This window comes from Mya arenaria, chromosome 12 (genome assembly GCF_026914265.1).
Source record: "Mya arenaria isolate MELC-2E11 chromosome 12, ASM2691426v1".
In the NCBI taxonomy this organism is placed as follows: Eukaryota; Metazoa; Mollusca; class Bivalvia; order Myida; family Myidae; genus Mya; species Mya arenaria.
Genome location: NC_069133.1, coordinates 15,423,045 through 15,567,223, shown reverse-complemented (window position 1 = coordinate 15,567,223; position 144,179 = coordinate 15,423,045). Strand labels below are relative to the sequence as shown.

Below are 144,179 nucleotides of genomic sequence, written 5' to 3'. Positions count from 1 at the left end.
AGTAGCCCAGGCTATTCTGGACGACATAGAAGGTATACCTTAAATTCAAATACATCATAACTATGAACTTTTTATTCACGAAGCTTACACAAGAGTATAATTATAAATGATATGTTTCTCATCCATAAATACTTGTAACCACATTTTGTCAACACCATCAACAATGCACGTGCGATATTTACAACGTTACATCATGACATAGAATATTACATGGGAACAGCAAAGTTCAAATTGAAAAAAATTCCATTTTTTTGTCAGATAAAGCTTTATTTGGTTCAATCGTGACAATTCGGCAATCTCCGGCAAACTTCGAGTTAGATAATTCTGTTGGATAATGGCCGAGGTGGTTCGATTATATTTAGCTGTGAAAACATTTTTATAAACTAGTGTACATTGTTTAGACGTCATTTTTGTCGTTAATTTTGTTTGGGGCGTTGTTGTTGCTGTTTTCAATTATAACTTTGTTTCAGATCTCGGGGTTGTGATAGAGAACGCTATATTTGACAATCTGAACATTGATGACGTCATAGATTCCGTTCTCGCGCTAGACGCCAGTGAGTGATTGCTACATTTGATCATATAGTTGTGTTTTGATATTATATATAACAGAACAGATAGTCTATTAAGATTTAATATTATGAACATCATCTCCGTAACCACAAAAAACTAAAACAATACCGTTTAACATCTTTTCTTCGAATAGTATCAAGCATGGACAAAAACATATGAAATGGAATTCATCTTCGATATGTCAATTATGTCAAAAAAGGCAGTTTTATATTTGTTCGACAAAATGTTTTTGCATATGGCTCATAACGTAGCACCATCAGGTATAAATTGCAAACAAAACATGTCGTTCGATATGAAACATATTTTTTCACCATTGATAGTATTTTATAGATATATTATACAAGAAGCTGATAAACACTCACGAGTGGCCTAGTGGTTCAGGTGTCTGCCTCTCACCAGAGAGTGTTGGTTCGATCCCCACCAAGGTGAGAGTAATCTGGTGGTTCAGGTGTCTGCCTCTCACCAGAGAGAATTGGTTCGATCCCCACCAGGGTGAGAGTGGTCTAGTGTTTAAGGTGTCTGCCTATCACCCAATAGATTGTTAGATCGATCACCATCAGGGTGAAAGTAGTCTAAGGTTAAGGTGTCCACCTCTCAACCAATAGATTCTTGGTGCGATCTCCATCAGGGTGAAATAGGTCTAGGGGTAAGGCGTTCGCCTTTCACCCAAGCGGTTGCTGGTTTGAGCCACACCAGGGGAACTTTCTTATGTCCCTGTCAAGATGAACACCAGTTTTGAATTATAGATGAAACAGATCGGTTCTAAAAAAAATAGTCTCATTAGCGGGGTGGTCTTGAAAACGGGGTGGTCGCATATAGGGATTTTACTGAAGAATAAACTAAATTGTGAAGTAAAGCAAAATATTATAAACACTATTTTCCGCTTATTCCAGCTGTCAATAACATCAGCACAGCTCTGACACAGGTGAGTACGGACACGGACGCCCTTGTGGCGGCCTCGGACGCCCTGACCACCGCCATGAACGACCTAGGCACGGACATCGACACCACAACGTCATCGTGCTCCACTTCCGGTGCCGCTTGCCAAACCGCCTGTGACACGTTCGATACGACCCCTCTTAAGTCAGGGTCCGCGGACTTCAGCTCGGTAAGGCCTTCACGTATTCTTTTTTTTTGTTTAATTATGATAAGGGTGTATTAATAAGAAGTAATTCCATAACGATCTGACATATATATTATAAATGTTAAAAAAAGGAAATGTTTGCCAATTGGTGAAAAAGGTACTTGTAAACATAATCTAAGTTACGCATTTGAAATGTGTTTTGTGCAAGGTAGGTTTTGATCCCCAAAGGTTTTATTCTCATTTATTTCAAACATGTACTTCAGACTTTGTCAAGAGGTGCCACAGCTATTATAAGAGGGAGAAGGGTATTTAGTACTAATCGACCAGACATTATACAATGAATCCATGCTTGATAGTTAACATAATTGTGAACCAAATGCTATTCTAGGCAAATGGGGTTTTAGTTGTTTTAAACATGCCTAAGTCACTAGCGAATCCAAATCGTCCAGGTTTACTTTTTATTTCAATTCAGGAGAAGAAAAAAATTAAATACGCACAAAAGGCACCATTTCGGACTAGAAATTGTTAAATGTTCATAGGTGAGTACCTAGGCTTCTTACGTCTGTGCGTACTGTATCTATTACTGAAACGTATGGTTGGACATTTCAGCTCCCGGACCTGTCGTCAGTACAAACTCAAGTCGACGCTGTCGTGGCCATGAATCTTACCCGCATTGCTACAGAGGTATACTTTGAAAAGATACTGATAATAACTCATTTAATCATGAAAGCAAAATGCTGCATATTCATCACAATTTTCTTATTTAAAGGTAACAAATACATGATTTTGTTCTAAACTATATCGTAAATGACGGACGTATACTCCGTCATCGACCCGAGGCTCTGCGCAAGGTCTTATATTCATTAACATATCGAGTCTGGAGTTTCAGACTCCGGTTTAGAAAACTGAATTCATAAATGTTTTAAAATCTTTATAATATAACTAATGTTTACAAAAAAGTGTGCCTGAATGAAAATTATTATTTGAAACACATACATCATATTTTACCGTCCTATTTCCTATCACAGCATTTTATAAAGAAATCAAAATTTTGCTTTTCTGAATTTGAGTCTTAAACTCAGACCCAGCAGGGGCTAGGATTACGAACAGTCTCGAGTCAGTTTTCAGACTCAACTCTTCCCTTCATTGTAACCTTCTAGTTGTGTTTTTGATAATAAATTTTCCAAATGTTATTACTATTTGAAATTGTACAATTATTCACATTTTAGTTTTATGATACGAACGAAACAAAAATGATTCTTCGTAATTTGATAACAGTGCTTTTCACAGTCTGAGTCTAGAATTGGACTTGAGTGTGTTCGTTATCATGATCCCAAGGACGTTAGTCACGAAATACAGGTCCAGATTATTTTAGCTTTAGCCCAGACAATGCACCTATAGCCCATGGTATGGCTCACTCTGCCCATTCTTGAAATGTTCGTCAAACATGAATCTCAATGGTTTACAAGCGTTTTAAGAGCCTGCGTGGTCGACTCGCTGCTCCATTTTCTGTAGAACACCAAAATCAATCGGAGCCCCTCCGCCATTTTCCATCGAAAATAACATCGGATTCTTTACTATTTTTGCTATAATACACTTCACTGGAAATCAACCCAAACAACTCTATACAAATTGAATGTTTAAACACAACAATTAATTAATAGTATCTATAATATTTTTACGAACAACTTTTACTACGAATGCACTGGCCTACATCCGAGGTTCTCTTCGATGGAAAATGGTCGAAGTGTTCCGATTTCGCCGGAATTGAAAATTGAAATACATGATTTCAGGCTGAGGCGGGAGTAGATGACGTATCAAGTCTGGTCAGCAACAGCACCGCCGATATACGAACTAGTGAGTACCGAGTTCCTAATATGAGAATCTCAGGTACTTTGACATATGTAGATGTTTAATCAAATGTTACTTCTTTAAAAAAAGTTAGGCCGCCCGCCCGTCGAAGGTTCGAGCCTCGCTAGGAGCTAGCACAGCAGCTTGTTGAATAATGGGTATCGAGTGCAATCCTGCCATGCACTTGGCATATATGACAGAAATTGGGACTAACGATGTTCATTAACCAAGGTGTCTCATAAGTCCAACGGACTGAACCTTAATTGACAGTGGTCACTCTTTAATAAACAAGCACTTAATTTTTTTTCCAATCGCCACATTTAATGGATCTCATTTTTCTCTTACTAATTCCGAGTTGTTGAACTTTTTCAGCTATCAACAGCACCATGAACGACTTCACAGTGGTTATACAGAACATGACAAATCAACTCAATGAATCATTAAACGGGGTAAGTCTCAATTATTCTGGTGTGTTCTTTGGTACGAGGATTTCTTATTCCTTCTTATATATAATGTATGGTAATTGGCATGGAAGGATACCTTTCCCCTCTTTTTGGATTTGTAGAACTGTTAATGAACAAGCTTTGTGACAAGGCACAGTGACTTAGTGTTTGTGCTGAAATAGTATATTAAAGGCATGTTATATACAAATGCTGACAACCCCGGATGTATGCCAGTACATCAGTTGAAGAAGTTCGTATTTTTTTTAATTATATAGTTAATTAAATTTAGTGTTTTCGAGTTGTATTTATTGATCTAAGTTTAAATTGATAACCAGTGAAGTGTATTATTGCAAACATAATTAAGATTCCCAAGAGTTAAGACATAAAGTTTAACTGCTAAATAAAATTACTACGCGATCTACTTGCAGCGTATGTAAACCGTCCAAATACATCCGAGGTTGTTTTTGAAAAAAATGGCCGAGGAGTTCCGAATGGGGCAGGGCTCCGATCCAATACAGATCGTAAGGCTTAAAATCGTACATATCCGAGGGTAACACCCTTTTTTCCGAATTCGTTGTTTATGTCAGTATTTACAGTCATGAATTGCTTTTAAACAACGAGTCAAACCCCTGTGGAAAAGGCGAAATAGCAATGCAAACAACCTTCACGAGTGAAATTATACAACTCGCGTTTCTCGCTCGTGTATAATTCCAAAAACACAAGGAGCGGGTGAAGTAATCATTAATTATCAATTTAATGCTAATGACAAGCAACCGTTTAGCTCACCTCTGGAACATCAACCCGAGTGATTAAACAACCGAAATTAAATGTGCCGTTTTAACCCGATTGTCAAAGACATGGAATAATTGCGACATTCTCCGTTTCAGACGGTTGATTTAGGGAGCTTTGCGTCGGGTATTGAGGACTTCTTCGGCATGTTGGCAGGATACGATACGTATAGGTACGTTTATTCCAAATAATTGCACATTGAAATTATTCTTTCTTCTTTCATTATGGGCCGTGGTAGAAGATACATGCTCTTTTATACAGGGTACGTTTCGGTTTGGTCCCGTCGGTTTTTTTTCTTGATGATCATATTACTAGTATTCGCCCTGGTAGAAGATATATGTTAACCAAAGCTCTTCTTTCCTCTTTCATTATGGGCCCTGGTAGAAGATATATGCTCTTTTATACAGGTTATATTTCGGCTGGGTCCTATCGGGCATATTCTCGTGGATCGTGTTTTGATCGTATTTTTTTTATTTAAGCTCCTGTGGAGGCTTTTCTCGATGATCATAATTTTGTAACATATGGTAGAAGACATGTGTTAATCTAAGGTCTTTTATACAGGGTATATTTCGGTTGGGGCCTGTCGGGGCTGTTTACTGTGATAGTTCTTCTCGCCATTCTGGGGATCTGCTGCGGGTGCCTGGGCCAGGATTCTGACAAGCTGCCCACAGAGAGAGGATTCCTCTCCAACACAGGCGGATGTCTACTCATAATGTACGTGATTCTAAACGCCTATACCAGTTGACACGGGTGTTTGCTTTTTTGGTTGGGCGTATATCAATCGAGTTTTTTTTTCTTCAAATTTCTGTTCATCATTTTAATGGTGATCGATTCTGACGAATGAACCAAATATTTTTTGATCGGACATTTGCATCAAAAACACAAGGAAGAACGTTGTTTGCTTTAACACAGTTCTGATCAAACGGACCAATAGTATTAAAGTGACACTCTTATTCAAAATCAGTACATACACATGTAAAACAAACATAAAGTTTGAGTGATACACCCTCAACTACTAACTAAAAATGCATTTAAGGAAAATATTAATTACTATTAACAATATTATAGCCGTGTATTTAATAGATGAAAACGCAAGAATAAAAAATGATTGGTGAATGCTAAAAGATTTACTGCATTCTATTATGGTCCCTTAAGGTAGCAATACCGAGTTTTCGGCACATTTTTTAAAAATAAATTCGGTATCCTTCATAAGCACCATTGTTTTCGACATTTGTTCATTCTTTTTGGTATACTGAAACAATTGTATTAAATGTGATAAATCTTATTTGGGAGTAAAAGTGCATCTTTAATGTAAACTTGCGATAAACCTTCAGCCCCGTGATCATGATGTTTGTCGTGGGCTCGATGCTGATGTTGTTGACGACCTTGACCTTTATCATCGGGGGTAACATGGAGAAGTTATGTCAGCCCCTCAGCGACCTCTCCATGTTCAGAGACGTAAGCTTACATTCGTATATAGACTATAAACCTAATTAATATTGCATTTTAAAGTTTGTATTCTAGTAGTAAATCGTTGTTTACTTTCTCACGCGATTTTATCATTCGTTTGTATTGATACAGTCAGAACCCCGCTATGTCGAAGTCGTTTGGACTTCGGGAAGAACTTTTAGGTACCGAACATTCGATATAACCGAACTACAAAAAGTAAAAAAAATCGAAAAAAGTTCGACATATCTAGAACATCGAAATAACAGAGTTCGACATAGCGAGTTCCTACCGTATATCACTATTTAAGGTATTAATCGAATCTTTAATGAGCATCCAGTACCAATAAAGCAAAAAATGAAATGAAAAATTAAAGTAATCTGTTTAAGTGTCATAATTTTAAAGAGAATCATCGAAATAGGTCTCGGCAAGGCAGACAATTTACCATTTCACAGTTTCGGAAATGGCGACAGCGTGGTGACCCTACAGGAGCTGCTCTATTGGTCGCTCCTGAGTGTCATTATGGAAGACTTCGAGAAATTCCTGCCTGATTTGTGCATTATGTAGAGTATAGCAAACTATTATTAACCATTTCCTATTCCCTTCAAGTTCGTGGACAAGGGGGACATTGCGGGGATGTCTCTTGGCGAGCTGCTCCATGGCAACAAGTCCATCGACATCTCCTTCTACTCTTTCTTCCTGTAAGGCATCACGTGACAACGATCACAATAAAACACTATAAATGGTTTAATTAAATGATGTATTACAATGTCTTTGGTGGTGGTCATGTAGTGATTGACAGGACTTTTTGACAGGCGTAATTGTAAAATATTCATGCAATATGAGAGGGGCAAATATGGGTTAGAGTTTATTAAGTAATTTCTTCGTGAATAAGTAACCTAAGAAAGCAGCGAAGAGACCGTGGTTAATAACTCCCCCCCCCCCCCCCCGATATTGTGACGGCATTTAAATCAGCGTTGATTGACACTGAAAAATGTGACCATGCATTTGCAAGCAGTAGGCGTGGCTATATGCGCATGCGCAGTTATAGCAATTGAATTTATCATAAAGAGAAACTAAACATTTGAAAAATATCTAGCGTCCCTGATTGGCTAAAATGTAGGGCAAACACTTACTGTAGAGATACTATAATTAGACCCGATGAGTAATGCACCACCGCACCGTTCTGTTAAGCCTCTCATGTGAAATGTGAAATGTGTGTCCTCTTTTTCTGTTACAGCGGGTGTAGGGCGAACGAAGCCCCTTTCAAACTATTGGCACTGGACCAGCTCTTGCCCCTTGAACAATACCTCAACTTCACTAACGTAAGCTGTATATTAGCACATACGTAATTGGTATCAACTTATTGTTGAAGTTGAACCCCGTACCTTTCGACTCGCAATCAACACCACAACCACGTCGCTATAAAAGCTAGCTCAACAGCGAGACCATATACGGCAGACACTACACTTCTCCCTCTTTTACCTCTTTTGGGACCGGACCGGAACCCCCTTAACCTGGATGTACTGACCTGTACAGGTTCCGTTACCGCACGTTGCCGCCCCATTACATTCAGCCGCTACCGACTTACTTTTGTCACCGTTAAAGTCAAAGAAAGAGTGTATACCCGAACTGGGGTTTGACCCCGTAATTTCGACTCGTTGTTGACAACACAACCTCGTCGCTATAAAAGCTAGCTCAACAGCGACGCTGTTCGAAGTGAGCTATATGGCTGACGCTTCACATCTTCGTACGTTTTGCTTATATTTCTTTAAGAAATGTCAGAACATATGGTAAAAATGGTATTTAGACTTTTTAAAGGCATCTGCACTAACGAAAACACCATCTTTACCCTACATTGTCGGCATGACCTTTGTTTGAGTGCAAAATGGAACTTTTTCAAGAATTGATCGAGGATGCATACCGCTTGTTTTCAGTACACGTCAGACATGAAGGACCAGATGGGCGATATGACGTCAACCATCGACCTGTCGGCGTTTTCCATCCTCACTCCAGACATGGAGACCGCCCTTACTGACCTCCGGGATTCCGGCCTAGGGGACATTGACTTCGCTGCAATCAATTCTACGGTACGTTTTATTTATGTGTTTTGTAAATAGAAAATTGCAATGTGCTGTTTTATTTTGCATTTATATGCCTAGTTTAAGAATTTATTATTTATTTATTTATTTTTTGGAGGGGGGAGGTGGTCACTTATAGAAGGATTTAACTAGGCCTTTAATGAAAAAATGTAACTGTGTATTCGTCTATTTGAAAACAAATTCTGTGAAATACCGACAAAGGGTAAACACGGCTTGTATTTTTTTAAGATTGCGGAGAGCTACGGCACAGACGCTTTTTAATAGAGATGTTGTTAAACACACCTTGTATGTGTACATGTACGTGTAGTTGTACGCGTCAGTGTACGTTTAAACTTCTACATGTAGTTGTATATGTAGCAACATGTGTACTTATACATGTAGCTTTAATTGTAGATGTACGAGTACTGTAGATGAATATGTAGCTGTATGTTTACTTACAAGTGTAGCTGTTTATGATCTTGTACGTGTAGCTGAATGTGTAGCTGTATGTGTAGCCGTACGTGTAACTGTATATGTACTTGTATGTTTAGCTCTATGTGTACGTGTACATTTATCTGTACGTGTACTTGTACGTGTAGGTGTTGAGTGTTCAAATCGCTTTCAAAGGTTGACGTTAAGCTACGCTGATAATCACTTAATGCATATGTTACTATATATAGTAACACAGTTTTACAGGGATTCCGCGATTATTTGCATGACTCAGCGATCAGTTTTGCGGTCCGGGCCGATTATCGATTATCAGTTTGCGGCCCGTAGACCTTCGCAGGTGAATTCATTTTTTTGTCTTAAAATCAAATTTGGCGACTGTGAAATAATTTCTTAAGTAAATAATCAAAATTATATTATCTGCTAGAACAGATTAATTATTAAAATCCTAAAGGAAGGCAAACAGGAGCGTAGTAAGGAAATTACGTCTCTGGCCATTATGAGTCACTCGGGCCAATTATCACTCAACGGCCCGGCTACGCCGTGTATTAACCTCTAAACAATGCACTTTCCCTGTGGTATCTTCGTTTGCACCAGTGCATTTTAATATTTTATTTGTAGTAAGCTCGCTGATACGTGTGCAAGTCACTTTCTTCTGTTATAGTGTATTGTCATTTTAAACGTGTACAATGTACACATACATGTATGACGTAGTGCACAAAAAGTAGTCCGCATGTGCACATACTCACACAGGAAGTGTTTCTAAACCTCTCTACTGACAATGCTATTTATTTTAATTGTTTTCTTTTGTAGTTGGGGCAGAGCGCCGTAGATATAGACTTCGACACGCTTATATCCGCCATGGAGGTCATCCGGGACTCATGCTCCGGTGCCGCTTACGTGCGTTCTAAGAACATTTTTACTCTAAAGTTTGGCATTTTTACAGAACAAACCATTAGTTTATGTCTAGGCTTTGTGAGGATTTGCCATTACTATGTTGTATCATATAAACACATCAATGTTCAATAAAACTCATTGGAAACAAGACTCAAAATTTACTTTTAATATTTAATCAAGACATTTTGTGTTATTGACTACTCTCGTTGAGGATCATTGAAACTGGTAAAGCTTGGACCTCATTTTTGAATTAATTGAACGTTACCATTTATTGCAGACGAACTGGGACAGCCACATCACGGACATGGAAACCATTCGTGACGTCACATACCCGGATGTTACCACTGCGCAGGTTAGCGCTTACATTTAAAGATGCATTCTTACTCCCATATAGGATTTACCACTTTTAATACAATTGTTTTAATATACCAAAAAGGATGAATAAATGTGGAAAACAATGGTTCTTATGAAGGATACTGAGTTTGATTTGAAAGAAAGATGCAGAAAAAACACAGTATTCTACCTTATGAGACGATAGTAGATCACAGTAAATCTTTGAGCATTCACCAATCATTTAATATTTTTGCGTTTTCATTTATTAAATACATGGTTACAATCTTGTTATCAGTCAATAATTGTTTACATAAATGCATTATTGAGTAAGTACGTAAAGGTTTATCACTCAAAATATATGTTTGCTATACATGTATATGTATTGATTTTGAATAAGAGTGTCACTTTAATAACCTAACAACTGTTTTGTTTATTATCAATTTCTGTCGGAACAATCCCTAACAGAATATGCTTAAGACACTAAACGACATAGTGACAAATTAGCTAGGTCGTTGTTTTATATTACTGCACTGACAAGGATATATTTTGTTATTTGTAATTGATTGTCACGCGCCTTGTAGTTTTCATAACACTTACTTCTTTTCAGAGTGATCTGCAAGACTCGATGTCAGTTCTAGAAACACATCTGAATGGTCTTGAGGTAAGAAGTTATGCACCAGTCAATTGTAACCACGCATCCCCCCACCCTACCTCCCCAGATCCGGGGAATAGCAGGGACTTTGACTTTTGGTCCAGCCAAGCCCGGGTAAAATCGCCACCCAGCGGGGACGAACTGCTGGTAAAATCTCCGTCAAATACCCCCGCACCCCAGGGACCCTAGGTAAGGACCATTCCCTGCTATTTTTGGCGCGAAGACAAATCCACCAAATTCCCCCGGCACTGCGGGGCCACCTGAAAGGTAAAAACACGGCCAATTTCCCCCGGTATACCCATGAACCTGGGGGCCGTGGTTACAATTGACTGAGTCAATATATACTAGAAATGTCATCGCTGCTGGACGCACACCTCCTGCATCATAGATTCTTCGATTCAACTGAGGTGTATGAAACACCGGAATCGCCCTCCAAAAAAACCTTCCTTAGATTGTGTCGCACTAGACGCACACCTCGGTGGGACTAAAGCAACGGAGATGTTAACGTTTAACAATACTGTATGACATTAGTATGATAAGAAGCGGTAGTTGGGTGAAATTTGGTGAACATACGGCATTCGACATACAAAAACATGCTTTAACAAAATTCGCGGCATTCAAATGTTATCCTGGGTTCTTTGCATTATCACATACCTGCCCTATGACAGCGTTATTGCTTATTGACATTGTTTATTCAATAAATGTTACAGGCGGCAATCAACGCCACATTGCTGACGGCGGAGGAGGCGGACGACCAGCTGCAGAACAACATCACCGGCGTACTCACCGACGTAAACATTCATTTTAGTTTAATGTGTACCTAAAATTCTAAAAACTGCTTATGACTTCAGGTAGTACGACAACTATAGGACTGGTTGTTTAAGTCAACAACGTTCTTAACATCACCGTTGTCTACTTTCAAATCGTGACTAATCTGTTAGTTTCATGGAAACACTTGTAATCGGCAATGGTTCCTACACATTTTGAGACAAGTGTTTCAGTTGTGTTTATTTCATTTAAATATTATATTTTTTTATTACTATGTGCATATTATAAACTTTTATTTCCTCCAAAGGCCGGTAACTTGTTGTTAACGTCAACAAAGCTATTCATGCTCGGCTCATTATTTGAAACTGATTATATTAGTAGATTCTAGTGTTACGTGTTCTTTTCTTATCCAAGAACATGTGACTGAAATGGGGCTCGAATCCACGTTTTCTTGGGTAGAAGGCAGACAACTTGTGCTTAGTGCTTAGTTTGAAAATTTGATTGCTATACTATATATTTGTTCGTGTTGCTAAATAAAAACAAAACAAAACACAATGTTAATGAATTTTGAGACACAATAACTTGTTTGTGAGTGACAGCACATAAAAGGTATATATTTTAGCATAAAAAACACGAAATATTCACATGTATTTCCAGGCTGTAGAAGATTTTGTGGACAGAATCATCAACTATATACAACAATTCGCTGACAAAGTGTTGGACATGGTATGTTTCATTTTCTCCAGCATCTCAGAGCGATGAATATAGATTCTTATGTTAGTCTTTTGATTTATTGGGGAGTATCATTTAAGTTGCTTGCGTCCATGCCATATGCTTTCTCGTGTATTTTTTTAACAAGCAACGCGAAGTGAAACAACGCCATTGATCGACCGACTGACATATGTCTATGATTCTATACCAGAAACAGAAATGTAATAGTTTTCTTCACAAATGCATTTAATTTAGACGACAAACTTTCTATGTGAAAATCAGTAAACTTATGAAGCATACTTAATAAATAATAAACACAGAGCACTTTAAAACAACCCGAATCTGCATACAACTAAAATATCGAGCAAGTCCATGTAACTTAAATGAAAATGCATTAACATCCAAATGAAAAAGTACCATGAAAACTACAGGGACAGCCCTCAAAAGTGAATTTACTAGTGCATGTCATTAAAACCATTTCTGTTCCCTTAACCCAGGAGTGTTCCATGTTTTTCAGGTGTATAACGAGATAGGACTGTGCCTTCCAATATGGAATGTCTATGACTCCTTCGTATCCATTGTCTGCAACTATATGGTGGAATCATTGGTATGTTGTATGTGGGTGTGTGTTCCGAGTAATTGTATAACTATTTTTATGGTATTCGATGTATAAATAAGGTTTTCGTTGTATCATGGCATTGGCCGTAATGTTAAATTTCGTTGCCTGCTCACCACATAATTCCTTTGTATAATATGAAAGGGTATGTTTACTGGTAAAACATGACCAAAAAAACATATTGAAGATTGCAGAGCGTTATTTGACCTAGTCGTGTAAGTTCGCTCAGCATGACCTAGTCGTGTTAGTTCGCTCAGCATGACCTAGTCGTGTAAGCTCGCTCAGCATGACCTAGTCGTGCAAGCTCGCTCAGCATGACCTAGTCGTGTAAGCTCGCTCAGCATGACCTAGTCGTGTAAGCTCGCTCAGCATGACCTAGTCGTGTAAGCTCGCTCAGCATGACCTAGTCGTGTAAGTTCGCTCAGCATGACCTAGTCGTGTAAGTTCGCACAGCATGACCTAGTCGTGTAAGTTCGCTCAGCATGACCCAGTCGTGTAAGTTCGCTCAGCATGACCTAGTCGTGTAAGCTCGCTCAGCATGACCTAGTCATGTAGGTTTGCTCAGCATGACCTGAAGATGTAAGGACGCTGACCTTGATTTAGTCATGTAAGGACGCTGAACTTGATTTAGTCATGTAAGGACGCTGACCTTGATTTAGTCATGTAAGGACGCTGAACTTGATTTAGTCATGTAAGGACGATGACCTTGATTTAGTCATGTAAGGACGCTGACCTTGATTTAGTCATGTAAGGACGCTGACCTTGATTTAGTCATGTAAGTTCGCTCAGCATGACCTGGTCATGTAACTTCGCTCAGCATGACCTAGTAATTACCTAACGCTGACATTGACCTAGTAATGTCAGGACGCTGACCTTGACCTTGTCATATAAGGTCGATATATTTTTTTGTCATTTTGTAGAACGCGTTTTGGTTCGGGACTGGATGGGGGCTGCTATTTTTCATCCCGGTCATGGTGCTTTGTATGAAGCTGTCGAAGTATTACAGACGGATGGACAAACAGGAGGGATTTAAAGAGTAAGACCAATGATTTAAAGTGGTATAGTCACGTGATTTATCATTTAAAGCTTACGTCAAAACGAACTCAAATATATTTATTTAAAAAAAAATATAAAGGAGTTATGGCCCTTTAAATTTCATGATTGAGTTTGAGACTGTAAAATTTTATTGTAAAAATGCTATTTCAGGAGCAATAATGGTACAAAATAATGATGCACCTCTTTAGAAATACATATCTTGCAATAATGTACACATCAATTATGAAAAAGCTGTTTGTAACATTTTAAAATTCATTATCCTGACTGTCTCATATTCAGACTAAAGATGATTTTAGTGACTATGGACACAAAGCAGATACAAACAGTATATATATGCTGAATATGAAAATTTATGTATAATTGTTAGACTTTTGTTTTTAAATATGTGCATATGATATATGTATGTTTTTAAACATATGCATATGATCTTCGTATGTTTTTGAACATATGCATATGATCTTCGTATGTTTTTAAACATATGTTTATAGACTATATATGTTTTAAAAAATGTGTTTATGATATTGGTATGTTTTTTTTCAGGGACGAAGATCCTTTGGACGAAGAGTAAGTAATCAACAATTTCATTTTAAACGTCAATTAAAATATATTAAACATAATAAGTTAAGTATTTTAATTATAGTTCATGCATTTCAAGTAATTTATTTTAAAAAAAGTTTTAAATTTGTAATACGCGGAATATGACCTATGCATATGTACTACCGAATAATTACTTTCCCGAATGTTGATTCTGATATTTTTATATATATGCCATAAACAAATTGCATACTATTATGTATGCAGTTATGTTTCAAGCTGATTGTGTTGTTTGTTCCTTGAATTATTGCTCGTTCCCTTGTCTTCCAGTATCGATGACTTCTCCCTGCGATACGATTCCATGCAGAAGCAAAATAGAGTGGCCCCCGACCCGGAATTTATGGATTAGAAGTCTCGATATATGCGTGTGTTATGCGAAATAAAACTTCATTCAAACTCCGATTCGCAAATTACAAATATTACATAAAAATAAACACAAAAATTCATTATATAGAGGGAAATCTGTGTTTTACTTTCGACCGTTCAAATATTCATTCAGTAAATGGCGACCAGTGTAATTTGGCCAATGTATTCGTGCACTGTTAATTTAAAAATAATTCGTGCTTAAACTGTTATTATAGAAAAAGTACAATTGAATTCTATTTTATATTATCATATTTGATTAAAAGAAAAATATATGTTCACGAGTTCGGATAAAAGTTCTCCATGATTTTATAAGTTTATTATCATCTCCTATTTCATTGCAAACATGTTCATAAACATTCCTTAAATAGCTTTTATCATAGCAAAAGCGAGCCAAATTGCTTGCAAACGTAACATTATTTCGGAAATGACGTCGTTGAAATTGTTTCCAAGCCCAAAGCATGCTAAAGTTCGAGTTGTACGTGAGAACGGGCTTATAATTATGTAACAACAGTGAAAAATATCAAATTTATACTTCACTGTTCAAAACGGTGAAATATATATATTTTGTTTCACTGATAAAATCTCTATAAACTAGTGGAAACCATATAATGAATTGCGATCTTACACTGAAACAAACAATTATCCTATTTTATACATGGTTTAATGCATTTGCTAGTGGCCCTGTACCAAAATTGTTTAAACTATGCATCTTGGTTGAAAGGTGACTCCGTCACAGGGTTCACCAGTTTGGCATAAGCTTGAATAAGGAGTACTTTGGTGTCAACTGTCAACGATTAGGTTGTCGTTTATGTTAACATTGTAACTATAGTTATGAGTAGAACTCACTTCACGTACGTGATGAGTTTACATGTATATTTGAAGTGCATTAGTGGGTACTGAATTAAAAAACAAAACAAATTTAGTTAAAAACACTGGAGTCATGGGTGAGTGAGGGCACCATTCAAAATGCCCCCCCCCCCCCCCCGAGGATATGACGAGTGTATATTATCAACACAATGCTGTTGTGAAACGAACCCGGGACGCATCGGAGAGTAACAAATGCCTAACCTAGCTAAAATGACAAAATTGTTTCATGTATACCTTACGTCATTCCATACGGAGGAAACATCGTATTGAATAAGGCATTTTTGTAAAAAAAACATTTGACACAAGACTCGAACTAAAATTTAATATTTGAATCGCAGATAATACATGTATGAGCATAAGAGTCAAACAACTGAAGCGTTCACTACAGCGTTCTCAACACAATAAACGACTTATATACAAATCCGAGGCAAAAGCAGCAATAGCTTATAAAACCTTGGCCTGGTTTTCCATTTCCGGCGTTACAATACCCAGCTTATGTGTCTGTGTTTCGACATTTCTGACGCCGTCCGTTGCGTGACAGTAATACTCCCCGACGTCCGCCTCGCTGGCGTTAATGATATGGAACACCGTCGTCGTCTTGTACTCCATATGTGTTGAGTAGTTTGGCGCCGTGATCCGCACGCTGCCGCCGCTGGGCGTCTTCTTGTGGAGCATTATTTCCGGCGTCGGGTTTCCAATCAAAGTGCAGCGGATAAGACCGTGTTTGTTTTTCTCCACGAGTATATCGTAAGCCTCATCCAAGAAACCTAGGGTGAATGACGTCACAGGCTCAGCAGTGCTAGTTGGATTGAGGAACATGACAAGTTTCTGATCATACCTTTTTATGATGGTGGGCCCCGCCACTGTACACGCCCCCATAACTGACACTATGGCACCCTGGTTGTACAGCTTCGTCGAATTAAGTATAACATCGGCGTGGTATTCCGTAGCTGTCTGAGCGATTTTGTTGAGGCGAATGGGACTTGTTTCATCGCCTGGCAGGAAGGAGTAGGCAGCGCTGGGATGGAAGTAGCTGTGCGCAATGTCGTTCGGACGCTTGCTATAGAGGGCAATCTCCGCCTGCATGATACCGAACCTGAACGTAGTTCCGGTTGAGTTCACCATAGCGTGCAGCCTAGCCTCGCCCTTAGGACTAATACCGATCTCGCTTGTCGGCGGAATGAACAGCGAGAACTGGTTCACCGCCTCGAACGTGTCTGGCATGCCGTGTTTGACGTCAAGTGCGACATGTACGCGGTACGAGTGCGTCTTGCAGGCGATATGAAAGCGGATGAGGGAGAAGGGCATGTTGGCGGGTATCCGTACTAATGACGTCACCGTCCCATTTGCGTGTACCGTTTCTAGCTGCTCCGCCTCGGTACTAAGCACTGAAACATAATAAAATATCTTTGTCTGTCTTATATCTACGTTTATATTGAATCACATTCATAATTACAGTCAAAATCCGTTGGCTCGAACTCGGTTGGCTCGATTTCCTCGTTGCCTCGAACTAGATGTAAAGGACCGATTTCTTTATACTGAAGATAAATGTTTCCGCTTGGCTCGAATTTTCCGAGGTTCGAGGTATTTTCGACGGTCCCTGGGACTTCGAGCGAACGGGGTTTTACTGTATATACATTTACATGTACGAGTAAAAACATTATCATGCATGTTTTTTTAAATAATAACTTTACCGCAAATAAAGTCGTGAATTTAAAAGATAGATCGCTTTTTTAACCACAATTGTTATCTCTTCGTAAACAGTACTGAATAACTTATTATAATAATTATTTTGAGTGCAATATACGTACAGCAATTTGAATAAAATAACACTGCAGCTTTGTCAGTAAAAAATAAGATTCCGAGGCCTTTTTGGTATTGTGGCTTTATTGTTTCAATAAAAGATAAATTAAACACAAAATCCGTTTGAACGGTAAAAAGGTGTCCTCCTCTCAGCCAAAAGGTAAAGGGTTCGAGTCCCACCAAGGGCGCATTCTCTGTGCGTCTCATAAGGACCGCAGTATTTCATTTTACACAGGCTCGAGCTTGACTTGAGATTAATTCATAACTGAAATAACATTTAGATTAGCTATCTGATGATTGGTAACCTTTGTAGTGCGTCCTCACTTTCGGAGTATCTGAGTAGGGACCCTCTCCTCGTCTATAGTTCAGAAGGGCTTTTAGAGGTTACGGGCTAACCTCCAGCCGACCAGCACTGGGCAGCCGGGCTGTGTACGTGGCGTTACTTACTAATTGTAAGGCATTTCTGACATGTCGAGACCACCCCATCGTCTATAACTAGAATACCTGTGCAGGGTTTGTGGCGGTGTAAAAAAACCGCTAACCTCCAGCCGACCTTGGGTAGGGCAGCCGGTCTCGGGATGGGGACGCGTCGTTACTTACTAATTATAAGGCTTTACTTACGTGTGACCATCCCCTCGTCTATAACCCGAATACATGTGCGGGGTTTATGCTTACCTCCAGTCTCCCCAGGGTAAGGACGAGGCGTAATGAATGTATGAATTACTGAGTAAGGCGTTACTCACGTGTAGGGACCATCCCTTCATCTATGGTCCAGACGACCTGGGCGGGGTTCATGGCGGTGTAACATATGCTTGCCTCCAGTCGGCCCGGGATTCGGGAAGTAACGAAAATATGGTGCAACTCTATGGGCGCTTTGTCTGTCATGGCCTGGGGATTGATATGAAATTTGAAATATCAAAGACATTTGTGTTTCCAAAGCATCACCCTGAACGTTTAGTACCGTTTTTAGCAACAATACGCTGTATGAAAAATATAAGCCTGCATGATTCGGGGCGCGAATCAAGCGAATGGAGCTCCATCGTATCCCATGGACATATCGTTTCTTAATACTGGTTAGTATTTGTTTCTACTGCTTATTGTTGTTATACTGTATATGTATAATACTCATGGATGAACGTGTTCTATATGTATAATACTCATGGATGAACATGTTTTATATGTATAATACTCATGGATGAACATGTTCTATATGTATAATACTCATGGATGAACATGTTCTATATGTATAATACTCATGGATGAACATGTTCTATATGTATGATACTCATGGATGAACATGTTCTATATGTATAATACTCATGGATGAACATGTTATATATGTATAATACTCATGGATGAACATGTTCTATATGTATAATACTCATGGATGAACATGTTCTATTTTTATTAACATAACACAATTTGCGTTTTCGGTCGATTTTTAATTAATAATAAATCATAGTTGTCCGGTTAGCGCAGTGGTTAGCGCACTCGCTTCTCACCTAGGCGACCCGGGTTCGATTCCCGGCTTGGGCGCATGTGAGTTTGGTTTGTGGCCACCAAGCCGGACAAGTGGGTTTCCTCCGGGTTCTGCGGTTTCCCCCCACAACACAAGACCACACTCTCTCGTAAAATCGTGCCAACGAGAGTGATTAATATAATGTTGTAAAAACTTGTTTCACAATCGTTGTTAAATAAATATGTTTAAACTAATAATAAATCTTCGTTCTTGTATTTGGTCATTGTCTGCCGAATGCAGCCGTCTAACTCCAACTTTAATTCAGACAGGCAGACAGACAGACTGATTGTTTATTGTCGTAAATATGTTAATAACAGTTTTTTGACAACACATGATATGAAATAGAAAATCATTAATATTGTCATTATGATACACGGCATATTACAAGGAAAAAGTATAGACAAAACAAACATAACAGAAAAGAAAAAAATGTTTCAAAAATATAAATGATCAATGTCTAAATCAAAACGTAAATGGAATATATCTCAAATAACAGGATTATAGGGATATCATATACATCTATACAAATAGGTGGATAACATTTTATGTTGACAAATGAGATGAAAGTTTTTTTTCAAGTTTTCTCATACATTTATTTCAGAAAATAAGTCGTTATTGATTTTAATAAGGTGAAGCGGTAGATATGAACGGTGGCTGACACAGTTAGTGGGTAGTTTAAACCATATTATGTTGATCCCAAAAAAGGTTTTTAGTATTTATGTACACAAAATAAATGCTAATCAAACAATTTATTTTTGTAAGTGCATACTAACAACTCTTATTCATTCTATAAAGAGTTACTTTTTTGAATAACTGGTACAAGTAATATTAACAAATAAATAATCAAATAAATCGTGGGTTATACTGGTATTATTCAATTATGTATTAAATATGATATATAACTTACCGGCATTACATGTTGCCCGTTTATCAAATGAAGACAACATACTCCAAATATGAAAACGTATAACTCCATTGTAAATATTAACTTTGTGAAATAATGATATCTTTATGGGATTTATAATTTAAGCCGACATTGTTTACGCTAAAATTGAAAGTGCATTTACATGAATGAAATAAAATATATCCAGCAGCTGCCGTTCCTTTACTAATTGTAATGCACTGGACGCGACGTTAAGTTGTCTTTTTACCTAGTAAATCTGTCAAATGGCCGCTTGTCACTGGCTTAGAAAATGACTAGAGATGAGTTTAGTGATTAATTGAGATGTTTATATGATGGACTGGTCAGTTGTTTTTTTTCCTCCTGTCAACTGTTAGTTGACCTTTCTTCTTTGATGTGGTTTACTGTTGGGCAAAACACTCAACTGTGGTCTACCACTTAATGCTTATAGTGTAGATAAAATATTAATAGTGTTGTCAACTAGGTAATGGTTCAAGGTTGTAAGTACTCATAAACCAAAATACATGGGCATTGATTGTCGCAGACGCTCTGCCCAATATTTGGAACATGCATACTAATAACCCTTTTTACCACTATAGTGTTTGAGATTATGTTTTGTCTAATGAACAAAGCTCGGTTGACATCTACCTTGTCACGGAATGAAAGAAAACGTTTTAACATTATGAGGATTTTTAATGTCTAACACACAGTAAAATATAATCACAAATACCAGTTGTACAATGATGGCAGAATTTGTAATAAAATACGAAACGAAAGCGGTCATGAATCGAATATGCATTAGGGTTATATTTGTTGGATCAACATTCTTTGAAAATGATTTGCCATAGGTTTTTGCCATCAGGATCAGGGGCGGTACAGTGATTTGATGTAAGAGGGGGCGGAACTAAGGGACGTAAACTTTTGACCTGCGCCCCTCCCTAAGAAACAGTATTTATTAGGGATGTAAACGAAACAATTGTTATTCGAATATTCGTTTATTCTTTCGATCGAATATTCGAATGCTACCAAAATACGTTTTTTAGAAGTTGTAGTAAACTATTATTACCATTCGCTAAAGTAATAGGCGGGGCATTGTAACCCTACTTTGATGTAGCCAGTACGATCGGCGGACCCAGATTTTCCCAAATGAGCCTCTGAAATTCCTCATTTTTAGAAAGAAAATACATTATGAACAAACAAAAAAAGAATAATTTCAATTTCAATTTCACTGCCTTCATATTTGTAAATAATGTGAAATTAGATGGATTCCTGGTCAAATGGCGTTATGCGCCAATGGAGGGTCTTTCCGCAGCCTCGTTCTAGAATTGACATTTGCTAAATATAACTATGGAAACTCCAAACTAAATTGGGAACTTATTTATATTGTCAAAAGTGTTGACAGGGGGAAGTACTCCCCATAAACATTTAACATTTTTTAGTTACAAATGATGCGTTTCGGGCTTAGTTTAAACTTATTTAATTTTACAACGAATGTGAAACAAGCTACGGCAACTTATATTAATCATTCTCGTTGGCACGATGTTGCGCGAGAGTGTGGTCTTGTGTTGTTGGGGAAACCGGAGTACCCGGAGTAAACCCACTTGTCCGGCTTGGTGACTACAAACCAAACTTACATTTTGGGCTTATTTTCCTATTGTACGATTTCAGGCTGGCGCTTGCCGGATGCGCCCTGCCTACGGATCCGCTAGTGGACTTTGGATAAATAAGCGAAATTTACAATCTTTGACACTTTATGACTGTATTATCTTTCAAAACAGTGAACAAAATAAATAATTAAATTAAATAAGTATTTATAAAAATAAACAAAAAAATACCCAAATCTTTTTTACCAGAACAAGTACAATGGGAAAATGATAAATGTTTATAGTGTTATGTTTCTTTGTTAAATATGTGTTGTTGTTTTTTGTCATGTTTACGGGCTAACCTCCAGCCGACCAGCGGTGGGCAGCCGGGCTGTGTACGTGGCGTTACTTACTAATTGTAAGGCATTTCTGACATGTCGAGACCACCCCATCGTCTATAACTAGAATACCTGTGCAGGGTTTATGGCGGTGTAAAAAAAACGCTATTCATAATTCTTGATTTAAAATATCAACCAGTCAATTGTGATAATCATTGCAAAAATAGTTAAAATACGCCCATTAAGAAATCAATTCTCGTAACGGTCGATACTCTTTCGTTCGTTAGCGTCCATTGTTTGGTGAAAGGTCTCTAATTGGTATACAATATAATTGTGTAGGTGAAAGTACCGCTATCAAAACTTCGCTAATTGACATCAGTGCTTATTTGAAATAGGGGTCTTTTGTTGACAGTTTGCAACTATCACAACAATTGTCAACTAATTGATTGAGGTCAATTGTGTACACAGCGGGGATTAGAGTGATAGTAAATTGTCCTCTTGGCAACTAACCAGATCTGATATTTTGTCTGTAAATTGTGTATTTGGTGATTTTTATAGATATTTTTATTTTTTTCCGAGTACTCGAGAAGTGATTTGGTACTCGAGTACTCGGACGTTCGATCGAGTACTCGGGTACTCGTTGCCATCCCTAATATCCCTCCATCCCATCCCTGACCCCTATCAAATCAATAACACACCCCTTCAACTTGACATTACTGCTATATACCCCCCTCCCCCCCCCCCCCCCGAATTGATTCTCATAAAACCAAAATTGTAAAGTCGCCATTAAATGACTGTATTATGTAACTGTCCCACCCCAGTCAAACCCGGAAGCCGATACTTCGAGGCCCCGGGCCTAGCGGTCAGTTCGCAGTGGCCGTCTGCTGACTGACAGATCGGCGCACCCGACCGCGAGCCGACCAGTCACCTTACAATCTTCCCACCAGACCTTCCCATCAGCATAACAAATATATTGAAACTGCCCCCTGTCGACGAGACGATGGCGGTGGCGAAGATAGCGACAACGGCGTTGGAGGTGGTGGCTTTAGGAAAATCATCCTCATGGTCGTAAACAGCGCCTGGGACTCCGTCTTCCTTTTCTTTTGAAGCTTTTTGGGGTCGGTGAACATGGGTAATTTTTAAACCTCGGACGTTTTTTTTCCGCCAATTCCGCTTCTTTTTCAAGTGTTCCTCCCTTTTCTCCTTAATCTCTGCTCGTCGGTCTAGAACGGCCTGCCTGGAAATAGAAATCGGTGAAAATTATTGTAAGACTTTGAGCTCGAGTGAGGTTCTTAGTTCTGATTAGGGGGGTGGATAATGAAAATCTAGTTAAGCGTCTCCGAAAATAAATACAAGTTGACAAAAATCGTTGCTTCATGTACAATACCTTCGGTAAGGCACTCAAGTCGTTTCTGTCGGTAAAAATAATTCAGAAAAAAACTTCTTAGACAAATATATGAATTGCTACGTTCACAAATACATGTATAAATATTACTTTCTCTCGTCGTATTTCTTGAGCTTCTCAATCCGCTCTTGGATGATATCTGTACGTTTTTTGTCACCCGAGTTGACCTCGGTGTCGGAGAGGTTGGAGCCATCTGCTGGCCCTCGGATGAGCTGTAAGGTAACGAGGACAAATACGTCAATTTTACACGGATTGGACAATTTCTGTGCTAGAAGGGTGAACGAGGGGATCTTATGACCGATATGTACGCCTCAAGTGGTTCTAGGTTCGAGCATTTCCAGTGATCCAACCTTATAACCTCTCAAAATAGACGGTCGTATTCTTAGTGAAAATGTTTAACTATTTTAGTACAGTCAAAACCCGATGGCTCGAACTCGCCTGGCTCTCGAATTCCTCGTCGCCTCGAACTAGATCTATAGGACAGATTTCTTTATACGGAAGGTAAAGGTTCCCGCTTGGCTCGAATTTTCCGATGCTCGAGGTATTTTCGCCGTTCCATGGGAGTTCGAGCCAACGGGGTTTGACTGTAAGTGAAATATTTCGATTTTTTATCAACGAATATTTTAAATACCCTATATTTTTCATTAATTTTATTTAGTTGCCTTCATTATTTGGAACTATTCTTGCTTATTTTGTATAATTCTGGACGTGTAAATGCATTTTCAGTTTTCTTTATATTCAAGTTTCAGAAAAAAACACAGTGATGCACCCAATTGAAATCATTTTCTAAGATGCAATATGAATACGTCCCCTGTATTGATTTCTAACCAGAAAAGACATTTGAGCAAAATTCAGTATTACCTAAAACCAGATCCCTCAGAAAATAACAAATAAATATACCGTTCTAGTAATACGCCCATCGCTGTTGAGGCAGGGTTTTGGGGTTTGGCCGTCTCTAGCTGGCGGAGGCAACTCCCACGACACGCCTACTTTTCCTTTCCGAAATCGAACTGTGAAATAATGTACATATTATATCACAGCACGATGTTTACTTACATATAAAGTGTTACGATTCGATGCAAAACGGAGTAAATCAGTTTCTACGAAAATTGTTTTTTAGATAAGAATGTAACCTTTTGTTATGATCTGACAACCAGTCACTTATTTACTTTTAATGAACCAGTCTAATAGAAGCTGATGTGGGGAACCAGCCCACAGGAAATAGACAGACTGACTGACGACCGACTGAGACACGACTTACATTTTGACGTTCATTTTGCCCATTAGATCAAAAGATTACGTACAGTCGTATCCCGTTGGCTCGAGTTCCTCCTTCGCTCGTAATGAATTTCAATAAGGAACGTTTATTTTAAACTTAGTGTAAGTATTCCTGCTTGAGCAAACGGGGTTCGACTGTACTTTGAAGCCCAAGTGGGGCTCGAACCCATGGTCATCAGAGTACTAGCAGGGCACTCTAAGCAAGGGAGCTAATCAGGCGGTTGACTATTGTCAACAAACTACAGTTCATTATTCGCATTATTCCCGCATATTTATGTAAAAAAATAACTTACGCAATTTCCTAGCTGTTTTGCTCGTACATTTCTTTTTAAGACCCGCTCTTTCTTGGTTTTCTTCGTTTTCTTCAACGAAAGACAAGAACGAAAAATATCGCCACACCCCATGAGGCGGATTTGCGACTGACTTGGACACGATGACAAGTCGCGAATATGACGTCATTTGTATTGTACACGTCATGACATACAAGTTATAAAACTACGGATTCACCGCTAAAACTGTGTGTTAAAACCTTGGATATAAGATACATTGTATTGACTTCTGGGCCGGTAATCTCATAGAAAATTATCCTAACTTTAAGCTCGAGTTATGAGCGCTTCGACGCGCTTTACAATTGTGAAGTTTTGTGTGAATATTTTCAGCAGTTAAATGTATCAAGCATGAAGTACGTTAAACAAAATTTGGTAGAAATGGTGTCACAGCAGTTTGGAGCGGGCTAACATTTCAAAACAGAAAAAAAAATGGAATTATTATACAATGTTTCAAACATTTAAGCATCATTTTAATTTCTCTGGTAAATCTCCATAAATCATGAGAGCATATCGTAAAGCACTTTAAAATGCCATGTGGTTTTGGACACTATTTTAAAGTCGTTTTCTATGCCGGTGATACATATGGCGTTAGGATTGGATAGGGGACTAGCAGACAATGCTATATTATAACAACTAACTCAACTCTTATCAATTAAGATCATGACAAGATTTTCAACATTTTCGCTATGATATCCAATAAAAACAAGTAGCTCTAGGGTGGAGCCAGCTTTGACCCCAGCGTCAGCAGTTGAACAAATTAGATAGTAGACCACTAAACAATGTTATCCATTGGATGGCTCAACTGCAGTCGTTGTGGTTCAGGATATTTTGTTATACATACCTCTACATCAAACATTTGGTGTTAAGGGCGGGTTATTGACCCCAGTTGCACCATTTCATCACACTTGGTAAATGACTACTTGACCATGCTTTATACCAAATATCGCTGAAGACATTGTGATCCATAAGAAGATTTTCAAAGTTTTTCCTATAAAAATCTGTATAGAGCAACTTGGTCCTAAGGCTGGGCCAGTTTTGACTCCAGGTTCTCTATTTGAACAAGATTGGTAGAGGATTTCTTGTCAATGCTATAATATACCAAATATGTTTGCTCTACCCACTGCCGGATCATGAGATTTTAAGCTCTTTGACCTCTAATATGCAATCGACTTGAACCAATACACCAATCCATGACGTTTCCGGCTTGAAAGTTTGAGCAAAATGGAAGGCCCACTGGGTTTTGATGCGTATTATGAAGCCAGATTTTGAGGAAGGACACAGGGTACGACGGTACATGTGTATCAAGATTCATTCGAATATCTTGAACAGTTTTCGAGTTTTAGCCAATGTGACATAATAATTATTATGATAATGCCTTGGCCTAGGCCACGCCAACGTGAGCACGGCTATTACAATACGAATACCTCAACTGTTCTTCTAAAGAAAGACGAGCTAAAAAAACGAACAGATGAGCATGCATACACTAATACCGTAGGATGGATAAACAAGAAGCCCATGATTGCCTATAATCTACTGGCATGGTTTTTATGATAAATTTCAATTCAGAGCAATGAAACCATGTTTCAAAGGGAGACAAATACTACAATAAAACACAACTATGTACAAAGTTGTCCCCCTTAGAAAATTCGTCGGGCATTTAAAGGGACAAAATCCAGTAATTCATAAGCTGACATGGCTCTCGTGAATATCTTACTACTGTAAAAGGTTGATTAAGATACAACAAAACTGAAAAGTTTATTGCGTGCATGAGCAATTGTTTACAGACGCCCAGAGCAAGGACACCGCACCAAAACAACACAGATGTAGCAGCCTTTCTTTTATTTCATCATAAATTCAATAATGATTGGTGTAATTGTAATAGCATGGATAACATCAACTTGTTGTCATGATTCAAAATGATGTAAACAAATAAAAAATATAAAGAAGCATCAACTTCTATTATTTGACACAAAATGAAATAAAACCAGGATGTCGATATGCATATTATAAATGATTATGTAAAGTGTTCACTATTAAAGGAACAGAAACTAGTTCAAATGTGACATACAAATTGGTTGTCAGTGTTTCTTAAACATGAAAAGATACTTATTAACATGAAGTTGAAACAATTTACAGTGTAGTCACACTGTTTAGCTAGTCGTGATAAAATATGATAGGTATCTATTTTACCTCTCACTTAACAAGAATCTTTCCTAAGGATTGAATTCCAATTTAAAGTAATTTTGCTTAGGAAAGTATCTCAAAATCAAACTGAAAGCTGTAAGCGATACCAATTGCTAGTAGTGATAACATCAATATTATTGTCAATTCTTACGTACTCGGTGCTTATAACATGAATAATCTTTATATCATTCAAACAAAGCATCTTTAATAAACAGTTCAACTGATGTGTAAATGATGGAGTAAACCATGTCTATAAATCTTTGAAAGAAAATTTCAAGAAAGTAATATACATGTATAAATATAGAATTCCATGAATCCAATGTGTCGCCAGTCAGAGCACCCATCACTATTTTTTAGTACAGTACAGTCACCATGACCTACTGACCCCAAAATCAATAGGAGTCATCTACTGACTATGCCAATGTATATACCAAGTTTGCAGAATACAACATGTAATTGAAAGTTATTGATCAGATATAAAAGTGTGATGGTTACGATGACTCAGAAAACACTGGACAAAGTTATCCCAACTTGTGTATGCACAAAACAACCGAGCAGCAGCCACAGTTATTCTGCATCTTACACTTCAAAATTTGATGGAAAGAATCTCCATTCTATCTGTTGAAAGGATAAGCATTGACAAGTTCATTTTAAATTACTGATATGGTAGCTTTGTCAGGGATTTCAGCATATAAACACGATTATGGCATATTCAATGACTAAAATATGGTTGGATTTCAAGCGATGTAGTGATCTATTATATCACCTATAACCTTCTAGGTTGAATGTTAATGAAGTAATATGCATATGAGTTTACATTGAACAAACTGAATTTAGATGGTTTCAATTACTGACGATGGAATATCCAGGCTCAAGTTTCTAAAAAACATCTTAAGTCCCTTATAACAGGATCAAGCTAAGCCTTATATTTTTGTTTCAGTAAAATTGTTTAATCTTCACATCCTTCAAAGTTTTTGGGTTTAAGATAAAATGATTTTCATAATTAATCATAATACACTAATCTTTATTTAAAGTTAAAAAAGGATATAGTACAAAATTTTGCAAATTAAAACACTAACTTAAGCTTAGAATTCGACTTAATTTAAGAAATGACTTAAAATGTTTTATAAATACATGCCCTACTGTACACAAGTGACTGTGTTTACTACTGGTGACTAAATACTTATAAAATGTACTTTGTGAAATGCCGACCAATTGCATACAGTATATTCAGCTCATGAACAATCCTAATGCTGACTTAAAGTGACCCTCACCTCAACACAAAACCATACATAATCGAAGCAAAAAAGAATTATAAGATATGTGAACACATAATCAATGAAAAAATAAAACATTAAAAGATTCATGAACTATAAAGTGGCAGTAAATAACTGCCATACTATACCAGCTTCAAAGAAATAAAGGTACAATATATTGCACAAATGTTGAGAAAAAATTGCAAACTCTGGAAGCAAATAGATAAAATAACAAGTTTTGATTAGGAACTGAGCAGAGAGAGACGGGACAAAGTTTCTGAGGCCTTATTCAGTAACAAACTTAGATCTCACTTAAGTTTAAGAGAACAATCTGAGTGTTTTGATTGGCCTGTAAAAATAACTGACCAATCAACTGAATGGAATCAGTGGATTATATTTAAGGATAAGGATAAGAATTATATTGAATACGGACAATTATACTTAATTGCATGGAAAGTATACTTAAATATCTTAATTGTCCATGCCTTGTGACCCCTCTATTATTTTGGTATCATTTGAAAACGTTTAATGTGTAGAGAAAGAATATGAAACAAAGATACCAAACTTTATACATAGTACCACAAACAAACTGATTCGGCCTTAAAATGTTCACAAATAGATGATTTTATGTCCATAAAAAGTTCATTTGAGATAAAGAACACAATTATTTACTGCAATGTCTTCATTTTAACTGTATTTTCTTGTCATTAATCTTACATACAGTCGAAACCCTGTGGATATCACTTGGCTCGATTTCCTTGTTGGCTTGAACTTAATGTCAAAAACCAATTTTTTTACTCTATGTAAACAATCCTGCTTTGACTGATATTTGCAAGGCTCAAAGCATTTTGGCCGGTCCCTGGGATATCGAGCAAACTGGTTTTGATGGTATATTACTCATCAAAAAGCAATATTCTTAAGTACCTGATACCAAAATTAAATGGGGTCACTATACATTAAAATTTAACATGTCAGGGTAAATCAAATCAATTGGAATCTTCAGATGTGGGTCAAACACCTTACCGGTAATTCACAATTTGTTTCATAAAAAACAGAGAATCATTTACTGTAAAGTAATGTTTCCATAAAACGTGTTAAATTTTTAAGAAGAAAATTATCTGATAAAAACATTCAAAAAAATCATACATGTACAATGCATATGTATATTCCAATGCTAAAAATCTATAAATAGTTTGCTTGACATTTTTGGGTCACATTTTTAGGTGGGTAGGTAGTTTGTCTTTTTCACTTTTTTTTTCTTTTTAACCCATTACTTCCATATTGGAAAAAAAAATCATCACCAATGGAGAGGCTAAAAAAAATCTGGTTACTGGTATTTTAGAGAGATGGACATGAAAACCCAAACAAACTATTTATTTATTGTGGCCTAACAAACAAAATATTATGAATGTGGAGAAGCCAAAAATCTTACATAATCCACAAAAACAATAAGAATCAAAGCCCCTGCTAAAATTGCATAAAATGATTTAAGGAATATGTACATACGAAAATGAGTATTTTACAGTTTACAAGTTCAGTGTATACATGTATTATAGAAATATGCAAGACACATCAACCACTAACATACTGGCAAGCTTACATACAACCAACAGAATTCCATCTTACCAAATCAATAGTTTAACAAGTAAATAACATATTTTGCATCTGAACTATTTACTATATAATAATGGTCAATGTCATGGCAAGCGGCAAGCGGTAAAAATGTTGACAAATGCACTGTTACGGCAACTGGCAACAAGTAAACATGTTTGAATGCAATATCACAGCGATTTTATATAATTTGCAGAAATACAGAGATAAATCAGTGCCATAATTATAAACATACACTCACAGCCATTTAATAACAGAAATATGTATAAATTAGTGTTCCTTAATATGCATTTATTAGATTAAGGTAAGCCATCCATCATTAGAATGTAAAGATGTGTTTGTGCATTCATGGGCCATATTCAATAAGCATCTTAGTAACAAATTCCAACTTAGTGAAAAAAATGTTTTTTTCAACTTTGAATTTTAAGAAAATGAACAATGTTTGTACACCAACAAAATGAAAATAGTCTAAATAATAAATGCATATGAATAAATCTGATGATAAATAGAGTGTATATAAAACAATTGTTGTAAAAAATTACGAAATTCTTACTAAGTTAAAAATATTTACTAAGATGCTTATTGAATACGGCCCCTGGTATTTACATCAAGATTATTATGATAATGATATTATATATAGACATCAACAAAGATCATACCTTAAAGGAAGGTGATGAAACAAATTTTTACTATGGTTATATAGCAATTTTATTAATTTATTTCATAATTAGCACATGTCTATAAAAAAAGCTCTCGGTGAAATTTTAAAAATATTCAAATGGAACATTTCATAACTTTAAAATGAAACCTTTCCAGAAGAAATTTTTTGGTATAAGTGATGGATGGATTACCTTAAACATGGTTATGCCCAGTAAGCTTGTTCCGGCTGACCACTTTTATTTATTAAATGCATATTGACAAACAGTAATTGGCATAGTGTTCGAAATGATATTTTGTCTACTGGCCCATCCCATGTAAATCTACTGATTTACCTGCTAGAAATCAATGAGGCTGACTGCTGATCTTCAAAAATAAAAGATATTGCAGATTTGAAAAATACTGCCATCCCATTGGACAAAACATAATTTCAAACACTAAATTATTGCCAACACTATAAACAAACTCCCATACACTTTAAAGGCGCACAATATAGCGTGTACTTATAGTGCAAGAACTCAATATTTGCTTCTATTTCTATATGCAGTAATGGAGTTATTGCACTAGGGTGATGAATTGGGTTAATGCAAAAAAAGCTATGATTCAGGTACAGGTATAAACTGTACGCAATATTTTGCGTTTTATTTAACCTGTGATTTTGTAGCCTTGTGGATATTTATTTAAAAACATTTATCAATAAAGGTAAATGTCTTTATATGTACTTGTTCATCAGATTTTGTTGTATTTTTCATTAAAATCAAATGAGCTAAACATGATAAAGCACTTAAAAAAAAATAATCTAAATTGTGCGCCATAAAAATCATGTACAGCATCTAAATAGGATTACCACAAAAATGAACATGTATACTCGTTTAGTCATTTTATATATTTTTATAAATTATCCAACATGCATCTAGATTAATCATCGACAATAGAATAATCATACACTGCCATTTTCAATAATTCATAGAATTAAACATGATATCCATACATACATACATCATCAACAACATTATAAACATACTCTCAAAATGAGATGCATAAAACTTTGTTTTCTCAATGAAAGTAAAATTTGGAACACATTTACCCTGAAATAACAACAATACAAGCTCATTTCAGTTCTCAGTCCTAGGGCCCATGATTACAAACAGTCTCAAGTCTTAAGTCTGAGTTCAGACTCAAGTGGCAAAACTGCATATCTTAATTTCATTGAAACTTTCTAGTTGAAATTGGATAGTAAAATTTGCTGAATTTATACCTATTCGAAAATGTATGATTACTCTCATTTATGTTTGTTAAACAAATGGAAAAAAGATGATTCTTTTTCTTTGCCTTCTGATTCTAGACTTGAGACTGGTCGTAATGATGGCCCCATATAATAAGCATCATGCACGGACCACCAACATGAAAAATAACAGTCTCTTTTACTCTAAAGACTTACACAATCTATATGAAGAGTGAATGCAAAACTGTCCCAAGTGCAAGTGCTTCCATTTTTTATGCTCATTTAGATCTGTTTTGCCATCACCACTTCTTCCTAACATATTTACAGCAATCTCACAGTATAACAATATCAGAATGGATGGAAAACATTGTAATTTCTTATAAAAAAATATAATAACTAGCACCTTCAACAAACGTGTCTGTTTTGACCCAATGAAGAAATAAACTGATACACAATAAATACCTAAATGAAGAAATAAGTAGATAAATTATAAATACCTAAATAACTTGGAGTTATTTAAACAATTAGAGGGCAGTGGAGTGAACACTAAAGCTCATCTGTTAAGATTCAATCATAAAGGGGCATGACTCAATCATTATTAAGGCCTGTGCATATTGTCTCTGGCAACAGGTGTACTAGGTTCAATTTGAATATCATGAATGGTTTTTGAGTAACTGCCATTTTTGAAGTTTTTGCACACCCCCAACACTGTGGTTGACAAAGACATCATGGCCTTCACCATACCTCGAGTTATTTTCTTTTAAAAAAGAAAAGGCGAGCTTAAAATAGACAACACTATAAAGCAATGCGCTCTATGATCCTAAAACAATATGTAGAGTCATAGAAAATGTAAAATGCATACAAAGATGCATCAAAATTGTTTCAATTACTTAAAAAATCGTACTGTGATATGTGCTTAGTTGAACAAAATCAGGCTTATACTTCATAACTATAATTTTTTGAAATTGCTATTTCATAGAGCTATATTTAAAAAAACACAAAAACGTTTCTCAGCACATAATTTATGCTATGACAAGCAAATTCTATAAAAAACAACAACATAAAAATGTTTTAATAAATGAACTAAAACCAGAACAATTCTAATAGAAAAACAACCTAAACCTGAAAAAACAAAAATTATTAAACATAAACTGTTTGCGTATAATGGTTTAAAAACAGTTTATCAATACAACATAATATTATTAAAATATCAACTGTTTGCATATAATGGTTTAAAAACAGGCTCCGTATTACAGAAGAATCTTATTTTTTAACATATTTTAACTTCAGAGTAAAACTTGGACTTGTTATGAATTGTTATATTTGTTAAAATAATCAATTCTTTAAAATGGAGTTTTCATCATTTTCATTTAAAAACATAAGTGTCCATATTTTAATTGCAGAATCTATGCTGAGCAGAACACTGTCTACCTGCGATACAAAACAGTTACTGTTAAGGACATATTCCATTTAAGGAAAAGGTACAGCTTTAACTTAAGATGCTTCTGTAACATGGCCCCTGATTGACAGTACAATGTATCAGGAAGACTTCCTATATAAACAAATGATCTCCTTGGCGTAATTCTGGTGTGTACCAATAAGCACAACATGCATCATTAGTAAATGAGTATAAACACGATTTATGAATACAAAGGGACATAATAAAGATCCCTGAAACCAGGGGACCATCGTCAGACTTCCTAATACAAAATATAATTGTGAATCCAGTACACAATTTTCTCATGGACTTTGACGCAGCGGGATTAACACTAACTAATATCGTGGACTAGTTTCTTCGGGAACATGGCATTTCTTTGATGACTTGAACACTTCTATAGCACAGTTTTACACAAGGTTTTGGAGACCTTTCTTCCTAGTGCACTAGACACACCAAGTACATGGTAGCCACCCCGGCAATGAGAAATATAATCTGCTTTGCTGACTCCCTGAAAATAGAGGCAATAGCTAAAATAGATGAAAAATTGTTCAACGCTCCAGCAGACAATTGTATAACACTGGTTAGGCCTATCAAAAAATGTTTTGTTTCGCCAAACATAATATTATTATTTTTCACCCATCATCCCCTTCCCCCACACACCCCAAAAACGGTCCTCCCTCCATACCAAGCTCAAGCTGGGTCTTGCACAGTTCTAGTTCACCAGAGGACACTACCATTTTGGCTGAATTAGACTAATGTGCCCACACATTGTTTTAGATTACTTGTTGGATCAGGGTTTGCAGGACATGGGTCTTGCAAGTGACATGCCAAAACACCAGGGCCAGGTTATTTCAAAATTCCCAGTGCATGACATAGTTACAGCCCAGACACAACCACCTACACTCTACATGCATTTATATAGCATTCAATAATCATTAACCTCAAGGTGTTACCTTGACCTTTAAGTAAGAGATGTAGGTCTTTCTAGTATTAAATCACACCCAGCATGACCAAGTTACTTTTCATTACAGTGCATGAAAAGCAGCCTCTACTGTGTGAACACTGTGTTTCTAAGATCATTTTACTTTTCCAAACTTGTTGAGATTTCATCACGATTTTCTTTCAGATCAATTTTCAAAAGCATTAGTCTAAAATTGTGTAAACAAACAAATATTTTATTATTGACAATGCACGGCACACAACAGACAAATTACTAACCACGATAGCTTACCTTGAGCACTTTGTGCTCCATGAACTGAAAACTTAGCAATACTTGATATTACATGGAATAAGTTACGATTAATTATTCCTTTAAATAATAGGCCACTTGATCATACTTAGGATGTCTTTCCTCCAGGAGATCGGGCACAATGGTTACTAGGGCGATGTAGATGAAGCCTCCAGATGTGAACGGCAGGATCCATGCAGTGCTCTCCCCTGAAACACCGCAAACCAGTTAGAATAGGCTATAATTTGTTGATAAAAAGATGTGTGCCATGAAGATGATTAGTCTTTTTTAATTTAGCTATATTTACACAACATCATTCAAAAAAATACAGAGGATAATTGCTTATTTCAGTAAAAAATCAATTTAATTTTATCAAATGAGAACAGAAAGTAATGTTTTCCACTAGTGGCTAAACCATGGGTGAAAATTTAAATCTTTTGTTGTTTTTGAGGTGAAACAAAATTGATGTCTCACTGTAACAAAAAGTTGTTTTTTTAAATTTATACTGAAAGCTTTTTTCAAAATGACAAGAACTTGTACATATTTAATACCTAGTAAGTTGGCGCATGCCTGGTCTAACAGTTAGACACTTGAATGCCAGTCTTTGATTCATAGGTTAGATCCCCTGCTTCATGGACATGACTTAAAAATACTTATTGCTATACACCGGAGCAAATTAAAGCTGCACTCTCACAGATTAAACGTTTTGACAACATTTTTATTTTTTGTCTTGGAACGAGCCAATTTTTGCGAAAATCCATGGAAACCAGTTATATAAGACTGCTGACAAAAAAATAGATCACAGAATTTTACACTTAAGTTCAAAAATTGATGTTTTGTGCATTTTCCTTAAACGGTTAGTAACGGTTTTAGAACGGAAATATGAAAAATCTACTATCTGATCTTTTGTCAGCAATCTTATATCACTGGTTTGCAGATATTACTGCAAAAACTTGCTCTTTCCAAGACAAAAAATAAAAAAGTTGTAAAAATTGTATATCTGTGAGAGTGCAGCTTTCAAGGCCAGAGTTGCTTTAACCTGCAGTAAAGTCTATCTGTACACTATGCCCCATCATGCAACATGACTGAAACTCTCACTGGGGCCGACACCCACGGATCAGGCAGTGACATCAATAAATAAGCAGACCCCTGCCCCATCTTATGGATAAATTCACTTTTTTATACCTGCACTCTGGGCGGAGTCAGCTGTCAGCGCAGTAATAGCTCCCAGCATGCCCCCTGAGGCCGTCAGCAACTGTATTATATGTTAAATCATGAAGTTTGCAAAAAAAAAAGTTAAACAGTTCTATTTAATTTATTTACACAATTCCTTTCCATCAAGTATGAAAATTATCAAAACCAAACCTGATTCCTTTAAAAACAAACTTGATTCGTCCTGATACCTTCTTAAACTTAACAAGAAAAAAAAAGATCTATAAGCTTTGTTAGTATAATTATGAATCTTATGAAAAGGAAATATGAAAGAAAACCTTGCCTTCAAAACAACATGTAACTGGTTATACAATATGTATATAACGAAATTTGTGCAGTCTGTTACAAACACAATTATGATAAATTTATTTTTGAGAAGTTCTAAATATATAGAACAATATATAAAACACACATTTTACGGTTATCCTATATTTCACCTACCAGCTAACAGTTGCACAGTGCATAAACATATCAATATCAATATTTTATTGAATTCTATGTGAAAGTTTGCTATCTTGGGAGTGAAATAAGTTCAACCTTGAAAACTGCACTTACCTGAGCCTTTGCAGCCTTCCATCGATTAAAGCCAGAACGCAGTAGAATGGCAAAGTCTCCAATCTCGTGGGGGATTTCATGCAATAATATGGCCAGAGTTGTGATTAAACCCACCTGAAAATCAATAGAAAATGAAACAAAATTAATCAATAATTATTACAACTGCCATTATAAATAGGATAAAAAGTAGTGCTGAACAAAAGTAAATTTAAAATAATGCCGCAATTCAAAATCTTATTTTGGAGCTTACCCTGCCCTCAAAATGTCAGGGTAGGGTATTTTTTACCTTCTTTACTGTTTATTCCGTTATTAAAAATGAAAACAAGAGCTGTCATAGGACAGCGCACTCGACAATATGATGCTTCATAGACCTAAGAAATAAATGCATTACTTATATATGTGCCTGTCAAAATCTATAAAAAAAGGAAAGAAAAAAAAGGCAGAACAAAATTAAATCAAGGGCCATTATTTGTATTTAGGATAATATGGAGTGTTTCAACCTAAATGTTTGATGGCTATGAACAACTGTGTAAAGTATGAAGTGAATCCAATAAAAGATTTTGGTGTTGTACCTAAGTAAGTGAAAATGCCAACTTGCCCTAAAACTATAACTTGACGTTGAGGCTGGGTTGAGTAGTATAGCCCCTTCATATTCTTCAAATAGTCAAGATTAAATGATAAGCTGATTGGCTTAAAAACTTTCTCCAGTCCCAGGTATTTTTGTTTGTTGGTCAGGTACAGTTATTCAAGCTATTTATAAACTGTGGCCTCATCAATGAATCTTTTTAAGCATCTATTTTGGTACTAAACTTTCTTAAGTCTTCTTTTAGTCTGCCAAAGGCACTCAGAAACACACCATCAATCATAAACAGATGCACTTCACCCAAAACTAGCATGAAATAGGAAGCTGCACCATGATAAAACCTGGAACTTTTTCAACAATGAGTTCCATTCTATGATAAGACAATAAATTGCAAAATAATATACCCTGGAACACTTTCATCAAAGAGTTCTATTCTGTAATAAAACAATATCTTAATTTAAAAAAAAATTAATAAAAAATCTAAAATTCTATTTACAGAAATCACGATGGTAAGTTTTCATTAGAAATAGCAGAATTCTCCAAAAGATATGAGACATGTGCCATTATTAAACAAGCATGAAATACCTCATTTTGTAGAGGTAAGATTTCTTGATTAACATATGAATTACTTGTGTTACGCTCATGGGTTCTGATAGAATAGTATAGAAACCTTCTAGTGAACAGCCACATATCCATGTCGTTAATTGGTTTTATCAAGAGGATTATTCATTGGTTCATGCATGGCACTGGCTTAGATGGAGACATTCACAACATACACTAAGATAGAAATGTCCCCCCCCCCCACCCCCAGGCTATGCAGGATTTCTGTCCATCCATCTTGGCAGTCATTTTTGTCAGAAGCTTTCTAAACAATCAAATCAGAATCCGTAGAGGAGATATTTCTTACTTTGTTACTGACAAGGAAGCCCCCAGCTACAGCCAGCCCGTGGGTGAAGTTGTCTATCACATTGGCAGCCAGGTTCAAGTACCCACTCACCTGGAGACATCAAACAATGGTTATTAACAGTAGAAATATAAATAGGAATACTGGTGCCACTAGATTGCTTTGATTTTAAGACCTGTTATTTCATTTTCTTTTGTTTCAGCTCCCACCAATTTTTACGATGTTCAGTATTTGTTACACTATGATTATACAAAACGCTGTCATATGTAATTAAAGCAATGTATTGCTTCATGAAATAGTGAAGATGTTAGTATAAGTGAAAATAAGAGTGCTATATATAGAGCAAAACACATATAAGTTTGTTGGTTTGTTTTTTCAGTCAAACAATGGGAATAATTCAATGATAAATGCCAGAGATATGGGCCTTGCAGCCTTTGTGCATATTGTCACTGCTGTGTATACACAAGTTTTCTCAGCAATCCTTAAAGGGACTAGACACCAGATGATACAATTGCAAGAAAAAATGAAAATTGTCAAAAACTTACATAAAATTGATATTGTTGTATACAATGCATTGAATCTTACTTACTGATTGATCATGTATCTTTCTCAATTTTTACGCAGTTTTCCAATTCAAAATTTACTAGGTTTGTCTACTACTGTTAACTTTAAAAAGAGTCAGTGTATATTTCTGTAATCACCTGACATTCGTGTGCTAAATATACACACCATAAATTAGGAAACCATTATTCGCTTTATTTTAAACAGGTAAACCCAGCTGAGACAGCAATTTTTTTTATTTTATTTTAAATCATGTAAAATAATGTATTTTCGACCAAATACTAGCTCAAATAGACAATTCTTGGCTTGTTTTGTGGAAATAATGTATTTGCTGATCTTGGGTCTAGCCCCTTTAACCACCTGCAAATTCACCGTACGCCCATCTCATGCTTTCTGTCATCAGCCTCACGCAGTTGATGACACTTAGTGGAGTCTAAACTAAAACCTGTGGGGCCATCTTAACAAAAATGGTATCATTACAATGGCTTTTTTAAATCAATTTTTCGGTGTAGTAAGAACATTCCATATCTGTTGTAATAGTTGTAGAGTCATTTAAACATGTTCATGTGAACTTGCAAGCAAAACGTTCAAGTTTATTTGTAACACTGACGTAATATTGGACCAGAATTTTCAACCTTACGATATTTTGTCCTATGCTCATTGATAAGATAATCCCAGTATCTTTAAACACTTAACAGTTCATTAACCTCATCAAATCTTAATCAATAAAGAATGCACATAAAAAGGTCAACGCTTTCAGTTCACTCTGTCATTGAGCAAACCTAGGGATACTTGTAATAAAACTTCATCATGCTCATTTCTGTAAAACTTGAGTATTTTTTTCAATTTATTGCAAGCATTATATATGTCAACCCATTTCAACAAAATGGAAGGTTGTCTGGTTACTGCAGTGGTTAGCTCACTTGCTTCTCAGCCAGGCGACCTGGGTTTGATTCCCAGCCTTGGTTTGTGATCAACAAACCGGACAAGTGGGTTTCCTCGGAGTTCTCCTCCTGTTTTCCCCAACAACAAAGACCACACTTTCAAATAACATCTTCTAATGAGAGTGATTACTATAATCTGGTAATAACTTTCACAATCGTTGTCAAATAAATAAGTTAAAACTAAACAAAATGGATGGAAATGAGCCAGGTTAAGTTTGACTATTGGCTGAATAACTTGAATTCGAAGCATTATGACCACATATTGATTTGGAAACATTTAAAAGGGTTTTAGGTTCAGAATTATGGTAAAAATAGTATCAAATATAATACATCAAATCAGTTTTCTTGCTGGTAAAGGTAACAAAGTACACCATTTACCATCATCTGATATGAATTGAAATAAGGCACGTACATGTACATACAGACTGGAATAATTTTTTGTATGGTGTACTTTAGGCCATATATATTTCATATTAGAATCAGCCATCATCATTCTTTGGAATGATATAAAATGCATTAAAATACAACATAACTGTAAATGGAGCTATTAGAAAAAGAGCTTATTTGTGGGTTGGATTTCTTTGAGGGCGAAATAGTAAAAGGGTCAAGTTGAAGCCTAAATTTACCAATTACTTAACTCACCTTTATACTTTCTTCTTTTACCTCCGTATGAGAAACTGAAGCACTTTTACTGCTGTTTGAAATATTGTCAGCATTGTTCTTTTTTAAACCATTCTGTTTTTTATGTTCGACCGTGTCACCATTTTTGCTCTGTAAATGTGCCCTCTTTCTTGTATTATTAGAAACACTGTCTGTTTGGGATTGTGTGGGTGTGGATATATGGTTGTCATGGTGATTCATTTCTTCTTCTGCTTCTTCACATTCATCTTCCAACTGAAATAGAAGATCTCAACACTTTGTTTTCAAGTCACACACATGCCCCATACATCAGCACCAAAAGATTCTCATTCTGATTCAGAATGGGTCACATGACTAGACCAAATAATTTGATTGGTTAAAAAGACATTTTGGATAAATCTAGACCAATCAATAAAAATTTCACTTTGAATTCACCAAAAATAAACCACTTTTATACAATCGGTTGCACACAGCAACAGTTGAAGTTCAGATGAAAAAAAATCACTGAATATGAAGTTTATTAAAGCAAACTTTGTCTGAAAGGACTATTTAGCCTGTGGTTTACCGGGGACAAATATCTGTGTGATTGTCTATGAGACCGGAAATCAATATAAATAAGGTATTGTACATATTGCAAAAGGTGGGGCATCTTTCAAAACTGTAGTTGTGTCTTTTTTTAAGATATTTAATGCAATGTCCAACCAAATTAAAGGGACGCTGGTTGTCATTCAACTTTTCAATTCACCAAGTAGGGTAATATATTTTGCCAATATATAATTGCACATGGTTTAATAATCCAATGGAATACTTTGACCACCTCTGATAAACAACCTTTTACAAGTAACCAGGTGGAGCTAGATTCCCATATGCATCATGTTAAATTTACATCTGTACAAACTTTTATATTCTTAATCATTTGTGTCATATGCAAAGTTTACTACATGTATATCATGAAAGTTAATAGGTCCACTATTATGATAAACTATATAATCATGTCAGTTGAAAGCTCACATCACAACAATAATCATGAAGTGGTTACATATCTGATACAAATCATGAAAACCAGATGCAGCATATTTTAATGTAATCAATATTTTATCTTTAAGGGACAAACATGAGACAAATAAGTTGACTTTTAATTAGTCCAAAGTAATACTCTGGTATATAGTATGTATAGTTCAATTTTGGCGATCTACGGAAAATAGAGCCAAGTTAAAAGCTTTTGCAGAAAATGTTGATGATGGTGCTGACAACATAATGGCTATCTAATACCTCCAAAAAATATCTTTGAAAACCAGACATCCACACTAGGAGAGCTCACAGATTACAGACATACATATTCAAACTCCTCCTCGGCATACATTTTCAGAAATGACTACCGTATATACAAACAAAGGGAAGTAACTTATTGAAGACTTACACAGTCAATTGTCCCCCTCTTTGGCAAACATTTATGCTATGATGAGAAATGACTATATACAAACAAAGGGAAGTAATGTATTGAAGACTTACATGGTCAAACTCTCCCTCCTTTGCAAACATTTACGCTTTGATGAGAAATGACAATATACAAACAAAGGGAAGTAATAAATTGAAGACTTACATGGTCAAACTCTCCCTCCATGGCAAACATTTTCACTATGATGAGAAATGACTATATACAAATGTACAAACAAAGGGAAGTAACATATTAAAGACTTACATGGTCAAACTCTCCCTCCTTAGCAAACATTTTCTCAATGATGAGGAAGGAGAGCATGCCGGCGATTACCCACAGTCCCAGTCGAATATGGGCGTCATGGTCATGACCGCCTGAAATATCAAAGTACAATCATTAAGGCCTTCAAACTGATACTAAAACAAAATTGTCAAACAGGCATCAAAAAGTAGCTAATTTCTGTATCAGATATATTCAGCAATTGATTGACCCTCTTTGTGACTTCACAAAAGTTCTCACACATGAAAGCTTTTTGCCTGTGGTGAGCCAGGTTGAAAAAAAAAACGGCACAAACTTTTAAAGTCTTACTTTCTCAAAGTTTAACTCAAATACGTTACCAAAAGCTATAGCCAAGCCTTTAGAGTTTATCTAAAGGTAGAGTATTAGTTTGTTCCAATTTCTTTAAGCTTGATTATGACGAAAGCTGACAGCTTATAGAATCACATTCGAGTCTGTTTCCAGAGCAGAAACCAGTACTGGTGCCTATTTTGAGTGTGAAAGTACCCCTGGTGATGATCAAACCCAAAACCTCTTGCGTGAGAGGCGCACACCTATACCATTAGACAAGTCGAAATCTCCCAGCAAATTACAACTTTAAGAGGAAATTCTTGCCTTAAATCGTTAAATTCCACTCCTAATCATGCTATAGGCTTGTGCATATTGTCACATGTAATAGAGGAATTGCAAAACACTACTTGTATGGACGGAAACAAACTGGCTTAAAAAGAATTGTGTGCTCTACATTACCCACCTGGTCAGACAGGCAAATATATATTTTTAAACTGCACATTGCCCCCACCTTTATCGAGGTGTTGCCAGGCCTCGGGCAGTAAATGTAGGAACACATCCCCAAGCAGACCTCCAACAGCATAACTCAGCAGTAACTTCAAGCGTGCAGCAGGAGCTGAAAAAACACACAACATTGCAAATAAGAAAATAATAAATCAACGTTTGTAACTTGCTTATTTTTATAAATATTATGTCTACCATTATGTTAAACTTGTTAAGCCACTGAAATAGCAAAACTAAGCAGCATCTAAAATTACTTAGCTAGGGTTTTAGAAGGGTGCTCATGCAGCTCCCTGTCCTTTTTTGGTCTCAACCCTCTGCCCTCGAACATTGAGACCAGCATGGGCACCCTTCTGCCCACAACACGGAGACCAGCATGGGCACCCTTCTGCCCACAACACGGAGACCAGCATGGGCACCCTTCTGCCCACAACACGGAGACCAGCATGGGCACCCTTCTGCCCACGACATTGAGACCAGCATGGGCACCCTTCTGCCCTTGACACAGAGACCAGCATGGGCACCCCTCTGCCCACGATATGGAGACCAGCATGGGCACCCCTCTGCCCACAACATTGAGACCAGCATGGTCACCCTTCTGCCCATGACATGGAGACCAGCATGGTCACCCTTCTGCCCACAACATTGAGACCAGCATGGGCACCCTTCTACCAACAACACGGAGACCAGCATGGGCACCCTTCTACCCACGACACAGAGACCAGCATGGGCACCCTTCTACCCACGACACAGAGACCAGCATGGGCACCCTTCTGCCCAAAACACGGAGACCAGCATGGGCACCCTTCTGCCCACGACATTGAGACCAGCATGGGCACCCTTCTGCCCACGATATGGAGACCAGCATGGGCACCCATCTGCCCAAAACATTGAGACCAGCATGGTCACCTTTCTGCCCATGACATGATGACCAGCATGGTCACACTTCTGCCCACAACACGGAGACCATCACGGGCACCCTTCTACCCACAACACGGAGACCAGCATGGGCACCCTTCTGCCCATGACACGGAGACCAGCATGGGCACCCTTCTGCCTATGACACGGAGACCAGCATGGGCACCCTTCTGCCCACAACATTGAGACCAGCATGGGCACCCTTCTGCCCACGACAATGAGACCAGCATGGTCACCCTTCTGCCCACAACACGGAGACCAGCATGGGCACCCTTCTGCCCATGACACGGAGACCAGCATGGGCACCCTTCTACCCACGACATTGAGACCAGCATGGGCACCCTTCTGCCCACGACACGGTGACCAGCAAGGGCACCCTTCTGCCCACGACACGGAGACCAGCACGGGCACCCTTCTGCCCACGACACAGAGACCAGCACGGGCACCCTTCTGCCCACGACACAGAGACCAGCACGGGCACCCTTCTGCCCACGACACGGAGACCAGCATGGGCACCCTTCTGCCCACGACACGGAGACCAGCATGGGCACCCTTCTGCCCACGACATGGAGACCAGCATGGGCACCCTTCTGCCCACGACATGGAGACCAGCATGGGCACCCTTCTGCCCACGACACGGAGACCAGCATGGGCACCCTTCTGCCCACGACACGGAGACCAGCATGGGCACCCTTCTGCCCACGACATTGAGACCAGCATGGGCACCCTTCTGCCCATGATATGGAGACCAGCACTGGCACCCCTCTGCCCACGACATTGAGACCAGCATGGGCACCCTTCTGCCCAAGACACGGAGACCAGCATGGGCACCCTTCTACCCACGACACAGAGACCAGCATGGGCACCCTTCTGCCCACGACATTGAGAACAGCATGGGCACCCTTCTGCCCACGACACGGAGACCAGTATGGGCACCCTCCTGCCCACGACACAGAGACCAGCACGGGCACCCTTCTGCCCACGACACGGAGACCAGCACGGGCACCCTTCTGCCCACGACATTGAGACCAGCATGGGCACCCTTCTACCCACGACACGGTGACCAGCACGGGCACCCTTCTGCCCACGACACAGAGACCAGCATGGGCACCCTTCTGCCCACGACATTGAGACCAGCACAGGCACCCTTCTGCCCACGACACAGAGACCAGCATGGGCACCCTTCTGCCCACGACACGGAGACCAGCATGGGCACCCTTCTGCCCACGACATTGAGACCAGCATGGGCACCCTTCTGCCCATGATATGGAGACCAGCATGGGCACCCTTCTGCCCATGACACGGAGACCAGCATGGGCACCCTTCTGCCCATGATATGGAGACCAGCATGGGCACCCTTCTGCCCATGACACGGAGACCAGCATGGGCACCCCTCTGCCCACGACACAGAGACCAGCACGGGCACCCCTCTGCCCATGATAAGGAGACAAGCATTGGCAACCCTCTGCCCACGACACAGAGACCAGCATGGTCACCCTTCTGCCCACGACACAGAGACCAGCACGGGCACCCTTCTGCCCACGACACGGAGACCAGCATGGGCACCCTTCTGCCCAAGACACGGAGACCAGCATGGGCACCCTTCTGCCCACGACATTGAGACCAGCATGGGCACCCTTCTGCCCACAACATTGAGACCAGCATGGGCACCCTTCTGCCCAAGACACGGAGACCAGCATGGGCACCCTTCTGCCCTCGAACATTGAGACCAGCATGGGCACCCTTCTGCCCATGATATGGAGACCCGCATGGGCACCCCTCTGCCCACGACACGGAGACCAGCATGGGCACCCTTCTGCCCATGACACGGAGACCAGCATGGGCACCCTTCTGCCCACGACACGGAGACCAGCACGGGCACCCTTCTACCCACGACATTGAGACCAGCATGGGCACCCTTCTGCCCACGACACGGAGACCAGCACGGGCACCCTTCTACCCACGACACGGAGACCAGCATGGGCACCCTTCTGCCCAGGAAATGGAGACCAGCACGGGCACCCTTCTGCCCACGACACGGAGACCAGCACGGGCACCCTTCTGCCCCGACACGGAGACCAGCACGGGCACCCTTCTGCCCACGACACGGAGACCAGCACGGGCACCCTTCTGCCCACGACACGGAGACCAGCACGGGCACCCTTCTGCCCACGACACGGAGACCAGCACGGGCACCCTTCTGCCCAAGACACGGAGACCAGCATGGGCACCCTTCTGCCCACGACACGGAGACCAGCACGGGCACCCTTCTGCCCACGACATGGAGACCAGCATGGGCACCCTTCTGCCCACGACATGGAGACCAGCATGGGCACCCTTCTGCCCACGACATTGAGACCATCACGGGCACCCTTCTGCCCATGATATGGAGACCAGCATGGGCACCCTTCTGCCCATGACACGGAGACCAGCATGGGCACCCTTCTGCCCATGTTATGGAGACCAGCATGGGCACCCCTCTGCCCACGACACAGAGACCAGCACGGGCACCCCTCTGCACATGATAAGGAGACCAGCATTGGCAACCCTCTGCCCACGACACAGAGACCAGCATGGTCACCCTTCTGCCCACGACACAGAGACCAGCACGGGCACCCTTCTGCCCACGACACGGAGACCAGCATGGGCACCCTTCTGCCCAAGACACGGAGACCAGCATGGGCACCCTTCTGCCCACGACATTGAGACCAGCATGGGCACCCTTCTGCCCAAGACATTGAGACCAGCATGGGCACCCCTCTGCCCACAACATTGAGACCAGCATGGGCACCCTTCTGCCCAAGACACGGAGACCAGCATGGGCACCCTTCTGCCCACGACATTGAGACCAGCATGGGCACCCTTCTGCCAATGATATGGAGACCAGCACGGGCACCCCTCTGCCCACGACATTGAGACCAGCATGGGCACCCTTCTGCCCACGACACGGAGACCAGCATGGGCACCCTTCTGCCCACGACACGGAGACCAGCACGGGCACCCTTCTACCCACGACATTGAGACCAGCATGGGCACCCCTCTGCCCACGACACAGAGACCAGCACGGGCACCCCTCTGCCCATGATAAGGAGACAAGCATTGGCAACCCTCTGCCCACGACACAGAGACCAGCATGGTCACCCTTCTGCCCACGACACAGAGACCAGCACGGGCACCCTTCTGCCCACGACACGGAGACCAGCATGGGCACCCTTCTGCCCAAGACACGGAGACCAGCATGGGCACCCTTCTGCCCACGACATTGAGACCAGCATGGGCACCCTTCTGCCCACAACATTGAGACCAGCATGGGCACCCTTCTGCCCAAGACACGGAGACCAGCATGGGCACCCTTCTGCCCACGACATTGAGACCAGCATGGGCACCCTTCTGCCCATGATATGGAGACCAGCACGGGTACCCCTCTGCCCACGACATTGCGACCAGCATGGGCACCCTTCTGCCCAAGACACGGAGACCAGCATGGGCACCCTTCTGCCCACGACACGGAGACCAGCACGGGCACCCTTCTACCCACGACACGGAGACCAGCATGGGCACCCTTCTGCCCACGACACGGAGACCAGCACGGGCACCCTTCTGCCCACGACATGGAGACCAGCATGGGCACCCTTCTGCCCAGGAAATGGAGACCAGCACGGGCACCCTTCTGCCCACGACACGGAGACCAGCACGGGCACCCTTCTGCCCACGACATGGAGACCAGCACGGGCACCCTTCTACCCACGACATGGAGACCAGCATGGGCACCCTTCTGCCCACGACACGGAGACCAGCACGGGCACCCTTCTGCCCACGACACGGAGACCAGCATGGGCACCCTTCTGCCCACGACACGGAGACCAGCACGGGCACCCTTCTGCCCACGACACGGAGACCAGCACGGGCACCCTTCTGCCCACGACACGGAGACCAGCACGGGCACCCTTCTGCCCACGACACGGAGACCAGCACGGGCACCCTTCTGCCCACGACACGGAGACCAGCACGGGCACCCTTCTGCCCACGACACGGAGACCAGCACGGGCACCCTTCTGCCCACGACACGGAGACCAGCACGGGCACCCTTCTGCCCACGACATGGAGACCAGCACGGGCACCCTTCTGCCCACGACATGGAGACCAGCACGGGCACCCTTCTGCCCACGACACGGAGACCAGCATGGGCACCCTTCTGCCCACGACATTGAGACCAGCATGGGCACCCTTCTGCCCATGATATGGAGACCAGCATGGGCACCCTTCTGCCCATGACACGGAGACCAGCATGGGCACCCTTCTGCCCATGTTATGGAGACCAGCATGGGCACCCCTCTGCCCACGACACAGAGACCAGCACGGGCACCCCTCTGCACATGATAAGGAGACCAGCATTGGCAACCCTCTGCCCACGACACAGAGACCAGCATGGTCACCCTTCTGCCCACGACACAGAGACCAGCACGGGCACCCTTCTGCCCACGACACGGAGACCAGCATGGGCACCCTTCTGCCCAAGACACGGAGACCAGCATGGGCACCCTTCTGCCCACGACATTGAGACCAGCATGGGCACCCTTCTGCCCAAGACATTGAGACCAGCATGGGCACCCCTCTGCCCACAACATTGAGACCAGCATGGGCACCCTTCTGCCCAAGACACGGAGACCAGCATGGGCACCCTTCTGCCCACGACATTGAGACCAGCATGGGCACCCTTCTGCCAATGATATGGAGACCAGCACGGGCACCCCTCTGCCCACGACATTGAGACCAGCATGGGCACCCTTCTGCCCAAGACACGGAGACCAGCATGGGCACCCTTCTGCCCACGACACGGAGACCAGCACGGGCACCCTTCTGCCCACGACATGGAGACCAGCACGGGCACCCTTCTGCCCAGGAAATGGAGACCAGCACGGGCACCCTTCTGCCCACGACATGGAGACCAGCATGGGCACCCTTCTGCCCAGGAAATGGAGACCAGCATGGGCACCCATCTGCCCACGACACGGAGACCAGCATGGGCACCCTTCTGCCCACGACATGGAGACCAGCACGGGCACCCTTCTACCCACGACATTGAGACCAGCACGGGACCAGCATGGGCACCCTTCTGCCCACGACATGGAGACCAGCACGGGCACACTTCTGCCCACGACACGGAGACCAGCACGGGCACCCTTCTGCCCACGACACGGAGACCAGCACGGGCACCATTCTGCCCACGACACGGAGACCAGCACGGGCACCCTTCTGCCCACGACACGGACACCAGCACGGGCACCCTTCTGCCCACGACACGGAGACCAGCACGGGCACCCTTCTGCCCACGACACGGAGACCAGCACGGGCACCCTTCTGCCCACGACACGGATACCAGCACGGGCACCCTTCTGCCCACGACACGGAGACCAGCACGGGCACCCTTCTGCCCACGACACGGAGACCAGCACGGGCACCCTTCTGCCCACGACACGGAGACCAGCACGGGCACCCTTCTGCCCACGACACGGAGACCAGCACGGGCACCCTTCTGCCCACGACACGGAGACCAGCACGGGCACCCTTCTGCCCACGACACGGAGACCAGCACGGGCACCCTTCTGCCCACGACACGGAGACCAGCACGGGCACCCTTCTGCCCACGACACGGAGACCAGCACGGGCACCCTTCTGCCCACGACACGGAGACCAGCACGGGCACCCTTCTGCCCACGACACGGAGACCAGCACGGGCACCCTTCTGCCCACGACATGGAGACCAGCACGGGCACCCTTCTGCCCACGACACGGAGACCAGCACGGGCACCCTTCTGCCCACGACACGGAGACCAGCACGGGCACCCTTCTGCCCACGACACGGAGACCAGCACGGGCACCCTTCTGCCCAGGAAATGGAGACCAGCACGGGCACCCTTCTGCCCAGGACACGGAGACCAGCACGGGCACCCTTCTGCCCAAGACACGGAGAACAGCACGGGCACCCTTCTGCCCAGGAAATGGAGACCAGCACGGGCACCCTTCTGCCCACGACACGGAGACCAGCACGGGCACCCTTCTGCCCAGGAAATGGAGACCAGCACGGGCACCCTTCTGCCCAGGAAATGGAGACCAGCATGGGCACCCTTCTGCCCACGACATGGAGACCAGCATGGGCACCCTTCTGCCCAGGAAATGGAGACCAGCATGGGCACCCTTCTGCCCAAGACACGGAGACCAGCATGGGCACCCTTCTGCCCAAGACACGGAGACCAGCTCATATATTAAATTCTAAAGATTGTCATTTTTTTTATTATTAAAATATTTAATGTGACTACGATATAGATAAATACAAATGTTTACAATTTCTGTCAAATTTATAATGTTAAACTTCTTCACAGCCTGATACAATGTAGACTTTCTACCCTTTAAGCACCCAAGTCTCTTTTCTGAATTAATGAAGAAAATTAAATTAACCCCGCCCTTTCTAAAACCCTGCTAAAACCCTTTATCATTCATTCATTCATTCATTCATTCATCTATACAATGAAAAAAATCTAATAGAGAAACAGGTTGGAATGGAAAATCTGCAGACTGTAAGCAGAAAAAAACAGACAAGAAATATCTGCCATCATCCTCAGGTAAGAAGCCGTAAGTTTATCTAAACATTGCGAGGGAGGATACAGGATTGGTCTTGCCAATGCCAAGAAATACTCCTTATTTTTTTCATCATTACCTGAAGAAAACAGTAAGAACCTGTCACTCACAGATTAGTAATGACGAAGGCTCTTCTTTGCTGACAACATTTTATTGAACAAAAGCAATGTGGCTTATCATAAAGCAATCATTTTTAATGCAATTACCTGCATATTCTTTTGCGTATTTTTGGAACAATTATAAATAACGCAACCCTTAAAACTTCACATGAAAATGTTTCATTATCATACTCACATTTTTTTCACAAGAAACATATGAAGCCGGCTGTGGCCAAACTGCCTCGTAGAATTAGGGATATGACGCCATCTTTAATTCTTCAAGAAGTATGATTGTTTTATGTCAAGTCTTTGATTAATAAATTTGGCGTCATCTAATAAGATAATGTAATCAAAGTATAATCTCCATAATTGAAGCCTTAATTTATTTATTTCTTAATAAAAATGCCCATGGAGAGAAAATCTTTGATTCTAAAGATTTGCTTCAAAATGTTAAAAAAAGAAATGAACAGATCGATTGACACAAACTGGCACAACAGAATGACTGTAATCATTCAGAGGTGGATCGAAGATTTGTCAGTGCAACTCCGGGGTTTGGGGGCACTGGGTTTTGTGAGGGCAATTGGGGCCGTGGGTAGATTTAGTCTAAGACCTAATTTTTATCTTATCAAATGCTTGATTCTTGTGTATTCTTTGCATTTTTTTTAACCATATTGACATGAAAAGTTTACTTGGACAATTTTAGGGCTGGGCCCGGCACTATTGCCATTATCCTTCTGAAGCGGGAGTGGGGAAATGGGTAATAAAATTTAAACTGGCAACAAACCAAGGCCTCAGCGTCCTCAACTGATTATTGATAAAACATTGCAATGGTGATGTCATGGAACATTTTATCCATTATCATATACATTGTAATACAACCTCAGAATTCCATAAAATATTTATTGTCTACCTTGTTTCATTAAAGGGAGAAAAGAGCTTGCCTCAAAGAATTGTTACGGTCAAGGCTGTCCTTAATACTTTCATTCATCTCATCAATGCAATTCACTTCTAACAATATTCCTACTAGTCCTGTATTAAGTAAAATGTTGACATATAAGGGCTGATGTTGTTAAATCTTAGAAGCAGTTAATTGGAACGGTAACAAGTAGGCTGAGTTTAACCGTGCAATAAATATCGCGTGGAAGTGTCATAAATATCGTGTGGAAGTTTCATAAATATCGTGTGGAAGTGTCAATTCGTGCTTTTACTTATACGCATGCTTATTTTTGAAAATTGTCTTGGGCAATATGGTACAAAACAGTTATTTCACCTGCTGAACCCCTCATGTATAATTTCAATAACTCAGGTTTTGGGTGCAGTAACTCACCAAACATAGTCTCTTAAAAGTTTTGCGTGTGTGAAACTGAAATAGGGGTGAGGAATGCCCCACCTACCCAAGCCCACAAATGGCGCAGTTTTATTTTCAATTTCCGCTGTTTATGATGCCCCAGAATTTTGACACTAAATTGTAAAACCATGATACTCGATCAGTATACAACTTAATAAATTCTTATCATGGGATAATTTCCAGGGCTTTATTTGCCTGCGGGCTATTAATGATTCAGAGATGACCCAATAGGGCCATTAAAGGTCACAAGTAGAGCTGGCGTCCAATCAAATATTGATACAGACCAGTCAGAGGCAATTGCAAGACATGGTAAACTACTTCGCTGCCAGGGTATTAAGAGTTGTACAACTGGGAAATCATTTAGTATTTGAGCCAGGAAAACTAATTCGAAAATGCATATTTTAACAATGCATGTATAGATGCCATAGGCATTGAGCAGAAAGTAAATTATGAATAGCTTCTGACACAAGCCTGTAAAATAGAATAGAAATAGAAAAAAATATCTGCTTCTATGAATATACTATCTCCACAGAGCATATAATTTGTGGAATAACTGCTACAGATACCCAGGAGACAAAAAATTAAATAATAGCACAGGATAATGGAATAGAAACAAATTTCAATCGTAAATGACAGGAGCTAACCAATGCTAGCAGTGTTGAAGACAGGATAGAAAACCATTTCATAAATTTCTCTGCAGTCTGTAATGTGTGAAAGTGGATTTGAATTTTAAGTAATTCCTGAAAATACAAGAAGATTGGGAGTTTGATCTGTATTATTACAGTGCTAAATTAATAGCTTACAAATATATTTCTGGAAACAATGGAAAGACCAAAACCACGAAAGGTAAGAATTTAGATCATTAAGCAATTGTCAAATCTGATGAACTGCATCCAACATTTATTGCAAAGTGCTTGATAAATTATGAGTTATAAAATATATGAATCCCTAAATGGGCTAAAACTTCCCGAATTAAGTCTTTGGAAGTCCAAAAGTTAATTTTAGATATATTACTACTGCCAAGATTGAAGGCTTGGAAGTTGAAAATATCAAAACCTCAGGTGCCAATACTACTTTTATGGCAACTGCAATTTTCAGTCATGAATGAAAATATAGTTCTTTGAATACAATTTTGGGGAAGATGACATGTTAAAGATGCAAATTATTTTATTTTTTCATCATAAAAAAAGTCTTACAGTTGGACAATAGTTAAAAAGTTCTTACGGTTTGAGGGACTTAAAAAAATCCACATTTCAGTAAAAACTGAATTCAGAGCAAGGAAGATCAAAAAGCTGTGTACTGCCATTTGGACAAACACCGATATACTGACTGTAACGCCATTTAATCCAATGATGACAATAATGTTCTTACATAAAAAAAATGTTTTTATTTTTGACTTCCTAACCCTAAAAATTTCATAATGAAAAAGAAAAACACATATGACCATAGGAGAGGCTTAAAAAGGGAGTCCGTCAGGAAACATCAAACAAACCATTAAATATTAGTTCATTTCCATTTTTACAGCTACATGTATGATGTCCATATACACCTGTTTAGAAAAGATAAAGAAGTACAGTCATGGCATGATCATTATCGGATTCAAAACAGTTTCTATATTGAAACAATTCATTCCCCAATGAAGCAAAGTAAATTGACACAAGGACATCCATAACCTGTGGGATCAAATGCTCCAATCAATGATCGGAAAGATAAATCAAGCCTTCAGTTTTGTTCACGGTTAAGTTACAATAAATACATTATTTTATGTTTGACGGTATTGACTGAATCATTGATTTACAAGTTACTCGTGTATTGATGAAATGAAAACCTCACTTTTGATCATAAATCAGTGGTGTTCAGGGGCTAAACTACACCTGAATATACATTGTGTCAGACTGCGAACATGATGGAGAATATAATGGAGGAAGATAATATAGGAAGAAAAATGTTAACTTTAGAAGATATTCTTTAATTATCTTGAGAAATATGCTGTGCATGGAATGCTCATTTATTAAACCTTCAGTAAATGGGCATCTTTTTTGTTGCTGTGAATTGTGTCCTTAGGTCCAGGGGCCATGATTACGAACAGTCTAGACGCCGACTTAGAAAAGCATTTTTATGAACTAGCAAAAAATAAAATTTATTCCATTTCCTTTTCAAAAAAATATGTAAACAAGAGGCCCAAAAGGGCCTATGCTCTACTGGCATGGCTCTTGTGGTCATTTTCAATCCAGAGCATGTACGTTTGAGTAATAGGCAACAAATATATAGTTCACTTTCAGTATTTGGGTTAGCTGAAAACGCTGCACGTTAAACATCTGAGGACAGGAAGTGTTGTAAGCAGATTAGTTGCATGAACTATTTTAATATTTGCCAAGTAAAGGTATTCTGAGGGTAGGAAATATTTGCTTTTCAAACTGTACTCATCATCAAAATTTCATTTCTGTAGCCTTAAAAATAAAAAAGTTGGTCAAAGGTCAAAGTCAAGGATATCCGAGAACAACATTAATGCTTGTTTGCAAAAACGTTCACATGGTCAGTAATGATCCCAGGGGCATAATTTGAACAAACCTTCACAAGCAATTGCGAACTTACATGTACAATTGGCTAAAAATAGACTTTGCTCATGTAGTCTTGGCAAAAAATAGACTTACCGGTAGCTTAAAATAGCATTTTTTATACTTTCAAGACCCATAATCCAGGCATGCATGGGCAAATCTGGCTGGTTTTCGAAAGGAACCGAGCTCTAATGGATATCTAGATACAGTACAAGTTTCATCGAGATACAATCAAAACTGAAGACTGTATCGTGTTCACAACCAATTGTTTACAGACGCCTGGACGCACGAATGCACGGACGCACATACTACATACACATTACCATCGCATAAGCTCTTCCGGCCTTTGGCCAGTAGAGCTAAAAATAGGAAAACATTCAAATAGTGATATATTTCAGCAAATTTCACCATCAATGCTCTGATAAAAGGAAAATTACAAGGAAATGAAGTTTTTGCCATATGGAGTCTTCAGTCTGAACTCAACTTGAAACTGTTCGTAAATACTGCCCCAGAAAGTAGAAAAAGTTTCTTTACGGTTGGTTCATGAACTTTACTCGTTCAATATCAGTGTTTTTTTCATCCCTTTTTGGGGCCCCCTTCCTCTCCTGAAAAAGGATATTCTTCCCCTGCCCAGGTAAAAAAATCAGCAATAATGTAGCAATAAAGTGCTATCCATGATTATATCCATAGGTTTGTTGAATAAAAGGTTTCACACCAAGTTGAACATTATATGCAGGGCTTTTTCTGCCCATTTTGGGAAAAAGACCCTTGACATTTTGGGAAAATTTGCAACGTGAAAATGCCGAAATTGGGAAGTTTTACAGTTAAAAGAAAAAGCTGTCTAGTTTCCTGCGAATTAGGAAATTATTTAATATAAGTTTATTTTCCCTTTAAAAGACCCAACAAATATCAATCCTTGGGGTGTAAATATATATTGCAAAAAATCATGACAGATAATATTTCGTACCGATCTCTGAATGTGATGAAAATCAATGATTTCCGAGTTCAATTATCAAAAAAACTTTACATCACATAATTTATATGGATGTTGAAAATGAATGAGTACAGATAAAAAGACTTTCTAAAAAAACTTTTTTTTATTATTTTTTTTTGATTGGGATTTTTTTTGAAGATTGGGAAAAATATCTTATATTTTGCTTTGGGAATGGGTCCGATAGTCGGATCCGTGGGTACTATAGAAAACGCCCTGATATGAATCATGTTAGAATTGTTTCTCTTTTTGCCAAAACAATGCTATTTTTCCCCTATCAAAGGGCTCGGAGCATCCGCCACCATTTCCTGAAAAGTGGACAAAAACCACTGAATATCATAGTCAATATCAAGACATTTTTTTTATTGACTTTCAGAACCTGGGTGACGATGCTTAATTCTTAGTAACAAAAAAGATACGATTTGAAAGTTTTAATTAACACACATTCCATGCACATCATGGTTTTGATAAAAAATACAGGATCGTTTATAAATGCACTTATGTTTTCCTCGAAATTGTGCGCACCTGCACCATCATATTTGTGAATACTACAGACTGATTCTCCAGCATGGTGAAGCTCTGTACTGTTAAGGGGTGGTTAATGCTACTGTTAATCCACTGCATCTAATAAAAAAATGTTTAGGAATGTGCTTTCTGGTATAAGAAGTACGAAACAAGAGGCCTAAAAGGGCCTATTCTCTACTGGCATGGCTTTTGTGGTCATATCAATCCAGAGCATGTATGTATGGGTAAAAGGCAACCGACATATAGTTTATGTTTTGTGTTTGGGTTACCTGAAAACATAGCACGTTCAACATCTGAGCCCAGAAAGTATTGTAAGCAGATTAGCTGCATGAACTATTTTAATATGTGCAAAGTAAAAGTCATCCGACAAAAAAAAAAAATGCTTTCAAAACTGTACTCATAGTAAAAATTTCTGTAGTTTTAAAAGTTAAAAAAAGTTGGTCAAAGTCAAGGGCATCCTAGGACAACATTGATCAATTTGAACAAACATTCACAATCAATTGTGCTGAGATGGATGCACGAACACACAAAAAGATTTTCAAACCTTACCAGATTTATGTTTACCAAACCTGTGAACCCTGGGTGTGGCCAGTAATGACACCAGGTGCATAACTTAAACATTCACAACCAATTTTGTTAAGATGAATATGCAAACTACAGAACTTAAAGCTAAAAAATGGCCTTGGGCTTTCAACAAGAACATGGCAGAGTAATTCACAAAATCAACTGCAGAAGCAAAAAGCAAATTGTCTTTCAAAATCCTAGTCTTGCAAATTGTCTAGACTCTAGACTTGAATTTACATGTACATGTAAACTTGGCTAAAAATAGAATTCGCTCATGCAGACCTGGCTAAAATAGAAAGCATTTCTTTAAAACTTTCATGGCCCATAATCTAGGCATTCATGGGCGGATCTTGCTGGTTTTCGAAAGGAACCGAGCTCTAATGGAAATCTAGATACTGTACAAGTTTCATCGAGATACAATCAAAACTGAAGACTGTATCGTGTTCACAAGCAATTGTTTACAGACGCACGAACGCACGGATGCACATTCTACGTACACATTACCATCGCATAAGCTCTTCTGGCCTTTGGCCAGTAGAGCTAAAAAATGCGTTTTTGGAAATACACTGCTGGCCCTTCACACTGCTTATCAAGGGGAACAACTCAAGAATATTTTGGCCAAGGTTAATTACTCTATGTTTCCGATATCTATAATTATATGAGCAAAGAATGTCTTATCGTAGTGTATGCCAAGACACCATGGACTATCAGACAATGAGGTAGATTTTCAAACTGTCCGGTGCATTTTCAAAGAACCTGGGACAAACAATGAATTTGTCCAACATTTTTGTCAAGTAAAATCTGATAATTATCTAAAGCTGAAAAATCCATCCCGCATAAAGCCTTTTGACAACTGTCATTTTTTTTTTATGTTTATATATCAAAGCTGTGTCGTGGGCTGATCTAAGTAAAATTATTTCCTCAAAAGATCTCACTTTACTTCATTACAAGAATTACCAGGTTTAATATACATATCACAAAATATACAATGATCAAATGATACAACTAACTTGAGTGTTTGCATGTTTACTGAAAGCTGTCCTACTAACATGAAAATGTTCTGCGACGACTTTGAAGACATCCAGCAAAATGTCCAGCAGTTTGCATGGTATTAAAAACTACTATAAGAAGGGGGGTGGGAATGGGGGGAAGCTGTAATGCTTGAAAGTTTGCTAGAAGAACCTGGAGTTCTTGGACACCTGACTTGGAGCATCTTAAAGGCAAATAACATTTCATGGAAATTTCAACAAGAGGTTTAACATCATAGTTACTGACTGTTACCTCAGTGTGCACTTTGGCAAAGATAATGACTTCCACATGTGTGCTGCAAAGTGACAGCCACCTTGGAAATCACGCTACTAATCACTCTCCCTGCTGAGATTACCAACAGGGTCCTCTGTTAACTTGTACAATCTACTTGAACTTAGTACTGCCAGATGTACTAACATCTAAGAACTAACTGACTCTAGTGTAATGGTCAGATGTCATAGATAGTGATCAGTTATTGGTGGGAAATTATTAGGACTAATATGTTCAGCCAGCTCAAGAACTCAGGGCCAGTGTCTGTAAGTTTGTATATTTTGTATATTTATGACATAATCTCATAATTTATCTTAATAGTTCATTAGTTCAATCAGGCCAAGTCTTTTAATAAGGGCACTCTATTTTGTATACTGGTGTACATGACTGAGCGATTCAATGTGAATTGGGCTGTGACAGTCACCCTTAAAGATCTTTACTCACTTTAATCAGTTTAAACAATATTAAACTACAAGTGGGATATAGTTCCTTTATAACAAATAAAATTAACTCATTCATTCAGTTGCTTTTATAAACTCCCTTGTTGTTTTTTGTTTAATTTGTAAGAAATGAACAATAACCTAGTATTTGTATAAATTATCTTTATTTTAAAAGTATACGTGACCTCATAAAGACAATTAAAGTGCACAAAGCAAACTTATTCAAGTAAACGTAATATAGAAATTAGAACAAAAGATAGCAGTCATTCAAAATTAAGCTTATACGTGTGGATTTTTTTGAAAATTAGACCAAAAACTCCATTGTTCAAAGCCAGACCAAAAATGCCAATGTTGAAAATCAGAACTCAGCGTTGAAAGTCAAGCAAAAAAAAACACAACATAATTCAATGTCAGACAAAATCCCATAATTGAAAGTCAATCTTTGAAAGTCAGCCAGAAAACCCCACATTTGAAAGTCACTCTTTGAAAGTTAGCCAGAAAACCCCACAATTAAAAGTCACTCTTTGAAAGTCAGCCAGAAAACCCTACAATTGAAAGTCAGACAGACAATTAAATTCATCGCCTAATGTAAATCAGGAAACTCCAGTGTTGAAACTGAGTGGCAGACCACAAACACTGTTGTTGAATGTCAGAACTCGTTGTTGAAAGTCAGTCTGAAAACCCTTGAATGATCATTCAATGTCAGACAGAAAGATTGAAAGTCAGTCTGTGAATGTCAGCCAGAAAAACCTATCATTAAAAGTCAGACAAAAACCCCAATCATTGAAAGTCAGACAGAAAACCCAATCATTGAAAGTCAGACAACAAAAAAACATAATTAAAAGTCAGTCTTTGAAAGTTTTCTAGAAAAGTCCCCATCATTGAAAGTCAGACAATAAATTCCATCTTTTGAAGTCAGACATAAAACTTATGTATAAATAAACAACAAGCAAAATTTAGAATAGAGAGAACTGCTAGATATACATCAAAACAAAACTATAATTTAGCATCAGACAGAAAATTTCATTTTGGTAGTCAGACATAAACTTCATTGTCAAAATGATATATAAATAAACAACCTGCAAAATTTAGAAAACAAAGAAATGCTAGATAATACATCAAAACAAAACTTCTGAAACTTCAAAACTCTTATCAGAATAAAGACTTGTTCACTTCTGTCAATAAAAAAAGTCTTATATAACCATTAATTAAGATAAAATGTCATAAAATCCTCAAACTGCCACATGTTTTGTTTTCTGTGGTGGATTTTTCCAAGAAACATGTGGATCTGTTTCACAAAGTGGTTTTCTAACTACATTAACGAAAATACAGGATCTTACATGAGTTGCCTTTTAATACAAACATTTAGGAAAAGATTTAAAAATATAGGCTAAGGTTATAAAGGCAGACTTTCAAGGTTGAGATTTATAACTTTCCTGTTAAGAGTTTCATAAAATGATGTATTAAATGAAAACTAAATTGTAAGATTATAATTTATCATGTAAAGACGTAAAAAGTTTGCTGCTATATAAGAAGTGCAGAATGACATCAATTAAGTTTAACACACAACAGTGACTAGAGTTACCTGTAATACAAGATATTACGAAATCATTGTATGGCATCTGAAACAATAATATACCAATGATTTTTTTGTGGTGCAATTAACTGCCTTCTATTAAGGCTGTTTCCCCATGCGAAAAAAATGTCCATTTTTCCCAATTTGATAAATGCAGATTACGACACTGAATAAAAAAGCAATGAGTTTCTTAAAAAATAAACAACGTCTTGATACTTACTCTTTCACCGCATAATGTATGCATAAAAATGTGAAAACATGTATATTTGCCATAATATTATTTATTTTGGCCTGATTTTGTATGTTTCCCAAAGTCTACTTGTTTTCCCAATTTGCAAGGCACAGGCGGTGAATAAAATTGCCAAAAAATCATATAACATAATCACATTTTATACACTAATCAGAAAAAAATGCAAGCATACGCAACTCAGGTTAAAGAAAAACTCCGGATGACGATAATCAGTCTTAGATATTGCATTGATAAGTTGCAGAATCATATTTGTTATGCATAAGCTTATAATAATGCCGAATTGGTTAATTGTCTTCAAGAATGTTTTTCATTAGACCAAGTGCCATTAAAATGCTGAAATAATGATATATTGTTACAGCAGCCTGATTCCACTTTGAAATTCAAGGACCATTTGGCATCAAAATGCTCTTAATTTTAAAGTTTTAAGAATCATGATGTAAATTAACATTCTAGAAAATTATTTTTGAGTTGTCCTTGTAAGATTATTTTGATGTGGTAAATTAACCGGTTCAATCTTGCATCATACCAGCTATCAATTTGTTTTTAAAAACAATGAATGTACAATATTTTGCTGTTATCTATCATAGATATTTTCTTTTCACTAATCATTTCAATTAATTACAAAAAGTAAGTTGCATTTTGTTTGAATCAGTCTCACGTCACCATTATAAATAAATGAACAATTGAACCAGATTATATCTTACATTTCTAACATTTTTTTTTACATTTTTAACAATTAATTTTTTTCCTACAGCATGTAGGTGGTCTGTTTATGGTCTGTATATCATGTTTGTCTCTCTTGATCACTGAGTCGTTAGTGCCCTTAACTTGTGCCTCTAAAAAACAGGTTTATTTATTTATTTATTTATTTTTTAATGTAAATGAGCTTTTCTCAGTCAGTTTCCATTGTAATTCGTATAAAATCATAATCAGTCTGGTGATCCCATTGGCTGAAACATGAAAGTAAACACTAATCTGTTACCATCAATAACCATCCACTTAAACAAAACTATAAATTTATCAGTAAAAATTTCATTTCAAACACTTAATTATGGTAAAAATATAATTTGTTTACTGGCAATAAAGCATGAAAAGGATGTAAAAAAATTATTGGTGATGTATCTGTTTATATACTCAGACTTGTAGGTTGTAATCTTTTTATTTTAATTATGAAAATTAAGTTTTTCATGCATATTAAAAAAAAAAATGATAATTTTGTAGACTCAACATTGTACCACGCCCAGCAAAGGTACAAGCTAAAAGCTTTTAATAGAACTGGATTTTTTCTGTAGTCTCATACACATTTTTTACAAAACTCCAGCCAAGCAATTATTTAGGCTTTTGTAATCGTGCAGGTTGACACATGATGTACATGTATTTCAAATAAATATCTAATGATGACAAAAAGAACACATATACACAACTAGGATCTGGCAGATTTTGTAAGCTTAAATTTCCATCTTTTACAATTTGTGAAATGTGATATAGTTAATATTACTTTTAAAAGAAAATTTGAATTCTATGAACATTATAAAAATGCAGTACATCGTCATATACATACTACTGTTTGCAAATGTACTTAGCATTTCAAGAATTCATGCATTAATGAAATGATGGCCCATCAAAAATCCAGCAAGTGAGTTCAAATCAAATACATGTACATGAAATTTAAAGCCTGTCAATCAACATTAAAAGAAATTAACTGCAATTATCAGCAATTTAGAATATACAGTCAAAACTCACTATTTGGTAGTCGCTTGTGCCTCGGGAAATATACGAGATAACGATACCCCCAAAAAATTGAAAAAAGTTTGACATAACAAAAACATTGAGATAAAGAGTTGGACATACATTGTGTAAGAGTTTTGCCTGTACTTTGATTTCACCACTAACTTACTACTAAAGAGGCAGGCTGACATTTCCGTGCAAACATGTACAGTTTGCATTGGTTTTACATCAACCGGCCAACTCAATCATAATAGCCTTAGATAATGCTCAAAAGAACAGTTAGGTTACAAACAAATCTCTTTAAAGCGCTAAAACAGCAAGTTTATTTGTAAACAGTAGTATGAAGGTCTTGAAGCAGATGGAAACAATCTATCAAAAACTTTGAGTGGGAGAAATATCAACATGCTGTAAGCAGGCAGATAGGCTGTTGTTTAGGAACAAAACTAAATGAACCAGATTCCTCCGTCCTCCATACCAGTGCATGTTTTTGTATCTCAACACCCAAGACAAACAAATAATGCCAGCTGTCATGGTACAATAGGAGAACATTCCATCATTCTGGCTTTAATTATCGAGAGTAAGGACATTACATTGTATGAGAAGGGTCTCCCCAGGTTCTAATCCAAGACTGATTCTTAGGTACACTGTACATGTATTATACATTGTTTCAAAACCATTTGCACACGATGCCCAGATACTTCATTTGTATTTTAAGACTGCATGTACTTATGTTAGATCTAAATGATGTTGCATACATGTAACATGTATAAATAGACAACGGACAGAAACTATATTTATATACCGGTAGTCTATTTTTCCATTTTTTGTACACATTTTTTACTCTATAAATAGAGAGAAAAAGAGAGAGAGAGATCTGTCAACTAAGAAATTAAGCTTAGAAATTTAAGATCATCCATGGCAAGCATACATGTATCAGAAAAAAAGCAAGGAATCTTTAGAAACTTCAAATAAGAATAACTTAGCTTTTCAAACACATCATTTAAGACAACTAGTAAAATTTGTTTGACATTAACCCATCGGTGTGTAAGCACATGAAATCTACATTTGTACAACTTCATGAACATACAGAAGTACCTGACGGGACTCACAGGAATGGTTGGCAATCGAGATCATTAAGATAATTAGCTATCTGGCAATGAGTAGAATGTCTTTCATTCGAAATGTCTGGATAAAACAGTGATTGCATTTTTGCCAATGATAAGAATATATATATTTATATAGGTACATGTATAAACTTTCAGAAAAAGAAGTCAATTTTTAAAACACTTTGTTACGTGAAAACAATTTTTTGGATAAACCCTAGTGGAACATACCAAGTGAATTTCTAAGGAATTTGAAAGTATCAACACAGTTGATTCAATTAAGATAACTTTAAAGCTTCAAAAACAATGGACAAGAAGCATATCTATATGTAGAATCAGAATCTAATAAACGTATTGCTAGCAACTTGAGAATGCACTAATAACTTATAACTTGCAAGAGAAGAGATTTGCTTGCACTGGAGCTGATGATAATTGGTGTGAGCATTACTAGTAAGAAACATACTATCTTGGGGTTGGCACTTACAATAACTCATAAACAAGCAAAACTTGTACATGTATGAATGCAGCTAAGCATACTTTTAAAGTTGGTGACTACAGTTTTCTGACATTCGAAATTGATTTATTTGAGTTATAGAGTGGATTATTTTTTCCCAAACTGACAATGTCTGGAGGTAGAGGAAAACTTTCAAGTCATTCTTTTGCATCAAGGAACTCAGACAGGATTTATGTTCAAAAGCGGGTTTCGGTAAGCATTGTTTGGCAGTTGTCCCATTTGAAATATCGTTTAATATTGAAATCAGGTCTTAAAGCATGTTGTCTGAGGCTTGCTCAAAGACTTAATTTACATAACCAGACAAGTTATATTTTCTTTCCAGACCTTTTTCTAGACAATTTAGGAAAAAGGATTCTCAACTAAATTTTGGAAAGTTATGGATATCTGAACTTAGGTTTAGTCAAGTTTAGAAAAGGACAGGGTGTTGCAGAAAAGGGACAGGGTGATAACCCAGTAAGGGTTAAAAGGGCACATTGTAACGGGCTATGAAGAATGTGTAATGAACAATATGAATTTGACAGAAAAATTTAAGAATTCATTGTGTTTAATTAGAATAATGTTAGGTTTCAACTGCAATATTACGTAAATGTATGTGTTTCTAATCTTCTTATCAGTTTTAATCAAAATGAAAGAAATTATTGACAGTCTTAATACATTTTTTTAAAGCATTGAATTGTATGAAGGCAGAAGGGTGCCCATGCTTGTCTCCATAAAGGCAGAAGGGCTGGTACCAAAACAGGACTGGGTGCAGTATCCTGCCATACAGTACACACAACGAGTTAGACACACTTTCCGTTTCCCTCTGCGGATTTTTGCTATCGCGGCCAACTCAATGATTTTATCGACTGTCCGCTTTCCTCGGAGTTTGAATTTAAGGCCCTCGGAGGGTGATCAGTCGACCGAAGAATAACAAACTCGGCTTTCCTCGGAGGGGTTAACTCCACGAAACTCGGCGGACACTAGATAAGAATCTCGCTAAAGTTATATTTATTTTATTAAAATTTTCAACCGATTACAACGGCTCCAATAAATTGCTATTATTCTTTTTCCTCTGCCCGTTTTGCATGAAGTTAGCTTACCACATGAATGCAGTTGTATTTCACTAGTTGCACATGCATCTTATAAACGTGTTTTTGCTAATGACTGATAAACACATTTCTTCCGAGAAATTCTAGGTTACACATTTTCGGAAAATCAGGAGGTCAAACACGCGTTCAAAGTTCACAGCGCATGGTTTTGAAGGCCTTCTTGCCTCGTTTTCTGTGGAAAATTCCATGAAACGTCATAGCTATTTTTAACCACCAATAATAAATAGTATATTCTACATTGCATTGATCACGCGCTTGACGTCAGAGGTCATGGTTCAGAATCGTGTAAATAGTCTGCTGCTTTATGATGCAATAACTTAGTAGATATATCGATGAATGATTCAATGTTTATAATTCAAGACAATATTCAATTGGCGTTTACGGACATAACTACAAATTGTACGTTGGTACATGTAAGAATCTTTTACGCTTAACAATGTGCATAAGCATAAAAATAAATAACTTCTAAACAAGAATGATTTCTTGCTTATCTGATTAGACTCGGAGTTCCGCTGCGGGGTCATAAAATCGGACGATTCGCAACGCTATTGTTCATATTAAACTCGGCGGTAAGCCAGCCACTCGGAGGAACTGGAGGGATTTTAGCGAGGGCAACAGTTTTACCCTCGGAGGAAACCCGCGATCATCGACTTTATCCCTCAGAGTGAGCAAGGAAAGTGGGTCTAACTCGTTGAGTGTACTGTAACTCTTTAGCAAAAACCCAAGCCTGACCAGTGGTAGCAGCAGGTGAATGCGGTGATACACGTACTACGTGCTGACTATCGCGGAATATATCCTTGCCATTTTTCAATTTTGCGCACGCCAAAATACCCCATCTGGTTGGTAGTGCATTTCCTATAATTGGTTGGATAAGGCCAATGACTTGCCATATTATAATGAATGTTCAGGGATATTTTTTGGCATTTGTTATTTGTCCCTATAACTGCCAAGTACAAAAATTGCAAAAAGACTCTAAGAAATCCATTCAGGACTTACACATTTTCATGCCAATATAATGTTAGTTTCAATGATATGATCATCACTGAACAGTGATTAGTGATGTTAAAAAAGCAGTTATGTTGACATTGTCAGTAAATTATTAAATATGAAATCATTGAAGGTGAAAAAAGAGAATATTTAATAATTGGTGACAGTTTATCACTTCCAGGGGCATACCTTGGCATACTCCAGTGCACTTGGCTAGAACAAATCAATATATGCTAGAACAAAATCAAAATTGGACCCCCGAAATCGAATTTGCTTATTCAAAATCAGGATTAAAATTTAACGATAATGGGATGTTAACACATGCTACATTTAACTGGTAACATTTTGTTGCAATTTCACTGAATGATGGCGTTCAGGTTGCTTAAAAATGGTTCTTTCAGTACTGTATTATTCAATAAATTCCAGCTGTTGAGGACCCCCACCAGCTTTCACAATTGTATAACAATTCAAGCTAATTAAACAACTTTAAATGTTGACAGCTCACTCAAGTATTGCGACATACCAAAATGCTTCAAGTATGCCCCTGACTTCTCACTAAATCAAATAAGTTTCCAAGAAAATGTATGCATTACTACATAACATATTGTAGCTATATGCTGAAACAGTGAAAGGTATAAGGGGGATCACTCACCACCATGCCTAAGTGACGGTCCAGCTTGAATTGGAATCACTAGCAGTGGAAATATGCCACTCAATCCTACCAGGGCAGCACCAAATAGCGAGTAACACCATGTCTCATAATTATTTTGGAACATTTTAGTATTAAAATAACACAGGAATCCACTGCTTTCACAATCAAGTTTATCATTTGATTCGGCCACGTAAGAACGTTCTCTCCTTAGTCCATTTTTCGAAGGGTTTGACTTTGTTCGGTGTATTTCTGAACTTACCAATGACCCATATGTCAGACATACAACTATGTAAACGATTACACAACGTATGATATCCATTATCGGTCACTTTTCTGAGATAAAATGGGTCCAAATTTCATTTTTCATGCAGACGCTTTCTCCCACGAAAACATTAACGGCCTTGACCTTAGTAAACATGCAAAGCTACCTGTGAGAAGTTTCGCAGAAAATAGTTCGTGTTTTATTTTCGCGATTTTAACGATCTTTGTAATATTTTTTTCTTGAGCTAATAGATAGTTACTTTTCTATGTTTTAGCTGATTTATCAGATTAATTACTTTTTAAATTTACCAAAGTTCTTAAAATAAGAAACTATATTTTTTAGTAAACTTTGTCGAAGCACAACAGCGTTGTCGTCAAAGGGTTTAATACCATTGATTTATTTTGAAAGTATGCGAGCTTTTGGTAAATAGCATGTATGATTTTTTATATTCGTATTGTGTTGCAATGCCATTTATAAAAGTATTTATATGGAAAGCAAACTAGTTGTGTGTTTTTTATTATCAACAAAAATCGAAAATTAGAACAAAGAGGTACAACTCTTCCATAGAAAGATGCACGACATAATTTTAGTTGCCTCCCTTTACTTAGATGGCGTTTTAAATACTAGCGTGATATTCAATCCATTCAATCAGGTTTTGCCACATTCGAATGCACAGAATTTGGTTTAATCTATAACTATTTATGAATTCCTGAGAAATGCTGACTATTTTAAACAACTCCGATATGCGGGCATGTCGCACCCATTATCAATTTCAGTATAAAGGCAAAACGGAACCCACTGTTTATAAATAATTTTGAGGGTGCATTCACAACAATATTTTTTTTTTAAAGATATAAGAATTCTACAATATGGAATGGGGGTGGGGGCATGGCATAGTACTAAATCAAAATAATTATATTTTATGATTTTATTTTCGTGACGAAACAAACCTGAGTCAGTTTCGGAGTTTGGTCGACGCATGGAACGGACAGAGTTGCAGGTGTTCTTGTTGCGCTTTTCATAGTTAAACCTTCCCCTCTTTTGTTTCTACCCTGACTGTTTTTGTCATTATGCCACGCTTAGATTTTTGCCAAGCTTTGCTTTTTGCCATGCTTTTTAGTTTAGTTATGCTTAGTGCTTACTTGGCCTGTATTACATCAATCATATCTATTTCTAATCAGTGCTTTTGTCATAGATATCCTATTGCTTTAAATTATATTTATGTGCTTGCATGTTCACTGCATAAATGTTTGCTGCAACTTCTGAGAGGCTGGTGCTAATCAGGTCATCTTGAATCTGATTCAAGCTGATATGTGTTTTAGTATCCTTTTAAGACACGCACACTTGTGCTATTTTTTCCTCTCAGTTTTTTTTTATAATCTTTCATCTTAAGATCTTTTTAGACTACGGTCAAGATTAGCGCCAGCATCCCAGTTTTTAAATGTGTATACTGTATGTGATATCTGTATTTTTGTCTAAATCATGTGCTAATTTACTTTTAGTTAGGTACAATTTCTTACATATTTTAATATTTTATATGTACATATGTATTAGTATGTGATATCTATATTTTGTCTTAATAATGTGCTAATTCTTAATTAGATTCAATCTTTTTAATACTTAAATATTTTATATAGATATATGCTTGTAATAATATATATATATATATATATATATATATATATATATATATATATATATATATATATATATATATATATATATGTAGTCGGTCAATAGCTATTTATAGCTAATGTTTTCTCTGTTATGTCATACCGACTGAAAATAAAATTTGATTTGATTTGATTTGATATTTCTGTATGGAAAGGAATGGGAGGGGCGTGGCCCCATATCACGGTTTGAGATATATTATTTAGGTACATGTATTATTATTCTATAATATGTAATGGGAGGGGGAGGGGGTATGGTTGAGGCATAGTACGTAATCTACTAAATCACAATATACATATTTTAAGAACAATTTAAATTCTCTTTTATGCAATGGATGATGGGGCGTGGCATAACCTCGCTTAATTTGTTAAGATCATGGTTCAAAGTAGGCTCATAAATGTTATTTATTTCATATAGATCTAATAAAACGCTTTTTGAAATCGCGAGATATTTTTTTCTTCTAAAATGTATTATTGCTATTGTATTTACAATCCAAGCAGTCACCTTCCTCTCTATTTCTCTATACAGTAACAATCGATTAGCAATATATATCTAACCAAGTCAGTCTTGGAATCTCACGGAGTTATTCTTATATACTGGTGCTATATACGTTTATCTTGTTAATGTTAGCCGCTGAGACGAAGCAAACGTACCCCTAACATATGGCATCAAGATGCAAAGAATCCCAAACTGCTTTTTTTATAATATTATTTTAGCTTTTTGGCAAGTTTCAGTACTGGTACTCATTCAAGGGGGTGTGGTAGGGGTGAATAAATAGGTGAAGGATTTTGTTTATCTAGAATTAGAATTGTGAAACGAGATTCAATCTCTTGGAGTCACAAATGCTTGGATTTCCTGTTCACCCTGCATCAGCAGAATATCAATATTACTTTGTACATTATGATTTTAGTGTTTCTTCAACACTTAAAATGTTCTCTCGCACCTGTAATAGATAGAATTGCTTGAATTGACTTGAAGAGCAAAACAGAACAACTCAATCGTAACAACTCGGCCATCTTCGGCAAGCTTCGAGATATACGTACAATTTTGTTGGGGTTTCGATTGAAAACGGCTCTGTCGTAGTTTAAAAAACAACATGGTAAAACACTGAACTATTGTTTAACCTAATACTTTTCTGAAACAAAAATAGAAAAAAAACATTTCAAAATTCGTGCAAACAGTCCTGTAATTCATGTGCAACATTTTTGCTGACTTTTAAATTAAAAGAGAATTGGAATAAAATTCAACACCAATAAAATCTTATTTTGTAATTAAACATGTTGAAGCATATAGTAGATGAAAGCTGGATATCCCTTACATTTAAGAAGTTTGGCAATTGCTTTTTAGTCATAATGCATGTTAATCAAAATATCGAGATTTGAAGATTTGAAGATTTTAACAGACTCGCATTTCTATCAATGCAAATGCAATGAGATATTCTTAAAGCTGCACTCTCACAGGTTTACCATTTTTACAACTTTTTTATGTTTTGTCTTGGAAAGACCTTTTTTTCGTAGATATCTACAAACCAATGATATAAAGTAGCTGACAAAAAGATCAGATTGTTGATTTTCATATATCTGGTCGAAAATTGATTTTTATGGCGGTTTAAAAAAATGGATTAAACATAATTTTTTTATCATAAATTTTCGCAAAAATTGGCTCGTTCTAAGACAAAAAATTAAAAAGTTGCCAAAACGTTCAATCTGTGAGAGTGAAGCCTTTTAAGCTTCCTTGGTGTTTAAGCGTAAAATTGTTAAAAATATAACTGAATAAAAATATCAATATTGGTCAACAGATAACGTATGGAAAATTTCATTACGCTGACATTTACTGATGATATCTGATGATATTATTTTAACGGTTAACTTTTCTTCATTTTTTAAGTGAAAGGGAGGTAATTTAGTAACATTTAAATACGTTCTAACTGCTCATGTATAGATTTAATGTTTTTTGATAGTAAGAGACTATTTTGCACACGAATGTAAAAAATATTTATCTCCTAAGAGGAAAACATTCATGAAATGAACGAAATTCCTAAAATGTACATAAGCCTCATTATATTTGATCGAAATACCGTCTAAATGCGCCTAAAATGTAGCGTAAACTATAGAAACGGTATGCCATCTCTATTTGATTTTCAATATCCGTCTTCAAATATATCGAAATTTGAAAACATAACAATTGGAAAAGTTAAGTGTATATTGGATTTTTTTGTTGTTGAAAAACTACGATAATTCAAGTAGAATCTTACTAAAATTTCTCATAACAGTTCAATATCTAACATGGTCAAGTGTAACAAGAGTCAAGCTTATTACATGAATCTTTAAATGAATGATATTTGCAAGACATATATCGAAGAAATTGATCAACACGTATAAAACAGTATCAGAAATACCAATGCGAGCTATGCATAACACGATAGCGGTCGTTTTCACTAGTAGCTGTCTGTTCTGGAGTAGTTTTATTCCCGCACAACTCACAGACTCAGGCTCCAATAACCAGTAACGATCTCCTAGCGACTTCCAAGGAATTCTTAGAGTAATGTAGGCCACGCTTGTTGTTGGTGTTTTTGTTGATGTGTGAGCATTGTTTCGTGTCGTGTAAGTGATGGACTTTCATTCAACCATCTACGAGGTGGCGCAAGATGCGTCGCAAGTAGCGTCGGCACAAAATGACGACAATTATCATCGCTTTAGAACAGTAAGTCGCGTAGTTTCAACTTCTTGCACAAATAAGATGCATGCTAGCACATCGTAGGAATGAATGATCGGATATCATACATCAATATATAAGTGTACGTTTGGTTTTCTGCTCCATATAACTTGACACTAAAGAGATTATTTGATTTACTTAGCTGGGAAGATAAATTATGTATATCAAAATGCTACTTAGTATTTTTATGCAAATATAATATTTCTTAATATGAAATATGTACGACGAAAACTGCGATAGATAATTGATTGATAGATCAGAGATATATTTTTAATACGCTGGGTGTTTTGATACTCGTGAACAAGCTAGGGCGTACCTGTAGAATTTTGAATTGTACGAACGTACACAAGTTTGATCGTAATATTTTATCCGCGGGAGAGGTGTCCCCTTCGGTTCGGGATTTTTGAGAAATATAATCTTAAAAGAAATTCTATTTGTTTATTCTTGAATTCAATAATTTACGAATTTGCAATTTCGGGGGAACCGAAATGAATTTGTACGCTATGGCGTACTGGAGGTATACCTACCGTACGTACGCCCATGGGTCACTACATGTCATTGCCAGGATTCGAATAAGATTCGTACTTGACAAGAGTTTCAACCAAAACTTACATCACTGTTATCAGGCTCCTATATATGCACCACCAGTTGGTTCCAAGGGAGAGGGGCGCGCCCTGGGCCCTAAAATTGTCCATGTGAACCATCAATATTTATGTACAGAAACTAGATAAGTGGCCAAAATTTATACATAATATATCAATATGGTAATATGGTAAAGAAAGTATGCATAAATTACATAAAATGCATCATTTTTGGCTTAGAATAATCCACATATTTCTTGATGGAGGATCCCCCCGTCTTGTTTGAAGTATATTTTGGGATTTCCTGGCGGAGGGGTCGTACGCCCCAATGTGCACCCTTGAAGTGAGCCACTTCTAATGTCTATTCCTGGATACCTGGATACAACCCCGTTGATGGTACTTAGTGTTCAAAACTTAATGGTTTCCTTTTCTATATTCATATTTTCTTTCGTATCATTTTTCAATGTTGAAACCTGTTCTTTTTCCTAATTTCTATACGATGAAACCAAGCTAATTTATAGGACTGTAAAACCTTGCAGTACCTTGTTTTACAGTTGAAAATCTCGAACGATCACGAACAATTGGTGCCACATTGGTAACCTAGTGTTGTCTTAGGTGAGGCAATTAGTGACAATAACAATAAATGCTCATGTCAGTATGAACCTGCATTCCAACGTCTTGTGAATCATACATTAGAACAAGGACTAGGGAAAGTGCTGAAAACTATAGTCTAAGATGGACGTCGATCGATTCCTAAAATAAACGTTATATTGCCTTTATTATTTACAACACTAGCGGACCCCCCCCCCCCCCGCCAAAAAAAAATAAAATAAATAAAATAAATAAATAAATAAATAAATAAATAAATAAAATAAAAAAATAAATAAAATAAATAAATAAATAAAAATAAATAATAATAATAAATAAATAAAAATAATAGAAATAAAATCGCCCAAGAGAGAGTAAAGAAATACGCTCAAAATATACCATTTCGAACTAGAAATTTCTAATACAAACTGTCGACACTTTCAACCAAATTGATTTTGGTTCTGAGGGAGGGTCGCAAGTCAAAATGTTACGCCCTAAGTTACGCCCCCTCTAATGTTTTAATTTATGCATGGATGCGAAGTATGGGGTTACATTCATGCGACACCTTTAAAATAGATACAGTTAAAACGCCGAAATATGTTGTAGTTTCTGTGACCAAACTGGTGTCTTTCAAATTTAGTTTTAATATTGTATTTATTTTTAACTTAGCCTAACTCATATACATCTACATGTACATGTTCATCTTATAGGATCATTTGAAAATTCAATTAAGGGGGACGAAGATGTATATGAGGTGGTAAACATCGGTAAAATCAAGTCCCACTAGCCGAATCTCCGCGTTGTGAACATGTATGGCATCATGATTGATGATTCGCCCCCTCTAACAATAAATTTTGGAGCTGCCCTTGTGCAATGTAAAGAACTCTTAGTGTTTTGATCATCATAAATCAAACATATTTATAACACATATATAACAGCTTTTCTGCGAATATGTGATTCTAAACCAGTATCTTCTATGGAACTTATATGATATTTTATATTATTTGAAAGGCTGCCAGCCATTCTTCGAATATACTTGCTTGTATTTCCAATTAGTCACGGTATATATACTGGATGTTATCGAACACAGATAACCAGCCACACGCCATAGCTTTCCGTATAACTGCTGGCGTCTGTTTGAATCTAGGAATTCAAAGGTTAGCTAAGTACATCTATCTATACTCATTTTGTGATACTTATAAATGCTTTAAAGTGATGCTCTTATTCAAAATTAATACGTACACATGTATAACAAACATAAATTTTGAGTGATATACCTTTAACTACTTACTAAATAATGCATTTATAGAAGATATAAATTACTGATACTGTAACAAGATTGTAACCGTGTATTTGATAGCTGAAAACGCAAACATATTAAATGATTGGTGAATGCTAAAATATTTACTGGCTGCGGTTTACTAAAGTCTCATATATGGTAGAAATACTAAGTTTTATGCTCATTTCTTTGAAGATGAATTTCATGTATTTTTAAGTGTTCAAAATTTAATGACTTCAGTGACAATTATTTGTTTTCTTGGTATCGTGGTAATAGTAACATTGTTCTTTTCTATAATCTGATGGTATCAGTGTGTTTTTTTCACTTTTAAGTGAATGGTGGCGGGGCCCTTTAAAAGGGGAAAAATAGCGTTGATTTGGCCAAAAGGCGATACAATACTAGCATGATTCATATAATGTTCAACTTGTTTCCAAACCATTTATTCGACAAACCAATCGATATATGCATGAATGGCATAATATTGCTACATTTGCTAATTGTAAAAAGGAAAATGCTCTCCTAATTATATACGTAATGTTTTTACAAGGTGATTTTTTTATCTAGATAGGGGAAAACTTTATTCTATTTCATGAGGGGAATATGGCCGAATTATGGCCCCAAAAGGGACAGAAAAACACTGTCTATGATATATTATATAGCTATTAAACCTTTACTTTGTGTTTTCCATAATCCATTAAAGTGACTTCTTCACAGATACTATGTCAGCAACATTTCTTTCCAAACGTTCTTCAAATAATTAATTGTTTTCTTTTTCTCTCGTTTATCAATAAATGACAAACATTTAACTGGAATTTGTAATTCATTCAATTTTCATTAGCTGTTCTTTAAAAAATGTAAACATTATAAGCTCTTTACGTGATTTTTGGAATATGTTTCGGCATAAGTTGCGAGCTTTTGTTTACATTTCACACAATCTATTTTTGTCTTTGACCCTCTAAAACATGTGCTAGTCTCTTAAATGAGTATCTTTTCCATGGGTTGATCCTATGAAACGTGTGCGAGTTCCTTAAGTGAGTCTCTTTTCGGTGGGTTGATCCTATAAAACGTGTGCGAGCTCCTTAAATGAGTATCTTTTCGGTGGGTTGATCCTATGAAACGTGTGCGAGTTCCTTAAATGAGTCTCTTTTCCATGGGTTGATCCTATGAAACGTGTGCGAGTTCCTTAAATGAGTCTCTTTTCCATAGGTTGATCCTATGAAACGTGTGCGAGTTCCTTAAATGAGTCTCTTTTCCATGGGTTGATCCTATGAAACGTGTGCGAGTCCCTTAAATGAGTCTCTTTTCCATGGGTTGATCCTAATGAAACGTGTGCGAGACCCTTAAATGAGTCTCTTTTCCATGGGTTGATCTTATGAAACGTGTGCGAGTCCCTTAAATGAGTCTCTTTTCCATGGGTTGATCCTATGAAACGTGTGCGAGTCCCTTAAATGAGTCTCTTTTCCATGGGTTGATCCTATGAAGCGTGTGCGAGTCCCTTAAATGAGTCTCTTTTCCATGGGTTGATCCTATGAAGCGTGTGCGAGTCCCTTAAATGAGTCTCTTTTCCATGGGTTGATCCTATGAAACGTGTGCGAGTCCCTTAAATGAGTCTCTTTTCCATGGGTTGATCCTATGAAGCGTGTGCGAGTCCCTTAAATGAGTCTCTTTTCAATGGGTTGATCCTATAAAACCTGTGCGAGTTCCTTAAATGAGTCTCTTTTCCATGGGTTGATCCTAATGAAACGTGTGCGAGTCCCTTAAATGAGTCTCTTTTAAATGGGTTGATCCTATGAAACGTGTGCGAGACCCTTAAATGAGTCTCTTTTCCATGGGTTGATCCTATGAAGCGTGTGCGAGTCCCTTAAATGAGTCTCTTTTCCATGGGTTGATCCTATGAAGCGTGTGCGAGTCCCTTAAATGAGTCTCTTTTCCATGGGTTGATCCTATGAAGCGTGTGCGAGTCCCTTAAATGAGTCTCTTTTCAATGGGTTGATCCTATAAAACCTGTGCGAGTTCCTTAAATGAGTATCTTTTCGATGGGTTGGCTATAAGTAATGGCTAGTACTGCAATAATTTCCTATGCGGTCATTTACTTTAACCCAATTACCTTATACGCTTATCAATTCGTTTGAACCATAGTCATATAATATAAGACAAGGCAACGTCCTATGATTGATGGCTGATTCTGCTATTCCTAATATAAAAAGGCATATTGGATTATGTTCATGTGTAATTTCTTTCAAAGATTGACTTTTTGCTTCAAACAACCCGTTATTTTTTCAGACATGCACCATCGACAGTCTGCCAGACAAATGTCTCCAGCACGCGTTTTCGTTCCTCCACCAGAGAGAGCTGGGGAAAATTGCGCGAGTCTGCAAGAAGTGGCGTCTCATGGCGTACAGCAACCAACTGTGGCAGGTCGTGTCCCTCAGACCGGAGTATAACGGTCTCCATGTAAACAGTTTCGAGAACCTTATTGCGTTGATAAATGTACGATTTGGACCAAGTCTTAGGTACATCGAATTGCCGTGTGAGCTCGTGACGTCACCAATTTTGCACGAACTGTCTAACAAGTGCCCTGCGCTGAAGTATATGACTCTAGACTTTTCAAATGCCATGCAACTGCATGATTTTAATGATTTAAATTCGTTCCCATGCAATCTGAAAAGTCTTTGCATCTGTCTGTCGGAAGTTATATTTCTGGAGGGCTTCATGAGACGAATCTACAGTTGCCTTTCGTCACTCCAAGTTCTTCATTTAATAGGTAATCAGCCTTTATATTCTAAAAAGAAAGCATCCTCATTTCTTAATTCAAATTATGTGTCTTATTATCCATTTCCATATGTTCTATAACCATGTTTATTTAGTTTATACGCTCTTATGTTTTAGTTTATGTATGGATGCGAAGTATGGGGTTACATTCATGCGACACCTTTAAAATAGATGCAGTTAAAACGCCGAACTATGTTTAAGTTTCGGTGACCAAACTGGCGTCTTTCAAATTTAGTTTTATTATTGTATTTCTTTTTTAACTTAACCTAACTCATACACATCTACATGTACATGTTCATCTTGTAGGATCATTTGAAAATTCAAGTGAGGGGGACGAAGATGTATATGAGGTGGTAAACATCGGTAAAATCAAGTCCCACACGCCGAATCTCCGCGTTGTGAACATGTATGGCATCACGTTCATTGATGACTCGCACATAGAGTTGCTGACCTCCAACTGTATCCACCTGGAGTGCCTGGCCTTGAACTTCTGTCTTAGGGTCAAGGGATCGTCGTTCAAAACCCTTGTACAGAGGTGCAAGAAGCTGAAGACCCTGCTTCTTCATCACACCGGTATGTAGTCACTATTTCCAGTCCATTTGATTTTATGGCATACATGAAGAAACGGGTTTATTTGAATATTTTACGACCAATTTTCATTATACAACTGAGGCTGTTCTTCGGGAGAAACTAAACACGAATACCATTGTCCCTCGTGAGCTTCACATCATTTTGTTGATTAAAATGTCTTGTCATGAAATATCACTTGATAAATTTCCCACAATAACTTGCAGGCGTGGAAGATGAGTACATGGTGGCAGTTCCCTGGGAGACGGCGCAGGTGCATGAACTAGATCTCACATCCACGGAGCTCTCCACGGAGTGTTTGGAGAATGTCCTGCTCCGTATACCGTTCTTCACCTTCCTGGGTCTAGGCCACTGCGAGTTCTTCACTGACAAAGTACGTGTGAATGTTATTTGGGCAAACTATGTTTACATTAATGGTTGGACGTCATTCTCCATACACGTTCTCAATTAAACGTTCTTTACCTACCTGGGTGTTGTTTCTTTACCGACAAGGTGCATATACACGTACTATGCGCTAGCTTTGTTAACGCAACTGGTTGGTTAGTTGTCCACGGAGTGTTCGGGGTACGTCCTTCTCCATAAAACTGTTCTTCACCTTAATGAGTGTGAGGAACAGGGAGTTCTTCAAGAAACATGTACACATACTATTGGCTAGCTATGTTTACATAACTGGTTGGTCAGCTGTCCATGGAGTGTCTGGAAAACGTCCTTCTCCTTATTCCGGTTTTCATCTACCTGAGTGTGGGGCACTCCGAGTTCTTAACCGAAAAGCACGTGCATATGTACTGTAACTACGTAGTATTCATTATTCATTTAGGTTAATAAGAAACAAAAAAGAACAATGTTTATATCATCTAAGCTAAAATGTCATATTCGTCTCTTTATTATTAATGGAGTTTCTTAATTGGTTTGACAGGATTTCTGAAGAAATACCTGTTCATACATGCGATGCAGAAACCTGCGTGCACTGTGCAATAACATCATACAGTAAGGCATGTGCCTCATATATTTGAAATGGTATACACTTGAACTAATGATTTTAGTTTCTTCACATTTGTTATTTCTTTTGGTAGATTCTTGGCGACATGGTGGCTAAGGGGAAGTTCCGCCAGCTGCGCGCCATCGATATCAGTTCGACACCCGCGCTATCGGAGAACACGATATACCAGTTCTTGCAAATGCACGGCCGGAATCTTCGCGGCTTAGTTTTGTCCGGGAAACCCACACTGACGGAAAACTTTTGGCTGAATGTGATTCCCTATCTTACCAACATCAGGTATACCGTGTAGGGTGACGTTAGGATTTAGTCGAACCCCGTTGGCTCTCCAGGGGACCGGCGAAGATACCTCGAGCCTCGGAAATTTCAAGCGGGAAAATGCTTATGTTCAGTATAAAGAAATCGGTGCTAAACATTCAGTTCGAGCCAACGATGCATTCGAGCTAGTTAAGTTTGAGCCAACGGGGTTCGACTGTAATGTAACACGATACATTATCGACAACATCGTATACTTAGTGGCATCATACCATTTTTATCAAGTATTCGATGACGCGATTCTCATCATAACCAAAATAAGGCGTCGGTAGCGTCAAACAATCTTTTATTATGATGGTACTCATTGACGTCATAAAAATTCTTACCATGATGGTCCTCGGTGACGGCATTCCACTCATGATACTCATAAGGTACTCGTTGAAGATGGTCACATAGCGAATATGCAATGCATTGTAAAAACCGTGTGATATGAGCAGATTTGCTGCGATGTTGACACTGCTGTTTGTGCAGTATTTAATAATCATATATTAATATGTTCTCAACGTGTAGAACCAATTTTGTAAGTAACTACTATTAGGACCATCGCGATCCCACACCTCACTTTATGAATTTTCCCAAGAAAAAACGCGACTTTTGTTTGTTACATTTTCGCATTTGTTCCTTTCAATTTTGTAGTACATGGCATAGGAAAACTATTATGTTTTTATTAGAAATTCCATAAAAAAGAAGCGAGATTTGACATTTACTTCTGTGCACTTTTTTTTGTAAGTCTGTCTTTAGAAAAAAAACTCCAGATTTATAGTAACATCCGCGCATATTTCATTAACTACATAGAGATTTTTCTATTTTAAGTACTGTACAAATTGAAAAAAAAACATTTTGGGAAATATTTTTCGCGTTTTGTTTTTTGACGTTTTCTAAATGCATGGGTGAGATCGCGATGGCCCTTACAACATTCTGTAGGTAGAAATACTCCCATTATTGTTGTCAATAACACCAGAACATTTCTCGCGGGAATTTTACGACAGTGACAGAGGCTGAGATCGATTTTACTTGCGTTCTTGCATGACTATAGATATATCAGGGTTGTTAAACTATGTTTACACTGAATACAAGAGTAGAATTATGTTACCTAAAATGGGATTCGTAAAAGCTCAGTTATATTTCGCAATATATGAACTAGCATCTGATTTTGCAAAGATATGCCAGTAATAAAGTTAATGATTAGCGCAAAATAAGGTTAGTGATGGCAGTTAAGTAGTATTGAATTATTGATGTCACTCCAATTACCCTAAAATGCAAATAAACCGCGTCTATATAGACAATGTATGTAAACTAAAAGTGTTCATACACTGACAAGAGAAAATGTACATTCGTAAATCTAAAACTGCAACTATTTTATGTATGAGAATTAGGTTATTGTGCGATCAGTTGCATTTTCACAATGCTTTCGTAAACATTTTACAATGTGTTTTCCCCACAAGATCTGCTCTGGGTCGTATCCATAAAGCGTTAAGTCAGCAATTCAACTCAGTGAAAAAATGCTTTCATTTGAATTTTAAGAAAACTAGCAATGTTTTTACACTAAAAATATGACAAAGGTACGAAAAAAGAAAAAGAAAATATTTCGCTGTTAAAAATTCTTGAATTTTCATTAAGTTGATTTGTTTCACTAAGAAACATTATGAATACGGCCACTGGAAACATATATATTTTTGTATTTCCTATGTAACGGTAAACATGATGGTTCATATAGACCAGGTTGTCGAGAGGTCCGTGCAATACTGCCCATTTCTGCCTACCTTCTTTAACATTAACATTGCTTTCATTTGTATTGCACAAATCGTTCACCCACATTTCACAACGCATTCATTTAAATTCCTTTGAGTACTTATTGGCATTCCGAATTGCTCACTCTAACATTTCAAAATGCCTTCATAAACATTTTACAATGCCTTCATAAACATTTCACAATTCATTCATAAACATTTCATGGTACCTTTATAAACATTTGATGATGCCTTCATAAACATTTCACAATGCATTTATAAACATTTCTCAATGCCTTCATAAACAGTTCACAATGCCTTCATAAACATTTTACAATGCCTTCATAAGCATTTCATGATGCCTTCTTAATCATTTTTCAATGCATTCATAAACATTTCACAATGCCTTCAAAAACATTTGATGATGCCTTCATAAACATTTCTCAATGCATTCATAAACATTTTCTAATGTCTCCATAAACATTTCACAATGCCTTCATAAACATTTCGCAATGCCTTCAAAAACAATTGATGATGCCTTCATAAACATTTCTCAATGCATTCATAAACATTTCCCAATGTCTCCATAAACATTTCACAATGCCTTCATTAACATTTCGCAATGCCTTCATAAACATTTCATGATGCCTTCATTAACATTTCATGATGCATTCATAAACATTTCACAATTCGTTCATAAACATTTCACAATGCGTTCATAAACATTTCACGAAACCTTCATAAACATTTCACAACGCAATCATAAACATTTCATGATGTCTTCATAAACATTTCACGATGCATTCATTAACATTTCACAATTCGTTCTTAAACATTTCACAATGCGTTCATAAACAATTCACGATGCCTTCATAAACATTTCACAATGCAATTATAAGCATGTCATGATGCCTTCATAAACATTTCACAATGCGTTCATAAACAGTTCATAAACATTTCGCAATGCCTTCATAAACATTTCATGATGCCGTCATAAACATTTCACAATGCGTTCATAAACATTTCGTGATGCCTTCATAAATATTTCACAATGCGTTCATAAACAGTTTGCAGTGAGTTCATAAACATTTCATGATACATGTACCTTCATGAACATTTAACAATGCGTTCATAAACATTTCATGATGCCTTCATAAACATTTCACAATTCGTTCATACACAGTTCACAATGCCTTCATAAACATTTCATAAACATTACAAGATGCCTTCATTAACATTTCATGACGCTTTTTTTGACAGTTCACAATGCTTCACTTACTTCTTACAATACCTTTTTTTTACTACGTCACATTCTTTTAACTTCAGGATCTGCGTTCTTGGCACGGCTAATGGCTGGTTTCTGAAGTTGACCACCAAGGTCCATATCGACCAGGTGATAGAGGGGTTCGCTCAATACTGCCCCTACTTGCTCCGTCTCGAGATACAGTGGGACCCAGACACCATCAGATTTAGCGACAAGAGCAGCAAGTTCGTCGACCACATCAGGTACGGGAGGGAAGGATCATAAGCGAAGACTAGGGCTTTAATTGTAACGGTAGTGAGGCTCAACAGCTAAGACTAGTACGAGAGGGAGGCTCAAAACCCAAGACTAGTGCTTTAGTTGGCACGGAAGGGCTGCTCAACCCCCAATACTAGGACTTAAAGTTGGTACGGGAGGGCTGCTCAAAGCCCAATACTAGGACTTAAAGTTGGTACGGGAGGGCTGCTCAAACCCCAAGACTAGGACTTAAAGTTGGTACGGGAGGGCTGATCAAACCCCAAGAATAGGACTTAAAGTTGGTTCGGGAGGGCTGATCAAACCCCAAGACTAGGACTTAAAAGTGGTACGGGAGGGCTGATCAAACCCCAAGACTAGGACTTAAAGTTGGTACGGGAGGGCTGCTCAAACCCCAATACTAGGACTTAAAGTTGGTACCGTTGGGCTGCTCAAATCCCAATACTAGGGCTTAAATTGGTATGGGAGTGCTGCTCAAACCCCAAGACTAGGGCTTTAATTGGTACGGGAGGGCTGCTCAAACCCTAAGACTAGGGCTTTAATTTGTACGGGAGGGCTGCTCAAACCCCAAGACTAGGGCTTTAATTGGTATTGGAAGGCTGCTCGAACCCCAAGACTAGGACTTATAGTTGAAAAGGGAGGGCTGCTCAAACACCAAGACTAGGACTTAATTTGGTACTGGAGGGCTGATCAAACCCCAAGACTAGGGCTCTAGTTGGTGCGGAAGGGTTGCTCAAAACTCAAGACTAGGGCTTGAATTTGTATGGGAGGGCTGCTCAAAACCCAAGACAAGGGCTTTAATTGGTATGGGAGGGCTTCTGAAAACCCAAGACAAGGGCTTTAATTGGTACGGGAGGGCTGCTCAAACCCCAAGACGAGGGCTTTAATTGGTATTGGAGGGCTGCTCAAAACCCAATACAAGGGCTTTACTTGGTACGGGAGGGCTGCTCAAACCCCAAGACTAGGGCTTTAATTGGTATTGGAAGGCTTCTAACAACCTAAGACTAGGGTTTTAATTGGTACGGGAAGGCTGCTCAAAACTCAAGACTAGGCCTTTAATTGGTACGGGAAGGCTGCTCAAAACCCAAGACTAGGGGCTTTAATTGGTACGGGAGGGCTGCTCAAAACTCAAGACTAGGGCTTTTATTGGTACGAGAGGGCTGCTCAAAACTCAAGACTAGGGCTTCAATTGGTACGGGAAGGCTGCTCAAAACTCAATACTAGGGCTTTAATTGGTACGAGAGGGCTGCTCAAAACTCAAGACTATGGCTTTAATTGGTACGGGAAGGCTGCTCAAAACTCAAGACTAGGGCTTTAATTGGTACGGGAAGGCTGCTCAAAACTCAAGACTAGGGCTTTAATTGGTACGGGAGGGCTGCTCAAAACTCAAGACTAGGGCTTTAATTGGTACGGGAGGGCTGCTCAAAACTCAAGACTAGGGCTTTAATTGGTACGAGAGGGCTGCTCAAAACTCAAGACTATGGCTTTAATTGGTACGGGAAGGCTGCTCAAAACTCAAGACTATGGCTTTAATTGGTACGGGAGGGCTGCTCAAAACTCAAGACTATGGTTTTAATTGGTACGGGAAGGCTGCTCAAAACTCAAGACTATGGCTTTAATTGGTACGGGAGGGCTGCTCAAAATTCAAGACTATGGCTTTAATTGGTACGGGAAGGCTGCTCAAAACTCAAGACTAGGGCTTTAATTGGTACGGGAGGGCTGCTCAAAACTCAAGACTAGGGCTTTAATTGGTACGGGAAGGCTGCTCAAAACTCAAGACTAGGGCTTTAATTGGTACTCAAAACTCAAGACTAGGGCTTTAATTGGTACGGGAAGGCTGCTCAAAACTCAAGACTAGGGCTTTAATTGGTACGGGAGGGCTGCTCAAAACTCAAGACTAGGGCTTTAATTGGTACGGGAAGGCTGCTCAAACCCCAAGACTAGGGCTTTAATTGGTACGAGAGGGCTGCTCAAAACTCAAGACTAGGGCTTTAATTGGTACGAGAGGGCTGCTAAAAACTCAAGACTTGGGCTTTAATTGGTACGGGAGGGCTGCTCAAAACTCAATACTAGGGCTTTAATTGGTAGGGGAATGCTGCTCAAAACTCAAGACTAGGGCTTTAATTGGTATTGGAGGGCTGCTCAAAACCCAATACTAGGGCTTTAATTGGTACGAGAGGGCTGCTCAAACCCAAAGACTAGGGCTTTAATTGGTATTGGAAGGCTTCTAACAACCCAAGACTAGGGCTTTAATTGGTACGGGAAGGCTGCTCAAAACTCAAGACTAGGGCTTTAATTGGTACGGGAGGGCTGCTCAAAACTCAAGACTAGGGCTTTAATTGGTACGAGAGGGCTGCTCAAAACTCAAGACTAGAGCTTTAATTTGTACGGGAGGGCTGCTCAAAACTCAAGACTAGAGCTTTAATTTGTACGGGAAGGCTGCTCAAAACTGAAGACTAGGGCTTTAATTTGTACGAGAGGGCTGCTCAAAACTCAAGACTAGGGCTTTAATTGGTACGGGAGGGCTGCTCAAAACTCAAGACTATGGCTTTAATTGGTACGGGAAGGCTGCTCAAAACTCAAGACTAGGGCTTTAATTGGTACGGGAAGGCTGCTCAAAACTCAAGACTAGGGCTTTAATTGGTACGGGAGGGCTGCTCAAAACTCAAGACTAGGGCTTTTATTGGTACGGGAAGGCTGCTCAAAACTCAAGACTAGGGCTTTAATTGGTACGGGAGGGCTGCTCAAAACTCAAGACTAGGGCTTTAATTGGTACTCAAAACTCAAGACTAGGGCTTTAATTGGTACGGGAGGGCTGCTCAAAACTCAAGACTAGGGCTTTAATTGGTACGGGAGGGCTGCTCAAAACTCAAGACTAGGGCTTTAATTGGTACGGGAAGGCTGCTCAAAACTCAAGACTAGGGCTTTAATTGGTACAGGAGGGCTGCTCAAAACTCAAGACTAGGGCTTTTATTGGTACGGGAGGGCTGCTCAAACCCCAAGACTAGGGCTTTAATTGGTACGGGAGGGCTGCTCAAATCCCAAGACAAGGGCTTTAATTGGTACGGGAGGGCTGCTGAAAACCCAAGACTAGGGCTTTAATTGGTACGGGAGGGCTGCTCAAACCCCAATACAAGGGCTTTAATTGGTACGGGAGGGCTGCTCAAACCCCAAGACTAGGGCTTTAATTGGTATGGGAGGGATGCTCAGTTGCCAAATTGAGCGTATTCAAGTGATTTGTGCGCCTGGCAAGGGATTATCAATAACCAAGACAAGTGAACTAAAAATAATGAAATGTATGTGTGTTAGACATATTTTATCTATAATTGCAAGGAATTATTGTCACATGTAAACTATACGAAACGGAACACATCAGGAGTTTGTTTATTTTATAAACTTATTTTTTTTGCATACGATGGCGCTTGTATTTTGATTGTTGCAGGGACTAAGCAAGGAAATCCATAGTAATGTTTCACTTTTTGAATAACTAGTTAAGTTAGTGAAGTAAACTAGACGCTATTGTTAGTCCTGGAAATATTTCTCCATAAACGAGTTGTTAATAGAAAACATCTTGAACAAATATTTATTTCATTGTTTATATGTATCTGATTTATTACCGTATACCTGTGACGTAAATAATTTTTCTTCGTGGTAAATGTCATATACGGAAGCGCATGAGTGCCAATTCGAAATTTCGAGATACTAAGTCGAAATTGAAGGCTCATAAGTTGAAATACGAGAACCTATTGAAATTTAGAACTAGTAGCACTAAATTCCGAGAAAGTAGGTCGAAGTGCTTGACAAGGTTACTCGAAATTTCGATATACCTGCATCGCATTTTTTCTTCTCTTTGGCGCGTATGTGCTACCGTAGCCATGTGAAGTATTGGTCGAGGGTAAAATACCTGGAAATCAAGATTGCATGTACGTACTTGACTTACCAGGGGAACAAAGTCGGCTTTCTCTTTGGCTGTTATGTACTCGTATATAAACCATTGTAGAAACTATGATAATAAATTATGCATTGATTACAAGTAAAATCCCACAAAATCTACCTCTACTGTTCTGTGTTTCGCTTTTATTTGATAATATTCCCATGATTCCACTATATCAGTTTCTCTAAATGCGTTACAGAAGCCATATGCCAAAGCTCTGGTTGTATGAATTTTCATGTACTCATAATAATACTTACGTCAAAACACCACTGGCGTTTGATTAATAATATATGTTTTATAAATGTAGTCGTCACTTGTTTTATAGTTTAAGCATTGTACAAAATGCAGCCGATGGGTGTCAATTGTACTGTTGTACAACGTGACTCGTTATGTCGACGTCTTTGGGGCCTCGTGAAATACTTCGAGATAACGACCATTCGATAAAACCGAAATACAATGAGTATAAAGTTAAACCGCAAAAAATATCGAAAAAATCGACAAACCGGAACATCGAGATAAAAGAGTTCGACATAGCGAGTTTCGACTGAATTTTAGATTAAATCAGCTTTAAAGAACTTAATTTTATACTGAACATACGTTTTTGTTTTAATACAACGATCACGTTTGTTTCATATAACCGGATGTTTCCTTGTAACATTCCAGACTGAAGTGCCCGTTCCTGAAGTCGTTCACGCTGTCTGACGGCGAATACTACGAGATGGTCAAGTCCAACTTCGAGCGGGCTGACCGGGTTAAGGTCGTCAGGACCACAACCTTCTACACCACCAGCATCATCAGTCTCGTCTCCTGCTACAACGACCTCCTTTTCAACTAGTTCTTCAAAATCATTTCCCTCAACTAGAAACAACTTTCCATGTACATGTAGCTAATTCAAGTTGAAGCCACACCGCTTAAACCAGCCATATTTGGGGGCCAATAAGTGTAATGGTCTTCAATATTACCGGCAACTGGACAAGAAATGAATTTTGTTCAGGGCGACAAAGGATTTCCCGCATTTCGTCTTTATCAGCTTGAACCTTTGTTTGTGTGTATTCATTTTGTTACGTCACTTCCGGGCTATGCATAACGGCATCGGCCCTTCTGAGAGGTCAAGGTCGTTTTTACTTGTGTGGCCTAGCGCAACACATGTGGATCAACAACTCCCAACATAATTTTAGTCAGAGTCAAACTTGTCTCCATATCAATCTGCTTGAACCGGTGGGTGCTAGCAACGCCACTGGGCTGGTCATATGGGCGGCAGCCACAGTGAGAGATTAGGTTTGTAATGTTGCTGAGCACCAGCAAAATGAAGCCCTTATGCCGTATTCATAAAACTTCTTTTAAGTCATTTCTTATTTGAAGTAATTTTTCTCAAATTAAAAGAAAATTGTAGGTGTCCCCGAAATCGGTTGGTTATAAAGTTTTCACCAAGACCCAGCATGTGCCATTAATCTTCCATAAGTAGTGGTTGCATGGTATGCATTTTATGAAGATCGGACATTTTCTATTAATAGACAGGATGCGCTCCCATGCGTCCATGTTGCTTGAATTTCGTTAACGCATTACTTTCCAAGTTCCTGTCCTTTCTGTTTGTCCGATGAATGAGTTCAGAGAAATATTCTGAAAGAAAAAAAGTTTTTCCTAGTACATCTGTTAACTCCATAAACTCGTTTTTGGGGCATTGTTATTTTTATAGTATATCTTCCTCGTAGTTTGATATAAACTTGAGGTCTACGTATTCCATTTGATTAAAAAACAACAACGTAAATGTAAGAAAATAGTTGCTATGTACAGAGTACGTGTATTTTAAGGTTGCCATGTCAACAAAACATATATTCTGTGGTGTTAAATTGTTTTTCTTGGCAAAAAGGTTGTAATGTGCAGAATCTATTCCATATTTTAATGCATCGAAACTGGAGCTTTTTGTACAATTAAGGAGATCCAGCACAAGGTAATAGAAAATTCGGCAGCCATTTTTTAAAATGGCCGCCATTCGGCCATTTTGATAGATCCATACAAAATGAGCCCAGCTGAATATGTAATGAATAGCTTCAACAACACGTGTTCCAAGTGTCGTGTTTTTCTCATTTTCTGAAAATTATGAGATATTTTGACTGGACTTAAGCCACACATAGACGACAGTTTCAGTCAGAGATAGTGAAAACAACTTATAATAATTATGTATATATGAAAAGAAGGTTTCTATGACAGTTTTCGACCCTTGCCAAAAGGTGATAGGACAAGGAATGGGCACATACATGCATTTGCTTGCTGTGAGAAGATGCACAAACACCAATTCTAACGTATATTGCCACCTATGCACATTCCAAAAAACTCACGCAAGAGGCATTGCAGTCAGATCAAGACAATGTAGTGTTTGAAATACAAGTAACATTACTGTTATTTTTCGTTAGAAAATAAAGTTTGGTTTCATTGTTATGCAGGTCAGTCGTTAAGTTCCAGGAGTGGCCTTGCGAAAATATAATCAAAAGAAATATTCATATAAAAGTTCCTCCTGTAATAAATGTACTCTAATGGCTTAAATCTGTATCGAACTTGTAAACGGTATTTAATCTGTTTGATATTTCACGTTACATGAATGAACTTATTTATAGTATTTATTGATAAAGAATTTTATTTATATCATTACCAAAGGATTGTTTGAAAAAATAAATTCAAAATCCATATGTTCGTTTTTAGTAATTTAAATGGCGCGATTCTCATTGATTTCTAGCCATGGCCGCCTTTGTGTGACTAAATGGAATTGGATCGAAATCGATGTGACGCTTCCCATTTCGTTTGAAAGATGAAAAGGCCCCTTTCATTTTCTTTGGTGAGGAATTGCAAGATCGACTGATATTAAAAACACAGTCAATAGTCAATATATATAATGAGATATGATTTTGTATTAATGCATTAAACTAGCTAGAAGCACTGAATGACGAGTACCTGCAAATAAAAACCTTTAATGTTTGTTTATGTTTGTGCATACATGAAAAATGAACTCGATCTAGCAATCATTATTTTTAATGGAATTATGTCAGTCAGAGAATGGTATAGTGCTGAAGTTGTCCGCCTCTCACCAAAGAGTTTGTGGGTTCGATCCCGAACAGGGTGAGCGCGGTCTAGTGGTAAAGGTGTCCGCCTCTAACCAAAAGTTTGTTGGTTCGACCCTTACCAGGGTTAGGATGGTACAGGTTTCCACCTCTCATCAAAAAGATTGTTTGTTCGATTCACACCAGCGTGAGAGTGGTCTAGTGGTTAAGGTGTCCGCCTCTTATCAAGAGGTTGTTAGGTCAAGCCCCACCAGGGTTAGAGTTGTCTAGTGGTATAGATATTTGCCTCCTACCTAAGAGTTTGTAGGTTCGATCCCCTACAGGTTGCGAGTGATCCAGTTGGTTAGCTGACCGCCTCACACAAAAGAGGTTGTCAGTTCAGTCTCCTACAGGGTGAGAGTGGTCTATTGGTTAAGGTGTCTGCATTTCACCCAAGATCCGTTATATCCCCACAAGCATAAGGTTGGTCTAGTGGTTTAGGTACCCGCCTCCAATTCAAGAGGTTTTGGGTTTGATCGCCACCAGGACGCGAGTGATTTAGTGGTATAGGTGTCCGCCTCTTACCCCAGATGAGGTGGACTCGATCCCCACCATGGTGACATTGGTCTTGTGGCCTAGGTGTCCGACTCTCACCAAAGAGGTTGTGGATTCGATCCCCGCCTAGATCTCTACCTGGGTGACAGTGGTCAAGTGGTATAGGTGTCCACCTTTACACCAAGATCTTGTAGGCTAGATCTCTACCAGGGTGAGAGTGGTCAAGTGGTATAGGTGTCCGCCTTTACACCAAGATCTTGTAGGCTAGATCTCTACCAGGGTGAGAGTGGTCAAGTGGTATAGGTGTCCGCCTTTACACCAAGATCTTGTAGGCTAGATCTCTACCAGGGTAAGAGTGGTTTAGTAGAATAGGCGACGGTCTCTCACCCGAGATGTTGTGTTCGATCCTCAACAGGATGAAAGTGGTCTCGCACTATAGGTAACGGCCTCTCACATAAGTGGTTGTGGGTTCGGTCCCCTCCATGTGTTTTTCTCATGGTCTATCAAAATTGACACCTGTCCTGGTTTCTACTTATGAAATAGACTCGAGAGTGATTCTTCATTCCAACAGCTTTCGTCACAACCGAGCTAAAGAAATTAATATAAACTTATCTAAATCCATTTTCAAAAAATACAAAACCATACATAGAACGATTAATTCTCAAAAAGACGTTTTCTTGGATTGCATAGTGCGCACTACTTAGGAACCTTAGAGATCTCGTAGGTTTAATGCCAGAAGAAACCTAAACCTTCTTTATCTTAATTCACTTGTTACCTCCTGGCAAAAAGCTATGAATTATATTCAAACACTTTATTTCAAATAAAATTCAATCTGAAAAAGTTAAAAAACGGGCTATGTTTCACTCAGCCCCTCCCGTTTTAGCGGGGGCATAATAAAAACTTTAAAATGTACATAAAACCGTTGTTTTAGTTTTGAATTTAATGGCGCACAATATAATTTGATGCCAACATTATTATTTTTTGCTTTAATGCAAATATAAAAAGTATCAGCTTTTATAAAAAAAACAAACATAATAATTCATGGCTACCTAGCCACATATTCCCGAGTTTAAAAGAGAGCCAAAATATCGCATATATATATATATATATATATATATACAGTCGAACCCCGTTGGCTCGAGCTCCCAGGGACAGGCGAAAATACCTCGAGCCTCGAGAAAATCGAGCCAAGCGGGAATGTATACCTTCAGTTTAAAGAAATTGGTCCGCTTCATATAGTTCGAGCCAACGAGGAATTCGAGCCAAACGAGTTCGAGCAAACGGGGTTCGACTGTATATATATATATATATAAAAACAAAAATTATCTGCACTTCATTCATATTTGTTTAAAGTCAAATGAGATGAACATGATAATGCATTTAAAATGACATAAACCTATACTGTACGCCTTTAAAAATAGTATATATTATAGTATAAATATTATGTGGTATAATATAAAAAAAATCCTTGAGGTGCGTAAGATGGTTTCTTCTTTAGGAAGAGATTATTCCAAAGAAATCAATCGTTTTCCATCTCAATCATGTTCAATAGAGAATGTAGTATACAGATGCGTCCTCGAGGCCCATTGAAACTCCATAAATCCATCTTTCATGAACATGCTGAAGTTGTAAACTGGAGTTAGAAGTGGATAAATAGGCGTTGAAAAGGGCATGGCAGATTTAGTAAAATAGGATAATGACGCATACAAGATGTCTTTTTTACATGTTAGATTTTTAATAAACATATTATGACAGGACTTAGCAACCAGCTATTCACGTGTGTTGACAGATGATAGGGAATTATCGAATTAAGATACCGCTTGCATGTGATTTGTGATTGATTTGTATATAGGAGTTCAAGCTCAAAGTAAGTATATTTGCTTTCATTATTTCATTGTTTGTTAAAGTGTCTCTTTTTTTCTAAATATCCTTTTGATATAAATATAGACAACGTGTAGTCGCAGGAGATTTTACTTATTGTCAAATTAAACTTTTCGGCTTAATTGTATTTTTCATTAATATGATGTGGTTTTATTAGTCCATATATACGTCTACAGCAATTTGATACCTACATTATAGTTTTTATTCAAAATATTCATGACAAATAAAGTACACTTTTGGTGTTATTGCTTAACAATACAATTTACTTTGAAAATATTTGATAGAGTTAACAACTAGGGGATCCCCTCAATTTGCTCAAGCAAACTAATTTGATAATATGACACTGCATGAAAACAAATATTACAATTAGAATATCAATGCAAAGTTAAACACAATGTTTGAAATAAGAGAACTCGAAGAATACATCAAAATACACCAATTAAGATTAATATGAACCTTTTTTCTGAGAGGAGAACACCTCCAACCCCCCAACCCACGTACACATATCAACAAAATGGTCGGCCGCCAATTTTTCGAAAAAAGGATATCGTGCCTTTTAAGGCCCTTTTTACGGTATCATATTTAAAGCATCGGATGAGATGAGGTGCACTTAGAGGTGCCCCCCCCCTCCAGGATACGCCCCTCTAACGTAAAATCCTCAATCCTCCCCTGTTTCTTCTAGTAAGCATAAATGTTTCTCGGATACCACCGATGTTAAATCACTAGCATAGCTCATTCCCAATTATAGGTGTTTCATTATTTTACTCCTTAGCAAATTACCCCCCTCCCCTTCCCGTTATTGCAGACATGTCCGACAGTGTTCCTACTTCCCCCCGGAAGGGGAGTACGGCCAACCACTCGCTGTTGGGCGCGGAGGTGAAGCGGAAGCCGAAGGCCGGCCGGCGGAAGGCGCCCTCTAAGACTTTCGAGAAACTGCCTTGCATGGAAGAGGACGAGTTCAGCGATGTAACAATAGTGGTATGTAATCTAGTATTTCAAAAAGACAACATTCGGAGCTCCTCGGCCAATTTTATCAAAAACAATAAAAATGGCCGAGGAGTTCCGAATGTAAAGACAGTGGTTTATACCAGTAGGGATATATGGGAACGTCTTTTGAAAATTTCAAAGCGTAACTGCGAAAACGTGACAGCAAAGTTTGTTTTCTTTAATATATATGTGACTATGGGCTGATTGGGCTGATTGCTCATATATATGCGACTATGGGCTGATTGGGCTGATTGCTCATATATATGCGACTATGGGCTGATTGGGCTGATTGCTCATATATATGCGACTATGGGCTGATTGGGCTGATTGCTCATATATATGCGACTACGGGCTGATTGCTCAGAACTTTGTTTAAGTTAACAACGTTGCTAATTACATCGTTGTGAACTAACAAATCGTTATTGCTCTTAAAGTTTAATAGATATACCTCGAGTGGTGAAAGCGAAAATGTTCTATCTTCTTCCTTTATAAATTATTTTAAGTCATTTAGAACATTTTCGCATTCACTCCTCGATCTGTCCTGTGATCTGCAGTATTCTTGACAACACTATAGACAACTGATTCAGCTGTACTTGTTTTATTTAAATACACGAGCACATCATCACATAGTTCGTGTTCAGGTAAATAGCGACATCGTTTATCACGTTGTTAACTTTCACAAAGTTCTGAACAATCGACCCTATGAGCCACTCTTTGTAAAACCCCGAAATTTAAGTATTTGGCATGTATATATATATATGACGTCATAAACGTCTATAAACGTTTTTACGCCATTTTATACAAATAGGATCTTTCACGAGTCGTCATATAATTCACAATTTCATTCAATGAGTTCATTACAAGTGTTAGTAAGCGATAAACGAATGTGTAAATGGAAAGTCATCTTTGATCAAGCTGTGGCCAGCATACGTATATAATCGAAACTTTTATATACAACTTAATAAACGGAACCAATCTAGAAACTTTGCTTAAACCATTGCCATGGCAACAAGCATAATATATATGAACATTCTTGTTCAAATTTATTTTAATAGAAGATTATACTATATATCAACAAACAGATTCTAATTGTGTTGATGACCGTGTCAACAATACTGTTTTTGAGTTATTAAAATACTTAATTGCATTTTATGTCATAATTACAGATTTCTCATGTATTTTTATAATAGCATCGTTTCACGTGGTATATCGCATTGAATTTTTCTGTGGTGTTCATGTATATGGCTTTAAAAAATTAGCAAATATTCATTTCGATTTTTTAAAATATTTTTCAAAAAAATATTTTGAATTGCACTTCAAGTCTTGTCGATTTAGATAAGTGTTATTCTACCAATGGCTGTTTGATTAATATTTGTGCTAATCTTTAATTATTATGTAGAAAACTAAATATTTACATTTTTTTCATCTTCGACAATATGGGAATAAATGGTCTCTTACATATGCCACGAATGTAAAGCTCTATCAACATAATGGTATTTGTTTTACAACACAATAAATCTATTCCCGTTCTCTCCTCAAATATTTGTATACATTAAAGTTCTGCAAATAAAAAGACAAGCATGGCGCAAATGTATGCCAAGCAATTTTCTCCTTTTTGTACACTGCTCAAAAATAAATAAATAAATAAAAGATCACCTGACATCCACTAAAGTTCACAGGCCTATTATACGATTTGTCAGCACCTTCCCAAAAGCTTGTGCAAATCGCCTCTTGCGAAAATTTGGAAGAGAACAAAACGTAGGGAGACCTTTAACTCAACTCAACTCAACTAAGTCAACTAAACTGAGTTGAAGGTCTCCCCATGTTCTCTTCTATATTTTATGTTGTATGATATGATTCGAATCATATTAATGAGCGAGTATATATAACATTAATCATATTCTATTTTACAAATGATAATTTAGTCTTATTTGAAAAGTAAACAAAATGAAACTGTTAGACTAATAATAAGTTTATTACATTTTTGAGGTTACACGACTGCTGCACAGTAGACCACTCATATCTGAGATCTGATACACAGCAGAGGATCATTACACAGAAATTGTGTACTGTACAGGGATGGGGGTGGGGGTGGGGGTGGGGGGTAGGGGAGGCACTCGTAGCCTATGCCATATAATGGAGAATGGAGAATATATGCCAGTTGATGTTTTTAAGTTTTCAGTGATTATTATGGAATCGACATTTTTCTATGTTCCTATGCGTACTAATTTTTAAATAAATATTGAGATGAAAAATAACGCTTACGTTTAAGGGGCTGTTCATCCGACGGCACCCGTAAACCCATAACTATATCAAATCACCATGAACCAAAAGGTGAATGCTCATGCACGTGTTTTTTTTAAATTTTGTTGTACATCCGTGCTGGATTTGTGGCTACTTTCCATTTACATTTTGACCATATAATGCTTTTATTTTTTATATCTGTGTTGACGCACTGTCAAGTTTACTTTCAAACACTTTAACCCCTAACCAAAAGAGATACTGTAACAGATGTAAAAGAAATTCATGTATTAAACTGTTTGTTTTAAAAAAACACACACTTTTATCCAATTATAAATGTAATGCAATACGAGTAGTTCGCTGTATCCGAGTCGGGCATTGCTTGGAGAAAAACGAAAATGTTTCAAGTGACATGCTTTTAAAAAAACAACAGATAGAACCTTTCGCTCCCACCTCTTGCATTTTCTAGGTTGGAGACAAGCGCCTATACTTCAACAAATGCATTCTCTGCTACAACTCACCCGTCTTCCGGAAGCAGCTCACAGAGGACGGTGCCGGGGCCGGATCCGGGGCCAGCACTAGCAGAGGCGGCAAGAACACCGCCAGTAAATCTTCCAAGGACAAGGACCTAGACCTGTCGGACAAGCGCTTTGATGACGTCTGTGAGCTCATCTCGTTCATTGATCCACGTGTGGAGACTAACGTGAAAGGTACTTTTGTTGATATACAGTCGAAACCCTTTGGCTCGATATCGCTTGGCTCGATGCCCTCGTTGGCTCGAAGTGTATGTCATGGACCGATTTTAGTTTACTCTTTGTAAGCATTCCCGCTTGGCTCGATATTCGCGAGGCTCGAAGCATTTTGGCCTGTCCCTTGGAAATCGAGCCAACGGGTTTCGACTGTATGCTCAATTGTGAAAACAGCTGAAAGCTGATTTGATATCACTCGGGCAAGCACCAGTAATGCATACGTTTTGAAAGGCCACGAAAAAGTACCGCTAATGGGGATCGAAACCACAACGTCGTGTTGAGAGGCGGACACTTGTACCGCTAGATCACTCTCAAATGAACTTTGCTGATGACATGATGGCTCGAGTAGGTTGTAAGTTAAAGCCACATCATATTCAACAGGGCTCGCAAATGGACGTTGTATATTATTTATTCTAAATGTGTTGAATTATAGACTTCATTCTAATATACAACCGGTCTATATTGCCATTCTTGTACTTGCTTTTAGTATTACAAAATAAGGCAAACCTATTTGAACCCATTGACCACATTAAAATGTTTTTTCAAGCTGCTTGATGCTTAAAGTTGTTCGATCGGAAAATGAAAGTTCACCATTTGTTTTCAATAAAATCATATTTCAAAAGACTGGTCTTTCAATCACATGAACCAGAGATTTTGAAACCCTAAAATCAATCAATTATCTTTGGACAAAAATCAAAGACTGATAACCGAATTTTGTCTTAAATATCTTTATGTTGCAGAGTTAAATGCATCTTAGTACCCTTCTTACCTCTAAAAAAAGGCTGTAGTATCTATTAACAATATGTTACAGTATAAAGTAATGGCTAAACTGAGAATAAGACGTTTAGGGAAAAAACTTATATTTTAAACAATGATATACGTTAAAAATGCTAAATTATTCAAATTAGAAGTCAACCTATTGTGTCGAACATGCGGAAAGCTTTGGTGTAATTTCGAAAAGAAAACATGTTACGCAGCTGTTAATATAGCAAAAATATCAGTTCTTTTTTGTCAACTTCAATTGTTTATCTTAAAAAAACTGTCATTTGTCCATTTAAGAAATGGATTGTTACCGCCTTTTGCCGCTTGCGGAAGAGTACGAGATTAAGCCTCTGCTGAAGTCGTGTGAGACCAGCCTAACCGAGTCCTTCGCCAACATGCGGAAGGGGCGGCGAGCGGGGTCCGTGGCCACCGACGTCACTATGCAGCACCTAAGTTGTGCCGACAAATACAACTTCAGCGATCTTCAGGAAATGTGCATGGAGGAACTCGTTGCCAATGACAACCCCTTTAGCGGGAAAATCGTTGCGGATAGTCAGGAACTTTCCGAGCACGTGAAACGTCAGGTGCTGGAGCGGAAGTTGGACAGGGTGAACATGGTGCTTGCGCGGGAGCGTCGCATTAACACGGAGCGGGACCAGTCGCGTGACACTAAAGGAGGGAAAATATGGCGGAAATAGACAATATACATAATATTTACATTTATTTGGTAGTTGCCGCGGACTTGCATTTTCATATTTTAGACTGCAATTTTATCTTCAAAATTGTTCCCGTTTCGTTATGCTTGTTATTTAGAATACATACTTATTTATTATTATTAAACATAAAAGAAGCATTCAAGTGTCATTGCATTGAATCGTTTCCCTTTCACGCAAGTCATATGAAATATAAATGAGTAGTTAATACAACAAAAATCAGTGGCCTCATTCAGGCCTGAATTATAGCACTCTTTAAAGAAACATGATATGGATACAAACACCGATACTCTACTGTCAGTTTAAATTAATTTAATTTATTTGCCAGTTCCGCAAAATAGATTTCATCATCTGGATCGAACTGTATGCTGTAAATGAAAATATTTATGCCTGATACAAGGTCCCAAAATTCGATGAAGTGTTTTCAATTCTCTGCATTTTCAGAATTGCATGTAGTCTATTACTCTGATTTAAAACAATGATATAAAGTTGTTCATGTTTCCAACGACTCCGGCGATCCATGCATATCCGAAACCATTTTTCGAACAATGGTCATTTCACTCTTATAACTATATGTATATTTATGTTGTAGATTAGCATCTATATAATTCTATAAAAAAAACATATTCTACGGTATAAGAATAGGAGTTGCAGTTATTAGGGTTAAGTGTAAGTTTATACAACTTGAACATTGTGGAGCTCAATTTAAATAAACGTGAACTTTTTATGATAACATAACTTTTAAATAAAATTTTCAACTCATAATTTTCTATGGAAATACAAATTGAGGTATTCTTTTTTAGGAAAATGCAAGGAAGAAAACAATTGCATTGCATTTATAGTACTTTAATAAAGATTTTAATCAATACAATTCCAAAACGGTGCAATCGTGGTCCCTATGCGACCCGGGTTCGATTCCCGGCTCGGGCGAATGTGAGCTTGGTTCGTGGTTCCAAGCCGGACAAGTGGGTTTGCTCCGAGTTCTGCGGTTTCCCCCACAACACAAGACCACACTCTCGCATAAAATCGGGCCAACGAGAGTGATTAATACAATGTTGTAATAACTTATTTCACAATCGTTGTAAAATAATTATGTTTAAACTAAGACCTGGCATGAGATAAAAAGATGACCCTGCTTCGTTACATGTTTAGGACAACACTGGCCAAAGGGGTAGGATCCGCTCGGTTACCCCCTGGCACAAATGTATCTAAAGAAAATAAAACCATTTAAGAGTTAGGAAAATACTTTATCGCAAAAAGAACATATTGGTTAAACTACTTTTAAAGGAGTATTGTTGTCAATGAAGGCTTTGAGACAGTGACAGGATTCAGAAATTGGTAAGCACATTCTAGATCAAAGTACATGTACAGACACCATGGTACTTTTGAAAAACATCCAGGATTCCGTGAGTAGGTTAGAGTATGCGCTCGGCTGCCACATATCACAGACAGAAATAAGTTTTCACAGCTCCGTGACGAATTGTGTAGCATAAAAAGGCAAAACAAAACTAACAATGAGCATACAGACAGACACCTCGATGGTATGAATTCAAGCAATATCCCACTCAAATCAACTTGTGAAAAATACGCGAATCACATGTTAAGAAATTACAGGCCATATCTGACGCTTTTAAACAGTTAAATGAAAACACCATAATATTACAAAGAATAACTAAACTCACATGCACCCATGCCGGGAAGGCGATTCCCGGTCAAGTTTGGTTTGTGGTCAAATATATATAAATAGATCATGCCCGTCCCACAGTACACCCTCCAGATAACACAGGTCATTGTTACTATTTTGATCCGATACAGCATAATCTGTCACGACATAATCACGATTGTAATCCGACTAGACAAAACCGGCTGAGTTTTCCGAATTTTACGGGACACACCTAATGGCCGGATGTGCTTGGCCGACACCTCCAGACCATTACCGATATGTAAGACTCTGTTCCGAACGTATACGAGTTTATGCAATAATATGACATTCCAGATCATTGAATATAGTATTCCAACTTTTTCACTTTTTGTGTCAAAGCGCTGTCCGATCTCAAACGGAGCCATAATCTGCACTGTGTGACCGCGGCCGATTAGTCTTCATATGCGCCAGGCCAAGCAGACTTGGTTTATAGTAAACTGTTGAATGGTCACTTTTGATATCATATCAAATATATGACTCAAATAAAAAGATTCGAAAGTATGAAACACACGAAGTTTGTAACAGGTTTCAAAGTTTGGAGCTTTTGGATATTTCACCATTACTTTTGGATCCATCTTAGGTTCTGATTTATGAACAAATGCTTTCATCCGAAATCATGATAAAAATTTATTACAAATCAATAGAATGCAAAATCAGTTTCATCTACAACAAATAAGCTGTCATGAACTTTTGTTTTAATTTTGTACCTGATATTCACCTATTCATGTATGCCAATGTATGTGACGGATCATTGCAATTGGAGACAACTGCTGCTTACTGTCAACGCCTCAACGCTAATTTTTTATTTAGTTTAGTGTAGCCTTATTTACTTTTCGGTCAAAATAAAAATTCAGACATGTCCAAGAACTTTTTGAATGGTTTTTAATCGGAACTATTAATAATCTGGGGATGTCGGCTGCTGAACAGACACACACTAATGCCTCATCATCTGCACGACCGTTTCGTCGGCGGAAAACTCGCGTCGGGAACGACAAAAAGATCCAAGATGACGAATTCATGGCTGCAGCGATCGGTGACGTTGAATGGTTAAGACAAAGTTTGCGGGATCAGAACCTTGAGAAGGGACAGATAAACTATGACAAAAATGTAAGTTTCATTGAGATGAAGTTAACTGAACATCACGAACTATAGACTTATTTGTTATAAAGAAATGAAAAATATGGGATGTCATGCAAAATTTGACAGGTGTCCATATTGTTTACATTGGTTGTCAAGCATCAAATTTGGGATTTAAATGAGTTTGTAGACAGATAAAAACATAAATAAGTAACTTAAATGGTATCTGGCAAATCAATTCGATGATAACAATTCATAATTATCACCATTTTAATGAAATATAGCTTTTATATTTTCCTTGAAAATAAAACTACAAGAAAGAAAAAGTAAAGGAAAGAAAAATACAAGATTTATTCAGGCCTTAGGACCTCATTTAATACGTCAAGTTAATGTAAAACAATATGCGTTAGAGTAGGTTTCCTTTAGTATTGATAACAATCTTCTTTCCCATATTCTAATGCTAGTTACTTTGTACACGTAAATATAAACAACCTGGTTTAAAGTTCTGTGATTTATACCGCAATTTCATTTATTTATCAAATCATATGACTAAAAGTGCAATTATTTGTATCTCTCAGGGTTTAACAGCTTTACATCTGGCTGCCATCCATGGGAGACTGGAATGCCTGAAGCTGTTGATAGAGAAGTACAAGTTTGACATCAACCTGGCTAGCAGCACGGGATGGCGGGCAATCCACCTGTGTATTAGCAACCAAACTGGCAAGCGGGCCATCACATGTTTGCAGTATCTTCTGGACAAGAAAGCTGATGCTTCTGTGTAAGGCTTTAAGACTCATTCATGTGTATGGGCGATAGATCATGCCCATAAGACGGTAGGGAGGATAAGTGTCAAGTTATCAGCTACATAGTATGTGTATGCCATAGGATCTATTTTTATTCATCACCCATACATTTTCTTGCAAACCCTGAAACATTGTATTAGAGTAAAACATCATGACACAAAGTATTTAAAGTCAGCGTCAAAAAATTAGTTTTTGAGATATGCTGCTGTTTTAAGGTTTAAAATACTTAAGTTGCAATACTTTTTATAAATACAGGTTTATTTTATTTTGACTGTGCCCTTCTTAAACATCACACATTTAATCGCGTAGCATTGTTTATTAAAATGATATTTTGAAATGGTGCGTTAAGGCATGTGAGTGACCCACTCAACCCCGTCTATAATGCAAGAATATACATTCCAAATGAAGTTATGTTCTGAAGCAAAAACTGTACTGAAAATTGTCCAAAGAATTCTGTATAAAGATCCTGTATACATGAATACGTATATTTGTTGAACTGTAATGATTTAAGTGTTTTATTTTAACCATAATTTGATCTCAGGTGTCAACCAAGTTCCAAATGCAGATTTGATTGACCTTATAGCACCTAATCATGAGTTAATTAAATTGCAGATTACAACACAAATTGAGCCCATGTACACACAAATTAATGTTTGACATTTGATTTATTTAATTTGAAAAAACAACAACATTTTATTGTAGAAATATAATGTGTTTCAGAGGCAATGATGATGGCATCACACCCCTACACCAGGCTGCCAGCGAGGGTCATGTACAGTGTTTGAAGATGCTGATTGATTGTGGAGCAAAAATTGATGGAGAGGATTGTCGAGGTCACACCCCACTTGACTTGGCCAAGCTGTGGGGGCACAGGAAATGTGCCAGGTTGGTGTAGTCTGAATCTGAATAATGTACTCAGTCAAGATTTGATGAATTATAAAGCAGTTTTAAATAGTCTTCAGCTCTGTTTCTTAGATTACATACATGTATGCAGTGAGTGAATTAGATAGGGGTTTAGCCAGGTTTTAAGAGGACAGAGTGCTTCAAAAGAGGGAAAGGGTGCTATAAGGCAGGAAAGAGCACATTGTTTTGGGCTGTGAAGAACTTGAACATGTTGAAATGGAGGGAGAATGAGAAAGTAAAGTAAGTTTAGGTGTCATGTGCCAAATATGTTAATCTATTATATATTTATAATTACATTGTAACTTTAAATTAAACATGAAATATTTGATAACCTTAAGTGTTTAATTGTATGAAGGCAGAAGGGTTCCCATGCTGGTCTGTGGGAAGAAGGATGTTTCCAGAAAAGGGGCAGGATTCAGCACCCTTCTATAACTCTTAAGCTAAACCCCTAGTATTAGAAAATGCATATTCCACTGAAACTGCTGGGTCAAACCTATATAGGTCCCAATTTCTCAAAACTTCTTAAGACCCTTATAAAAGGATTAAGCTAAGAACAAAATTCTTGTTTTGGTAGAATTTGTGTAATATTTACATTCTTGTAGGCTTGCGAACATGAAAAAGAAAATACCTTTATGATAATACCGATTAAGAAGATTTTATTTAATAAAATCAAGATTATTTAAGAAATTTGGCTTATGAAATATAAACTTCTAAAGCTTGTTATGCTTGAGAACTTTTGAGAAGTTGGGGCTAGAAAGGTAAACTAACAGTAATCTTGTTTCACCAAACACGTGAGACCTACATGTAAAGGCTCTAAGGGATATAAATAATTAAAGAAGCAGAAGTATTTGTGGCCAAGTTGGGATTAATTGAGAGATAAAAACAACAGTTATAAAGGCTAATAAATCTTTTTGTTTTGTTTCGATCATTAAAGTCAAATGAGTTATACATGATTATGCAGTAAAATAAAAATAATCATTTTTGGCATCAACCTATATTCTCAGTACAAGCATAAAATGTAAGATCTGATCATACAGGTCTGACAAAACATATTATTTATGAGTTAAATGAAAGAAAAAGACGATCAAAGTAAGTTAGTATTTCCTTATCATTCAGGATTATAGCTGCAGAGATGTGGCAGCAGGGTAAAGATAACATTGCTAAGGAGATGCAGCAGCTTCGGAAAATTAAGATGCAGCAGGTACTCCGTGAGATGGAACTGGAGGCTGAGTTCCGCGCACAGAATGAACATTACAGCGACGATGCCTTCAAACAGTGGCTCACTAAACAGGGGTAAGTTAGGTATCAGATTAATAGAGATATCAGTTGGTTTTAAATAATAAATAAAGTAAAAGTGATACTCTTTATACCAATGGTTACTTAACAAAGTAATTAGAGGGTCGTGTTTATAAAGAAATATATTCAACCTGGTTGAATTTTATAATACATTTTGTTTGTGATTATAGTGCTAAATAAACAGGGGTCTGCAACGGACCACTTTTATAGAGAAATATTTGAGTTATACTTAGAATAAGAGTGAAATTGATAAGGCCTGCAACAACTGACTTGCTAAGCATGGGTATGTTAAGTTCAATTTCGTTTAGACCCTTGCTTTGTGCCTCTAAATAGGGTTTATTTTAGAATTGTTTAACTACTTGTCTGTAGTTTTCATTGTATCATCTTTGAATGAACGAGTTCTCATTGTATATTCTGATTGGCTGACATTCCAATAGCTCCGCCTCCTGGCAATGTTTCACTAATTGGCTCTTCCTAATTATCGGATTAGAAGGCATATGTAAAGATGAAAGGGCAGTACCCCATATTTTAAGCAGTCAATGGTGCACAGCATATGAAAACGTCTGGTCACATTAAAAGAGGCGTACAAGGTTATAATAAGGAATTTTCAAAAACGCCCGTGGTCAAATTCTGGGACGTTTTTGGCGATTTTCCGGACGTATAATACGTCTACGTCCGCTTATTGAAACCCCTGATCATTTGTTAAGGATGTCTTGAGGTTCTTGGCAATTGATTGAAGGTCAGCTGTTTTGTTACAAGTTCTTAATATCACACAGGTTATATCAGTCCATCACAGGAACATTTAATACCGGTATATATATTTATCAGGAACAAAACTTGATACATGTGTGTAGCAACTTTATTGAAAACTATCAGTTTGTTGACAAGTCTAAAATCACATAATCTCTGTCAAACTTTTAGATTTTGAAAAAATTTAAGCGCACAATCATAACCTTATGAAGCTTAACAGAATGACTCAGATTCAAAGTATTTTTTCAGGTATGACCCAAATATGCCGACTGGACCCAAACCAAAAGAAAAGGAAAAGTCTTCAAAGACCACAGAAAAGAGTGGAAGAGAACCTCTGATGAAAGCAAACAGTGTAACCAGGGAATCCTCGGACACAAAGAGCAAAGGAGGTTTTAAAACAAGACAGGCTGATACCATACCTGCCTGGAAAGTGAAGCCGAGAGAAATGTCCCCTCTTAGTCGTAAAGCTACAACTTTCACCCAGTTTTCAGATGATGTTCTTGACGATGGTTTACATGAGAATGCTGACAACAAGCAGGATGATGCTATTCCTGAGAGACCCAAGAGTACGGGGTTCTTTAATCCAAACACTTGGAAAATACCGCTGAAAGTTGACGACCCTCCATACATTACGAATCTTACAGACGATTACCCTCGTGATGATTTCACTAAAATGCCTGTTGTCGAGTCTGCTCCTAAGTACTACGATGGTAGGTTTGGACCAAGATTGTACAAGAAAGATTTGACCGGAAAGGAAGACACAATTGATACAAAGAAAAAGCTTCGTAAACCAAAGCTCCCGAAAGACATCGTGAAAAGGGAAATGAGCAAGGATCCCACGCTGGATGAAAGACCGATGCTTTTCAAACCCAAGCACATCCACGATGTTCAGGTTAAGAAAAAATATGGGGATGAAGTCAAAGGAAAAGCTGAAGTATCCCTTCATCTCTGTGACGACATGTCCTCTTTCTTGTTTAAAAATAGCCTAAAATCAACCCCCAATGTATTCTGTGACACTAAAGCTGAAAAGAACGAGAAAAGGCGCCACCTTTTGGATATGAGCAACAGTATCCTCAGCTCCCATCCCAGCACCCGATCAACCTCCTCGAGTAACTGGTCATCTATGAAGTTCCCGCGCGACAAAGTGATCAACTCTCTACACCTGATGTCAAAGCCGGACATATACCCGGCAATACGGGGAGAGGAATATGGGGTTGGTACTGGACAGACAGTGGCTTGAATTATCCAAGAGGCTAGAAGGTGAAGCTGTTTTTTGCATCATGTGAAAATCCATCGTCAGATACACCTGGTACACTAAAAGGCTCTGCTTCATTGAGTACCTTGGGACATTTTGATTGGAAAATCTCGCTTTCATGAATAATTAATGAGGCAGTTTTATTGGTGCTGAATGGGGACAGCTTTGGAATCGAATCAATGAAATTATGTTGTGATTTTTTTTTGAATATTTAGGAATCAAAATCCTTGTATGACATCATGGTTAATCTTTTAAGTTAAAATTAAATTGTAACATGCAATTTAAATGGAAGATAAATACTTTCTCCAAACCCATTAATATTCATGAAAAAGAGATTTTGTTGGAATATTTCCCATGGTACCTACGTAGTGTAAACTGAACAAAGTATCGGGGCCTTTAATGATGGTGAACAGCAAGACTTGAAGCTTTGTACTGACTGACTCTTTTCCATACAACTGGAATATCTGATACAGAATTTGAGAAACGTTGTTATTATCAAGTATAATATGAATTTGTTAATATCATCTTAAGATTTAGTGTTAAGCTTTAAAAAATTATACATTATGTTTAAGTCATAACTTGTTTTGTAGTCCAGGATTATTTTGTCGTACTTTTTTACCTCATTGATTGTGTTTGTGGAATATTTATGTTTTGTTAAGAAACTTATGTTTTTCAAAATTTAACCAGATTATTTGTTGAATGTCCATACTATTTATATTAATCAGAAAGAATCATCAATGGTAATGTAGATCGATTTTTCATTCAAAGTTATTTAAACAGGGTGTGCTGTAAAGGGTAACAAGATAAATGTATACCAAAGATATAAAATTATACTTAAAAATATTCATATACAGAAATTGTCTGTCTGTTTAAAAAAAGTTGAGGTATTGTCATAGCCTTGGTGTTATTGTAGTTGGCTTTTTGGTTGTGCCAAAACTTCCGTTCTTGGTTGTATGTTTAAAAGTGTTCAAGATATTCAAATGAAACTTGGCAAATGAAACTTGGTACACATGTTCCCAGGAACTATAAGCACATGATTAGCAGGCCATTATAAACACAGGCTTAGACAATTGTCGAGTTATAGCCTTAGATGAAATGAAAACTTAATCAGACAAGTGTTGGCGTATGCTCTGTGGCACTATTGTTTATTTTTATATGCACTTTTTTTGGTTAGTTTTCACTGCCTAATGATGGACTTGTTATGATTTGGTTGTTGTTGCTAATGTTGTTATTTTATCATTCTTTTTAATAAATGTACATCTAAATATGTATCATGTGCAACAAAAGGAAGTAGGCCGGGGGTCAAGGCTTTTTCTGACGCCATCTAGACCCACCCAGTGGCCTAAGGCACTTTCCATAAATGATGGAAATTCTCTTAACACAACATTTGAAAATTCATTGTATAACATTTTGGACACTCTTTATCGCCATTGGGGACTTGGCAGCCTGCCTAGAATATTCATATCTGTTATTCACCTTTCAAATTTGATAGATTTAAATTATTGATGGTCATAATCATTAAAGAGTACAGGATTTTTCAACTACTTTGCGAATCATATATGATTATAGTTTACTTAATCAAATCATATGCAACAACTTTTATATTGTAATCTGATCAAAATATACAATACATTAGAAATGTAGAATTTTATGTTCCATCATGTGTAAACTGCTGTTCAATACTGCTGTGATAAATATATTTTCACTAACCAAATTTTGATGTTGTGTATTTTGCCAAGCTGCTTGATACAATTGTTATTATTTCTTGAAATTCCCTGCAATAAAGATAGAAAAAATGTTGTCAGCTTAGTTTTCTTGCTTAGTGTTTGAAACTATATTTTGTCCAACAGAATGACAGTATTTTTCAATAATTTATTTCAGGAATTATAATCAAATTGCTATCATATATATTACTGTGTCATTTGTTTTGAACTTAAATACATACACATGTACTCTATACTTTTAATCATAATAATACTTAATTAAGTTGCACTTAAGCCAATTACATGTATATAACTGGTTAAACATTAGTATTTTGAATCATTCCATGTTGTAATGAGGAACAAGAGCTGTCACAGAGACAGTGCCCTCGACTTTTAAGCCGCTTTTAAGTTTAAATATTGCATAGTTAAGTGAAACATGCACGGATCATTGTAAAAATAAATTACATGCAAAACCTTAACAAATATTTATAAGTGCAATATTGTGCAAACTGTGGTGCCGCATATTGTTATGTCTGCTTGAATTACAAAGTCTACACTCCGGTGCATAGAAATACCGTGAAAACATTCCGTGGCATGCAAACGGAACTATTATGTATATAATAGTACTATCGCCGGCACACATCAAACCTATATGAAGCAAGCTCTTCTTAAAAAGGAATTATGCTCATATTTACAACAGATGTGGCGCTGTTGCTCTTGTGATGGCGCTGTTGAGTATGAATTGGGCGGAAAGTGGACGATTATAAGGCGAATCTGATTTAAAGCTTTGCCGGTATATTTTACTATCAAAATGCCTCTTTAAGACTCAAAGTCCACAAAGCGAAGCACATGTATGGGTGTAGAAATCCAATAAGATTTTAATCTTTGATAATCTTTCAGTACTCTATCGATGATTACATCGGTCAAGCCAATCAATACCTTGACATGTTTTTAATTTCTTGCTTTGGAAATTTGCTTCGGTGTCTTCAGCTGTATGATAGATGCAATAAATTTTGCCCTTCTGTATGACGAAGATTTCTGTGGAAACTTTTTCGTTTTGAGTATCTTGTCTTCCGGGGCGTGCTTGTCCTTATTGGAACAGTGAAAAAATGGACTTGACATGGTTCTCCTTTTTCTGGCTGTCAGAAATAAGCCTTTTAAGCTCACATGAGCATATAGAGCTCAGGTCGAGCGATTCCCCACCGTCCGGCGTTCGGCTTTCGTCCATCAACAATAGCTTCAACCGACATCTCTTCCTTAACCGTCTGGCCAATTTAAATGAAACTTCACTTGGATCTTCCTTGAATGGCGCCGTTTCAAATATAAATGATGTCCATGCAGAACTCTGGTTGCTATGGGAACCAAAAGGAGGTAAAATAAGAACAGCACTTTAACACTCTTCCTTACGAAAACATACGACCTAGAGCTCAGCTTATATATTTAGCGTGATACATTGCCTAGTAGTCCTCAACCAAATTTGTTAAAATTTTGTCCTTGGGATCAAAACTGGCCCCGCACCGGGGGTCATAAGTTTCTTACATACTTATATACGGACATCTTTGAAAATCTTCTTGCCTAAAACCGCCAAACCCAAACCCTTGATAGTTTGAATGTAGCATCTTATATAGTAGTCATCCAACAAGTTTGTTCAAATCTTGCTCTGGTATCAAAACTGGCCCCGCCCAGGGATCAAAAATTTACTATAGACTTATATAGATAACACTTTGAAAATCTTCTTGTCTGAAAACGCTAGGCCCAGGCCCTTGATAGTTTTATAAAGCTTCATAGCTAATGTTTTCTCTGTTATGTCATACCGACTGAAAATAAAATTTGATTTGATTTGGTCCTCCACCAAGCTTGTTCCAATTATGCCCCCGTGAACAACACTGGCCACGCTCTAGTATTCATATGCTTCCAATAGACTTATAGGGAAATCTTTGAAAATGTTCTTGTCTCAAACCGCTAATTCCAGAACCTTGATATTTTTAATGTAGCAACATAAAAAAATGGTAGTCCTTTATTGAGTTTGTTCAAATCGTGTCCTGGTGTCAAAACTCGCCCCGCCCAGGGGGTCACAAGTTTAATATATACTTATATAAGAAACACATTGAAAATATTCTTGTCTGAAACAGCTAGGCCTAGACCCTTCACATTTTGTATGTAGCATCATACAATCTGTAATGTACAAACTGTTATAAGTCGTTAGGTGTGATTTGGTTAAACTTAAACAAAGTCAACATTCATTTTTATTTTCAGATACTTAACTAAATCATTGCAAAACAATTTATTTGGAAAATCTTGAAAGGCCTTCAAATAGATAGTCATACACGGAAAATCATATAAATTAATGAATTTTTAGGCCCACCTTAAATGCTTAGATAATATATTTTGCATTGCTTTCACTAGGACATATAGCTTAAATGTATTCTGTCTACAAATAAAGATACGTATCACAAGCCCAAATCTTAATGTTACTGACTAACATTCCGACCAAGTAGCCTTTGCTTTGTGGACTTAATGTTACACCGGCACACAGTATACTGTTTTCAGGATAGCTTTCACTTCATGGTATATGCAGTTCGCTATCCCATAATTTCCGCAACCGATAAGCAAAACATGCATAATGATGCATGGTAAAATGAGGGGTGCCCTACTGTATTCATTTCAAAGGCGTTAAATCATATCAACCTTCAGCGCAATTCATACTCGACAGTGCCATCACTTTTTCACAGTGCCATCACAAGTGCAACAGCTCCATGACGGTAAAGTTTGGAGCTAGTTGGTAGTTGTGAATTCGAATAGTCAACTACCTGCGAATATTCAACTACCAGCTAGTTGCCAGTTGAGGATTCGAATACTCAACTATCTGTTACATGTGTAATTGCCAGTTGGTGACTCGAGTTAGATGCTAATGATGATATTAAGCTACTCGACTATTTCCAGTTGGTTATTCGCGAATATTCAGATGTTTTCTTGTTGATGGTTAAAAGGTACACACGTGAAGGAATCACACTCCAAATGTATTTTATGCATGTACACAGATGTATCTTCGTAACAATCACTGTTTGAAATCACCTTTATTTGTACATTCACCGGTCGAATATTCGACCATTTCCAGTCGGTTATTCGCGAATATTCAACTGCCTACCAGTTGGTAGCTGGGGATTCAGAGTTTGTCTTGTTTATGGTTAAAAGGTACATATGTAAAGACATCAGAAAGTTATTGCATTCTTGTTCATGTACACATGTGAATCTTCGTTACAAACACTGTTTTAATTCACTATTATTCGTACATTCGCCAGTCGGATATTCGACCATTTCCAGTTGCTTATTCGCGAATATCCAACTATACTGACCAGTTGGTAGTTGGGAATTCCAATTTTTTCTTGTTTATGGTTAAGAAATACACATGTCAAATCACACGCCTAATGTATTTTTTTCATGTACGAGAAATCACACGACAAATGTTAACGCGTACACAGATATGAGTCTCCGTAACAAACCCTGATTTAAATCACTTTTATTCGCATGTCTGCATAGCTCTTAATCTTTTGATCACATCAGTTGGTAGTTTGAGATTCAGATTTTGTCTTGTTTATGGTTAAAAGGTACACATGTAAAGAAATCAAACGGTTATTGTATTTTTATTCATTCGTACAGATGTTTCTTCGTAACAAACAATGTTTTAAATCACCCTTATCCATACATTCGCCAGTCGGGAGTTGGGATTCAGATACTACCTTCTCTAGTAAAAATTGTAAAGAAATATCACGTTTTTGTCTTTTTTACTCATGCTACACACACTGTTTATTTCGCAATTTTCGTACATGAGCCAGTCGGTAATTCGCGAATATCCAACTACCAACCAGATGTGTTTTATTCATGCACACGCATGTATCTTCGTTAAGTTGGGGATTTTATTTTCACGAGAACGTTTAACTATTGTCTTCGTTGTTGTTGTGATAATGCTCACAGTTTCGTGTTTGAAACCGCCTCCGTGGTAAAGACGTACGTCCGCCTAGGGAGCGGAGGGTGAAAGGTTCGATTCCCAAACGGGGTTTGTTCTGATATGGCTTGGTTGCTGACCTAGCAGCTAGTTAAATTGATGCGTACCGATTGCCTTTTTGTCAGGCGACTGGCACAAGGAATCGGGAGTGAAGAGGTGTATCATTCAAGGTATCTCAAAAGCCCAACGGCTTGCTCTTAATGAAGAAATGTTTTAATAACCATAATAAAAAACACTTTTGTATGTAATCGTTTAACGTCTAAAACAATCAGTCACAATATGTACTCTTAACTTATTCAATTTCAGTAGGTAATTGGGGTTGTGTTTCAAACTACGGAAATAAGCATGTTTTGAGACTCTTTCCTGTGTCTGTGACTATTATTGTGATTTTTTTAATTCGGGTAAAGGCAAATCCCCGAATATCGCAATGTAGTAGTTTTTCTTTGTAATAATTTACTCAAAAAAATACAGTTCCCTGAATACCATTCCATAACCTCCTATAGAAAGCAACAAAATCAATACTTTTCAATAGTATTATTTTGGAAGTCTCAGTGGGGAAACGGATTATTATTTATTAAACACATACAGCATGGACTTGCAACATGAGCAAAGTATGACTAGGTGACAACATACTTGACAAAAATGGAGCTTACAGACGTGGTCGACTGGCCGAGGAACGCTGAGATAAAAACCTCCTTCTCGGGAAAACTCAGAAACCTCTGCCCGTTTGTCATCCAGATTTACAGGATTTGTCTCGTACCACTAGATGTCGGGCCTCATCACCCATAAGCTCCTTAACAAAGATGTATAGAAAACGTCATTTTTATGATTCATGTATACGTCCTTTATCAAGTTATACAAATGTATATTACATGGTTATGTTCTTTGAAGACAAATGAAACCAGATTGATTATTCATATGATGAAATTGCATAGTAACAGAAAACTTTCACAATAAACATTTTCTTGTAAAATTTAACAATCAATTGAATCGATGTGAGCGGATCGGTTCCCTTCAGCTGAATGCCTTTACATTCATATGCGCACAAATTCCTCGTGCTTATAAATCGCCACTTGGCGGTTATTACATTACAAACAAGGGAAAATAATTGCCTTCTAATTGGTTTTACTCAAACGTAGGAAATTATATTTCGTATAAATAACTGTTTTTTTATGTTTGTTATCATGAAATAAAACAGTTTTTAAACAAAGCATTTCACACTAAACAGTGTGTCTATAGTTTATAAATATAATTCTTCAATATGATTCATACTAAATAATGTTATTATGTTGGTTAAATGCATAATTTGACATTGTTATTGCCAAATTTCAGATATTCCCACGCTTAATTATTCACATTTTCACCAAAACATTACATTCCGCACCGTTTGACTTTTCTAGAATTAATAGTACGTAATGTGACGTTCAAGCGATTATGTGGTAGCATGACGTATTACATTTGACTCTAATCACATAGATATTAGTACAAAGTCTGGAATAACAGTTCATATATGTAATTTATTTGCATATAACTCATTAAATATTACTTCCAGCAATTTATGTTATGCAAATATCAATATCATTTCATCAGTTATTTCATTCTTAGAAATAAACATTAAATATCAATGCCAAGCCAAAAATACAATGTAATCCCATTACATTACTATTCATACAGCATAGGAGTTCTGCTTATTTAGAAAACCTAAATAATAAATATGCACCGTGACTCAAGAAAATCTCTTGTCAGAACTCTTGATGTAAGAAAAACACAATGTTTTATACATGAAATCGAGTTCCGCTAGAATTAGCGTAATTTGGCAGAAAATAGCATGAAAATGCAAGATTTTGGAATGAAAGAACGTGAGGCTGCGAAAAATAGAGGAATTTAGTAGCGGAATTCCGCAAGTCACGGCAGAACTATCTGGCAAAATTTACTAAATTAAGTTAAACATTGATTTTTGGCTTACAATCAATTAACGATACATTCAAGTTTCAAAGTTTATTGGCAGATCGGCATAGAATAGCCTTTGGCCATTAACAACATAAATATGGCAAAAACATAAATCAACTATAAAAAGTAACGGAATAATAATAAATATACATCATGTAATTAAATATGAAAATATAAATTGTTAAACACTTAGAAGGAAAAGGCAGAAATTAACATAAGGAGGATTACTATTGTACAAGGAAAGTATTTCTTAAATTCATGGCTTCTTTAATGTAGACTGCTATCTTTGTTTGTCTTTTGCTGAACATTAGTCGTTTAAACATATTTAAATTTGGCCATGATATATTTCCTAGGTATTTTAAGCGCAAGAGTCTAAATTTACTACAGCATAATACAAAATGGTATTCATTTTCTATAACATTAGCGTTACAGCATTTGCAAAGTCTGTTTTCTCTGGCAATACCGGTATATCTGCCGACTTCAATTTCTAACTTGTGAGCAGACAATCTCATGGAAGAAAAATGTTTGCGTAAATTATCGTTTTCAATTCTATCAAGATATTCTTCGTATTCAAAATTTGTTTTCAGTGAGCAATATGTTTCTAATTTAGTCATGCTATTTATCGATCCGCGCCAATCTTGGATAAACTGGTCACGGAGTCTAGCTTTTAACAAAGGAAAGTATTCGGCATGTACATCAAAATTATCAGTAAGAAAATTTAATCCTAAATGGTTTATAATAGATTTCATCTTAGTCGCCCAGCAAGGGCCATTAATATTATTACACTGATCGAGATACATATAATTCATCGGAGAGTCACCATTTTTCATAATCTTTAACCAGAATTTGATTGCCCTTTCCTTGCAAACATAACATAACATAACATAACATATCTTTATTCAGCATTAAACGGCATGTGCACATTTATAGCCATATAATAAAGTACAATATGGAACAATGAAGACACAGATTATTTACAGAGAGGTCAAACATTCAAGAAAGTAGGTGTCATGTTACAAAAAGACATAGTGACAAATTACATATTTCAATACGCTAAGATTTACATTCAGATAAATGATCAATAATGAAGTGTTATTGCTGTAGCATTTGTTCTAAGGCAAAATGCGAAATAGATAAACTTCGCTAAGTTGTTAATACAGTGAACAGATGTTGATGACAAAAGATTGTCAAATTTATTAAGATTCGGCCACGAGTTATAATAAGGTTTGAGATATTGTTGTCGGAGGAGTTTGTATTTAGGACATACGAGTAAGAAATGATACTCACTTTCTACTACATTCATGTTACAGTGTAAGCATATACGTTCCGATCTTATAATGTTTATATACCTTCCAGTTTCAATGGCTAGGTCGTGTGACGAAAGTTTAAATTTTGTAATAGCTATTCTATATTTATTTTCATTAACGCAGTTTAGATATTTTTCAAACTGAAAGTCATGCTTAAACCTTGCGTATGATGATAGTCTACTTGAGTTGTTAATGTTTGCATACCAAGTTTGCTTATAAATATATATCGACGATGCGTTGTTTAATTAATTCAAAGCTGATATCAGCAGTGTATTGATTTTGCCAGATGTTTGTCATACCTATTTGGTTTAATATTACTTTAATTTGATTAGCCCAATTTTTGCCTCCATATATGTTATTGTTATCAGCGTCAGTCTTGAGAAATGTATATGCATTTACCAATAACGCATTATTTGATTTTAATATTTTAATCCAATATTTTATCATTATTAATCGCCTAGCTATTATCATAGGGAAGCGCCCAAGTTCACCGTATAATCCGTCTAAATTGGTCGACTTTTTTACGTTTAAATTTGTCGGAGAAATTTACAATGGATTATTTCTATATTTTTAGATTCGTGGTTTCCCCATACCTCTGCACTATAGTTAATAATTGGTGAAACAAGACTGTCGAATAGTTTGCATTTATCAATTGAATGTAACTCGATTTGGTTGAAAACGATAAATAAGTTATGGAGTGCGTATGAAGCGTGCTGTGCTAGTCGCTTTTGTGTTCTAAACCAATTGCCATTTTTAAAGAAGTGGATGCCCAAATATTTGAAGGATTTTACAACGTCTAGTATAGTATTACAGAGTAAGAATTCATTGTTTGTGTGACGTCCATTTTCAAATATCATAACTTTTGTTTTGGTGGTATATATTTTTAGTCCCCAGTCATTGCAATATCGTTCCAGGTCATTTAAAATAGACTGTAATGCTTCTGGTGTTTGAGCGAATAACACCGCATCATCTGCAAAGAGTAACAGAAATATCTTGATTTCATTTGCTGTAAAAATACCAGCTATATCAGCGTTAATATTATTTATAATGTCGTTCACGAAAAATAAAAACATTAGACTGGAACTTGGATCCCCTTGTTTAACACCGATATTTGATTCAAAATACCGTAATGTGTTCGAATTATACCGTACACAAGATTTGACAACGCTATACATAGCTTGAAGCGCCTTTACCATTTTTGAACTCACATTTTCGTTTAGTAGTTTTTGCCATAGATGTAATCTATCTATTTTATCGAAACATTTTTCATAATCTAAAAACGCACAATACAATTTCTTTTTCGAGCTAAGTGTTTTAGAAATAATTGACTGTAAAATGAAAATACAATCAACTGTAGACTTTCCCTTTTGAAAACCAAACTGATTCGTTATATTTTTTTCATGTTCTTGTGACCATTTTGTGAGCCTATTTAATAGTACCTGTGAATATATTTTTCCTATAATATTTATCAGAGTGATTCCTCTGTAGTTTTTGGGATCCTCTATGTCCCCTCCTTTGAAGATTGGTACAATTATGCCCAGTCCCCATGAGTTTGGATATTCGCCGTTATTAAATAGAGTATTAAATAGTTTGAGTAGAAATCCAGATGTTTGATCGAAAGAATGTTCAAAAATTTCTGCGATTAAGTTATCATTGCCCGAACTTTTATTATTATTTTGAGAAAAAACGGCGTGTTTAAGTTCATCGTAGTTTATATCTATGTCCAATTCTTCGTCATAATTAATAATCGGATTATGGGTATCATTGTCAGTATTGGTATATGATTCAGTACCATACAAGGTTTCAAAATGAGAGTATAAGTCGTCAACACTTAGATTTTCGGCATTACTATTACATTGTATTGCTTTTGTATTGCTGTTTGATCTTTTTCCAGAATTGTCTTGGTTGTTTTGTTGCTAAATTACGTAGTGTATTCTTTTCTCTAGTTTTAAATTTATTCTTTTCTCTTCGCTTAACTCGGTTATAATTAGCTTTAGTGTTTACAAAATGTTGTCTATTTTCGTTTGTTTTATTTTTTAAAAACACATTTCTTGCAATCGTATATTGTTTTCTAGCGCGGTAACATTCTTCGTTAAACCATTTTTTCTTTTTTGCATGATTAGTTATGTTCTTATCAAAATTACGACGAGTTTTACTATAAACTACTCTTTCATTTTAAAAGTGTTAACTTTTATTGTTGATATTTTAACTTTACATAAACTATTTTTTCATCATTGAAACTGACCGATTCAACCACCTCATTTATTCTAGAATCATTAGCTTTTATTTTTGCGTCAAGAGAGTTATGTTGGGATCTTGTTGTGAACGGAGTTATCTTAAAATTGTGTTTAAATTTGATAACACAATACCATGCCTAGGAATATTTGATACATGTCTGTTTGGTTGTTTTGTAATTCTCAAGACATATGATTAAAAACATATGAATACAGTTTTCCATAAAAAGTTTCTTTTAACTAACTTCATTGGTTTGAATCAGTAAAAATCATATGTTTTTGTTTGAGATAAAAAATATGTAGTGGTAACAATTTAATCTTATGTCCTATGGTGTCTTGTAGTATGACTGGGAAACATAACAAACACAGTTTTTTAATCCAAATCACTGTGTTTTAATCCTGCACTGAATAAAGACCATTTCAGTAACAGCTAGGTATTGTTTCGTCGTTTTAGGTATGCAATATAACTTTTAATTATTATTTTTTTATTGCAATTTTGTTCATTTTCTCAATTAGGTGTTGATATTTTGACTACTCCAAATTCTTTGGATACTAATAAATTTTATCATAATAAATTAATGGCTTCAGTTGCATGTGAAGACGCGTATTGGTCTTTCCAGACCCACTTTTACCAGATATTTATAATCTTAAACATGTTAACAAGTCAAATGAATGTAACAATAATGCTTAACAAATACAATCCAAGTATTAATAAAACGCTGGTGAAATACATTTTATACTACAGTTTCAATTTAACTTGTAAGAAATCATGACACTTGTGTCGCTTTTATCTGCATGTCTAAACTTGCAAAAATCACGACACGCGGGTCTCTTTATTTTAAGTATGTGGTTTCCACTCATCATAATGTAAAACGTTCCCTTACGATCATATGAAAACCATAATTGCACAATCTCATAAAAAGTTGTTTTATGCATTTTTTATAAGCAACTTAATCACTGCGCTATTTATCATCAGTGACTGGTAATTTATTTAATTAACGCTGACGATATTTACTAAGTTGTTAAGCAAAATCAATGACTACTGTTGCCAATATTTACTCGATTGTTAAGCACAAATCAATACATGTCCAACTTAATTTTCAACTAGGTCGTCAACATTTTCGTTTGCGCAACTTGATTATCAACTTTTCCGATCAAAAACACGTTTCGTTGATATTTCCGTTGCCTTTTCCGTCAGAGGGTCTTAGGCAAAACTGGGAAAAACGTGTAGTATGGAATATGTGGCTCACAAAAAGTTATACATATTAAAAACTATAAGTATTAAGCACTAAGTAGTATGCAATATGCCACGAGTTCACAAAAAAATAGTTACATTTTTAAACCTTCTAGAATTGAGCGCGTCCGAAGAAGGTTCAAAACTTATTTGCTAGTCTGTAAATAGCATGATTGCACACGACTCACTACGCAAATCCTGATCCGAATGATTGTGTTGATAAAACTTGAAATGGTGATCATTTTGTGTTTTTTGTACCTTATCTGACCAGAATGATTGTCTTCAATAAATATTGAATATGGGCCAACTCAGTTTAAAACTAGGTCACTATGACAATTTTTAGACAATAAACTTGTTTACGCAATGGAGGCGGTCTTTCATTATATCCTTGCCAAACTTAATTAGAATGATTGAGTTGATGAAGTATCATTCCAATATGAATGTTGGTAATCTCTGGCAAAAGTGTACACAAGTGAGTGAAAATGAAGTCATCATGACCTTCTTGTATTGTTCTGTGTTCTTCCATTTAGTTTGCGTTTTTCAATCAAAAGTAGGTACATGTATCTTGCTTACAGTTTAATCAGATTAACTGGTACTTGGTAGAGCGACTGTTTCAGGATGAAAAAGGTTAAACAATTGTTAAAGCCATGGTGACGTCATCGGCGTCGTTGAGCAAAATATTTTGAAGACATTCCATAGAAACGTGGTTCACATGTTGCCAGAGACAATTCGCTAGTGTACACAAGACCAGTAACTATTGTTTTAATAATTTCCAAATTTTTCAGGCTCTGTAGCAGCATTAGTCACCTGCCCGACCTGGCGAAAGGCGTCCTGAAAACAGCAGAATTCAACCAGCTCCCAGCAGCAGTGGACAAGATAAGGAGCATGCTTGATGAGCTCAAGAAGACAAGGATGAAAGACCAAGCTTTACTGGAGAACTCCTACAAGGACATCATAACTGAAATCAATGCTCTCCGCAATGATATAAACACCATCCTAGACCAGCTTCAGGAAAAGACAGTTAAACAGTTGGATAGTTTGATGAAATATTTAGAGAAAGATGTGAAAGATGATTTGGAAACTTGTGTAAATACGAATGACCAGCTCAAGACCATGGTGAATACACTACAGCAGAGTACTAGCAAACACAAGGAGATCAATCTTTACATAGGATTCAGAAAATGTCAGACCAAGTTGAATGAGACAAAGAGTCTGGTGCAAAAAATACAGAAAAAGCCAAAAGAAGGGATCAGGTTCAAATCTGATGAAAGTGTGTTATCTTTTCTTAGAAACCTTGACAGCCTTGGCAATGTTGATAATGTACACTCCATGTCAAAAACAACAGATACCGTCCATGTGTATAAGATTCAAAGTCAACAACGCTATAATGTTAAAATAAAAGAAGACCAAAAAGATTGCTATATTGTAAGTATTTGTGAGTTGCCCAGTGGAGAGGTGGTCATTACTGACGAAATAAACATAAGAGTGAAGCTTTTGAACCAGCAATACAAGGTCATTGATCACTGTGATCTTCCTGCTACTCCTAAAGGTGTGTGTCATACTACTGGCAACGAGTTTGCTGTAGCTGTTGATAAGACTAAGGTTTTACATGAGGTCCACTTCCTTACAGTGACCAAAGGGCAGCTACAGACAGTGAGAAAGTTCACCACAAACCATAAGTGCCACACCATTGCCCACCACCATAGCCATATGTATGTGGGCTCCTATGATACCCTGTACCTGTACACAATGGATGGAGACCTAAAGAGGAAGATATATGAAGAAAAGTCTAGTGGCGGCACAGTGTATCGATTTGCTTTTAGTCCTGATGGAGAGAGAATTTATGTTGCAAATAGCCATGAACATAAATTAGTAACACTGGATAAAGTTGGACAAGTGCTATCTACATTAGAAGACCCTGAATTACAGTGGCATACTGGAGTATGTGTAAGCCCCAGTGGCCATGTGTTTGTGTGTGGTGCTAAGTCTCACACTGTTTTACAGGTAGACCGAGAAGGGAGACAGAAGCTGGCCACAGTTGTCAGGAAGGCTGATGGCTTGTATTCGCCGCGGTCAGTTTGGTTCAATGAACAAACCTCCAGCCTCATTGTTGGGAATGCTGATAGTGACAGTATCGTTGTTTTTAAGTTGTGTGTTGAGTTTTGAATCAGAGTTGTTATCCATGTGTATAACACATGTCAAATTTAGCAAGTGTTGTATTGTTTTAGTAGTAAATGTAACAGTTGTTCTTGCCAATTGTACTGTAAATATTATTTTATCATATTATAATATATTTCCAATTGTACAATAGTTTATGTATTGCATACGTCATTATACATGTAAATATATCAATTTAATATGCTGATATGTAGTGTATGAACTAAGCAATCGAGCAACTTGCGGTACTTGCTCTGGTATGTCGACCTGACGGAAATGACGATTACTTAGATAATTAAGTCTTCAAACGGTGAGAACCCACGTACCTTTATGCTGTTGTTGAATGGCATAATTAACATAGAAAACAATGAGGACGTGTGTGTGTGTTTTACAAGAATCATAACCCTGTCACCATCTGTTACCTAAGTGTCTTCCATGATTTGATAATTGCGTGTTTTTTGGTTCTTTAGCTGTCCTTGAACGGAGGCGGGAAAGCTTATGCGATAGCGCGGTGCCGGTCGTCCGTGCATTTTGCGTCCGTGTGTCCGTAAACAATTACATGAAAACGCGATAAAGTCTTTAGTTTGGATTGTATCTCAATAAAACGTATACAGTAGTAAGATATCCATAAGTGATTGGTTTCTTTTGAAGCACTAGCTAGGTCCACCAATGCATGACTGGATTATGGCCCTTGAAATTGTAGAGATTGCTATAATACAGCTTGTAAACACAATAGGGACTTCCCGGTTAGCTCAATCGGTAGAGCGTTGGACTCTGAATTGGACAACCCGGGTTCGATTCCCGGGCGGACCAGGTCATTTCTGTTGTGATTGGTTATGAAATTCTTTCTACGGCCATTCGCACTGTACCACTGCCCCTTGCATGTACAGAAGTTGTCAGTTCCTTGCAGAGGTGAAGGCACCCAGTACTGGTTCTGCCCAGGATAGGTGTGCGGTGGTTGAACTGTCACTCTGGGTCCCTACAATGTGCTCACGCCGGGACCCGGAGTATAAACTACTAACACCACCATAGGGACTTCATTCCTTAACTGATCTTCACAAAACTTCAACAGTAGCTCGATATTGGTTAGAAAACAGTACGGATCCGCCGATGCATGACTTGATGATGGCCATTGAAATTGTCAAAATGGTTAATGAACACAAAAGAGCGTCCATTTATTAGCCAATGTTTACTAACCTTATACAGTAATTAGATATTGACATAATCATCGTACCTTTTGAAAAAAAAGCCAGAGCCACCCATGCATGACTTGGTTTCGGTCCTTGCAATAGATAAAATTGTTATAATTAAGGTTGTGAACAGAATAGAGCCTTCAGTTCTTATTTGATCTTCCCAAAATTTGGATAGTAGTTAGCTATCCATGAGGTCTCGTTTCCGTGCAAAAACAGCCAGATCCGCACATGTATGACAAGATTATGGCCCTTGAAATTGGCAACATTTCTGTAGTTAATAGAGCCTTTATCATAATCCAGTGTTCTCTAAAACTTTAATGTCAATGCTAGTCTACAGTTTGACCCAAACAGTAAAATGTCTCTCGATTCAACTATTAAGAAACATATCTGATCGAGTACTAAACCACGCCAGCTACCCAAAGTATCGGTGGTGCATATATAAGGAGCGGTCGACGGTTACGAGGTGCACCTGCAGTGTGTCTTTCGTTTATATTTTCAAACTTGAGTATGACTTATATTAAATCTGATGATTTTATTAAATGAAAATGTTTTGAAAATCGGAGATTGATTATGTGGTGCCGTGTAAGAACATTTATACTACAGGTTGGCTACAATTTTGTTTCAATATTGCCCGAACCGTGCTACCAGGAGCCTTTTCCCCGATTCGGACATGTCCAAAGTCTATAACCTGCTGGTATTTCAACTACACTCCGGTGCATATAAACACTGTAAACATTTGGGGCATGCAAATAGAACTGTTATGCATAGTCATAACGCCGGCAAACATAAATCAAAGCGCTGCAAGACTGTCGGTGACGTAACTGAAGCAAGCAAACACTACCGCAAAGTTCTTTCAAATGAAACGTGATCAAATGATTTCATACAAATGATGAACACTCTTTAAGGTAGATGAAGAAGGATAAATGTGATTATAATAAGCACAAATATATTGGCCCTACTTAATCATGTATCCAATGGCCTACAAGATTCTTAATTCAAATTTCCTAATTTTGAACCGCTTTAAATTAGTTAAATGCATATTCATTATGTTAAATTTGCTTCGATTTATGACGTCGCTTATAACAGTTTCAGTAAGCAATTACATTCCTTCATTTCAATAGGGTCTGTTGAAGCCAATGTCTTTAAAATGCAAATACAATACATACTATACCCAAGATTCAAGGGACATAATAAAAATATAACTTTAAAATGATGCTCTTTCAAGCCTAAAAATGCCTCCCAGAACTTCTATCAACAGAGTCCACATATCTACAAAATTTGTGCTCGAGTTACTTTCTTTGATATAAAAGTGAAAACAAATCTGCATGGTGCTGTGGCATCATATCATGAAAAAAACTAACATCTTCAAAATTTGTTTTCTAGTTTGTTTTTATTATAAAAGTGTTAATAAATCTGCATGGTGCTGAAGAAAAAAAACTAATGTCTTAAATTTCAAACCTGCAGCATTAATTAGCGCCATGTTGTCAAGAATATCTGGACAATTGAATGAAATATGCATGTACCGAAATGACAGCTGGTTTTTCATTGACAAAAGATGCCTTTGAGGCAGTTTTAAGATTATGCTATTCAAAGTACGAGGGTAGTTGGTACAGTTTTCACTCATATTCAGATGACGGCTGATATTTACTGATAAACATGTATCCTCTTAGCAGCAGGGAATAAGTAAATGACATAGTTTTAATGTCCAATATTGGAGATGTGACCTTGACCTCCAAATCCAAAGGGGTCATCTGCTGGTCACCCCAAACCTAAATTTCAAGTTTGAATGCCATGGGTGCAGACTTTGTCGAGTTGTCACACAGGCAAGCTTTTTGCGTTCAATGGTCTGTGACAAATCAATAGGGCTCACCTACTGATCAGGCCCAACCCCAAAGTCAAGTTGTTCAAGGGCCATGGGTGCAGGCTTTGTCCAGTCATTATTAGTACAACCTTTAAGCATTCAAGGTCACTGTGACCTTGACTTTGTACCCAATGACCCCTTAAATCAATAGGATCTTCTAATAGTCAGACTTAGCCTCCATGTTGAGTTTGAGGGCCATAGGTGCAGGCATTGTCAACTTATCAGTCAGATGTATGGTTTGACACCTTCCTGTTCAAGGTCACTGTGACCTTTGACCATATTACCCCTAAAATCAAAAGGGGTCATCTACTGGTTAAACCAAACTTTCATGTCAAGTTTGACAATAGGTCTAGGAATTGTAGAGTTATCACCCGGAAAAGCTTTGGTCTACTGTCAGACAGACGGACGTAGCGGCCAACATGTGCAAAGCAATATACTCCTCTTATTTGAAAGGGGCATAATAAATTGAAATTGATTAAATATTTTTGTTTATTATGTTAATTAACTTACACTACATACAACAAGTACCATTTTGATATTTTCGAATGCTCATTTGGGCATGTACATGGGTTTTGATCTGACTATGAACATGAAACTACATAGTGATGTTCCCTCCTATCAATTCTAAATTTAAATAACCATGAGAAAAAAGAATTTTTTCACTGCACCATGAATAATATTTGCCCAAATGAGCATTCGAAAATATCAAAATGGTACTTGTTGTATGTAGTGTAAGTTAATTAACATAATAAACAAAAATAACTCGGGTGATAACTCTACAATGACCCCTTTTGATTTTAGGGGTAATATGGTCAAAGGTCACAGTGACCTTGAACAGGAAGGTGTCAAACCATACATCTGACTGATAAGTTGACAATGCCTGCACCTATGGCCCTCAAACTCAACATGGAGGCTAAGTCTGACTATTAGAAGATCCTATTGATTTAAGGGGTCATTGGGTACAAAGTCAAGGTCACAGTGACCTTGAATGCTTAAAGGTTGTACTAATAATGACTGGACAAAGCCTGCACCCATGGCCCTTGAACAACTTGACTTTGGGGTTGGGCCTGATCAGTAGGTGAGCCCTATTGATTTGTCACAGACCATTGAACGCAAAAAGCTTGCCTGTGTGACAACTCGACAAAGTCTGCACCCATGGCATTCAAACTTGAAATTTAGGTTTGGGGTGACCAGCAGATGACCCCTTTGGATTTGGAGGTCAAGGTCACATCTCCAATATTGGACATTAAAACTATGTCATTTACTTATTCCCTGCTGCTAAGAGGATACATGTTTATCAGCAAATATCAGCCGTCATCTGAATATGAGTGAAAACTGTACCAACTACCCTCGTACTTTGAATAGCATAATCTTAAAACTGCCTCAAAGGCATCTTTTGTCAATGAAAAACCAGCTGTCATTTCGGTACATGCATATTTCATTCAATTGTCCAGATATTCTTGACAACATGGCGCTAATTAATGCTGCAGGTTTGAAATTTAAGACATTAGTTTTTTTTCTTCAGCACCATGCAGATTTATTAACACTTTTATAATAAAAACAAACTAGAAAACAAATTTTGAAGATGTTAGTTTTTTTCATGATATGATGCCACAGCACCATGCAGATTTGTTTTCACTTTTATATCAAAGAAAGTAACTCGAGCACAAATTTTGTAGATATGTGGACTCTGTTGATAGAAGTTCTGGGAGGCATTTTTAGGCTTGAAAGAGCATCATTTTAAAGTTATATTTTTATTATGTCCCTTGAATCTTGGGTATAGTATGTATTGTATTTGCATTTTAAAGACATTGGCTTCAACAGACCCTATTGAAATGAAGGAATGTAATTGCTTACTGAAACTGTTATAAGCGACGTCATAAATTGAAGCAAATTTAACATAATGAATATGCATTTAACTAATTTAAAGCGGTTCAAAATTAGGAAATTTGAATTAAGAATCTTGTAGGCCATTGGATACATGATTAAGTAGGGCCAATATATTTGTGCTTATTATAATCACATTTATCCTTCTTCATCTACCTTAAAGAGTGTTCATCATTTGTATGAAATCATTTGATCACGTTTCATTTGAAAGAACTTTGCGGTAGTGTTTGCTTGCTTCAGTTACGTCACCGACAGTCTTGCAGCGCTTTGATTTATGTTTGCCGGCGTTATGACTATGCATAACAGTTCTATTTGCATGCCCCAAATGTTTACAGTGTTTATATGCACCGGAGTGTAGTTGAAATACCAGCAGGTTATAGACTTTGGACATGTCCGAATCGGGGAAAAGGCTCCTGGTAGCACGGTTCGGGCAATATTGAAACAAAATTGTAGCCAACCTGTAGTATAAATGTTCTTACACGGCACCACATAATCAATCTCCGATTTTCAAAACATTTTCATTTAATAAAATCATCAGATTTAATATAAGTCATACTCAAGTTTGAAAATATAAACGAAAGACACACTGCAGGTGCACCTCGTAACCGTCGACCGCTCCTTATATATGCACCACCGATACTTTGGGTAGCTGGCGTGGTTTAGTACTCGATCAGATATGTTTCTTAATAGTTGAATCGAGAGACATTTTACTGTTTGGGTCAAACTGTAGACTAGCATTGACATTAAAGTTTTAGAGAACACTGGATTATGATAAAGGCTCTATTAACTACAGAAATGTTGCCAATTTCAAGGGCCATAATCTTGTCATACATGTGCGGATCTGGCTGTTTTTGCACGGAAACGAGACCTCATGGATAGCTAACTACTATCCAAATTTTGGGAAGATCAAATAAGAACTGAAGGCTCTATTCTGTTCACAACCTTAATTATAACAATTTTATCTATTGCAAGGACCGAAACCAAGTCATGCATGGGTGGCTCTGGCTTTTTTTTCAAAAGGTACGATGATTATGTCAATATCTAATTACTGTATAAGGTTAGTAAACATTGGCTAATAAATGGACGCTCTTTTGTGTTCATTAACCATTTTGACAATTTCAATGGCCATCATCAAGTCATGCATCGGCGGATCCGTACTGTTTTCTAACCAATATCGAGCTACTGTTGAAGTTTTGTGAAGATCAGTTAAGGAATGAAGTCCCTATGGTGGTGTTAGTAGTTTATACTCCGGGTCCCGGCGTGAGCACATTGTAGGGACCCAGAGTGACAGTTCAACCACCGCACACCTATCCTGGGCAGAACCAGTACTGGGTGCCTTCACCTCTGCAAGGAACTGACAACTTCTGTACATGCAAGGGGCAGTGGTACAGTGCGAATGGCCGTAGAAAGAATTTCATAACCAATCACAACAGAAATGACCTGGTCCGCCCGGGAATCGAACCCGGGTTGTCCAATTCAGAGTCCAACGCTCTACCGATTGAGCTAACCGGGAAGTCCCTATTGTGTTTACAAGCTGTATTATAGCAATCTCTACAATTTCAAGGGCCATAATCCAGTCATGCATTGGTGGACCTAGCTAGTGCTTCAAAAGAAACCAATCACTTATGGATATCTTACTACTGTATACGTTTTATTGAGATACAATCCAAACTAAAGACTTTATCGCGTTTTCATGTAATTGTTTACGGACACACGGACGCAAAATGCACGGACGACCGGCACCGCGCTATCGCATAAGCTTTCCCGCCTCCGTTCAAGGACAGCTAAAGAACCAAAAAACACGCAATTATCAAATCATGGAAGACACTTAGGTAACAGATGGTGACAGGGTTATGATTCTTGTAAAACACACACACACGTCCTCATTGTTTTCTATGTTAATTATGCCATTCAACAACAGCATAAAGGTACGTGGGTTCTCACCGTTTGAAGACTTAATTATCTAAGTAATCGTCATTTCCGTCAGGTCGAAATACCAGAGCAAGTACCGCAAGTTGCTCGATTGCTTAGTTCATACACTACATATCAGCATATTAAATTGATATATTTACATGTATAATGACGTATGCAATACATAAACTATTGTACAATTGGAAATATATTATAATATGATAAAATAATATTTACAGTACAATTGGCAAGAACAACTGTTACATTTACTACTAAAACAATACAACACTTGCTAAATTTGACATGTGTTATACACATGGATAACAACTCTGATTCAAAACTCAACACACAACTTAAAAACAACGATACTGTCACTATCAGCATTCCCAACAATGAGGCTGGAGGTTTGTTCATTGAACCAAACTGACCGCGGCGAATACAAGCCATCAGCCTTCCTGACAACTGTGGCCAGCTTCTGTCTCCCTTCTCGGTCTACCTGTAAAACAGTGTGAGACTTAGCACCACACACAAACACATGGCCACTGGGGCTTACACATACTCCAGTATGCCACTGTAATTCAGGGTCTTCTAATGTAGATAGCACTTGTCCAACTTTATCCAATGTTACTAATTTATGTTCATGGCTATTTGCAACATAAATTCTCTCTCCATCAGGACTAAAAGCAAATCGATACACTGTGCCGCCACTAGACTTTTCTTCATATATCTTCCTCTTTAGGTCTCCATCCATTGTGTACAGGTACAGGGTATCATAGGAGCCCACATACATATGGCTATGGTGGTGGGCAATGGTGTGGCACTTATGGTTTGTGGTGAACTTTCTCACTGTCTGTAGCTGCCCTTTGGTCACTGTAAGGAAGTGGACCTCATGTAAAACCTTAGTCTTATCAACAGCTACAGCAAACTCGTTGCCAGTAGTATGACACACACCTTTAGGAGTAGCAGGAAGATCACAGTGATCAATGACCTTGTATTGCTGGTTCAAAAGCTTCACTCTTATGTTTATTTCGTCAGTAATGACCACCTCTCCACTGGGCAACTCACAAATACTTACAATATAGCAATCTTTTTGGTCTTCTTTTATTTTAACATTATAGCGTTGTTGACTTTGAATCTTATACACATGGACGGTATCTGTTGTTTTTGACATGGAGTGTACATTATCAACATTGCCAAGGCTGTCAAGGTTTCTAAGAAATGATAACACACTTTCATCAGATTTGAACCTGATCCCTTCTTTTGGCTTTTTCTGTATTTTTTGCACCAGACTCTTTGTCTCATTCAACTTGGTCTGACATTTTCTGAATCCTATGTAAAGATTGATCTCCTTGTGTTTGCTAGTACTCTGCTGTAGTGTATTCACCATGGTCTTGAGCTGGTCATTCGTATTTACACAAGTTTCCAAATCATCTTTCACATCTTTCTCTAAATATTTCATCAAACTATCCAACTGTTTAACTGTCTTTTCCTGAAGCTGGTCTAGGATGGTGTTTATATCATTGCGGAGAGCATTGATTTCAGTTATGATGTCCTTGTAGGAGTTCTCCAGTGAAGCTTGGTCTTTCATCCTTGTCTTCTTGAGCTCATCAAGCATGCTCCTTATCTTGTCCACTGCTGCTGGGAGCTGGTTGAATTCTGCTGTTTTCAGGACGCCTTTCGCCAGGTCGGGCAGGTGACTAATGCTGCTACAGAGCCTGAAAAATTTGGAAATTATTAAAACAATAGTTACTGGTCTTGTGTACACTAGCGAATTGTCTCTGGCAACATGTGAACCACGTTTCTAATGAATGTCTTCAAAATATTTTGCTCAACGACGCCGATGACGTCACCATGGCTTTAACAATTGTTTAACCTTTTTCATCCTGAAACAGTCGCTCTACCAAGTACCAGTTAATCTGATTAAACTGTAAGCAAGATACATGTACCTACTTTTGATTGAAAAACGCAAACTAAATGGAAGAACACAGAACAATACAAGAAGGTCATGATGACTTCATTTTCACTCACTTGTGTACACTTTTGCCAGAGATTACCAACATTCATATTGGAATGATACTTCATCAACTTAATCATTCTAATTAAGTTTGGCAAGGATATAATGAAAGACCGCCTCCATTGCGTAAACAAGTTTATTGTCTAAAAATTGTCATAGTGACCTAGTTTTAAACTGAGTTGACCCATATTCAATATTTATTGAAGACAATCATTCTGGTCAGATAAGGTACAAAAAACACAAAATGATCACCATTTCAAGTGTTATCAACACAATCATTCGGATCAGGATTTGCGTAGTGAGTCGTGTGCAATCATGCTATTTACAGACTAGCAAATAAGTTTTGAACCTTTTTCGGACGCGCTCAATTCTAGAAGGTTTAAAAATGTAACTATTTTTTGTGAACTCGTGGCATATTGCATACTACTTAGTGCTTAATACTTATAGTTTTTAATATGTATAACTTTTTGTGAGCCACATATTCCATACTACACGTTTTTCCCAGTTTTGCCTAAGACCCTCTGACGGAAAAGACAACGGAAATATCAACGAAACGTGTTTTTGATCGGAAAAGTTGATAATCAAGTTGCGCAAACGAAAATGTTGACGACCTAGTTGAAAATTAAGTTGGACATGTATTGATTTGTGCTTAACAATCGAGTAAATATTGGCAACAGTAGTCATTGATTTTGCTTAACAACTTAGTAAATATCGTCAGCGTTAATTAAATAAATTACCAGTCACTGATGATAAATAGCGCAGTGATTAAGTTGCTTATAAAAAATGCATAAAACAACTTTTAATGAGATTGTGCAATTATGGTTTTCATATGATCGTAAGGGAACGTTTTACATTATGATGAGTGGAAACCACATACTTAAAATAAAGAGACCCGCGTGTCGTGATTTTTGCAAGTTTAGACATGCAGATAAAAGCGACACAAGTGTCATGATTTCTTACAAGTTAAATTGAAACTGTAGTATAAAATGTATTTCACCAGCGTTTTATTAATACTTGGATTGTATTTGTTAAGCATTATTGTTACATTCAATTTGACTTGTTAACATGTTTAAGATTATAAATATCTGGTAAAAGTGGGTCTGGAAAGACCAATACGCGTCTTCACATGCAACTGAAGCCATTAATTTATTATGATAAAATTTATTAGTATCCAAAGAATTTGGAGTAGTCAAAATATCAACACCTAATTGAGAAAATGAACAAAATTGCAATAAAAAAATAATAATTAAAAGTTATATTGCATACCTAAAACGACGAAACAATACCTAGCTGTTACTGAAATGGTCTTTATTCAGTGCAGGATTAAAACACAGTGATTTGGATTAAAAAACTGTGTTTGTTATGTTTCCCAGTCATACTACAAGACACCATAGGACATAAGATTAAATTGTTACCACTACATATTTTTTATCTCAAACAAAAACATATGATTTTTACTGATTCAAACCAATGAAGTTAGTTAAAAGAAACTTTTTATGGAAAACTGTATTCATATGTTTTTAATCATATGTCTTGAGAATTACAAAACAACCAAACAGACATGTATCAAATATTCCTAGGCATGGTATTGTGTTATCAAATTTAAACACAATTTTAAGATAACTCCGTTCACAACAAGATCCCAACATAACTCTCTTGACGCAAAAATAAAAGCTAATGATTCTAGAATAAATGAGGTGGTTGAATCGGTCAGTTTCAATGATGAAAAAATAATTAAACCCTACAGGGCCATTAGGAAACAAAAGGACATCATAGATGAATTAAGTTTACGTAAAGTTAAAATATCAACAATAAAAATTAACACTTTTAAAATGAAAGAGTAGTTTATAGCTATTAATGAAAAATATTGGTTTAAATGTTGAAACGTTGAATTAACAAAAGAGTGAAACCATTGAGAAAAACTAACAACCCAAATATTACAAGAAAATCCACCATATCAGGCAAAAATAAATGTCAAATTTGAATAGTGGCTTTCTGAAGAAGTCATTGGTTACTAAGGAAGTGAGTGGATGCCATGGAATTTCCTGGTTGCTAAGGTAGTCAATGCTTGCTAAAGAAGTCTTTTGTTGCTAATAAAGTCGTTGGTGATTGGAAGATTTAAGTGGTTGCTAAGGAAATTATTGGATGCTAGATAAACGATGGTTACTACGGAAGTCATTGGTTGATACGGATGAAGATTACTGCTAAAAGTAGTATTATGTTGTCATTGGCTCCTTAAATTCCATTGGTTGTTATAGATGAAACAAGTTGATTCGGAAGTCATCGGTAACGAAGGTCAGAGCGTGCTTAGGAAGTTACTGGTTGCTAGGGAAGTCATTGGTTCCTATTGATGTAGGTAGTTGCTAAGGAAAACATTGGTTGCTGGGAAAGTCACTGATTTGTAAAGGGCCTCATTCATTGCTATGAATGAAGGTAGTTAGTAAGAAAGTCATGGTTTCAAATTAGTCTTTGGTTGCTAAGGAAGTAAGGGGATGCTAAGGAGCTTCGGAAAAAAGGAAAAATCGATGAATACTAAGAAGATAAATGAATGTTCGGGAATTATCTAGTAAATTAGAAAATCATTGGTTGCTGAGAAAATAATGTGTTGCTATAAATATAAGTAAGTGTGAATCATTTGTTACTAAAAAGTGATTGGTAGCAATGACTATAGGAAGCTGCTATGGAAGTAAGTGGTTGCAAAGGAAGTCATTGGTTGTTAAAAAAGTTAGTTGTCGCTAAGTAAGTTAATGTTAGTCAGGGAGGTCATTGGTTGGTAAGAAAGAAAGTTGTTGCTAAGGAAGTCATAACTCATTGGTTGCTAAGGAGGTAATTTACTGCTAAGAAAGAAAGTGCTTTCTGAGAAAAACATTGGTTGCTTATGAAATCATTGGTTGCTTTGTAAGTTAAGTTGGTTGATCAAGAGGTGATTGGTTGCTTAGGAGGTCATTGGCTGTTTGATAAGGAATAAAATGTTAGCCAGGGATGTTAATCATTGGTTGTTAAGGAAGTAAGTGGTTGCAAAGGAAGTAATTAGTTGCTAAGGTGGTAATTGACCGCTAAGGAAGAAAGTGGTTACCGAGGAAAGCATTGGTTGCTTATGAAATCATTGATTGCTTAGTAAGTAGTTGATTGATCAAGAGGTGATTGGTTGCTTAGGAGGTCACTGGTTGTTTGATAAGGAAGTAATTGGTTGTTAGGAAGTCATTGCTTGCTATAGAGGTTGCTGGTTGCTGAGAAGAATGTGATCGCTAAGAAAGTCAGTGGATGCCTTAGAGGTTTAAACATCTCAAGTCATGTTCTAGCTTAAGTCGTGTCTGATTTAAGTATCTCACTGGTCTTATAATATATTATATTGACTTATAACATAAGCGCATGAGTGATATAACCGCATGCAATATTTTTTCATATATAACTAGTGTAATTAACAATGCAAATTAGGTAACCGCATCACAGAAAAAAGTATTCATACGCGCTGTCAAAAACGTAAACAAACATCAGAAACAATGTTTCTAAAGAAATCCTGTCGATGTCAACAAACTCAGCTCTACGATGAAACGAATGGTGTAGAAGGCTGGGCTTAATCCAAACAAACGACCCCTGATCAAAGCGCCAGAAAATACCTCGTCAAATTAAATCATGAATGACAACAATGTTCCTGTGAACAAGGACCAAAGTCACTGATTCCACATGAAATATCACTTTTTCTGTTGGATTTTACAACATTTTTGGTGCTCTAATTCACGGAGGTAAAATTTATTGTGTATATCCATCAAAATGTAAAAAAATCCATGATTTAATCCAACAGCTACAAAGCGAATTCGCATTACTGAAAGCGACTGTAACGCTGACGATCGGACTTTTCAAACTTCAACCGCCCAATGACATGTACACTATCGCATGATTACTAATGGCGTCACGCAGTTATGACATTGACATAATTATTGATTTGCTTGATTTTAAATGGATGGAAATATGTTCTATTTTTGTTTTTAAGTGAAACCTTTGAAAAAAAAGTTAACAATTGAGACATTAATCATGTTTTTTTATTGTAAATAAAATATGTTTATGTAGTACTATTTTTTCCTGCGGATGACGCAACCTTAGTACACTCAGTGTAAATTCTTCGCTCTAGGACACGAGAGAGTGAAGAAACTTTGACCTAGATTTCGCCCGTAATTGAGTCATGCTATAATAGAATCTCAAAATAGTGATTTATTATACTCGTCATTTATTATGGCAAAGCTTTTGTCGCTTTAAAATGAACTCGTTTAATAAATTTGATTCAAAATAAACACTCATTTGAGATCCTCTATGCTTTGTTTTCATTTGCATGCCTTCATGTTAAAAACCCTTGCATTATTATTTAAATTTGACTGTGAATATTTTAGGAAAGGGACACAAGTTAAGAAATGACCTACGATATAAATGAATTCAAGCCCAGGGGAGTGGGCAGCTTTGATTTCAGAGACATTATTTGAACAATTTGGGATTGATGCTACATACCAAGTATCAATGATCTGGGGCATGTAATTTGAGAGAAAGGCATGGCCAGCTTTGACCCCATCAGCATAAGTGTGAACAAACTGGGTAAGTGACCATAATACATGAGGTTACAATGGCCACTGCATACCAAATGTCAAGCGTCTGGTCGTTGCAGTTTTAGAAAATAAGATTTACAAAGTTTTCACTAAGTTATAAAAAGCCGGGACCCGTGGGGCGAAGTCACTTTTGACCACAGGGCCAGAATCTGATGTAAATGACAACTACATAAGGCTGCATTGGTGTATGGTCACCAAGCCGGAAAAGTGAATTTTCTAAGGTTTCACCCACAACATTGTGCAAATGAGAGTGATTTAGTATGCATTTTAAAACGATTGTGAAGAAAGTTATATAGATCTAGTCTTATAAGTGAATTTACAATCGTTGGAAAATAAAGAAAATTTAAACTCAAATCAGTGAACAATATTTCATTAACAGAATCATTTTGACCAGAAAAAAGTTGTATTTCAAGATTTGACCAAGTGACACTGTTTGTTACTTAATCTGACTTTAATTCATACGTGATTGAGACTTTCATGTTTAAACTTTTGACTTCTGAGCTTGTTTCTGTAGTTTTAAATATCATGAACACAATCATTCATTTTGATTACCTGGGGTGGTATTCATAAAACTTCATAAATCATTTCTTAACTTTAGTCACTTTCCTAATTTTACTATCTCTTCAGTCAAATGAAATAAAAAGAAAGAATTTCCGAAATACATTATTTTCATTTACCTTATTAAACAAAAGAAAAGTATACACGTATACATTTCTTGTTAATTGACGATGAAAAAATTAAGAAATCGACTTAAGTTAGGAAATAACTTAAAATGCTTTATGAATACGGCTCTTGATAAATTTTCTGAACGATCAGCAGAAAGAACGATCAGATGAAAAAGCAGCCTCTGTGTTAATAAGGTTTTACTGAGATTTTGTCTAGTGACCTAATTTTTTACCCAAGATGACCAATATTCTTTTTTTAGAGTTTCTCAAAATAATCCATTTAAAGAATTTTCATAATCATTTAAGTCTAAAGTTGTGGACTATGGAGAGATGTTGACAACGCACGTACAGCTACCACATAAATTCAATAAAACACATATATTTTTATTGTGCTTTTTACATAGATATGTTCTGATGAGCATTCTTTTCTTAACAAGACCTGTCACACGAACGAAAGAAATGCTTTGTCAGAGTGATAGCTAAGCACGACCTTGTTCTTTGAGGCGATGGTATGAATAATATACCATCAATCTTTCCATCAACGTTTATTGTAGAAGGCCCTTAAAACACACATTACAGAAACTTTCTGATGTTTAACACTCACCTATGGTTGAGGGCCACACAGATACTGCAGCATAATTCCTGGTGGTCATCACAGTGGACTTCTAGTTTGTTGCCATGTTGGTCACATTTGTTCATGGGGAACCCCGCCCACTTCTGAATGTCTCCATGCCCATAAACAGTATGTTTCTTATCTACCACTACCTTGTGTCTACCTTGTGTCTTCTAGGGAAATGTTTAGCCCTTTAGGCTAGTTGATCCCTTTAGACTACTTCTATGCAAATCTCCACTCCGATCTGATTTTGTTTATCAATGAAAATATTGAAATTTACTCCAGTCTGATTGTTTGCTGATGAAATTAATACACATCACTTAGATCAAAACGTTTGTGTGCCCATAACTTATCCAGTTGTGATTTAAAACTGTTCACGGTGCTGCATGTAACAATATTATGTGGAAGGCCGTTCCAAATGGATATAGTACGATGTCCAAAAGAATTTAATCGAATAGACTTGTGAGCTTTAGGCATTGCAAGCTTCAAACAGTGACCTCTTGTTCCACTATTGTCCGCAAAATTGAAAAATACACTTGCATTGATGTCATCAACTTCGTGAATAATTTTGAAAACTTGTATCATGTCAAATCTTTTTCTACGGTAGTCCAATGTTGGGAGATTCAGTTCTTTCAATCGTTCTTGATAGGAAAGTCCACGAAATTCAGGTATTAGTCTTGTGGCTCTACGTTGCGCATTCTCCAGAACTTGCTTACACTTCTTCGTGTATGGGAAGTATATTAAATTTCCATAGTCCAAGTGGGAACGAACAAGAGACTTGTACAATGTTAAGAACAAGGATTTGTCCATGAAGGTGAATTTCCTTCTAATAAGCCCAATGATTTTGTTTACTTTGTTGACTGTATTATTAATGTGGGTTTCAAAATTCAAATTATTTGTGAAGAGCACACCCAGGTCTTTTTCAGAAAAATCCCTTGCAAGTTTGTGAACATTTCCATTCTCATCTATCATGTTATAGTCATTGTAAAATTTTTCATTACCAAATGACACAATTTTACATTTCTTAATATTAAATTTCAGTAACCAGTCCTTACTCCACTGACATAAACGGTCAATATCTTCCTGAAGCTGTTGTTGATCAGTTGCGGAAAGAATATTTTTATAGATTTTACAGTCATCTGCAAACATTTTACAGAGGCATCCAACTACATCCGGTATATCGTTCACGAAAATTATGAAAAGAATCGGCCCAAGTATGGAGCCCTGGGGAATTCCTGACAAAACTGGATTCCACTCAGATTTTTGACCATCAACAACTACTCTTTGTTTGCGTCCATTTAAAAAGTTCTCAAGCCAGTTCAAAATTTGTTCAGAAATACCATATGCATTTACTTTCTTGAGAAGTCTACGGTGAGGTACACTATCAAAAGCTTTTCTAAAGTCAAGGTATATTGTATCAACTTGAATATTATTGTCAACTGCTTCAGTCCAATCCTCCAATACTGACAGTAGTTGGATAATAGTGTTTCTGTTCTTACGAAAGCCATACTGACAGTCTGACAAAAGTTTATGACGTGACAAATGTTCAACTATAACAGCCCGAATTATTTTCTCAAGCAGTTTACAAATCACAGAAGTCAATGACACGGGGCGGTAATTTCCTGGGTCTGTTTTGTCTCCTTTTTTAAAAATGCATGTTACATTTGCTAGTTTCCAATCACATGGTAGGATCCCGGTGGTAACCGACTTCTGAAATATTTCGCTCAACGGTATGTATATTTCTTCAGCACATTGCTTTAAAAAGAAAGGATGGCAGTTATCTGGACCACACGCCTTAGAAGCATTTAGAGCTTTTAAATGTTTTAACACCAACTGGGGTGATACAATAATATCCGAGATGAAATTTTCTTTTTCCAACTTATCCTCAAAATTAGGAATTTCTGAGTTATCTTCCCTCGTGAATACTGATGCAAAGAAATCATTTAAAATGTTAGCTTTGTCTTTAATTTCAGTAGCAATGTTACCGTTCTTATCTCTTAGATCACCAATCCCACTCCTGGTATTTGTCTCCCCTTTTACAAAACTCCAAAACGATTTTTGACTTGTTTTTGAACTTTCTGCTACACCTTTTTGGTATTTCCTTTTGGAGAACCGAATAGCTTTAGTTGTACTATTTCTTATTTTACAGTATGATTGATAGTCCCTATAACTACGGCTGTAGGTGTAACGCTTCCATGCATGATACTTTTTCTTGACCTTTCTCACACAGTAATAGTCCATCCATTTTGGTTTTTTACATCCCCTCTTAGTATTACGCTCTGGAATAAAATTCTCAACACAGAAATCCATATGTCGCAATAGAAAGGACCAAGAATCTTCAACATTCATATCCGCCATCTCCTTCCAGTTTACCCTACTTAGGTAGTTTTTAATTTTAACATAATCACCCTTAAAGAAGTTTACTTTATTTACTGGTTTCCTGTCCTTGTTTACTACACATGGAATTTCACAGATTATTGATATGTGATCACTTGCGCCGAGTTTGCTACTCAAAGTTAAGTTTTCAACTTCAGTCTGGTTATCAGTTAGTAATAAGTCTAAACAACTAGGGTCTTGACCCTGTCTATACCTTGTAACACCCTGTACATGTTGATTAAGAAAGTTATCCCTGAGGCATTCGACAAAAGAGAAAGCAGGATGTGTTTCATTTTTGTGTACTGTCCATGTGGACCAGTCTATTTCCGGGAAATTAAAGTCACCCAGAATCACCAGATGGTCAAAAGTTAAACTACATGCTTGTGATAAAAGAAAATTCAAATTCCTCTGATTTACCAAATTACTTGAAGGAGATTTGTATATTCCCCCTATTAAAAGTTTTTTAGCATTTGCAAGTCTCAATTCACACCAAACAGACTCCGAAAAGTCAGCTTCACACAAAATGTCACAATAATCTGCAACTATAGTCTCTTTAACATAAATAACTACCCCACGGCTGTTTTCTTGAACTTTAGCACTAAAACACTGATAACCCTTCAAAGAATACTCTCTAGAGTCAATGTTCATAGCTTTTATATTTTTTGGGAATACTTCAGTTACAATGATAACGTCAATCATTTTTATTGAAACTAATATTTCAAGCTCGTCAATTTTGTTTAACAAATTATCTGCATTTGTATAATAAATTTTCAAATTACATGAGGATTTCTCTTCTGACAATGAACTTTCAGAATAAATACTTGTAGAACTAGTGTTCAAGCTTTCTGCGACCGAGGATTTTTCTTCTGATAAATAACTTTCAGAAAAAATATTGGTAGAACTAGTGTTCAAACTTTCTTCAGTGTCTATAGAATTTAAAGAAAATGAACTATCTGATAATAGCGAACTGTCAAAACTTGAACTGTTAACATATATACATGTAGAAGAGTTTGACTGAGTGTCACTGGTGAAAAGAACCCCTCCTACTGGGTGGAGAGTTCCTATCTCTAGCTGGAATATAGTCGTGATCTCCTACACCAGCCTTATCTCTAGCTGGAATATAGTCGTGATCTCCTACACCAGCCTTGTAAGGTGGTAGTTTAACTATTCTTCCCTTACGAATGGCTATGCCAACTTCGCCTCCTCTCTCTCTACGCCTCTTTTCCTCGCGCAGCTCGAAAGCAGCCTTCCTCTGAACAGGGGTGAGATCATTTATGATATCCATTGTGCATGTTCACACACTTGTCACACAGATAGTGTTGACATTCTGGACAGAAGTGCTGGGCTTCAGTGTTTAAGCCATCTTCCTCACACTTGGAACAACTGTAGTCACGAATCAGGTCAGATCCCTTATAAATGGAAGATCCTGCAGAGGCCATTTTCTCTTCTAGTTTTGTAACATTACTGTTAATTCAGAGTGTAACATTTCTTTGTGTTACAGCTACAACACTTTTATATTTCACAGTGCTGGTAATTGTATTAAGTGAAGACTAAAAGGTTTGTTTACCGCCACTCCTGTAACAAGTTTAAACAGAGTAACAGGGTTGGTAATTAACTAAAACAGGAAGTAATATTCATCAATTCGGTTTGTTTCGGTTTCCCATAATCCTTTGCGAGTGCATGACTTCGGGTCCCTAGACTTACCGAAATACGATTATTTACCGAAAGACGGATAAAATTACCGAAATACGCATAAAAGTTACCGAAAGACGCATTCTAATGCATTTATTTTTAAATAATCTTGTATATATAATGATTATACGCATTGTAGCCAAAAATTAATTCTTTTTTTTTTAGAAATAATGACTTTATTGACAAAAGAATTTCCCTTTTTTAGTCAAATAGAGTTATCTCCCGTCGTCAACCGAAATACGATTTATGGATATGGTTATACTGGAGTAAACATGATAGAAATTTACCGAAAGACGCTTGCTATTATATTTATATATATTTAATGATTTTACACATTGTAGCCAAAAATTATCAAATAATATCTAGAAATAATGAGTTTTTTGACAAAAGAATTTCCTTTATTTAGCCAATAAGAGTATTCTCCTGTTCTCAACCGAAATACGATTTATTGATATGTTTAAGGTGAAGTAAGAACATGACAAATATATACAGTTAACTTAATACTAAATTTTTATTTTATTTTTCATCATTTCTCTACATACATGACATATACATTTGATTAACATCGGACATGGAAGGCTGCATAAAACATAAGTCATACACATAATAAAATTACCTGAATTTGTCGGAACTGACTTCTAACTTGAGCTTCAGGTGATGGAAAAAGTGACTATATGTTTCAAAATCACTGTGGTCGTGTATGAACATGGGGCCTAAGAAAATTGGGGGATCACCAGTGAAGCGGCGATTGACGGACAGTTGTTGGTAACAAGTAACTGTCACGTGTCTTCCCTTTCACCTCCTTTTTTCTAAAGAACTGCCTTGCCGAAAGAAAACATAACTCATGTGGCCAGTCTCTGTTCGTATATAATATATATGGTGAAGCCCCAGTTTTTGAATCCCAAGTCCCACAATCATCACCAAAATAGCTCCATTGTTGTTTTTTTTCCCTTATAGATGAGTTCTTTGAATTGTCCAAACAAAATAAACATTTTCCTTCCGCCCCTGTGGTATTACAGTCAGTCCACCCTCCCCACTTAATAAGATCTCTTCTATTTGTTCAAGGCTTAACAGTCAATTCAGAACATTTAGCATGAACCCAATTCCTACAATTAGAACAATGTATGCATTGATCACTACTACAGTCAACAGCACATATAACACAAGGAAACTCATCCATCATTAATGATTTCAGAGTGTAAAGTTCTATTAATTTGGACTTCTTTAATACTTACAGCAATAACTTACCTTTTTACTCGCGATTGTTATTTATGAATCTTCAAATGAAGCCGTCAATTGTGAAAATCACCCGCAATTATAAATGTACACGTAATGCGGTCCTTTAATGCGTAATTAGTATGGTATTTATTCAACACGTGTCACAGAGCCGAAAAGGGTTTACCCAAATTAACACACTTTCAATAATACCAAACTGTCCCCCAAAAACCGTGCCGCTACTTTGTGGGGTGTCATATACCTGGTGATAATTATGTTGTTTTAAACATCGCCTGATTTTGTGTATTTGGTGTGGTCTGGTTATTAGTGTCCATAAGTAAGCTAATTTATCTGAAGATGAACAAAAATTAAAATTTGAAAGCCCTGAACTATACTGTAGATCTAAGTTAATTTAAAAGAAAATGATTTGAGCGACATTTTCGACCTATTTCAAAGGCAATGTTTCAAGTATATTCCAAAATACTTTCAAATGCTGTTTATTGATCTAACATTTCCATAATAATATAAATTCTATTATTTGAATCCAAATTCATAATCATTTTCATAATACAACAACTAATAAGTTATTTTTACCTGCGTTAAATCGTCTTTCGGTTGGCGAAGGGAGACAACTATTTCACTGACATATTGTCTTTATTCATTTGAACAATAAGTAAATATTTTCATGAACTTTTTCATTTTTATGAGTGTGTTTTAGTTATATGAATATTATGAGATCATCATTAATTGGAATAATTGATTATTTTGGAAGCTTTTATCTGTCTTTCGGTTGGCGAGTCGGCACGCGGACTTCGATCTCGAACACTGAAATTTCAACTGCCTATTACATCATTATATTTTAATATTTTTCTCTAAAATTTTGTTTGGTAATTTATTTGTATAATATTAATATAAAAACAATAAAATAAATGCATTAGAAGGCGTCTTTCGGTAACTTCCATGCGTCTTTCGGTAATTTTCCGGTAAAATGTCTACCCTAGATAACGATGTGTGTGATGTTGACCAGTGAAAAGGAGAGCATAATTAGCAAAATAGATTGATAGGTAGGTAAAACATGTTAGGAACATCAGTTTGTACATTTTTCTATAAATTTCTACCGTTTTTTGTAAATGTCAATGAAGTTTTCGACGTTTTATACCCAACTTCAGTACACATTTAAGTGGGTGGGGTAAAATAACAAATATAGTGGTAAAGACTTTCATAGTGGTTCTCAAAGGTTCAAATACATATTGATTGTTATGCATAAAATTGTGGTTTGTTGGGTTTGTTATTAAATTAAATGAATGATATTTTGCAATTAGTGTGAAATTGTTAAGATGTGCAACTTTAAAGCAGTCAAGTAAATGAAGCTTAAAGCATAATGTGATTAAGAAGGGCATTTAAATGTTGCCTGCTGTGCTTATATAAGCAAATAAACAGGTCTGAAAGAGCTGATAAATAATGTACTAGTAACTTGTAACTATTTAAATATCTGACTGATATTAAAGCTGCATTCTCACAGATTAAACATTTTGACAACTGTTTTATTTTTGTCTTCGAACAAGCCATTTATGCAAACGTGCAATAAAACCAGTGATATAAGGCTGCTGACGAAACATTGGATCACAGATTTTCATATTTAAGTAAAAAAATATTTAAAAACATTTTTCTTTAAGCTGCACTCTCACAGATATACCATTTTTACAACTTTTATATTTTTTGTCTTGGAAATAGCAAATTGTTGCGTTAATATCTGCAATCCAATGATAAAAGATTGCTGACAAAAGATCAGATCGTAGATTTTAATATTTCTGTTCTAATAATATTAATGTTTTACGGCTTAAACCGTTACTAACAGTTTAAGAAAATGCATAAAACAATAATTTTTAAACTTCGATCTGATTGTTTGTCAGCAGTCTTTTTTTTAATGGTTTCCATGGCTTTTCGCGAAAATTGGCTCGTTCCAAGACAAAAAAAAAAGTTGTCAAAACGTTCAACCTGTGAGAGTGCAGCTTTAAACCATTAGTAACGCTTTGAAAATTAGCCGTCAAATAATAATTTTCAAATGGAGATATGAAAATTGGTGATATGATTTTTTTGTCAGCAGACTTATATGTCTTGTTTGCAGATATTTACGCAGAAATTGCCTCATTCCAAGACAACAAATAAAAAAAAGGTGTCAAAACGGTAAATCTGTGAGAGTGCAGATTTAACAGCCTCTTTAGAGTCTTTTATATTTTATTTTTCTGGTTCACTTGGATGATGATAAAACTATTTTTATTTAATTTCAGATATGTTCATTGTGGATGTTTGAATCTGCCAAGTTGATGCTGAACAGGAGTAGGCAGTTGATACCATTGATCTGATAGCACCTACTATATCAGTGGTTTTACAAGATATTTTTGTGCAAAACACAAGAGACTGAATTCGGTTCAAGAGCAGAGATAAAATAAATGAAGTGTGTCAATATGAATGAAAACTTTCCTTGACTGCAAGGACTCAAGAAAAAGATAACAGCCGAACAAGAGATTTTTCAAAAAGAAGCAAGATGGGGTTTTTAACCCTTGGCAAATGAACCTTAAAAGGGATTATTGCATACCAAGGACAATTTTTATTGTTATTGAATTATATAATGTTTAATGTTATTATTAAATTGTAAAAAATACTGTTGTTATCAATATGATTGTCTATGATCTTTTTATTCCAACGACTGTTTAACTCCTATGGTAAATATTAAAGACATAAAATCGAGTTAACGTTTGTTGGCAATCACTAGCCACCTGGTTAACTTAGTTTGTAGGAGTACTGTGCTAGTATACCGGCAGCCCTTAGTTCGAGCTTTTTCCTATCATGTTACTTTAGTATTGTTATAGTCAATAAGCCCAGGTGTCGTTAGCATACTGTAGGCCGAATATTTTCTTGGCCCAAATTCAAACAGCCTTGAAATTTAAATAAAACTTGGTAAACATGCAAATTTCCATAAACAAAATGCTCATGTCCAGCAAGTTTCTACATAATATTTAAAGACTTGAATGATGAAATACATCTGCTGCTACTGTATTAAAATTTTCATAACTTAGATTGTTCATCATTGTAAATACAGTGCTCAAATTTAAAGCTGCATTCTCACAGACTGACCGTTTTGACAAAAAAATGTCTGAAAACCAGTGATATAAGATTGCTAATAGAAAATCAAGGATCCTTTTTACATATCTTGACCGTTTTGACAAAAATTGTCTGTAAACCAGTGATGTAAGATAGCTGATAAATCAGTTAATCTGTGAGATTGCAGTTTTAAAGGTGCAGGTCCCTCAAGGTCAGTTGGCAGGAGATCTCATCAAATTTAACAAAGAATCATACATTCAATGATGCAATTCAACTTATTCATTTTGATGAGAATCCGCATATAATGAACACCATGAGCTCTGTTGTTTTTTGTTTCGTTATTTATTTATTTTTATTTATTTTTTGGGGGGGGGCTGGGTATGACAAATTTATTATTTCTGTAGAAAAGTCTGATACTTTCATATAAATTATAGCAAAACAAAGTAAAAATGGTTGCATAGAATTAAAATATTAATATTTATTTAATTATCTATAAAAAGAGTTCATATAATAAAACATTATAATGCACATTGTAAAACGTAAATGTTAAACGTAAATAAAGTACAAGGACATAAAAATATTTAATTATATATATTTAAATGATTATTAAATAATAATATCTCTTATAATAATAATTCACATAAAAAAAGGTGTTGAATACTTGGCACATAACATATTATACATGTATGAATATCAATAATAACAGTAAAAAAAACAGTTCAACCAACAAAAGAGATCCAACAAGTACTAGCAATGCATGGGAATCCAACCAATATGACCTGACAACCTATAATAGCGGTTCAATCAGCACTTCATTGCAGTCAAAACAGGCTCAACTAGATATTCATCCATTAAATGCAGTCCAACCAACACTTGTGGTCAAACCAACACTTCTTGTCCATACATTGAAAGTTGTTCAACCAAAACTTGTAAATCAACAAATTATAGCTGTCTGATAAACAATAGCTGTCTATCCAACAGTGATTCAAACAACACTAGCTATCACACATTCTGTCAAACAAGAGTCCAACCAACGATGATGGTCCAACCATTTATAATTGTTCAGCCAACACGTATGGTCCATCCAATATAGCGGTCCAGTAAGCAAAAGATGCCCAACCAACACGTAGCTACCAATCTAGCAGCCCAACCAATTGTAGTGATGTTCTTCATTGAAAGTAATGATCTCAGAAGATATCATCAGCATATTTGAATCATATCTGTAAAGAAAGGAATGGAAGATAAATAGTATATTTTTTATAAAAAAAGAAAGTTACTCTCAGACTTATTCATGGATGGGTTTTGAGACAATCTGGACCCCGATTTAATTCCAGGCCTGGGTGTATTCGCGACTAGCCCGGTGGCCATCATAATATTTAAACATAACTAGTAAATCATTCAGAAGACTACACAGGTGACAGCATGACATAATTACTCTTTCTAAGTAAAATGTTTATAACATAGTAATAAAATACATAGAGCAGTATAAATATCTTTATTTATAAAGATGATGATTTATATATGTTCATTCATAAGACTACTAGTATTTCATAGTTATACCTGGTAATGAAACATTGATAATAACTGAAATTTATTATAGATTATCATTATGTCCTGTCTCTAAAAATAGTGAAAATATTTTAAAACTCACCATAAGCACAAATTGAGGTTAGTTATTCTAAAATACCGTACAGGCTTTTTTTGTTTAATGATGTTTAGCCTGTCCAGACTTTAAAAAACGTCAATATATTATTAAAAAAAGAAGCCTGAACGGCATTTTAGAATGATTAAGTTTGATATTGGAATAAAATTACTGCATGCAATAATTGTATTGGAAATTCTAAATAACTTTTATATAAATATCCAATTTCTTTACGTAGATTCAGAACTCGACATACTATAATTCATAGAAATCTGCTCTGCAAATTTATACTCCACCCACTTATACATCAATCTAGAGTGTGATCGTGTTCAATGGGATAAATCTTTGATTTCTTCTACAAATATGAACTATTTATATACATTTTATTCTCACCATATCGGAAGGCGGTACTTTGATTGGATTAACTGCATCTCTGCTGTTGTATTTCTTCAGATTTGCTAGCGTCTTCCTTTTTACATTTTACCGGAAGTCATGCGCGCGCAAGGGATTATGGGAAAGCGTAAAGTCGCGAATGATTTTTTTATCAATAAACGTATGGTACCCACCTAATACACATTAACACAAGCAATGAGTTTAATATACAACGTAAAACAATCAGATTTCAATATGCATTTGTCATATAATTAACTTTCTTTATCATACTTTATAGTTTTTTTTTTCCTTTCAAGATAGACAATCATTTTTCATTTACCAAAGAGCAGTAGCTTTAGGGTAATTGAACGGGTGAAAACAAAATTTTCAAACGCAAACATTAAAATAATCAAAGTGCTGATAGCATTGATGGTTAACGGCTTCATTTTGGGACAAGTTGACAAATGTGTTCTAAGCGTTGAAAAAAAAATGGCTCACACCACAAGGGATGTTGAATGGGCTAGTTTGAGTATTAGACTGAAAATGCTTGCGAGCTGCATAGAAAATGGTAAAAGCCTCGTTAATTTCTCAATGCCGTAAAATCAGACTTATACCAGTTATTTACACAGGTACACATAGTAGTTTATTTCCAAACAATAAGCATTATAATTTATGTATGTTATTGCGTTAGTTTTACATATCTCAAAACACATGCATACATCAAAGCACTAAGAGTGCTGAATGCGGCCATGCCTTTATTAAACTGACAGTCAGGTTTGTTGAATAAAAAAATGTAATGAAACTTAGATCCTCGAAATGTGACATTAACAATGAAGGTTCTAAACTAAATCATTGGTTGCTATTAATGAAGTGAGTTTGTAAGGTAATCATGGTAGCCAATGACGTCTTTGGAATGCTAAGGAGAATATTGGTAAATATGAATGAACGTAGTTGCAAAGCTTGTCATTTGTAACTATGGTAGTCATAGGTTGCTGGGAAAGTCATGGTTGCTATGGATGTAAGTAGTTGCTAAGGAAGTCGTTGGTTGCTAAGGAAGGTATTAGTTGCTAAAGAAGAAAGTGGTCGCTAAGAAAGGAGGTCATTGGTTGCTAAAAAGTGAGTCATTGGTTGCTATGGATGTGGTTTCTAAGGAAGACATTTGTTGCTTAGAATGTCATTGGTTGCTAAGGAGGAGCATGGTTGCGATGAAAGCCATTAATTCCTAAAGACATCATTGGTTGCATAGTGAGTAAATGGTTGATGATAAAGTTATTGGTCG

General features: G+C 37.1%; 8 protein-coding genes across 12 annotated transcripts in view; 5 read left to right on the top strand and 3 right to left on the bottom strand.

Annotated features, from left to right (window-relative positions):
- LOC128210489 (prominin-1-A-like) overlaps nt 1-14,687 on the top strand; it is an 18,782-nt gene extending 4,095 nt beyond the window's left edge. Inside the window, exons 6-26 of the mRNA XM_052914836.1 lie at nt 1-32; nt 471-554; nt 1,464-1,678; nt 2,264-2,338; nt 3,448-3,544; nt 3,878-3,954; nt 4,836-4,909; nt 5,299-5,451; nt 6,072-6,195; nt 6,793-6,884; nt 7,424-7,508; nt 8,121-8,273; nt 9,525-9,611; nt 9,886-9,960; nt 10,549-10,602; nt 11,304-11,384; nt 12,019-12,087; nt 12,590-12,679; nt 13,609-13,724; nt 14,285-14,308; nt 14,609-14,687. The exon at nt 1-32 is cut by the window's left edge and continues 35 nt beyond it. Coding sequence (XP_052770796.1) covers nt 1-32; nt 471-554; nt 1,464-1,678; nt 2,264-2,338; nt 3,448-3,544; nt 3,878-3,954; nt 4,836-4,909; nt 5,299-5,451; nt 6,072-6,195; nt 6,793-6,884; nt 7,424-7,508; nt 8,121-8,273; nt 9,525-9,611; nt 9,886-9,960; nt 10,549-10,602; nt 11,304-11,384; nt 12,019-12,087; nt 12,590-12,679; nt 13,609-13,724; nt 14,285-14,308; nt 14,609-14,687 — 1,936 coding nt within the window. The remainder of the gene's footprint in view (nt 33-470; nt 555-1,463; nt 1,679-2,263; nt 2,339-3,447; nt 3,545-3,877; nt 3,955-4,835; nt 4,910-5,298; nt 5,452-6,071; nt 6,196-6,792; nt 6,885-7,423; nt 7,509-8,120; nt 8,274-9,524; nt 9,612-9,885; nt 9,961-10,548; nt 10,603-11,303; nt 11,385-12,018; nt 12,088-12,589; nt 12,680-13,608; nt 13,725-14,284; nt 14,309-14,608) is intronic.
- Nucleotides 14,688-15,879: 1,192 nt separating this feature from the next.
- On the bottom strand, nt 15,880-20,042 carry LOC128211352 (uncharacterized). Its single transcript, XM_052916042.1, has 3 exons — nt 19,801-20,042; nt 18,118-18,262; nt 15,880-16,959 (listed from the first exon to the last, which is right to left on the bottom strand). Exons 1-3 carry the CDS (start codon nt 19,867-19,869, stop codon nt 16,016-16,018), a joined length of 1,158 nt encoding a protein of 385 aa, XP_052772002.1. The 5' UTR covers nt 19,870-20,042; the 3' UTR covers nt 15,880-16,015.
- Nucleotides 20,043-26,551: 6,509 nt separating this feature from the next.
- Nucleotides 26,552-65,908, bottom strand: LOC128211351 (zinc transporter ZIP13-like). Its single transcript, XM_052916041.1, has 9 exons — nt 65,509-65,908; nt 42,241-42,345; nt 41,427-41,536; nt 39,728-39,979; nt 37,584-37,673; nt 36,094-36,207; nt 35,512-35,581; nt 34,436-34,535; nt 26,552-33,606 (listed from the first exon to the last, which is right to left on the bottom strand). Exons 1-9 carry the CDS (start codon nt 65,825-65,827, stop codon nt 33,534-33,536), a joined length of 1,233 nt encoding a protein of 410 aa, XP_052772001.1. The 5' UTR covers nt 65,828-65,908; the 3' UTR covers nt 26,552-33,533.
- Nucleotides 51,605-87,141, top strand: LOC128211346 (F-box/LRR-repeat protein 7-like). Of its 4 annotated transcripts, none has more exons than XM_052916036.1 (7): nt 51,605-52,079; nt 74,888-75,368; nt 75,683-75,949; nt 76,171-76,337; nt 77,038-77,240; nt 80,333-80,512; nt 85,120-87,141. In XM_052916036.1, the coding sequence occupies exons 1-7, from the start codon at nt 52,056-52,058 to the stop codon at nt 85,289-85,291; spliced, it is 1,494 nt and encodes a 497-aa protein (XP_052771996.1). In that variant the 5' UTR covers nt 51,605-52,055; the 3' UTR covers nt 85,292-87,141. The 4 variants fall into 4 exon arrangements, with proteins under 4 accessions (XP_052771996.1, XP_052771995.1, XP_052771994.1 ...); XM_052916035.1 differs by lacking the exon at nt 51,605-52,079 and adding an exon at nt 57,235-57,436; XM_052916034.1 differs by lacking the exon at nt 51,605-52,079 and adding an exon at nt 62,643-62,973.
- A 3,584-nt stretch (nt 87,142-90,725) lies between these two features.
- On the top strand, nt 90,726-95,519 carry LOC128211353 (uncharacterized). Its single transcript, XM_052916043.1, has 3 exons — nt 90,726-90,905; nt 93,625-93,865; nt 94,964-95,519. The coding sequence occupies exons 1-3, from the start codon at nt 90,735-90,737 to the stop codon at nt 95,362-95,364; spliced, it is 813 nt and encodes a 270-aa protein (XP_052772003.1). The 5' UTR covers nt 90,726-90,734; the 3' UTR covers nt 95,365-95,519.
- A 2,412-nt stretch (nt 95,520-97,931) lies between these two features.
- Nucleotides 97,932-104,981, top strand: LOC128211345 (ankyrin repeat domain-containing protein 53-like). The gene is made up of 5 exons (XM_052916032.1): nt 97,932-98,188; nt 98,737-98,936; nt 99,682-99,846; nt 100,981-101,157; nt 102,160-104,981. The coding sequence occupies exons 1-5, from the start codon at nt 97,991-97,993 to the stop codon at nt 103,148-103,150; spliced, it is 1,731 nt and encodes a 576-aa protein (XP_052771992.1). The 5' UTR covers nt 97,932-97,990; the 3' UTR covers nt 103,151-104,981.
- A 4,535-nt stretch (nt 104,982-109,516) lies between these two features.
- On the top strand, nt 109,517-117,765 carry LOC128210488 (uncharacterized). The gene is made up of 2 exons (XM_052914834.1): nt 109,517-109,599; nt 116,385-117,765. Exons 1-2 carry the CDS (start codon nt 109,517-109,519, stop codon nt 117,763-117,765), a joined length of 1,464 nt encoding a protein of 487 aa, XP_052770794.1.
- Nucleotides 117,766-124,685: 6,920 nt separating this feature from the next.
- LOC128211347 (uncharacterized) lies at nt 124,686-132,621 on the bottom strand. 2 transcript variants are annotated; one of them, XM_052916037.1, is made up of 2 exons: nt 132,490-132,621; nt 124,686-126,323 (listed from the first exon to the last, which is right to left on the bottom strand). In XM_052916037.1, the coding sequence occupies exons 1-2, from the start codon at nt 132,582-132,584 to the stop codon at nt 124,943-124,945; spliced, it is 1,476 nt and encodes a 491-aa protein (XP_052771997.1). In that variant the 5' UTR covers nt 132,585-132,621; the 3' UTR covers nt 124,686-124,942. The 2 variants fall into 2 exon arrangements, with proteins under 2 accessions (XP_052771997.1, XP_052771998.1); XM_052916038.1 differs by lacking the exon at nt 132,490-132,621 and adding an exon at nt 130,243-130,463.
- Nucleotides 132,622-144,179: the final 11,558 nt, after the last annotated feature.

Bases quoted from the DNA above. Each gene is read 5' to 3' on its own strand.
- LOC128211352 (XM_052916042.1), bottom strand. From the start codon at position 19,869: ATGGAGTTATACGTTTTCATATTTGGAGTATGTTGTCTTCATTTGATA. The intron at 18,263-19,800 runs GTAAGTTATATA...ATCAATCCCCAG, and splicing joins ACGGGCAACATGTAATGCCG to GCCATGACAGACAAAGCGCC. The intron at 16,960-18,117 runs GTGAGTAACGCC...ATTATGTTTCAG, and splicing joins TGAAGGGATGGTCCCTACAC to TGCTTAGTACCGAGGCGGAG.
- LOC128211351 (XM_052916041.1), bottom strand. From the start codon at position 65,827: ATGGATATCATACGTTGTGTAATCGTTTACATAGTTGTATGTCTGACA. The intron at 42,346-65,508 runs GTGAGTGATCCC...GTGTTTTTTCAG, and splicing joins ACCGTCACTTAGGCATGGTG to CTCCTGCTGCACGCTTGAAG. The intron at 39,980-41,426 runs GTAAGTCTTTAA...CTTCTATTTCAG, and splicing joins AGGAGGGAGAGTTTGACCAT to TTGGAAGATGAATGTGAAGA.
- LOC128211346 (XM_052916033.1), top strand. From the start codon at position 70,052: ATGGACTTTCATTCAACCATCTACGAGGTGGCGCAAGATGCGTCGCAA. The intron at 70,145-74,887 runs GTAAGTCGCGTA...TTATTTTTTCAG, and splicing joins ATTATCATCGCTTTAGAACA to ACATGCACCATCGACAGTCT. The intron at 75,369-75,682 runs GTAATCAGCCTT...TTCATCTTGTAG, and splicing joins CCAAGTTCTTCATTTAATAG to GATCATTTGAAAATTCAAGT.
- LOC128211353 (XM_052916043.1), top strand. From the start codon at position 90,735: ATGTCCGACAGTGTTCCTACTTCCCCCCGGAAGGGGAGTACGGCCAAC. The intron at 90,906-93,624 runs GTATGTAATCTA...TGCATTTTCTAG, and splicing joins TCAGCGATGTAACAATAGTG to GTTGGAGACAAGCGCCTATA. The intron at 93,866-94,963 runs GTACTTTTGTTG...TGTCCATTTAAG, and splicing joins TGTGGAGACTAACGTGAAAG to AAATGGATTGTTACCGCCTT.
- LOC128211345 (XM_052916032.1), top strand. From the start codon at position 97,991: ATGTCGGCTGCTGAACAGACACACACTAATGCCTCATCATCTGCACGA. The intron at 98,189-98,736 runs GTAAGTTTCATT...TGTATCTCTCAG, and splicing joins AGATAAACTATGACAAAAAT to GGTTTAACAGCTTTACATCT. The intron at 101,158-102,159 runs GTAAGTTAGGTA...GTATTTTTTCAG, and splicing joins CAGTGGCTCACTAAACAGGG to GTATGACCCAAATATGCCGA.
- LOC128210488 (XM_052914834.1), top strand. From the start codon at position 109,517: ATGGAGCTTACAGACGTGGTCGACTGGCCGAGGAACGCTGAGATAAAA. The intron at 109,600-116,384 runs GTTTGTCATCCA...CAAATTTTTCAG, and splicing joins AAACTCAGAAACCTCTGCCC to GCTCTGTAGCAGCATTAGTC.
- LOC128211347 (XM_052916037.1), bottom strand. From the start codon at position 132,584: ATGAACAAATGTGACCAACATGGCAACAAACTAGAAGTCCACTGTGAT. The intron at 126,324-132,489 runs GTGAGTGTTAAA...CAAATTTTTCAG, and splicing joins TGTGTGGCCCTCAACCATAG to GCTCTGTAGCAGCATTAGTC.